At 39.6% G+C, this 121,896-nt stretch overlaps 8 protein-coding genes across 11 annotated transcripts; all 8 read right to left on the reverse strand.

Moving 5' to 3' along the window:
- Positions 1-19,468: 19,468 nt before the first annotated feature.
- Positions 19,469-25,328, reverse strand: LOC146643194 (uncharacterized). Of its 3 annotated transcripts, XM_085396611.1 has the most exons (17): positions 25,205-25,328; positions 24,633-24,711; positions 24,294-24,411; positions 24,121-24,189; positions 23,586-23,960; positions 23,358-23,459; positions 22,907-23,139; positions 22,631-22,809; positions 22,442-22,535; positions 21,658-22,014; positions 21,445-21,562; positions 21,279-21,370; positions 21,063-21,177; positions 20,593-20,694; positions 20,233-20,400; positions 19,955-20,110; positions 19,469-19,718 (listed from the first exon to the last, which is right to left on the reverse strand). In XM_085396611.1, exons 2-17 carry the CDS (start codon positions 24,702-24,704, stop codon positions 19,504-19,506), a joined length of 2,565 nt encoding a protein of 854 aa, XP_085252737.1. In that variant the 5' UTR covers positions 24,705-24,711; positions 25,205-25,328; the 3' UTR covers positions 19,469-19,503. The 3 variants fall into 3 exon arrangements, with proteins under 3 accessions (XP_085252737.1, XP_085252738.1, XP_085252739.1); XM_085396612.1 differs by lacking the exon at positions 20,593-20,694; XM_085396613.1 differs by lacking the exons at positions 24,633-24,711; positions 25,205-25,328 and having other exon boundaries at positions 24,121-24,182; positions 24,294-24,398.
- Positions 25,329-31,543: 6,215 nt separating this feature from the next.
- Positions 31,544-48,126, reverse strand: LOC146643195 (major histocompatibility complex class I-related protein 1-like). 2 transcript variants are annotated; one of them, XM_085396636.1, is made up of 6 exons: positions 47,963-48,126; positions 46,287-46,550; positions 41,754-42,032; positions 35,254-35,580; positions 33,696-33,800; positions 31,544-31,675 (listed from the first exon to the last, which is right to left on the reverse strand). In XM_085396636.1, exons 1-6 carry the CDS (start codon positions 48,018-48,020, stop codon positions 31,551-31,553), a joined length of 1,158 nt encoding a protein of 385 aa, XP_085252762.1. In that variant the 5' UTR covers positions 48,021-48,126; the 3' UTR covers positions 31,544-31,550. The 2 variants fall into 2 exon arrangements, with proteins under 2 accessions (XP_085252762.1, XP_085252761.1); XM_085396635.1 differs by having other exon boundaries at positions 33,696-33,803.
- An 8,697-nt stretch (positions 48,127-56,823) lies between these two features.
- On the reverse strand, positions 56,824-58,578 carry LOC146643196 (major histocompatibility complex class I-related protein 1-like). The gene is made up of 4 exons (XM_085396663.1): positions 58,326-58,578; positions 57,903-58,181; positions 57,474-57,797; positions 56,824-57,248 (listed from the first exon to the last, which is right to left on the reverse strand). The coding sequence occupies exons 1-4, from the start codon at positions 58,564-58,566 to the stop codon at positions 57,223-57,225; spliced, it is 870 nt and encodes a 289-aa protein (XP_085252789.1). The 5' UTR covers positions 58,567-58,578; the 3' UTR covers positions 56,824-57,222.
- Positions 58,579-60,491: 1,913 nt separating this feature from the next.
- On the reverse strand, positions 60,492-68,581 carry LOC146643197 (major histocompatibility complex class I-related protein 1-like). Its single transcript, XM_085396652.1, has 7 exons — positions 68,530-68,581; positions 67,983-68,249; positions 67,002-67,277; positions 61,610-61,939; positions 61,223-61,312; positions 60,974-60,991; positions 60,492-60,855 (listed from the first exon to the last, which is right to left on the reverse strand). Exons 1-7 carry the CDS (start codon positions 68,579-68,581, stop codon positions 60,803-60,805), a joined length of 1,086 nt encoding a protein of 361 aa, XP_085252778.1. The 3' UTR covers positions 60,492-60,802.
- Positions 68,582-70,906: 2,325 nt separating this feature from the next.
- LOC146643198 (major histocompatibility complex class I-related protein 1-like) lies at positions 70,907-88,573 on the reverse strand. Its single transcript, XM_085396968.1, has 5 exons — positions 88,261-88,573; positions 79,364-79,642; positions 72,034-72,354; positions 71,235-71,339; positions 70,907-71,028 (listed from the first exon to the last, which is right to left on the reverse strand). Exons 1-5 carry the CDS (start codon positions 88,571-88,573, stop codon positions 70,976-70,978), a joined length of 1,071 nt encoding a protein of 356 aa, XP_085253094.1. The 3' UTR covers positions 70,907-70,975.
- Positions 88,574-96,862: 8,289 nt separating this feature from the next.
- Positions 96,863-100,550, reverse strand: LOC146643199 (major histocompatibility complex class I-related protein 1-like). The gene is made up of 7 exons (XM_085396661.1): positions 100,505-100,550; positions 99,493-99,762; positions 98,792-99,070; positions 97,509-97,826; positions 97,113-97,202; positions 96,998-97,015; positions 96,863-96,903 (listed from the first exon to the last, which is right to left on the reverse strand). Exons 1-7 carry the CDS (start codon positions 100,548-100,550, stop codon positions 96,863-96,865), a joined length of 1,062 nt encoding a protein of 353 aa, XP_085252787.1.
- A 12,841-nt stretch (positions 100,551-113,391) lies between these two features.
- LOC146643200 (major histocompatibility complex class I-related protein 1-like) lies at positions 113,392-117,056 on the reverse strand. The gene is made up of 7 exons (XM_085396656.1): positions 116,999-117,056; positions 115,388-115,648; positions 114,759-115,037; positions 114,362-114,664; positions 113,984-114,085; positions 113,708-113,725; positions 113,392-113,441 (listed from the first exon to the last, which is right to left on the reverse strand). Exons 1-7 carry the CDS (start codon positions 117,045-117,047, stop codon positions 113,392-113,394), a joined length of 1,062 nt encoding a protein of 353 aa, XP_085252782.1. The 5' UTR covers positions 117,048-117,056.
- A 2,062-nt stretch (positions 117,057-119,118) lies between these two features.
- On the reverse strand, positions 119,119-121,392 carry LOC146643201 (major histocompatibility complex class I-related protein 1-like). The gene is made up of 7 exons (XM_085396660.1): positions 121,332-121,392; positions 120,649-120,915; positions 120,210-120,488; positions 119,810-120,120; positions 119,603-119,699; positions 119,340-119,357; positions 119,119-119,168 (listed from the first exon to the last, which is right to left on the reverse strand). Exons 1-7 carry the CDS (start codon positions 121,390-121,392, stop codon positions 119,119-119,121), a joined length of 1,083 nt encoding a protein of 360 aa, XP_085252786.1.
- Between the last annotated feature and the right edge of the window lie 504 nt (positions 121,393-121,896).

The raw sequence follows: 121,896 nt of genomic DNA on the forward strand, positions 1-121,896 counted from the left end.
TACACTTCAGTAATTATTTAATTTATTTCTTTTTATATTCATACTAGAAAAAAAAAAGCAATATCTGACTAATATTTCATATTATCAGTTCCATTGATATCGTACAGATAAAAATATTGGTAACAGCATTGTTTGTTTCTGTGGGTATGTTCTTGGTATCTTAGCAGTTCTTGTCATTACCGCTTGATTATAGTACACCTGAACTATCCAGTGCTGGCTCTGCACTTAGGATGTATCATGATTTAATAGTTAGTTAGTTTTTATTTTCATGTGCTATGAAACAAGTGTGTGTTTGACTTTACATGTTTGAACCTTAGGGGTGACACAGCACTTTGTATTGCTAGAAAAACTTTTTAATTGTGGACCCTTTGCTGTCAACTATTTTAATGTTTGATATTGGCAGACCTTAAAGAGATCATAGTTTTGTTTTATGTATGGTAATGTTCAAAGTCTTTGGCCCCTCCACATATCTTTATATTTTGCTGGGCAAATTTGGTTACCAGGAACAGTAATTTCTTGACAAATGTGCAATCATACAGGTGTGGTGAAAAGTTTAGATTCACTCCTTATGGGTATGAGTGTTATGGGAATTTGGGTTTTTAATGATTTAGCTGAACTGTTTTTTGTTTTTTTTTACCTGAATGGTATGATTGTACAGTATTGTATCTTTAATGACTTTAAAAAGCAAGAATTGGGTGCACACGTTTTTAATTTACTGAGGAGAACAAATGGCTATATGGCAGCTGTGTCACTGACAACTGACAATCTAAATGTTCTTGCTTAACAATGACTGTAAAAAAAATCAACATTGATCAGAAACTTTTATTCCTCATTTATGCAAACAGATTGAAAATTGGACTTATTTCAAATATACAGTTATGTTGTTTAAAAATGTTCAGTATAAATGAGTTTTTAGCTTCAGCCTAAACTGAAAATGTATACACAATCTGAAGACAAATAAAACAAAGCTCAAAATCAAGATCTTTTTTTTAATTTTTTGTTTTTTATTATTTCAATTCAATTCAATTTTATCTATATAGCGCCAAATCACAACAAAAGTCGCCTCCAGGCGCTTCAGAGAAAAACCCAACAATCATATGACCCCCTATGAGCAAGCACTTTGGCGACAGTGGGAAGGAAAAACTCCCTTTGAACAGGAAGAAACCTCCGGCAGAACCAGGCTCAGGGAGGGGCGGCCATCTGCTGCGACCGGTTGGTAATTTGTTGGTATTTGTTGGTAATAATTTCATGTGGTCTTTAGTGAACAGTTCCACAAGTTCTTGTTACTCTTCTGGGCTTTTAAATAAAGTGAGTAATCTTCTTTGTAACGCCAGGTAAACTTTAGCGTACACATGAAAACATCCTAGAGAAGATATTTGGTCTCTTCAATGGTGCATTTCTTATGAAACTTTTGACAATCTCTTTGTCAACATTTCGGTGGCCAATTTTCATTAACTGCATGACAGTGTTTGGATATTTCCACTTTTCCTGGAGTTCATTGTATACTGCCACGCTGACCTCTTCAATGTCCTCCAAGGAGATTTTAAGCTTTTGGGACACAATTTTACCCCAGACTTTTTGGGCAAGCCTCTGTTTAATGGCTTCATCAGCCCCTAGAGGCAATTTCCCTGCTTCATTTGTATTGCTCATTGCGTGCATAACCAGATCTCTGGCAAAGCGTTCCACAAGTTCTCTGTACTCATCTCGGTTTTTAGATAAAGTGAGTATTCTTTTGGGTAATGCCAGCAGATGTCTGGTGAATGTTGGGACAGTAATATCATCCTCAAGCTCTTCCTTCAGACTTGAAATCAAATGTTTTTCCTTGCACTTATGCACTTTACAAAGATTGGTGAAAACGGCTTTCGCAATACTGGGCAGCCTCTTTGGACATAGATCCAAATGTTTTCCCTCAATTTCAGGCCAGATTTTCTCCATCAGACAATAACAGTTGGGAATCCTTGTGGAGTCTTTGTGTTTAGAGGAGACTTTCTCTAAGGCCCGTGAAACTACCAACTGAGTAAGTGCATAAACAAACATTTTTTCTGCAGACACATCATCAGATGCCAGACTGATGACAGAAGAAGAACCAACTTCTGACTCATGTACAGCTGGAATCACAGGCTTTTCCACGGGACAAGCTTCTATTTTGTCCCAGTGTTTTGTATCAGCTGTGGGCTTTTTCTTCATACAGCTTTTCTTTGGTTCTGCTGTGGCTTGGGATTGTGTGTCCACATGCTGAAGACATTTGCCGGCCTCTGTCTTCAGTTCTGCAGTATCTGTTTTTTTATTATCACCGCAGTTGTCTACAGATATTTCTTTCAGGATGCTGTCTTTTCCTCCTTTTGCCTCAGTTTCCTTGCATTTATCAACGTCTGACTCATATGCAGCTGGCATTGCAGGCTTTTTCATGGGACAAGCTTCTATTTTGTCCCAGTCTTTTGTATCAGCTGTGGACTTTTTCTTCATACAGCTCTTTCTTGGTTCTGCTGTGGCTGTGGTTTGGGATTGTGTGTCCACATGCTGAAGACTTGCACTGGCCTCTGTCTCCAGTTCCGGAGTTTCTGTTTTTTTATTATCAACACAGTTGTCTACAGATATTTCTGTTACCATGTCTTCCTTTGCTCGTGTTACCCCTGTTTGCTCATGGGAATCGGTGTCCACTGACTCAAGACACTCCTCTGTCTGTGTGGACACCGGAGCTCCCTTCTCCATGGTTGTCTCTGTTGCATCCGCTAACATGGAGCAAAGTTTCAACATGTCCTGTAACAAAGTGGAAGGCAGCTTAGAGTTGCAGTACTCTGGGTTTGACTGCAGAGATCTCCACTGTGGTACAATTGTACCAAAAAAGTAGTCGCTTAAGGACTCCCATGTTTCCACTGAGGAGTAACTGTGTGGAGTTGTCATGTTGAAGGTTGTATTTCTACTTCTTTGACTCTGAATTGGAGAAGTGGAAACAAATTGCTGGGGGGTTGATGTTGTGGCAGGTATGTCTGCTCTTTGTGAACTAAATGTGTTTAAATGTTGCTCGCTGTTCTGATGCATGAATGCGCTCTGAACTAAATCGCAGGTGTTTATGGAGTTCTGGAGTTCTATTTATAGGCTCGTGTCCTGTAGGCCACGCCCACTGCCCTTTGATAATTGCCAAGCCCCGCCCACACCGAATGACTGTTGCCTAGCAACCGCTAGATGATAGTAGCACGGATGGGCACAGCCACTGTGACGTCATCCAGTGTTCTTTGATCAAAGAGAAGTAAGTGTTGGCTTTCTTGCTGCTCAGCAATTGAAAACAAAGAACCTTGAAATGTGTTTTTAGCTAAACTTTGACACAGCTGCAGCACATTAATAATAATGAGAAGCTACTTAATAATATATATATATATATATATATATATACATATACATATATATACATATAGTAGCTTCTCATTATTATTAATGTCCTGCAATAAATAGATAAATACAAAGAGGTTTTTTAAAAGTGTATAAGAGCCAAAGTGAATCTTTATGTTTTGTTTATTTATTGTGGTTGTACAGGTGTTTAGATTTTCCTGCACCTCAGGTGATCGCGTGTTATTTACGTGACACAGGCGTACTCATCAGGGAGGAGGTGGCTCGGGTGTTCACCCACTATTTTCACAACAGTGATGTGTATATATGTGTGTTGTGGGTGCACAAGTATGCATATATGTCTGTAAATTGTATATCTTTTGACGTATTACTGGGGTTAAATAAATAAAAATTACATGCATTATGTAATGTAATTGTAATGAATTTCTGAGGGAAGAAAAAGTGTTGACTATTAATTTGACTATTAATTACTAAATAGTGGAAAGGGGGTGGGATTAAATAAGCTTATGCTTCTTCCTAGTCCTTTTGAACATGTAAGTTACTTATAAATATTGTTGCTTTGTTTTCCTTTTGTTTGTTTGTCTCTTTTTTTCCCTGTTGTTTTTATTTAAACATGTTTAAAATAAAGATTCAATATAAATACAAATGCTCACAAACGATGTAAGTTAATACATGCGCTATTTGTTTTGATTGAAAGCAAATGTTTATTGTTTAAGTTTTAAATAAATACGTGAAACACAAGTGGGACTTAGTATGGCTTATTGGAGACGCGTCACAGTACAGAAACAAACTCAGCCGGCAGCGGCTTTATTTGTGGATAGAAGTCGCAACAATGGGTTAAGATATTTTCAAGATTTAAATTTAATTGCAGTCCGTGCGTCTGTGATGTCTGGGCGGGCGATGCTTGGACCGACGCGGGACAGCAGCTCCTCAAACTGGGCGAGGGACAGACGGTGGTACCGCTGAAAGTGGCCGTCAGTCAGACGCATCTCCTGGAGCAAGTGGTGAAACTCACCAAACTGCTCACACTCGTGGAGGACCTGATGGACCCAGGTACGGTCAGGACGTCCTTTACGCCGCTGCTCTGCTCTCCACAGTAAATAGAGAAGGGAGACTCTCTCTTCAAACGCTAGATCGACAGCTGCCCTCTTGCAAACATACCGTCTGGCACTACTTCCTCCCACATTTCTGGTTCACGCACGTGAAAATTGCATATTTTAAAGTGCGACCAGTTCGCTTTGAATGCGCTTCAAGATGCGAATGTGCAAGCGACCAGCTAGGGGCGTGTGGCGCTTTTTGGTCGCTTCTATTGCGTCCGGTGTGAACACACCGTTAGTTTCTTTTAAATTGTGAACAATAGATTTCTGGTAAAGAATGAAAAGAAAACAAAATTGTAAAAGCCCTTTCATGCTAACTTAGAAGAAACTTGGAGCCTAAATAATATTTCGGGGCGGGGGGGATTGGTATGAAGGTTATATTTTTCACTTTCTGGAGAAAAATTACTGACACAATTTCGGACCATCTGCTCAAGCCCAACAATAACAAGCATTGCCCTGGTGATTGAGGATCAGATTGTCCTCAATGACGTCTGTAATTTCCCTAATGCAGTTGCACTTTTGCTTGGACTCATGTATGCACTTAACCTGGACTATCTTTTTTTTTTTTTTTTTGCCTGTCCCATTTGGTTCTTTAGCCATCAGAATTGTTGTCTGAAGACCAACAAGGATACCCAATGGATTTACTTTGCCAAATGGATCATCGTGGCATTGCCGTATTGGTCCATTTGGTCGATCTTTGTTTTTATTATTTATTATATTTTATTTTCAGATGTTACAGACGGGACAGACATGAGTGAGGGATAGGAAAGGGAGAAAGAAAGAGGAAGGAAAGGAAAAACAGAAGGGGAGAGGGACAGTGAGAAAGGGGGGAGAAAAAAATAAAAATCTCCTGGATCACCTGTTGAGAGAAAAATAGAAAACAAGCAAAAAAACAAAGCAACATACTAAACACAACACCATCGCATTAATCTAGCTAAGTGTAAACAGCAGTAAATACTAAATATTCAATGTTGTTGTGCAGCACGCAGGACAGATGTGCTTCGAAGTAGCGGCCAAGAAAGGTGTAATTTGGGTCTACGAGCAGTGAACACCCGTGTGCATACCTGTGTGGATCAGCGCACCTGTATTCCAAAGGTTTCTCCATGTAACGATCTGCTAGGGAGTGTGGGGGGGCCACAGCCCCGTCCTCCAGGGTGTGAAGCGGGTATGGAGGAGATCAAAACTCCAGACATCCAGAGGCCCCCAGAACACAAGAGACCATGGAAGACCAACAGAGGGGCAGCCGCGCCACTGTTCCAGTAAGAGCTGAGGAGAGTCCCAGATGAGGGTTCACTCAGCAGCCGCGGAGCAGAAGCTAACCTGGACTATCTAAAGGACTTAAGGTACACTTTTGAAGTAATTCAAAAGGTGTTCGTGGGTCTTGGTACTCAGTGCTCTGCCTGGGGTTCATGCTTTAAAGAATAATTTGCTGAAACAGTGGGCAGAAAAGTGTTCATGATAACAAAATCTGTTCTCATGCTGGTTTTTTTTTTAAGTAACCCAGTGCTATGATTTGACCATGATTTGGTCAATAAAGTCATCTTAAAAGTCACTGCATACACTTCAGTAATTATTTAATTTATTTCTTTTTATATTCATACTAGAAAAAAAAAAGCAATATCTGACTAATATTTCATATTATCAGTTCCATTGATATCGTACAGATAAAAATATTGGTAACAGCATTGTTTGTTTCTGTGGGTATGTTCTTGGTATCTTAGCAGTTCTTGTCATTACCGCTTGATTATAGTACACCTGAACTATCCAGTGCTGGCTCTGCACTTAGGATGTATCATGATTTAATAGTTAGTTAGTTTTTATTTTCATGTGCTATGAAACAAGTGTGTGTTTGACTTTACATGTTTGAACCTTAGGGGTGACACAGCACTTTGTATTGCTAGAAAAACTTTTTAATTGTGGACCCTTTGCTGTCAACTATTTTAATGTTTGATATTGGCAGACCTTAAAGAGATCATAGTTTTGTTTTATGTATGGTAATGTTCAAAGTCTTTGGCCCCTCCACATATCTTTATATTTTGCTGGGCAAATTTGGTTACCAGGAACAGTAATTTCTTGACAAATGTGCAATCATACAGGTGTGGTGAAAAGTTTAGATTCACTCCTTATGGGTATGAGTGTTATGGGAATTTGGGTTTTTAATGATTTAGCTGAACTGTTTTTTTTGTTTTTTTTTACCTGAATGGTATGATTGTACAGTATTGTATCTTTAATGACTTTAAAAAGCAAGAATTGGGTGCACACGTTTTTAATTTACTGAGGAGAACAAATGGCTATATGGCAGCTGTGTCACTGACAACTGACAATCTAAATGTTCTTGCTTAACAATGACTGTAAAAAAAATCAACATTGATCAGAAACTTTTATTCCTCATTTATGCAAACAGATTGAAAATTGGACTTATTTCAAATATACAGTTATGTTGTTTAAAAATGTTCAGTATAAATGAGTTTTTAGCTTCAGCCTAAACTGAAAATGTATACACAATCTGAAGACAAATAAAACAAAGCTCAAAATCAAGATCTTTTTTTTAATTTTTTGTTTTTTATTATTTCAATTCAATTCAATTTTATCTATATAGCGCCAAATCACAACAAAAGTCGCCTCAAGGCGCTTCAGAGAAAAACCCAACAATCATATGACCCCCTATGAGCAAGCACTTTGGCGACAGTGGGAAGGAAAAACTCCCTTTGAACAGGAAGAAACCTCCGGCAGAACCAGGCTCAGGGAGGGGCGGCCATCTGCTGCGACCGGTTGGTAATTTGTTGGTATTTGTTGGTAATAATTTCATGTGGTCTTTAGTGAACAGTTCCACAAGTTCTTGTTACTCTTCTGGGCTTTTAAATAAAGTGAGTAATCTTCTTTGTAACGCCACCATGTGTCAGGTAAACTTTAGCATACACATGAAAACATCCTAGAGAAGATATTTGGTCTCTTAAATGGTGCATTTCTTATGAAACTTTTGACAATCTCTTTGTCAACATTTCGGTGGCCAATTTTCATTAACTGCATGACAGTGTTTGGATATTTCCACTTTTCCTGGAGTTCATTGTATACTGCCACGCTGACCTCTTCAATGTCCTCCAAGGAGATTTTAAGCTTTTGGGACACAATTTTACCCCAGACTTTTTGGGCAAGCCTCTGTTTAATGGCTTCATCAGCCCCTAGAGGCAATTTCCCTGCTTCATTTGTATTGCTCATTGCGTGCATAACCAGATCTCTGGCAAAGCGTTCCACAAGTTCTCTGTACTCGTCTCGGTTTTTAGATAAAGTGAGTATTCTTTTGGGTAATGCCAGCAGATGTCTGGTGAATGTTGGGACAGTAATATCATCCTCAAGCTCTTCCTTCAGACTTGAAATCAAATCTTTTTCCTTGCACTTATGCACTTTACAGAGATTGGTGAAAATGGCTTTCGCCATACTGGGCAGCCTCTTTGGACATAGATCCAAATGTTTTCCCTCAATTTCAGGCCAGATTTTCTCCATCAGACAATAACAGTTGGGAATCCTTGTGGAGTCTTTGTGTTTAGCAGAGACTTTCTTTAAGGCCCGTGAAACTACCAACTGAGTAAGTGCATAAACAAACATTTTTTCTGCAGATACATCATCAGATGCCAGACTGATGACAGAAGAAGAATCAACTTCTGACTCATGTACAGCTGGAATCACAGGCTTTTCCACGGGACAAGCTTCTATTTTGTCCCAGTGTTTTGTATCAGCTGTGGGCTTTTTCTTCATACAGCTTTTCTTTGGTTCTGCTGTGGCTTGGGATTGTGTGTCCACATGCTGAAGACATTTGCCGGCCTCTGTCTTCAGTTCTGCAGTATCTGTTTTTTTATTATCACTGCAGTTGTCTACAGATATTTCTTTCAGGATGCTGTCTTTTCCTCCTTTTGCCTCCGTTTCCTTGCATTTATCAACGTCTGACTCATATGCAGCTGGCATTGCAGGCTTTTCCACGGGACAAGCTTCTATTTTGTCCCAGTCTTTTGTATCAGCTGTGGACTTTTTCTTCATACAGCTCTTTCTTGGTTCTGCTGTGGCTGTGGTTTGGGATTGTGTGTCCACATGCTGAAGACTTGCACTGGCCTCTGTCTCCAGTTCCGGAGTTTCTGTTTTCTTATTATCAACACAGTTGTCTACAGATATTTCTGTTACCATGTCTTCCTTTGCTCGTGTTACCCCTGTTTTCTCATGGGAATCAGCGCCCACTGACTCAAGACACTCCTCTGACTGTGTGGACACCGGAGCTCCCTTCTCCATGGTTGTCTCTGTTGCATCCACTAACATGGAGCAAAGTTTCAACATGTCCTGTAACAAAGTGGAAGGCAGCTTAGAGTTGCAGTACTCTGGGTTTAACTGCAGAGATCTCCACTGTGGTACAATTGTACCAAAAAAGTACTCGCTTAAGCACTTCCATGTTTCCACTGAGGAGTAACTGTGTGGAGTTGTCATGTTGAAGGTTGTATTTCTACTTCTTTGACTCTGAATTGGAGAAGTGGAAACAAATTGCTGGGGGGTTGATGTTGTGGCAGGTATGTCTGCTCTTTGTGAACTAAATGTGTTTAAATGTTGCTCGCTGTTCTGATGCATGAATGCGCTCTGAACTAAATCGCAGGTGTTTATGGAGTTCTGGAGTTCTATTTATAGGCTCGGGTCCTGTAGGCCCCGCCCACTGCCCTTTGATAATTGCCAAGCCCCACCCACATCGAATGACTGTTGCCTAGCAACCGCTAGATGATCGTAGCACGGATGGGCACAGCCACTGTGACGTCATCCAGTGTTCTTTGATCAAAGAGAAGTAAGTGTTGGCTTTCTTGCCGCTCAGCAATTGATAACAAAGAACCTTGAAATGTGTTTTTAGCTAAACTTTGACACAGCTGCAGCACATTAATAATAATGAGAAGCTACTTAATAATATATATATATATATACACATACAGTAGCTTCTCATTATTATTAAGTAGCTTCTCATTATTATTAATGTCCTGCAATAAATAGAAATACAAAAAAGGGTTTTAAAAAGTGTGTAAGAGCCAAAGTGAATGTTTATGTTTTGTTTATTTATTGTGGTTGTACAGGTGTTTAGATTTTCCTGCACCTCAGGTGATCGCGTGTTATTTACGTGACACAGGTGTACTCATCAGGGAGGAGGTGGCTCTGATCGGGTGTTCACCCACTATTTTCACAACAGTGATGTGTATATATGTGTGTTGTGGGTGCACAAGTATGCATATATGTCTGTAAATTGTATATGTTTTGATGTATTACTGGGGTTAAATAAATTAAAAATTACATGCATTATGTAATGTAATTGTAATGAATTTCTGAGGGAAGAAAAAGTGTTCTGTGTTCCTGCAAAGTACAGGGAGCAGGGACTTGACCGGGTGTCACAACTTATATATATATTGTAGCTTCTCATTATTATTAATGTGCTGCAGCTGTGTCAAAGTTTAGCTAAAAACACATTTTAAGGTTGTTTGTTATCAATTGCTGAGCGGCAAGAAAGCCAACACTTACTTCTCATGGTGCATATCTACCAGCTTGCAGTGTGGTTCCTGCACTCCACAGCCTCTTCTGTTCCATGCAAGTGGATTTTCTCCAGGGCAGGAGAAACTATTTCTAAGAAAAGAAACAGACTCAGCCTGTGCACAGTAACACTAATCCTCTTTTTAAATGTAAATAACAAAAGGGCTACCTGACATAGATCGTGTTTTTACTTTGCAAGTTCTTGATTAGGGGTGGGTTTTGATTATCGCCTTTCTGATTTCAATCCATGCTAAATTGAATAAAGTGATATTGATTCATTAATCCCGTGTCGATTTGTAAATTAACGTTATTATGCCTGAAACGCCAGCATCTCAGGTTAAACCTCACAACATGTCGTCAAACACCATGCAGCTAAAACAGTAACTGGGAGCAGGTTTACGGATTCTGCATACAAACGTGAACACAGAGCGTGGACCCGACGCGTCAGAATCAGATTTTGGTGTGTCATCGGGTCCGCGCTGTGTTTGCCTCTTTTTTCTTCGCTGGCTTCTGCAGCTGCGGGTTTCATAACTCTCTGTTTACATCTCTAATTAAGGCTCACATGTGTCAGCTTTCTTTTAATAGATACGAAATGATGGATATATACCGATACATGACCAGAATTGTAATATTTCTGACTGAGGCAAAACTTTCCAGATTCCAATCAAATTGAATCGGATCTTGTATCGAATCAAAATGATTCTACAAATCAGTAACGATGCAGCCGTACTCAGCCCCCTAAGCATTTTCCCTTTCCAGTTCACAATCAATCCCACCCCTAGGTCAAAAATATGTATAGGACAATTGGCCTAATCTAATATTTTGTATGAACCTGTCCAACTGTCCAGTGATTAAATGACAAGTAGATGGAGGCAGGACTCCACAGCAGGGGCATACTCCATAATGTGCTGTGCGTTATCATATGTATAATGTATATATTGCTCACTTATTGTATTTACCAACATCAAGCAGTTATGAGCAAAGAAAGGCCACACCATAGTGCATGTTTAAATAGGGAAAGTTTATTGATCAAAATGTATTACGCAAATACGCATTACATTTTTTCAGCCCCTCAATCGAGTAAACAAAACCAATTACATGTTCAAAGCAACGGAATGGTGGCCCAATATCGGAGAGAACTCCACTCTTGAGTGAGCAGTGATGATTGAGCAGTCCGTTTTATTTTGCAGATTCAAGCTGCTCTTCAAAATATTCGCCACCAGATGTCACCGGAGAGGACTGTGTTGAAAAGCTTCGAGTAATGAACCATTTTTCAATACAAGCTTCAGTGCTTCGGAAAGCTTCATTTGGCCATCACTACCTGTTACTACCACACACCAAATCCGGTCATTGGTACTTCCTGGCTTGTGTAGCCTCTAGGTAACAAAAGCTCAACACTGCGCCTGTCAGGGCTCTGTGTGCGGGCAGGCAGAGATGAGGATCCAAATGCAGGACTCAGAAAACGGAATGCAATTTAAAAACCTCAGCTTTATTGCTGGCAAGAAAACAAAACATGAAGTGATGACTGAACACTGAGACCAAAAAACACACAGGCATAATCTGATGGTACGACGCGACACCGACCATGGCAAAACACAGGGCTTAAATACACAGGGTAGTAATAAGATAAGATACGATAAGATAACCTTTATTAGTCCCACACGTGGGAAATTTGTTTTGTCACAGCAGGAAGTGGACAGTGCAAAAGTTATGAGGCAAAAATTAGAATACAATAAGAATAAATACAGTACACAACTGTACAGAATAGAATAAAATAAATATACAATAAGATAAAAATAGAATACAAATACAAATACTATATACAACTGAGTAAAAATACAACGATGACAGAAAGGATTATTGCACTTAGTATTATTGCATATGTATGGATGTGTGTGCTTGATCAGTTAAAGTCTTTATTATGGAGTCTGACAGCAGTGGGGAGGAAAGACCTGCGAAATCTCTCCGTCCCACACCGTGGGTGCCGCAGTCTCCCACTGAAGGAGCTGCTCAGTGCTGTCACAGTCTGCTGCATGGGGTGGGAGATGTTGTCCATCAGGGATGACAGCTTAGCCGCCGTTCTCCTGTCACTCACCACCTCCACTGGGTCCAGAGGGCATCCTAGAACAGAGCTGGCCCTTCGGATCACCCTGTTCAGTCTCTTCCTGTCCCCAGCAGAGATGCTGCCGCCCCAGCAGACCACACCATAAAAGATAGCAGAAGCCACAACAGAGTCATAGAAGGTCTTCAGGAGTGGGCCCTCCACTCCAAACGACCTGAGTCTCCGCAGCAGGTACAGCCTGCTCTGCCCTTTCCTGTAGAGGGCGTCTGAGTTATGAGTCCAGTCCAGTCTATTGTTCAGATGAACACCAAGGTACCTGTAGCTGTCCACAGCCTCGATGTCCATACCCTGGATGTTCAGTGGTTGCAGTGGAGAATGCTTGTGCCTGCGGAAGTCTACCACCAGTTCCTTGGTCAAAGGAGCTTGCAAAGAAAAGCGTCTGGACTTCTTTAAGTTGCTTGAAGACATTTCACCTCTCATCCGAGAAGCTTCTTCAGTTCTAAGGTCAAATGGTGGCGAGTCCCAGATATAAACCTAGTGGGAGTGACCCCCCACAGAGGGACAAAAGGACCCCCTGATGATCCTCTAATCGCCTGAGCCAAGGTGGGAAACTGGGCGTGGGTCCCAATCAGCCAGAGTTTCGGGTGTGTTCATTGTGAAACCTGGCCCCACCTTATCATGCGAATTCCTGAGGTCAGATGGCCCAGGATGTGAGTGGGCGTTAAGGCGTCTGGGAAGGGATCTCAGAACTGGATTATAGATGGCAGAGAGTTGGTGTCGTAAACCCCCGCCTCTGTTCAAAGATGGTCGCTCACAGTGGACATAGATGGCTTCTTTCACTCCTCTTTCAAACCATCTGTCCTCTCTGTCCAAAATGTGAACATTGGCATCCTTGAAAGAGTGTCCTTTATCCTTAAGATGCAGATGGGCTGCTGCCCACTCACATCCTGGGCCATCTGACCTCAGGAATTCGCATGATAAGGTGGGGCCAGGTTTCACAATGAACACACCCGAAACTCTGGCTGATTGGGACCCACGCCCAGTTTCCCACCTTGGCTCAGGCGATTAAAGGATCATCAGGGGGTCCTTTTGTCCCTCTGTGGGGGGTCACTCCCACTAGGTTTATATCTGGGACTCTCCACCATTTGACCTTAGAACTGAAGAAGCTTCTCGGATGAGAGGTGAAACGTCTTCAAGCAACTTAAAGAAGTCCAGACGCTTTTCTTTGCAAGCTCCTTTGACTACGATGACCTGGATGACTGAGAACCTTCACAGACACCAGTTCCTTGGTTTTACTGGCGTTGATCTGGAGGTAGTTCAGCTGGCATCAGTCCACAAAGTCTTGGGTCAGACCTCTGTACTCCTTGTCGTCCCCATCAGTGATGAGGCCGACTATTGCAGAGTCATCAGAGAACTTCTGCAGGAAGCACTGGGTGGAATTGTGGGAGAAGTCTGCAGTGTAGATGGTGAAGAGGAACGGAGCCAGAACCGTTCCCTGTGGGGCCCCCGTACTGCAGACGACCCTGTCCGACACACAGCCCTGAGTCCTCACATACTGTGGTCGGTCGGTGAGGTAGTCCAATGAGGGAATGGGCAACAGAAGGGAGACACAGCTGGGGGAGATCAGGGCTAACGAGACGGGGGAGCAAAGCTGCACACACTAACATAAGACAAAGACTTTCACAATAAGACAGGAAACAAGAATTACTAAACCAGATGCAGACATGACACTGAGAGACAGACTAGACACTGAACAGAAACTGCAACACACATGAGAACCCAAAACCTAAGAACTGATCCCTCACCAAGAATAACAGAAACAGATCTATAATGATAATAATAAACAAAGCACCAGAACATCAGAAATCAATGGAGTTTTCCTGGTTTTATTTTGCTTTTCTTTATTTGTGTTATTCCTTGTTTAAAAGCTGTAATTTCACAGATGATAAGTTTATCACTCACAGCATACGCAGATGTACCACAAACCGATGAAGATCATGAAGACTTCTTTTCCTATTTGTTTAATGAAGATGAAGTGTAACTAATGATGTAATAACTGAGAATGAGAAAGAAAAGTAGTTACTTACACTTACTAACTTTACTTACTAACACTGATACATTTCATTTTCTGATCAACAGGAGGGAATGTCAAAAGAAAATTGTGTATATATGATCAGCTACATGAAATGTGCTCTTTTATTAATCAATAAGCAAATGTCTACGTGACTTCTGTCATGAACTCTTCTGTGATTCCTCTTCTTCTAAGAACATGCAGATTTAGAAAAAGGGGAACCTCAGCTCTGAGTTCTTAGAACAACTCTGTTTTATTTGTACACACACACGAACACACACACACACACACACACACACACACACACACACACACACACACACACACACACACACACACACACACAAGACAAGTATAAATAAAGCACGCAGACAGTGATGAGACGCAGGTCGTGCGTCCATGACTTCCCTCGCGAGTGAAAGACAACTGCAGTGTTTGTGTTTTCTAACTCAGGTGTCTCAAGCTGAAGAACTGCGGGGTGATTCTTAGAAAAATCCTCTGTCAGTAAGCATGCAGCAAAAAGGACCCTCTGCACTCTACGTCCACTCTTCATTAATTCAGTCCATTCATAGTACCGGACGAAGCTTATGACCATCAAAACACGGAGCGCCAACTCGGTTATGAGCACAATTGCATTGGGTATAAATAAAATAATAAAACAGCTTCATCTAATAATTAAAATGAAAAAATCAATAATTTTCAACCCTGATAGTATCTACCTTGCAGTATCTGCCATGTTAGCAGATGAATATGTCTGGGCTCCAACATAGATGCTGCTGAGTATGATCTCTCCTTCCATACTAATCCACATCAGATATTCACTTATAGACCAGCCACAGAGCCTACTTTGGCCGTTTCGGATTGCGTAAACGCAAAAACTGAGATTTTTTTAAAACTCTGTTTTTGCGAGGAATACAGAGTTCGTCACACAACGTCAAAGGTATGTGCTTTTTTTCACATCACGCTGTGCGCCACGTTATTGTTTACATGAGATCAATTTCTACAATGACAGAGACAAAAAACTGTTAATCTTACTATCTTCTGTTTTTACACGACACACGAAGTTATTTGTCCCAAAAATTTAGAAAGTCAGAGGCGTCAAGGTGCAATTATTTTACGTGTAGTTGTTTTTTTCCTGTGTAATAATGTTCAACATTGCTATCAATACATTCTTCAAAAATGCCTCAAAATGGGTTTAAAACCATAAACAGCTGTGGGATACTGTTTGTCCGTGATTTGGAAAAGGGGAAAAAAATTCGGCAGGATCAGCTTGATGTTATTTGTATCCCACTGTAACTTTACTGTATAAAGAGCTAACATTTCCAAAATGTCAGGAGTAGTGAGTCATTACAAGAAGTGTTTGTGAACTAAAAATCAAAAATGTGGGATACTGTTTGTCTGTGATTTGGAGAGCCCAGTGCGTGCTCCAGATGCAGGGAAAACTAATTCTGTCGCAGAGACCTACCTTGGCAGTTGTGCAGGTGAAGCCAAAGGGAAGATATGCTTCATCATATTTTCTAGTCTTTGGCCTGGAAGGAAGTTGGTTTGGAAACATATTTGACGATGTTTCATCTCCTGCTTTGCGTTTGTGTGGGAGCCACATCAAAAACCTGTCCATTATGCTAGCAGTGTCCAAGCATTCTTTCTTTTTCCTTTTCATACCGTGCCCCCCTTGCAATGGCTCTGCACCCCCCTAGCGGGTTGTTGCTAGTTGTCTGTTATGCCCTGCTGTCTTCTAGCTTGTGAAACTGAGGCCAAGGAAAAGCAAAGCCTGTTGGGATGTTTTTAGAGTTGTTTAGTGGGAGCGGTATCAATTTTGTCTCGACAGGTACTAGTGGATAGTGTAAGCCACGGAAGTGCATTTTAGTAGTTTTCTTCCCTTTAGATAGGTGAATTTGTGTTATGCTTTTTTTTTTGGTTGTTTTTTGGGGGGGATATACCACCCTGTGTTGCTGTATCTTTGTATTGAGAATAAAGTTTAAAATTTAATCATTTTTGCATTGTTTCACTTCTTTATTTTCTCTCTCAGCTTTATTCATTGTTGCTTCCCAAACCCTCCCTTATACTTCCATCTTGGTGACGTAACAGTGTTTTGTTTCTCCATTAGATTGTCAGTCCTTTTTGTACACTGACAACCCGTTCTCACTCCCGACGCGTAAAATAATGACGATTTGTCACGTCCCTTAACTTCTCATGCTGACGCCTAAGGTACCCTTCCACGTTTTTATGTGATGCTGTGGGTTGTCAGTTCATGCATGTTACTAACTAAACTTCTTCCCTGGAGTTTCTGTGCTCTCTCATCCAGCAGGTTCCAATGGATCGTGGCTGCTGCTGTGGTCCTGCTTGACATCTACTACATATATTATTACTCTCTGACTTGATTTGATTAATTTATATTACAATGAAGGTGTATAAAGCATGACATGAATATAGAAGATATTTCATCCTAAAAAATTGTCATATGTCACAACCTAAATTGTCCTATTTTGTGTGTGGTTGTCGTTGTTGTTTGTTATGTTTTTCTCCTGACAGTGGCAAAGTGTGGGATGACACATGGGAACCTGCGCAGTTTTACACACAGTAAACCAGGCACCACAGGTCGCAGAGATCGCACAGTTCACAGCTTGTAGTTCAGCATAAAAGTTCAAAATAAAATATTTACTATACATTTCAACCAGTGTCAGTCTCTGTTTCACTCTCTAATTGTACCTAACATATTCATGAATCTGATCGATCAATAATATCTTCCCTGCACTCGATATCTCATAGTTTTACATATCAGCCAACATTATTGTCTACATCCTCATAAATATAGAAGTGACTTGCTTATTATAACATATTACAAGGTAAAGTAATACTGCACTGCACGTATAGTAAGTAACACCTACTGTGTATGGGAGCCTAAAGCAAAGTTAACTGCACCAGTACCAGCTTCAGAACATATTGTATATTATATGTTTCTACCTTTTTGTAATATGTCATGTTTAGATGCAGTGACAATTGCACATTTGGAGTTGTGGTCATATGTGGTCTTTATATACAGGGTATTAAAAAAAATTGACATTTTTTGCTATTTTTCTTGTTTGTTTGCACAATATTATTGTGTACATATTACATATGTAACATTATTGTTAATATTATTATTAGATATCAAAGATACAATTTGATTGAGGGTTTTCCTGTCATAATTTCAATAAAAATGCAATTACACACGTAAACAATAGGATCAAAATAAACTTTTAAAAAGTCTGTTGATCAAATGCTGATTTTCAAAACATTCTAGAGGAAAACAGAGATAAAATAATCTGAACAGTAACAGTGATCGTGGATGATGATGGAGGCTTCAATGGATTATTCTGTTTCAATCAATAGGTTTGTATCTATGACAATAATTTGATAAGTTTAACAGGTTGGTTTAGGCCTGGCAATACAGCAAATATTCACAAACTTTTGTTTTTGAAGAATGTTTATCTTTTTTGAAGCTATCTGGCAAAATGAGACAACCCTTTTAACCTAATCTTTATGTCTTTTTTGTGGCTATGATACTGGATTTTGGTTTGATGCATATGCAGGTTACAGCTGGGGAATGGCAGTATGTTGTGGATTGATTTGGCATGTTCAACCACTGTTACACCAAACTCTCTCACTTATAACATGATAAAGGCCTCTTACTCAGTGTCATGGATTTTCTATACTTTTGGGGACACAGGGCCAAAGTCTGAGGCAATAAGTCAGATCAAAGAAGGCAATGATTCTAAAATGGGAGTTTACTTATGTCATTATATATATCCAGGAATATGTGCCAGAGGATAGTTGTCATGAAATCAATATTAAATCAAAGTATTCCTTAATTACCACAGCTGACACGAGTTCTCCATAGCTGCCTGCTGTCTCAGGATCTGTCTCCAAAAAGGACCAGGGAGCGCTAACATGTTATGTTCTAAACTGATGAAGAAAATGCACATTAAACATAGTATAAACTTACTGAGTGAAGTAATGTCAAGAGGATTCCTTTAGCTCCTATTGGGTTGGTTCCTTGATCAATGCAATACAGAATCATTAATCTGGTTTTATGTAATGTCCTCAAAACATGTCAAAATGAGGCTCACTAGTCTGTGTGGCCTCCACATGCCTGTATGACCTCCCTACAACACCTGGGCATGCTCCTGATGAAGTGGCAGATGCTCTCCTGATGGATCTCCTCCCAGACTCCAGGACTAAAGCATCTGCCCACTCCTGGACATTTTGTGGTGCAGTTGGTGGATGGAGCGAGACATAATGTCCCAGATGTCCTCAATTGGATTCAGTTCTGGGGAATGGGCGGGCCAGTCCACAGCATCAATGCCTTCGTCTTGCAGGAACTGCTGACACACTCCAGCCACATGAGGTCTAGGATTGTCTTGCATTAGGAGGAACCCGGGGCCAACCGCACCAGCATATGGTCTCACAAGGGGTCTGAGGATCTCATCTCAGTACCTAATGGCAGTCAGGCTACCTCTGCCGAACACATGGAGGGCTGTGCAGCTCCCCAAAGAAATGCCACCCCACACCAAAACTGACCCACTGCCAAACTCATGCTGGAGGATGTTGCAGGAAGCAGAAGGTTCTCCACGGCGTCTCCAGACTGTCACAAGTGCTCAGTGTGAACCTGCTTTCATCTGTGAGGAGCACAGGGCGCCAGTGGCAAAGTTGCCAATCTTTGTGTTGTCTGGCAAATGCCAAACATACGGCACTGTGTTGGGCTGTAAGCACAACCCCACCTGTGGACGTCGGGCCCTCATACCACCCTCATGGAGTCCATTTCTGACCGTTTGAGCAGACGTGCACATTTGTGGCCTGCTGGAGGTCATTTTGCACAGCTCTGGCCTTTCTTTCCTACCCCACAGTACCTTCCCTTACCATTTGTTTCCTACTCTTTTACTTCTTCTTTGATGACTGTTGTCTTTCTAGATAAGCAATTTCATTTGCTCTGGGGCGAGTCAATGGCTCGGGTGCATTCTGGGACTGTCAGTTCACCAGTGTGCTGGCATGCTTCTTAACAAACACACCACTACAGCAAACATCTCAGTTGTACTTGTTGATTTCTTCGACAAAACACTGAACAAAAAATTTACTTGTGAGTGTGCTGCCTGGTGCTTTTAAGTTTTGTGATTATTTGAGCAGCCCAGAAAGCATCCCATAAATTAAATTATGTTATCGTATCTGAACATGTACACTAGTCATTAAATTAGATGGGAAATAATGATTCAGGGTAAACAACTGCACCAAGGAAATTCCATTTTTCTTCTCAAAATGTAAAATGTCTGTTGAAAAATCACATTGAACAGAGATGTGATTAACTTTTTATTTTACCAAACATAACATCAATGATGACACAATCAGTCTTCATCAGAAGTGCTCAAATCACTCTCAGTGGCATCGTCTGGAATGTCCTCCTCCTCCTCCGAGTCCATTTCCAGGAGTGGTTGGTGGCTGAGGATTCTCTTGTACACGTCCTTTACTTTGAGCATTTCAGCTTTCAGTTCACTTTGTTTTTTTAAAACCAGGCTACAGAGTCCCTTCTGTGCATCCTCCGACATGCCAACAAAGGAGGCTGTAAAAAGAACAAAACAAATAAATATGAGAAAAGTAAAAAAAACAAACAACAAAAAAACATCACCTCATAAACACAAGGAATTAGGATGCTGTAATTAAACATTTTTTTTTAAAAGGGAGAAGGCAGTGTTAGCTAGCAATCTAGATATAGGTAAAAGATCCAGTAAGACTTTAGCATCTGCTCTTATTTTCAATCGATTCATCAAAAAATGAATAAATAAATAAAGTGCTTACAGTCTGAGGAGATTGTCCCCAACACCACAGAACGCATTCGCAACACTGTCCAGTGATGCCGCATCTCCCTGCAAAGGATCATCTCCTCCTCTCTCAGGCGCCTCACAGCCATCACCTTCTCAAAGACCTTTCTCTTTGTCCGGAGGTCAGCAGCAGCTACAGTTTAACAACATCAGATGGGAAAACATAGCATATTATGATTCAAGAACAAAACATTCAACTACTGCTCAGATACTAGGAGCTTGTTTAAAAAGGATATTTATAAATCAAGAGCTTACGTTCACTTGTGCTCTGCCAGGGCCAAATATCGGTCTGCATGAGGGCATCACTGGATACGATTTGCTTTGTTGGTTCAGCGAGCTTGTTGTAGTCGTCAACAGCAGCCGCCAAGCGTTTCTTCTCAACTAAGATGACCTTGCGAATTCTGTGTCGCCTCTTGTTGCTATCTGTAAATAATCATAAAAAATTCACACCTTCACATAATGTATATAGTTTCATTTTAATCTACACTCATCAATTTGTTTGCTAGAACAAATCACATCCAGCTTAAACAAACCTGGATCTGATTTGATTCTGTTTACAAAGTAGCTGTACAAACTGAGCATCAAACGGTCCGTTTAAAAGAAACTGGGACGTACCATTTTGTCTGTAAAGACTTTGTGTTCGCACTCTGATGATGACGACAAGCTCCTCTATTCGTGCCTGCAACGCTCCAAGGCTGCCATCAGTTTGATCACTTTCTAAGTGAGAGGAATATTAATCAGAATACAGGATGAGTAACAGTCACCAAACTACAGTGGACTCTAATCACTGACTTGATGACATTCATTATAAGACATCTGGAGCCTTCATGTGCTGCTATCTCATGATAATCATGAGATAACAAGTATGTTGGTGTTCAGGTTTATAAAACCAACTAGTACGACATCATTTCAACCCAGGTTCTATCCAATTTGATGAAACGCAACAACTCTGCCATAAATTTGCTTTTACAAGGCTTATTTTTCATTGTTTGTTGACACTGTCAGAAAGATCTTAACTCCAAGTTCTTTAATGAGGCCATGGTGGGTCCTATTGTTATACATGAGTGCATTATATTGAGACTCACCTTCAGCCCATTTCTGCACATCGGCCACCCATTGCTGCAGTGTGTCGTCATCCACACCCAGCTCATTTCTGGTCGCATTCAGGCTCTCCACTTGTTCTCTAAGGATCCTTATGATCTAAGAATGCATTCATAAATGTCATTCATATTGACATTAAAAGAGTACTGGTGTTTTCCCCCCATTACCACACACATTAAAATGGGTGTTGAAAAAATGACCTTTAGATATCGCTGGCTCAAAGTGCGGCCCAGTTGTTCCACTTTCCTTTTGTTCCACCCCAAAGCCAGGAGGGTCAGCATGTTTGTTCGCCCTGCATTTCAGTTAGTATACAAATTAGAATTAATGAGCAGGAGACTGAGTGGAATCTCAGACACGGACACATACCTGCTTTAGACATGTACTTCGTTGTGATGGCCGCCCTAGACAGGAAACTGTTTACTTGTTCCACCTCTTCTCCAACTGTTGAACCGGCCCCATCCTGAAACGCACCTCCCCATTTGATCTATAGAAAGGAGGTCACAATACATGACTGCTGAATTCATTCAACCTTATAACAAAATGTCTCAAACTAATCCAAAACTACAAGCTGCAGTATACCTCGCATTTCCAAGTGTGAGCCTTTGCATGCATGACGGAGAGAAAAGGACGCATTGACAAGAGGTTCCTCAGCTCAGGGCACTGCTGAGCCACCTTGGTTAAATAGGGGAAATATTTACAGGCCACATCGGAGCAAAGGAACGTAATATGTCCTGGGACGCTAGCTGCCAACTTCCTCTGGAGAAAAAGGGGGTAAGCAAAGATCTCCCCTCGAAACATGTTCAATGCAGCTAAGAGGACTCCGTGGCGACAACCAGCTATTTCCATGCCCTCTTCATCCAACTTCCCAGTGGACTTTTTGGACGACTCCTTTGCTGCAGTCCAAGATGAAGATCCGCACAACCCTTTCCCCGGGACCTATACACTCAAAGATTTTAACATAAAAGACATGACATGATTAAGCCCTATCAGGGACAAACTTTTTAAAACAAATGCATAACAATTAGCTGAATTAGCCTCGAGTCACACAAGACCTCATATCTCCCCAGGACAGCACTGATAACACAAAATAAAAATCATGTTGTTTTTTTTAAATACACATGGTGACAAAATTAAGTACACATTAAGATAAAGTAAAGTAAATAGTATTACGACAACACCAAGAGAAAAATAAAAAAATATCGACCCATCCATATATGTCCACACACACACACACACACACACACACACACACACACACACACACACACACACACACACGTATTTGTATATGGTTACGGCATTAACGTCATTTTAACAAGATTAACGCTAACAGCACTAATATATATATATATGTGTATCTTACATGATTTGTGTGTCTCTGGATGTATTTCACAAACTCAGCAACTTCCTCATCTTTTTCAATGAAGACACCTTCAAAGTTCCCCTGCTCTGAAGTGCTGAACGAACACAGTGACAGTTGTTTGAAAAGAAACATTAAAATACATTTTTCTACAAATCCATATTTGACTTATGTACACAATGCATAACGTACCTTGCATTAGACTGAAAGCGATAAAGCTTGCGGTTTCCATCAACTGAGACGGCAAGCATGTCTGGAGTGCAGGCAGGGCAGCTAAAGCATGGCTCCTTGCACATCCTGTCCACCTCAAACTTTACAGCACTCCATTCCAAGAAACTTTTACTGAAGGCATCAGCTGATATTCGACCATTCTTTTACATAGAGGACATACAACAGAATATTCAAGGACAGTCATCATAAACATTGATTTGCACAATTTCCTTAAACTTAGCAAATTTAGAAACTCACCCTTCCGAAATGGGCTGTTCGTTCATCCAGCATTTTGACAAATGCCTTAAGTGACATCCCTGGTGCAGCCTTCTTAATGTCATAGAAAGACTGAAAGGCATCCATTGAAAACAGGGTGCAGAAATTTAAGGTGCCAGGCCAATATCCACTACCCAGGATGTCCTTAACTGAGGGGGACCACATTAGGCCACAGCTGGTGCAGCTCACCACTGGCAGTGCAAGGTTATAACGGCCTTTAGAAAGGATAAGGATGAATTCAGTCATGGCTCAAAGCATTCATATTTTTCATGTTGTTTTCAAATCGGTCTGGTAAATCCAAACGACCTTTGACAGGTGCCCACATATACTGCGGGCCGAGGGTAATTAAAACCAAGATAGCAATGCACAATTTGCAATAAAACCTCCAAACACATCTATTGTGTATGTAGTGTGTGACAAAAGGGCAACTTACCATTTATGGTTACAAGAGCCACAATTGTGCCGGGTGAAACCTCAACGTTACTTGCTGGGCAGTCACACACATGGTCTGGCCTTTGCACAGGCAACAGCCGAACTAACATTAAAACACACAATATATATAAAAAGAATTAGAAATTAACTGATACACAATAAATATACAATAACAGCACCCACTCATACTCATACATAGCAAGAAATGCATAAGACTTAAAAACTGTACCTATTGGCTTGTGAAACTCTGATGAAGGCTGCAAAAACCCTCCTGTTACTGCCTCTCTGTTGTGCAGGACAAAGCGTGTGTGAACTGCAACATCACAGTCAGCACAAAGGAATGGAAGAGGCAGGCAGTCCAGACACCTCACAACTACTTGTTTGCCACACTGACACACACGGTGTGACTGTGGATCCAGAGTGGCTAACATATTGTCTATAAGACAAGGCCTGGCCTCTTTCCACTTTTGCGAGGACACCATATTTCTGATCGCCCAGTGAGTAGCAGCTGACTCAGACGACGTCTCACAAGTCATGGCTGTGTCCTCTTCTCCATCCTCCAACAACTGAAGGAGCTCCTGACGAAGCACCTCAGTTCCATACACTAACAGAAAAAAAATAAAGAAAGGAAGAAACTCTTCCACAAAGTGAAAAACACTCTAGGCAGTATGTTTCTTAGGACTCCACAAAAGCCCTGCATAACAACTATAACAACAAATATAAAAGTAAACAGAAATCACAACATATACAAGAAGGTAAAGTACCTTTTGTTGGGTTGACACTGGCAACATAACTAGGTTCTTCACGTGGACATTGATGCTGCTCTCTGGACACTGGGAGGGGGGAGGGGGGGGGGGGATGAAGAATATTTACTTACTGAAATTCTTTGGTGAAAACAAGTTGTGAGATAAAAATCAATGGTTGCGTGAACACTGACCACGTGGCATGCAACTAGTACTTCGACTGGTTGATGGTCTTTGAGGAATAAAATCTCCCTGTCTGTCACGTTTTTTCCAGCGCACTGGTCTTGGCTGAGGTTCACTCTGTGCATCATTCTACGCAATTAACAAGGAAAAAAGGGAACACCTAAAATACAGTCTATGATTAAAGCAAAGATTATCAAACATCTTAAGTTAACCAACTTAATTTGACATAAACTTATACACATATATAAAAATTTATTTAAAAAAATTTCAAATAATATAACGTTTACTCCGTACAAAATATTAGACAAGCGTGTTCCCTCTTTAACAACTGTTTCCACTAAAAATGTTACCTGCATATCTTGAAGGAGTTCGTCAGCAGCCTGAAGCTCTTCCTCCAGCTCGGGATCCTCTGAATCACTCATTTTCAAGCTAAAGAGGAAAGAGATTTTTGCAGAACTCAGTGACATAAACACATAACTAACGCAATTCAAATGATTTTCAGTCTTGGCGCTCCAGTTAACGTTAGCAATTAACGTTAGCATCATCAGTTTGTAAAGAGCTAGCAGAACTCTTAGCGCAAAAACTGCTTTACGCACCATGTGAGGGTATTTTGCAGCACACAAGTCCTTTAACGTTTGTAATAGATTTAATCCATCATCGTTGGATTACACCGGAAACGGTGTAATGTATTTAAAAATGGCTACAGCTACGACTACACGTGGCTACTCCATCATGGCTAATGCTGCAGTAGCCACGTGTAGTCGTTACCTAGCAAGCATGCTGACGGTAGCTGTAGCCATTTTTAAATACATTACACCGTTTCCGAGATCAGTCACCTCTGTTTGTTTGAAGCTTTTATGAAAAAACTAACTTTGAAACACACATCAAGGTATTACTTTAAATATATGTATTTTTTACATACCTGCATTAGAATCAATCAGTTCCGCCTCATTTTCTTATTCTTATAAATGGGTCTCTCCGTTCTCCCATCAGCCTTTGCTTACACAGGTTGCGTCTGATTGGCTGGAGCCGAGCGCATCCAAAACTAACAGGAGTGGTGAATGAATCTATAAATGTGTTTTACGTGTGAAATGAAAATAATAAACCTAACAAAGGATTATGTACGTTAAATCTGCGCACTTTCAGATCGTGAATCAGTTTGGAAAACACTGTGTGATGGCCACAACATGAAGCGATTTTATTGTTGAATTATCAGTGATACTTTCACGTGTTTTTGTTGAGAAATGTTAACGATGTCATTAAAAGAAAACATTAAATTAGGGAGAAAAACCCGTTCGCGGAGAGGGTCCCCGGTTCTCCAGTTAGATTGTGCTTCACGTCATGTTTCGCTGTGATGGGGTTATTATTGGAGTAAATGGATGGCTGGAGCCTCTGCTCGAAGCGTCTCTGATCGCCGAGAGCAGGTTCATATTGGAATGAATTGACAACCCACAGCGTCGCATAAAAACGTGGAAGGGTACCTTAGGCGTCAGCATGAGAAGTTAAGGGACGTGACAAATCGTCATTATTTTACGTGTCGGGAGTGAGAACGGGTTGGACAAAATACAACTCCACAACATTACTAGCGCAAAAAGACAACCTTCCATTTATTTTCACTTAAACAAGAAGCTGGTTTTTATGTACATTAAAGCTTTATAAAAATTTAACAGTGCAAATGCAAATTCCTTGCTGAAAGTTTAACCGAAAGGCATTTCCAGTAGAAATGGGCTGAGATATCCTGAGCATAACCATGTATAATATCCACTGAAGTTAAAAAAAAGGTGCTTTGCAACATTAAACAGTGTGCAGTACGTATTTTTCGGACCATAAGGTGCACAGGACTATAAGGCACATTAAGCGAAACAAAGCAGTCAGATAAATCAAACTTTATTAAACTCATTCTTCTTGCTTCCTCCACTTCTGTACCATTGATTCATTAATGTTGAATTCTCTGGCAGCTGCTCTAGTCCCATGTTGTTGCAGTATATTAATGACTAACCTCGTATTGTGGATGGATTATCTCAGTTGTTCTCCTGACTGAAGTTTGGTCCGTTTACAGCATCCTGCCATGCGATTGCATTTGTCTCTAACCATGAGGAACCTTCACGTTAACTTTTATAATCATTATATACCAGCTAGCCCAACTTCAGTAACCCTACAAACGTCACTGCTGTTTAGTTTCCTGTCTTCATTTATGTTGGAAGTGATAGCAGAGCTGTACGTTTGATTTTTTTCAGAAATCTCTCAGTCAGAACATGCTATATCATGCTTAGGTAACTAGCGAGCTAACTTCCGCTAGCTTCCTGCTAACTTCTAACTCCGTTAAATGTAATAAATTTTGTTTTCATGGATGCCTGGAAGTTAAACTTCATAGTTACACCTGGTAAAGCAGCAATGCTGATCGTTTTATTAAAGATGAAAGAATTTAGACAGTTTTTAACTCTCAGTGATGCTGCAGTGTTCGTTTGACCTGAAGTATACGGCGTTTAGGACCCAGATTACTCCCAGATTTAAGAGCATCTTAGTCCGACAAATACGACAATAACGACGGCCGCTTGCATGTTCTGCAAAAAAATGTGCTTTGTCGTGTATCTGACGGACAAACACCAAACCAGTTCCACATCACTGAAGTTGCACCATTTTTACAAACCAATTCTGGTTCATCTGTTTCACTCAACAATCGGCCATGTGCGTATGAAAACAAAGGCTCTGCGCATGCGCGTTTTACTCATATTCTATCGCGATATTTCATTTTCCTATCGTTGCCTAACATTATACCGGTATTACCGTGAACGGTATAATATGGCCCAGCCCTAAATAAAACAAAAATTTATTTTAGGGTAAGGCTATATATAGATTACCTTAACAATGATATCAGGGAGGGATGCTGTCAGCTTAAGCTCGTCCTGCAGTGCCAGCGTCCTGGACATTAGAATCTCCAGAGTTGGAAGGATTCCAAAATAGCAGTTCTCTTCTCCTTGCAATATGTCTAGTGCAGGGCTGCCCAATCCCAGTCCTCGAGAGCTACTATCCTGCAGCTTTTAGATGCATCCCTACTCCAACACAGCTGAATCAAATGGTTTGATTACCTCTTCAGCATGCCATCATGTTTGGCAAAGGCCTGATAACAAGCCATTTATTTGATTTGGGTGTGTGGGAACAAGGATGCATCTAAAAGCTTCAGGACGGTAGCTCTCGAGGACCGGGATTGGGCACCCCTGGTCTAGTGCAACAGTGAGTGGCTTCAACACGATACAATACTCCTTTAGGAACAGATACTCCCGATCAGTGAAGCATTTGATTCCAAACTGAGTGCAGACAGTATTTAATTCAGCAAGGGGAATGTCAGTGATCCTGGACAGAGCGTCGTGAAATGAATTCCATCGTGTTCAAACAGGTACTATGAGTTTTTTCTTGAAAAAATTATCTACCAACTCTGAAGCAACAGAAGAACGGTTTGCTTTTGTCCACATTGCAGAACACTTTGAAGTTGCACTTCTGTAGATTAATTTTGCCTCATTTGCTTGAAGCCATTTCTCAACATCATGAAAAATTAAGTTCAGTGTGTGTGATGCACACCTTAAGTGTGGAGGGAGAGAAAACTATCCTTCAGATTCTGTGGAAAGGGTCTGCTCAACATCAGTAAATGTCACCTCTTCATCTTCTTCCGATTCCTCATCAGAGTCTGATTTTTGGAACATTCTGAAAGCTTTGATAAAATTGGACCCGTTGTCTGTCACGGTGGCTGTCACTTTAGAGTTCAGTCCATAAGCCGAATGTACTTGCTCGATTTCATTGCCGATGACATCATATGTGTGTCTCCCTCGAACTCTTTTACATGCTAGCGCAGCATGTCCTCGTACAAAAGTAGAAGGATCAATCCAGTGTGCCGTCATTCCGAGAAAACTTTTGTTATGGTTCGTCCAAATGTCAGCAGTCGTGGAAATATATTCCAAACTCTCGAATGTCTCTTTAAGCTCCATTTCCATGTCAGCATAATGGTAAATGGCCTGCATTTGTATAGCGCTTTTCTAGTCCCTAAGGACCCCAAAGCGCTTCACACTACATTCAGTCATCCACCCATTCACACACACATTCACACACTGGCGATGGCAAGCTACATTGTAGCCACAGCTGCCCTGGGGCGCACTGACAGAGGCGAGGCTGCCGGACACAGGCGCCACCGGGCCCTCTGACCACCACCAGTAGGCAAACATGGGGTTAGTATCTTGCCCAAGGATATTTGGCATGCAGCCAGGAGGCAGCCTGGGATCGAACCACCGACCTTCTGATTAGTGGCTGACCTGCCACCTGAGCTACAGCCACCCTTATCTAAGTAAGTAAGTAACACTTATCTAAGTAAGTAGAAAACGTTTTTCGATCATGCAGTGCTGCTTTTTTGCCACACACAGGTATTTTGTTTAATATGCACCTAAAAGATGGAGACTCTACAGTACGCAGCGATAACATCTCTTCCACAACGTAACCTGCAATCATTTTCTTAAGCTCACCTTCAGACACTTTCTGTGTTGCTGAAGTGAAATCAAGTTTCGTCTGCTTAGCAGGAGTTGCCGCGGTGTTATCCATGGATGATGAAGATGGCTCACTCAGAAGGCTTTGTCTGTGCTGCCGTGTCAGGTGCTTCAGCAGATTACTCGTGCTATTGACAGCGGCCGATAATTTTTTCTCCCCAGGACACAGCTTACATATTACCGTAATGTTCTTGTCTGCTTGTTTTAGAAAAGTGAAGTGACGGGAATATTTCCATTTCATAAAACAGGCCCTCGCTTCAGCTGAGTCCGACATCTTCGGCTGTAGAATACGACTATGCGGCAAACTGGCGCGAAATGACGTACAGCTGCACTACAGCGATGTTAAAGCGGCAGAGTTTATTTTTACCTTTAGAAGATAAATTATTGAAATTAAATAATGATTTTCAGCGAGTTTAGTTATTTTTACAATGTAACGCAAGTACATTGTAAGTAACTGTATTTAAAATACCTAAAAATGAACAGTAATTAGTTACTCTACTTTTTCAGTGGAAAAGTAATTTAAATACAGTAACGTGTTACACCCAACACTGTCAGCTGGTCAACCTCACTCAGGCGGACATCCATATCAGCCAACCAAATGACAAGCTCCTCTGTCACGATCTGAGGGGACAGACCGTGCAGTGGTGTGTGTGGTGGACCCAGGTGCGAACACAAGAGAGTAGACCGGAGTAAACTTAAACTGAAAGCGAGCCTTTATTGTGGCTGATGACAGGTCTCAACACAAAGCAGAAACACCGTGACTAAGCTGAACCTAAACTAAACTGGGAAACAGATACTGATAAACTAAGGAGACTAGAGATGGACCGATCCGATATTACGTATCGGTATCAGTCCGATACTGACCTAAATTACTGGATCGGATATCGGAGAAAAATAAAAAATGTAATCCAATCCATTAAATATCAGGAAAGCACCTCACAAAACTTGCAACACGCTGTAACTCACCTCAGAACGTTAGCACGTCGGAGCAGTATGCATCACGTGATAGAGCGGCTGTGGCATGCGGGACCTGTCGGTGGTCTGGATAGCATTTGGAGCTTCGCTAGCAACCCGGCATTTCATCTCCGACAAAGTTATCCCGAGAGAAGTAAAGCAAGTGTGTAAGTCCATCTCTGAATGTTTGTAAAGCATTCCTGCGTTAAGCTTAACAAGCGACTGCCTCTCCTGCTGCTACTTCAATCATGAAACTGCTTAATGATCAGCTGATCGGCTTTTCTGTCGCAAGTCCGTGTCTCTAGTTTGCTTTTGGCCCACTTTGCACCAGAAAGAGGAAACCAGCGGCTGAACAACAGCAGCACGTTTAAGCTTGATCAGCTGTTGTTAGAATTTATTTAATATTACTTTCTACACCAGGATCTTTTTCTACGTAGCTGACGGCTGTAACTGTGCAGGGGCGGATCTAGCAAAGTTTAGCCAGGGGGGCCGATAGAGCATGAACAGGGAAAAGGGGGCACAAAGATATACTTTTCTTTCTTATTCTCATTTAAAATGTCTAGCTTTTAATAAATAATTATCTGACACCCAAAGTTTTAATTTGATGTAAAATGAATAGAAGTTCATTACTGTATATAGTAACTATTAAGTCTAATATATATACCCTAGTAAGCTATAGTACTTTTTCCTTTGGGAAGGTACCATCTGTGCAGTCTGCAATTTTGTTGAAGAAAGATGTTGAATCTATTTAATATTTCTTGAAAAATAATTGATTTCTGTGCATTTTTTTTCACACTGCATCAAATTAAGGTTGATTACATCGATTAAGCATCATGAGGTGGAGCGTGAGGGGTGGTTCCCTATTTTTTATTTATTTATTTTTGTTGCTGGGAGTTGGAACCCTATTAGTTAGGTTGCTTAACATTTATGCTAAGTACTCTTTAAAATACCAGAATAGGGAGGATGGTGTAGGTTTAAGTTTATTAGATTGATCAGTATTGCTGAACTATGAAATATTTTTTTTTGCATACAGGTATAACAGAATAGTTTTAGTGTAGTTGTTGTTTTAAACTTGAGTATGAACTTATACAAAATGCAGCAAAATATTTAAAAAACAGTTTTGTTGATTAAAAAACACTATATCGGTATCGGCAGATAGCCAAATTTATGATATCGGTATCGTGCCATCTCTAAAGGAGACTCAGAAAACCATGACGATGATTGTACAGACTGGCCGTGAGGACATGGAGGGTGGGAACACAGACGACACGACACAGACTGTATGAAACACAGAGACTAAATACACATGAGGGATGATCAGGGGAAGTAGCCACACATGGGAGCACAGCTGACACACATGAACCTAACGACGGGACAGGAGAAGTGAAACTGAATACACTGACATTGAATACAGACTTTCAAAGTAAAACAGGAAACATGGAGATTAGACATGACATGAACTAAACATAACCACGCAGACATGACGCATGAACCAGGGAGACTTAGTACAGGGGGAGATGACAACTAAGGAACAAAGGACTAAATAGCAATCTCAAAATAAACTAGATGTGCTAAGCTAGGGCACAAATGAATACAAAAGATACATAAAACTCAAACACTGGGTCGCTCGACCCAGGACCATGACATCTTCCCTTTGTGCTTCAAATCCCTCCCACTCTGAGACAAGGAGCTGAGAGACAGAGGAAAGAGTCAATTATACGGAAGAGAGAAAAGTGAAACCGTCCTCAGAAGGTCTGACTCGCTGGCTCACTGGCGTTCACGTCATCCCTCGCTGTTGCCAGCAGCCGAGTCTGCAGGGTGCCCTGGAAGAGCTGAGTTAATGTTCGACTCCTCCTGGTCAGGCTCTCCAGCTGGATGATCCGAGGTCTCCCCTCTCACCGCTGCCTCTGAACACAGAAACACAAATTGCATCTGAAGCAGGAGGTGCAGATTTTTTTTGCTATTCTTTTCTAAATCAAGGCTAGATCACGTGGAGGTATTTGGAAAACCTTTTTGGCCAGCGGGCGACTGTTGTCTTGCAGAAAGTCAAATCAAACATACGCGATACACAATCAATTCACAAGAACACATTATAAAAAACAAGTCCAGTTCTTGCATGATTTCAAGTGAATTCTGCATCAAACAGGGTAAAACGAGTGTTTGCAGCAAATGTGAGCACAAAGCCTCACTTTGTACAAGCCTGCTATTAAAGTTCTCCTCTATGCAAACGACTTTCCTGTTTTCAAGGCACAACTTGGATCTGCTGTACGAATCTTATGGATACACACTAAATGAAACAATAGTGTGCACGACTCCAGATTCTAATATGGTCCCAAAAGGCTCACAAAAACCAACGTAGCAATAGCAATAAAGCAAATGTTGAGGCTTCAAAATACAAAGTCCATAAACCAATGGCTGACATGGGTTTTATCATAAGGGTGATAAATATACAGATTTCAGTCTGTCTTAGAGATTTGATGTTCATTTACCTGCAGATGCACTATACGTGCTATACTATACTATACTATACCATTTGACCTTAGAACTGAAGAAGCTTCTCAGATGAGAGGTGAAACGTTTTCAAGCAACTTAAAGAAGTCCAGACGCTTTTCTTTGCAAGCTCCTTTGAATACTGCTGGGTGGTTTGTAAAGTTTACAATAACTAGTATTATCATTATGCTATATGTTCAAAAATATATAATGTACTGTTCTCTCTATGTGTTAAACTCCCTGAGTGTGAACATAGATAAACAGCCAGCCAAACTACTTTTCAAGAGCCAGGAAGGTGAGCGTCCAGAATTCATCAGCAAGTACCTGTATTCGTCTCCACTGGCACTTCAAAAGTTCTTTTCCAACAAACTCGCCAGCTGGAGGTGGTACACCAGGTTTCTGCGTTACTATCATAGCAGGAGTCAGCAGCAGTGGTGAAGAAGGATCGGAGGAGACTGGGATTAATGGCCTTGCATTGATTATAGCAGACACCTCTGCCATCAAGGTACAGAGCACTTCATGAGTCAGGGAACTGTGTTTACCGTGAGACAACATGGAGTCCAGTATCCTCCTGGTTACACCAATCCTACACACCTCCCATATGCGAGGCATGTGGAGGGTTGAACTCTCATGTACAGCCGTGTTCGTAGAGGTATCTCAGGATCTTGTCTTGACTCTGATCATCTTGTCTTATTCCTAATTCAGAACATGCTCCAACAAAGTTTGTACCACAGTCTGACCTCAGCTGCTTCACAGGCCCTCTTAAAGCAAAAAGTCTGCGTAGTGCATTGATGCAGCTACTTGAGTCCATGGACTCAATGACTTCTATATGCAGTTGAGTAAAGTTTGACTTATCTGACAGTTTTGTTTCGCTTAATGCGCCTTATAATTCTGTGCACCTTATGGTCCCAAAAATACGGTAACTTCTACCGTCCTTTAGCATGTCCATTAGTCTAACTTTTTGTGCGACGGTTAGCATCTTCCTCTGCCTTTTCTTTTCTTTTTGAGTGCTACCGCAGGTGCCTTTGACGGTGCAAAAAGGTTTGGCGACATTGTTGTGTTTGTTGGGGAGAAAACTTACATACATACAGTACAGCACTTCAGAGTCACACTGTAGAGATCGAAGAATTATGTAAATTTGACAAGTTGAACACAATCTGTACTGTACAGGAGACACAGCACAAGATTGATTGACAATGGTCTGCAGCCTTATAAGGACGCAAAAAAAAAAGAAAGTATGCAAAATTGCACAAAGAAAATCAGTGAAACAGCGAGGCCACAAAAGGTGAAACGCATTATAGAGAGGGACCACTATATAGACGTTTACTTTCAAGGTACACTGTTTTTCTGAAATAAAAAAAGGATTTCAAAATGCCAGATGAGTTCAGGTTTACAGTCTGTATCAGAATGCCAGCTGCGCTCATTTGAATCTCTTACCTTTTTTCTTTTTGTAAACAACAAATCCAACAGCAGCCACAGAAAGAACAACCACTGCAGCAACCACTGCAGTGATGACAGCAGTCATCCTGGCATCAGGCGTCTCTACTAAGTAAAAAACAAAATTTTAAAAAGTACATTCAGTTCAGTTTTATTTACATAGCGCCAAATCACAACAACAGTTGCCTAAAACATTATAATAAAATCACACATCCATCCTATAGGTTTCATCTACACTACATATTTCAATTAAGCAGGACAAATGCACTAAAATTATATTACTAACTATGTAACTCATTAGCGGGAGCTCTAGTTTTCACTTCTAACTGCATTCAGTAACATATGCCTCAGTGAAAAGCCATAAATAAACTGAGGATTTTATTAGACACACGTTAGAGACAGTGTTGAATTTTAAAATGTAGAAGTTCACTATCAGAGTTACATGGTATAAAGTGTAAACTTTAAAAAGGGTATTCTTACAAGTTTTAACACCAGTAACACCTCACATACTCTGAATCAAAGAAACAGTCAGAAGCCCTCCTGTAAGCCTACCACTCCCAGGGGAAATAGGTGTTGGCTGCAATGTGTGGCAGTCAGAGGTGGAGGCCTTGGGGATCACTCCCCCAAGTGGATGAGTTTAAATCTATCAGGGTACTGTTCACAAGTGACGGGTGAGGGGAGTGAGAAATTGACAGATGGATTGGGGCGGCATCTGCAGTAATGCGGATGCTGTACCAGTCCATCATGGTGAAGAGAGAACTGAGCACCTATAGTTACAAGCTCTGGGTAGTGACTGAAAGAATGAGATACAAATGCAAGCGACAGAAACTAGGGCCTGGCCCCTCCCTTAGAGATGGGGTGAGGAGGTCAGCCATTCAAGAGGGGCTCAGAGGAGAGCAGCTACTCGTCCACATTAAAAGGAGCCAGCTGAAGTAGTTTGGCAACTGTTCCAGGCATGTCTCACCAGATGGAGGCCCTAGGGCACGACACCCTGGAGAGATTACATCTCTTGGCTAGCCTGGGAATTCCTTGGTGTTCCCCCATATAAGGTGGAGCAGGCGGCTAGGGAGAGGGAGGGAGGTCTGACTTCTCTGCCAGACCTTCTTAGTCTGCTGTCCCCCACAACTTGGCCCCAAATAAGGGGAAGTAAGTGGGTGGATGGACATTGAAGCACCACATTATAGACAATACACAGTTTTAGCAGTCATGGGAAATAAATGAGTTGCTCTTACTTGATTGATCGATTACTTATGTTGTTTCTGCCCCTTTGGTCATGGATTTATGTAGTTTGGTGACAAATGTAGAAGTTCTAATATCACATTAAGGGGGTTATGATTTTTTTCTTACTAATATTAACAGTAACAACTTATATGTACAATGAAAGAGAGAGAAAATGATTGTAATATACAATAATTTAAGAAAAAAGAAGAAATTCTTCCCCATTAAGATCTACAAGAGTTATTCCCAACATGAATAGCTATGCCTCCTGGGATCCAATGTAGGATAAACAAATCAAGCATTACATTAACAATATCAGCAAACATAATGTTTCTCTCACCTCCATCATTGCAAAGTATTGTTTTTGCACAGTTTGTTCTGATCACTGTTTTGTCCAGTTTGGTGATGACTTGTTCACTATTGGAGAGCTGAAACACACAGTCATATCTTCTCCAGTCTTCAGGTTTGACTGATGAAACATTCAGATCAACATTCATCTGGAAGGTCTCATCATCGTTGGGGAGGATCTCTCTGTGATCCACACCTTCATGGATCTCTTCTTCATCTTTCATCCAAAACATCATGACTCTTTTAGGATAGAAACCTGTAGCGTAGCAGCTGACCGGAGAGGAGGGAGTCTTCTGGAGAAGAGACACTGAGGGAAGAACTGTAGAGACAGATGGAGGCAATGCAGGCAGGGGGAAGGAAGAAATAGCAATTAGAAAATAAACCAGATGAGGATACAAAGAAAAACAAAGAAAAAGAAATTCAATAGGAGTATATGTACAGTGTATGTGTTACATATAAAACATTATAGTATCAGCGGAAAATAATTGTGACTGATTTTCTGTGTAGGTTTTCAGGCTTCCAAGTTATGATAGTCTATGAAGCTTGGAAAGAAACTTTCTTGTAGACGTTTCAGCTCTCATCCGAGAAACCAAATGGCGGAAATGTCTCTATGCACGCTCAATCATCGAGGTAAAGTAATCACAAAAAGTTTATCTGTTCATCTGGACGTAGTTTTTTCAGTGGGAGAAACATTTTGTCACTCATCCAAGTGACTTTCACATTCTTAGCTGACTGTAGGATTCCCCAAAAAAACTACATTTGCATAATGACTGAAACTAGCACCACTGAATAACAATGGACCGTGAGGTCAGTTTCATGATCATTAATATGCAAATTGTCATGACTGTGGGGCAAATATTGGAGAGTCCCAGGTATCTAAACCCTGTCCCTTAAGACGGTCATTGACCCACTATTGATTATGTGCCTCGTCACATGAGCCAAAGTGTGAAAAAAAAAGTTATGGGTCATTATTACCAGAGGTTTCAGATGAAAAAAGGGGGTGGCTTACAACACCAACTGTCCGTTATCTACAATGTAGTTTGGAGATCCAGTCCCAGGTGCCTCAACCCCTACTCACATCTTGCATCATGTGGCCTCAATAGGTCACATGATAGGTTAAAGAAAGGTGTTTAATGTATAAAAGCAAAAAAAGTGAATGGTGGCTTGGGCTACTCCAACACAAGTCGATAATTTGGTTAGTGATTTTACACTGTTAAGACACTGAAAATCTGCTTCAACACCTTCTGAAAAAAACAAGCAAAAAGAAAAAAACACAGTAAGGAAACTACAAAAGCAACCAACATGAGCATCAGTAACAGTAAATAATAAATATTGAATGCTTGTTTTAGCCAATAATGCGTTTCTTGTCCTTACATGACCCACACCTTTTTTCACAACTTGGGTCATGCGATGAGTCACATGACTAATCATGTGGGTTAGGGGTCAACCCCCACTAGCATTTAAATACTAATACCATTTCGTTTTAGAACTAAAGGAGCTCTTTAGATGAGAGGTGAAACGTCTTCAAGAAGCTTAAAGAAGTCCAGTCGCTTTCTTTCCAAGCTCCATAGATAATTGTGACTATAACTAAAGCAAACATCTGAAAATCAAAACAAAATTGAATTTGTAATTTAAAACAGAACAAGCTATTCAAGTCAAAGAGTTACCAGGTTTCTTGCAGTTATACTAAGATGTAACACTGCACTCTTTAAGCTAAATGTAATCCTAAATAAACTGCAATATGGAAACTCTTTTTCAAAAGAATTTTAACTAATTAATGTAAGAAATCATCAATAAATCTTGGAAATGATGAAAAGGTGTGTTTCTCCTGTGGTCTGAAGTGAAAATGTCTGAAGAGGTGATAAACAGTTAACGTTCAGAAGTAGTTGTTGTTGTATTCAATAACATGGTACGGTGAAAAATATTTTAAAAATTGGCAACAAGAACGTCTGGAAGCAAGTGTTGATCACTTGCTCTCTGCTGTGGTTTGTTCTGTTTTCCCTCCTAAAACTTCAAGCTGACCAGGTTTTAGACAGCACTAGTGAGCAAATGTGTCTGCTCTGTGTCCTCTGGCATAACTTGGTAAGAGGGGAGGAGCGGAGCAGCAGGAAAGCTCAAGGTACAATTACATGTACAGTTGAAACCAGACATTTACATCCTTCTGAAAAAAACACATACAGTAAACTTTTTGGTTTTAGATCAATAAATATTAACATGTTTTTTGTGAAATGTCAGAATAAATAGAGAGAAAATTGTTAGGTATTTTTTTATTATTTTCATCAAAGTCAGAAGTATACACACATCCTTAGTATTTTGTAGAATTGTCCTGAAACTGTTTCACTAGGGCCAAATGTCCTTCCAAAGGTTTTATATAATAGTTTGCTGGCATCTTGGCCCACTTCTCTTGACAGAACTGGTGTAACTGGGTCAGGTTTGTAGGCCTCCTTGGTCGCATTTGTCTTTTCAGTGCCGCTCACAAATTTTCTATGGCACTGAGATCAGGGCTTTGTGATGGCCACTCAAGTACCATGACTTTTGTTGCCCTTAAGCCACTTTGTAGCTAATTTGGAGGTATGCTTGGGGTCACTGTCCTTTTCCCTAAGGAAATTATGTGGGTTACAGGTGCTCCAAGACAGTAACGGTAACAGACTAAACCAGGGGTGGGCAAACTACAGCCCGCGGGCCACCTCCGGCCCGTTGGGCATTTTATTCCGGCCAGCCGAAGATTGGTGTGTCTCGCGGGGTACGCAGTGTGGCGTTACTCTAATTAAGTACTTTGTGAATGACCACGGCAAACAGTCATGCTTTGAAGCATCTCTTTATTCGGACACACAGAGCTGCAGCTCTCCTGCTCCCAACTCAACATAACAACACAACCAACAACAACCACAATGCAGGACCCAGTACCATATTTAAGTTGGCGGGGCATGATAGCAAATGCAAATGCCATGCAGCTCCCCTGGCAGACTCCCCTGGCACGGGGACCTCTGTCTCCTCGCTCAGCTCCTCCTTCACCGCCGCCGCTCCCGGCTGGAGCAGCCCCTCGCGCGGCTCCCCCATCGTCATCACTGCCGCCGCTATAATGCTTTCTTAATGTTTTTGTTTGATATGTATGCATCTGGTGCTGGCCTGGCCCGTTTTGTAAATTTTAAACTTCAGCGTGGCCCCTGAGCCAAAAAGTTTGCCCACCCCTGGACTAAACTATTAAATAATACAATATGTTACAGAGTTTACACATTTGAGAAATGGCACTAATATATACAAACTGCTCAATTAGAAAAATCAAGAATATTACAGAGGTTGTTGTAAATATCAGGAATATTGACAAAGAATATTACAGAGGCAGAACATTGACATTTGACTCTAACCAGTGAACTTTGTCATTTGCTATTTTATTGTAGAGTGTGTATTGCACTGCAATACACTGTACTGCAGTGCTTACAGTGTTTTAGATGGAGGACTTGTACAGGGAGATGGCCATGGGCAGGAATGATTTCCTGTGTCGTTCAGTGGTGCTTTGTAGTAGTCTCAGTCTCTCACTGAACGTGCTCCTGTGACTAGACAGCATGCCATAGAGTGGGTCGGAGGTAATATCCAGCATTCTCCTCATCTTGGACAACATCTGCCTCGCAGACACCATCCTAAGGGAGTCCAGCTCCATCCCCACAACATTACTGGCCTTGCGGGTCAGTTTATTTAGTTTTGGAAGACTCATTTGCGCCCAAGCTTCATCTTCCTGGCTGATGTCTTTAGATGTTGCTTCAATATGTCCAAATAATTTTCTTTTCTCAGGATGCCATCTACTTTGTGAAGTGCATGAGTTCCTTTTGCAGCAAAACAGCTCCACAACATGATGCTACCACCCCTATACTTCACAGTTGGCGTGGTGTTCTGAGGCTTCAAAGCTTCCCCCTTTTTCCTCCAAATATACAGTTTATCATTGGCCAATGGTTTTGTCAGACCACAGGACATGTCTCCCTGTGCATTTGCAAACTGTATTCTGGCTTTTTTATAGTGGTTGTGAAGTAATGCCTTTCTCCTCCAAGAGAAACCTTTCAGCTCATGGTGGTACAGGACTTGTTTTGACACTGTCTTCAGCCTTCATCTCCACAGGGTCTTTTGCTGTTGATTTACACTTTTCGACCAAAAATCTTTCCTCTCTGAGACTCAGAATCTGTCTTCTTCCCAAGCAGTATGATGATTGTGCATTCCCATATTTTTTGCATATTATTGTCTGAATGGATGAACGTGGGACCTTCAGGCATCTGGAAATTGCATTTAAGGATGAGTCACACTTGTGGAGGTTGACAGTTCTTTTCTTGATGTCTTGGTTGATTTCTCTTGATTTTCACATGATGTCAAAGAAAGAGGCTCTGTGTTTGGGGTGTGCCTTTATTTTCATCCACAGTTGTGTCACCAATTAACTCAAATGGACTCAAACTATCAGAAGCTTCTTAGGCTCAGTAATGAAGTAATGTAATGAAGCTTATGCGGAAATTCAATAAGGTAGGTACTCATCTATTTGCTTCCTATGTGTTAGTGACAAATCTAATCATTACATAACTTCCACTTTCCCGCGCTGTGAAGCTAATTGTAACATGGTGGGTTTAAACCAATGATCTTTCTCCAGGCCTTTGTCAGGCCAATCAGTCCTCACTCCTCGTACTTTAAATCTCACTGCGCATCTTTCAGTCTCCCGTACAGACAGCTTAGTGCAGGGGTCAGCAACCTTTAAGACCCAAAGAGCCATTTGGACCCGGTTTCCACGCAAAAGAAAACACTGGGAGCCGCAAATAGTTTTTGACATCTAAAATGAAGATAACACTGTATATACTGTTTTTTTTTTTTACCTTTATGCTTTGTGTGAACAACTAAGGTGTGTTGTTTATGAAATCCATGAAGTGCTACAGAGAAAATTACATTTTATTTATGTAATTAACACATTTTGAACTCTTAAAGAAATATAACAAAAGGAAAGACACCCAGCTGAACTAAAAATGATCCATGTAGCAAACAAAAACTGTTGTGAGCCGTCACCCTTATATCGCCTTTGGGATTTTGGAGCCTTGACCTGACTTTTAAAAAGTAATTGGAAAAAAAGCTCTATGCTGCTAAAAGATGAAAAATAGATATTTGCAAAATTCTGCCTAAATATGTATTTTATCAGGTTAATGCGTGTGGCGGGGCGTGGTGTGCAGCGCACCTGCAGGGGAGTCGGACACACCTGAGCGGCACCCGCAATCACGCCTCGCCGCCTTAACGTCTGTGCTCTCTCTGCTGTTGTGTCAGCTCACAGCAACCATGTGTGGTCAATAAAGAGATGCTGAAAAGCGTGTTCATACAAATATCGTCGGTCTGCCATGGTATGCTTACAATGGGACTTCTGCTCCCGAACCTCTGCGCACAGCGTCTGCAAATCGGGGCTGTATTAAGTCACTTTTATCTTTACGCAGGACTGTAAGCTGTCATCTGTGAGGCGTGAGCGGTGTTTGTTTTTAACATAGTTCACGGTGGAGCTGCTGACATAATGTGGATCCGAAGATCCATAATTGGTCTACCTGGGGTTGAAAGTCTCGATAAATGCACGGCGTTTCGGCGGGTACACCGGCTTCTGCGAGTGTGACACTTATTTTGAGCGATGAAGAAATAATAGAATATAATTTTATTTTTATATTTCAATATCACAATAATCTTCCAATTTAGAACTACAAGTTAAAAAAGAACTAACATAAATAAAATACACTTCAGCTAAATACTTCTAATTTAATTTCCCAAACCACGCGTAGCTGCACTATAAGGACTAAAGAGCCGCAGGTTGCCGACCCCTGGCTTAGTGCAATCCACCTCCTCCCCATCTCTGTCTCTCCCTCATCACTCAGGCTCCATTCAAGCCTCCATCTTCATCTCTACCACTAGTACCTAGATTGGCTGTTGATAATACCTATTCAGGGTTGCTAGTAGGGTGCGTCACCTAGGGGGCAGCAGGGTGGAAATTCAGATTGAGGTAGTTAGTTGCTGGGTGAATTCCCAACACCATCTGTTTAAATAAGTTTCTATTGTGGTACCTATAGTGGTAATACTCCTAGGACGAGAGACTCTGAACCCTTGAACGAGAGCCGATCCAGAGTTCTGTACAGAGATAACTGGGATTTGAAAACACATCACAGTATATTTTAACATTAGGTGTACCTCTTGTTTACGCTAAACTAAAATATTTTGCTGCCTTTAAATGGAATGAGCTACAAAAAATGTGAAACTGATTTCATTACAATCTTTTAAAATGTTATATTATCTACAACTACCCTTGCACATGGTTTTCTTAATTTTTGAAAATGTATAATGTGTTCTTGTATTGTTTTTTGTAAACAAAATGATGAAATACAAAATTAATCCCAAAATGTTTTGTCATACAACTGTATTTCTTGGAAGACCATGCAACACAAAATAAACACTACTGCGTCGATGAAACCACATCAGGTTGTGTGACTCTACCTGTTCTCTGCAGGGAGCTTTTCCTATAGGACAAAGACTTCTTCATCCACTCTGGACAAATGTTAGTGAGGAAGTTTTCCTTGTATTTTGTTCCAACACTGTCAGCATCCCATCTTTGTTTAGTAATAGCAGCTTCTGGTTTCACTGCGATCCATGTCAGTCTGTTCAGATCAAACTCAACAAAGTCTTCTCCGTTATAACCGTACTGTGAAAATCCAGTCACCTCTCCAGTTTTTTCATCCCATTCACAGACTTCTCTGTTCTGTAAAATGTGAAAACCTGAAGAGAGAAACAAAGAAAAGAGAGATAGCAATATATTATTTTAATATTGCACATTGTCACGGGTGCACTGCGTCATGGATATGATGCATGGCAGGTAGGATGTGGACCCAAACGCACTCATGGGATAGTGAGAGGAGAGCACATGTGGGATGCATGGTTGGAAAGTATAAATATTTGGGCAGAGGAAGTAAATGTAACACAAGAAACTAAGAATAACAGTTACCAAAATAAAATAAGATTAGGAAACGAGGGTTAAATCGACATAGATGACTGAAGAACTAGAGAGGGGAACAAGGAAGGAGAAATGCAGACAACGCTGGGACATAAAGGTGAACTAAGCAGAAGCAACGTGTACATCACTAACCAGAACAGAAACTGAAATTAATATAATAAATTCACAAGAAACCACAGAAAAGAGTCCTAAACTTCTAATAAACTAAAGAAACCACGCAACAAAGTAAATACTAACTACAACAAGAATGAATCATGAGATACAAATATTAAACTAAATATACACAAAGCCACAACGGAGGTAAAAAGAATAAGTAATCAAATATGAATATGAAGGTGATGGAATTCTGCAACATGTAAAAGTAGGCTTGGTGTGTCAAGATTAAAAGAAAAACAAGAGATCGAAACTGACCACTGACAGAAACTGACGGCGCATTAAGCGATAACTCAAACTTTACTCAACTCATTCTTGCTTCCTCTACTTCCGTACCATCGATTTATTCACGTTGAATTCTCTCACAGCTGCTCTATTCCCATGTTGTTGCAGTTTAATAATGACTAACCTCGTATTGTGGATGGATTATCTCACGTAGCACATCATTATATACCAGCTAGTGCAACTTCAGTAACCCTACAAACGTCACTGCTGTTTAGATTTCTCTTTTAATTTATGTTGGAAGTGATAGCAGAGCTGTATGTTTTAATTTTTTCACAAATTTCTCAGTCAGAACATGCTATATCATGTTTAGGTGGGAACTAGCGAGCAAACTTCCTGTTAACTTCGAACTCCGTTAAATTTAATAAATTCTATTTTCATGGATGCCTGGATACTAAACTTAATTGTTACACCTGGTAAAGCAGCAACACCAGGGCCGGCTATACGCTGGGGCAAGAGGGGGCAATGACCCCTTAAACAAATGTCCTGCCCCCTTAAGTCAAACTTTTAAAAGTTGAGAAAGAAAATAATAGATTACCCACAAACTGAATATGAACAAGATTTATTATAGTAGCTGAAAAATCCACTGGAAAAGGCACAAATGAGATGATAGGTTTCACGTCTCGTTCGCTCTATGCCTCCGTGCTCTGTTTTTGCGCAGGCTCACACAGCACTCAGCAGAGAACTGCCACTCTCCCCAGCTAAACATCCATGCGACGCATCTTGCCACATGTTAGACTCAAGTTTATAAAGAACTCATGTCAAAGTATTGTGGTTAAGTTAAATCCAATTTATTAACCATCCAGCTGCGAAGAACGTACTTTCTCCCATTTAGCTACGGCAGGCACTGAGGTGCGTTTAACGTCTCTCTGTTAATTTGATTTTCAATGAAACCACGATAAACAGGTGTTTATGTTGTTGTTTTTTTACTATACCAACCCATTTTGTAAGTATTGGCTATATTGAGAGGTCTTATTTTATTCTTACTTCATTTTGCAAATTTACTTGAATTAGGCCATCCAATTAAGGTAAATGTTCTGTTTTAATTGTTAGAATCTGATGAGCAATGTTTCATTTCATTTGTTGTTTTTTTGCTTTTCTGTTTTCCCGAGGGATTGCCCCCTTAATGCGGTCAGGGGGTTTACGTGCCTTAGTGACCATAAAGGCTAGACCAGCAGAAGCCTAGCCTTCAGGTGGGACACTCAAATTGGTCAAGTCTTAGGGTAGGGGCCTGACAAAGTGCAATCCAATTACATGACAAAAACAGTTGTCCAGAGTAAGGCAGCCACAATTACGTCGACTATCAAAATCGTCAACAACTAATTCAGGGGTGATTCTAGGATCAGAGCTTTGGGGGTGCTGAGCACCCAGAGAGCTGCCCAGCCAGGCAAGGTAAACTTTATGATGAGACTTCTTCCTTGTCTCTGTCAGTCCCTGCATTCTTAAATGTCTCCAGTTGTCCAGAGTTCTCTCTGACTGTCTCCTTGGTGCATTTAAACCCCTGTTCCTCCCTGTCCTCTTTGTCTGTTGTCTTCATCTCCATTATCAGTCATCATAATTTTACCATCATTGTTCAAGTCGGCAAATTTCTTTATTAAATCATAAGATTCTTAAATGCATCAAGTCTCTCTGTGCCTGGGTCCTCGTCATAAAACATGGCATCACTGTTTTGTACATTTTAACACAATTTAATCCCCACATTTATGAAAGAAAAGCAAAACACTTTTTTTAAACTCTGTAACAAAACCATCAAATCTGATAAAGGTTATTTAAATGATGAAAGGAAGAATGGATTGGAATAAAAAAAATACATATCGTAACCTGACAATCATACACAAATATATTGTATTCAATTAGATGAAAAAAAATTACATTAACATGAAAAAAATACTATTAAGATCTCTAATAAAAAGTCGTCTCGCAGTGTACTTTCAACCAAAAGGCAAATAACCAAACCACATGTACATCTAATAAAAGATATAAATATTGAAACACTGATCCAACATTATCCTATTCCTTGACGGATCATTTGATCTTAAACTTTTACCTTAACGTGGCTCCTTTTTTTGAAAAAACTTCCTTGTATCCATTATGAACCTGGCTGTCTCTCTGTGCACACACACACACACACACACACACACACACACACACACACACACACACAACAGGAGTTATAAGGTTAATAGGCATCCAGTCAGTTATCTAGTTAGTACCTTTGCACATGCACATATGACAAAATAAGCAGCTTTCAAACAGGACAGTGGTAACAACAGCAGGCTACGGACAATTTTAAATTTTAGATTATAAATAGAATGTATAAATTTCAATGGGAGCAACAGGACGGTCAAATGTCGCTGATTTTACTACAGAGTAGGACAGATTGTAGGGTAGCAAACATCGTTGGAAAACACATTGTCAACACTGCAGGTTACCTGGTGTAATGTTTTTCAGCTAAAAAAGAAACATGGTCTGACTCCTACCAAACTATATAAAGAGTAACTGAAGGTTAAATGCAGCCAAAATGTCCTGTTTTAAGCCAGACACTTACACCTCTGCTCCACTGCGTCTCAGCTACTGGCAGAAAGGGCGCTAGAACCAGAGCAGGGGAGAGGTGAGCTGGAACAAACCCTTTTTTTTTTCTTTTCTTTTGGGGGGGGGGGGGATATCTATACTTTTGTTGTTAAAACATTATGTCTCAACCAAGTACTGTATGGTTTTTATATTTTTAGTAGTGTGTGACACAAACAGCAAATATTGCCAAAAAAAAGTAAGAAATCTTTGGGGGTGCTTCAGCACTTCCAAAAATGGGCTAAAAACGCCCCTGGACTAATTTAATAGTCTGCGCATCGTTTTCAGACCTCCATGGTTTTGGCTACTCAGGTTAAACAATATATAAGTCACTTAGATAACTTAAAAACGTTATTGTTTGGCTTTTTTCAGTGTTTTATTTGTTTCCGAGTAAATCGGTTTGGCTGAGATTAAAGTTATAGTTTTCACACAAATGAATAAATGTCAAACAGAGGGTTAGTCAAACTGATTAAACAGAAGTGTGAGATGGTCAAGAATTGACTCCAGTGTCCTGTTTATTATATTTTAGATAGCAAGGAGCAGATGGCTGTGTTTACTAAATTCCATCGAGACAATCTGCTAATTTTATTACAGGTATATTTAATAAACTATCATTTTGTCTTCATTTTTAGTCAGCACATAACTTTAACACTTAAAGCTGTAAGCTAATGATAGTTATATAAGAGCAGATGCATGCTGGTGCAATAAGATTTTACGTCCAATGGATGCATGATATATATATATATATATATATATATATATATATATATATATATAAGCTTTTAAAGGAAAAATCTATATCACTGTCTAATTATTTTTTATGCAAAACTCGAACTATTGCTTCATCATCCTTTTTAAAGAACGCTCACACTAACAAGGTTTATGATTCAGTTGGTGAAAACAAAAATAAGACTTCAAAAATCTTTAACTGATAATTAACAAAATAATTTTATATCAATTGTTTTCTTTTTGCTTATCAATTGACATAATTGTTCTAAAAATATATATTACTGCACCTTCACTCTGGAACTGCTCCTTCAGACTAGAAATACGCTTTCCAAAGTTTTTCCGATCCTGAAAGCACTCCTGAGTCAATCTCTCCAACAGCTCAGTTTCGTTTTCAAGCATCTTCTTCACCCAGTCCTGTCTTGGTTCTATTGTCTTGTTGAAGCTGTCACAGGAACCCAGCTGAATGTCATCAAGCATCATAGCACCCATATACTCTGGGATGTTTGGGACTCCAGAGGATGCAGTGACCAGATACTGCAGTGAGTGTTTCACTGTGGAATAAACAATTTTTGTAGTGTTAAATAAAAGTAAATAAAACATTCAGAGAAAATGTCAGAAACATGATTGGTTCAGTATGATTTTTTTGTTTGTTTGTTTCACACAAGGTACACCAGTAATTCATTTCCCATACACAACCTTCCTTTCAATTAAAGTAACACTGTTTCCATGCATGAAAAGGGGAAGGAAGAAGAATAAATTCTTATTGACACCTCCCCCCTATCTGTGACAATACAAGTAACCAAAATTACACTCTGACAATATTCTGCACATAACAAAACAAACCAAACAGAACAATATACTCAACAATGAGCAATACCACCAAATATCAAACTGAAAGGATCATTTATTCTACAATTAAATTCTGTTATTTCTTTATACTGGTTTATCATTTTATTCTTATAGCAGATTTTAAATTGAGAAACATTTGTACAACACTTAAGATGATCATTGAGAGAATTCCAGTTTCTTATGCCTATGACTGTTGGACACATTTGCCTTTGTGTGGTTCGAGCAAACCGATGCTTAAAATAAAATTTCCTTCTGCCATCCCCATTTTCTGAACACAATACAAATAAACTTTGTAACTTAAGAGGTAGTGTTTTATTTTTTGCCCTAAACATAATAATTCATTTCTGTAATTTCACTATATCTTCTAGTTTTAATAATTTCGATTTTATAAACAAACTATTAGTGTGTTCTCTATATTTAACATTATGCATAATTAAGCGCTCTCTTCTGTAATAAATATAATGGTTTCATATTAGTCACATATGTATTCCCCCATACTTCAACACAATAACTGAGATAGGGTAGAAACAATGAAAAATATAATATTCTCATTGTCTTGGAATCTAATATATATCTTACATTACCCAGGATATAAATACTTCACCCAGGATATAAATACTGATTCAGTTAGCATTATTGGCGCTGGAGTCAAAGGAAATTAGTCTATGTGACAAGAGAAAAGCAAAACAACGACAAAATTAACCCCATTCTTTTTACTCTGACGAAGATGTTTGACCAAATCTGGTCATCTGGTTTGCATCTGTTTTGCATGCGTTTGTAACATCGACATTAAATTATTAAACCAACATCTATAAAAATGTGTGTAATGTGCGTATTGATCCAAAAACCTTCTAAACACTTGTTCAACGGGGCAAATATGTTATGGCACGAAATATACCACGTTATACAGTAAAGACTTTGCTACCGTCGGCGATAATCAAACACAGCTGTAGTTTCCGTTATCACACAGTGAGTAATAAAAAAGGTATTCGTTTTGGTGAGGTTTTTATCCGCAGTTATTTTCGTGAAAAATCAGGCTAAAAAGAGCTTTAAAGTAAAGCGAAAGTTGACGCCCTGCTCTGGGTCAGATGAGTTCAAAATATTTTCTCTTTACCTGCAGATGACGTGGAATAAAAAAAGAAGCAACATGAATAAAAACATATTGTCTTCATCGTGATCCTGTAATTACTGCTAGAATAATTTTGCTGTTAATTTTCGCTGAGCGGTTCAATTCTAGAAACCCGTTAGGTTTTATGTACCGTACGTGTAAAAACAGCGTCTTCCTGTTCCTTTCTTTCACAGTAAAAGTCCTCGAAATCAAGACTAGCGTCCAGTGTTAAAAAAGACAGAATGTGTTTTCCTTTTTTTTAAAAAAACAAAAACAAAAACAAAACGGTAACGTTTATAACATTCTCACGTGCTTAATTCTGACCAATCGTAGCAGTCCATTTCACTCTCGTTGATCAGCACAATTTTAACCCTTTCACGCATAGTGGTCACTACAGTGGACAGCTATTCATAGGCTGTTTTCTTGTATTTGTATCAGTGTTGATGGTATACTTGCACATAAACACAACACAGTGAATATTATTCATTCGTCTGTCAAAATCATAAGTCAAAACATATGTTGTCCATTTAAGTGGACATGTAAAAACATGAAAAGTACATGTTTAAAAAAAAATCAAGTTCAAAAATCTTTTTTTCATGCCTAATGATGAATAAAAATACTTATGAAAAAAACTGATTAAGGTTGTCATAATTCATGCATGAAAGGGTTAAATCACTCTCTCCTGAGCAACCTCTGAATCATGGTCAAACTTTGTATACACTGTCAGTGGGATTTTTTTTTTAATGAACTTTATTGAACAAACAATGAGTACAAAACATACAAACAGATGAAGTATACAAAAGAAAAGGACATGAACACACAAAACCAGGGGTAAAGAAATAATTATATGAATACATGCAAAAATTCACATATTTGTATTGTTTTGAGGGCCTTTTTGTTGGTGGAGTCTGATATTGATTTTATGTACAATTCCACATCCTTTAGAAAATGACAGCAATATGATGTTTTATCAGAAAACTTACATTTATGGATAAAAAATTTAGCTAAAAGTATTAACAAATTTATTAAAAAAACATTTATCGCTCTTCTTGGGGAACTTAAAGAAACAGAATAAAACATTTTCCCATCGTAAACTCCCTTAAAATATGGACAAAAACAAACCTGCTAAATTCCTTCCAGAATCTCTGTCTAGAAGAACAGTACCAAAAAAGATGTGTCACAGTTTCTGGATGATCCCCACTGAAAGTGCAATTATTATTTATGTCTCTTTTAAATTTTACAATGTGGTGACTGGCTGGGTAACATTTATGAAGAGTTTTAAATTAAACTTCCTTCACCTTATTTACAGTTAGATATTTATGGGGGATCATCCAGACTGTCTTCCAGTTGATATCCGAAACATATTGATTTCAGTACGATATTATATATGGGAGAGAAACGATATCTTCTTGGAATAAACTACATATTCTCTTATTGTTCCTGGGAAAAGCAGATTTTTCCCACTGCTGACTCAGCTGGATCGGGGAGAGCGACTGAGGTAGATATTGAGCTGTCAGTGTTTTTATATAACATTAAAGTATCTGAGGAAATGACACCAAGCACCACTGAGAATTCCACTGACTGGAAAATGATATAGTGCAAGGAATTTGTTGTATGTAAGTAATTGTCCCTCTTTATTAACAAGCTGAGCCACCAATAGGATCCCATTTTGGACCCAAGTTTCTCCTCCCGGTGGGACAACAATAATTAGACAACAACGCAAACAGAATTTGTAAATGTGAATAATTAATAACACCTTCAGAAAGACACAAGAATGTTCATTAAACTGCCTAGACTAGCATAACAATGCTGGCCACCACACAGAAGGAAATGTCCAGTGCACTGTAAGGCTCAGAATCACTAGTTAAATTGGCTGCTGTGTTGCTTAAGCTGGAAGAGCAACGAGTGATTGTGATTAACTTCACAAGGTGTCACTGATAGGCTTCCCAACAATAGTACTTGTTATTTCGTTATACAATACTGACTAATTGAACTAATTGAAATACATCCATCCATTCTTTTCCACTTATCCTTGTAACAACCACCCCTGTCTTGTTGTTTTCATGCTAATCTCTTCTTTATCTTTCCTGCTTGTTTGGTGTCACGGGTCATAAGTTTGACACCCCTGGTATAAACTGTGAACCTGAAATTTAAACTGGATTCGTTTTAAGAATACTAATAACATTGATATCTTGCATTTTTGGAATAAAAAAAGTTATAACTTTATATATACAAGCACTGAATTTGTTTCTTCTTGTCTATTAGAATCTCCATTAGTTATTCAGTAGTAACAGCTGCAATTCTTGGATTCCAAACAAAAACTTTGGTGAGAATGTTCTTCTTGAAATCAGAGACCTGAAACACACACTCGTATCTGCTCCAGTCTTCTGGTCGAACTGATAAAACATTCAGATCAACACTCATCTGGAAGGTCCCATCATTGTTGGGGAGGATCTCTCTGTGGGGCACAACTTCATCGGTCTCCTTTCCATCTTTCCTCCAGAACATCACGGCTGGGTAGAAACCTGTAGCGTGGCAGCTGACTGGAGAGGAGAAAGTCCTCTGGAGGAGAGACACTGAAGGAGGAACTGGAGAGTGGGAGGGTGGGAAAGTGAGAGAGTGAGAATGGATGAAAGAAATAATAATGAGAAAGGAAAAACAGGTAAAGAAAGAAGATGAGAATAAACAAGAAATTCAATAAAGAGAAAAAGAAACACTGCCAGCGAAACAAGTGTTAGATGAAAAACATGGCTGCAGCAGTAGAAAATAACTGACATGAACTGTGAAGATGTGAAAATCAAAACTAAATCTGTAATTCAAAACAGAGTGAGTGTCACCAGCTTATTAGCAGCTGGATACGGATGTATCATGGCACAATCTAAACTAAATGCAACTTTAGAAACACAGATATATTATCAGTAACTACTGCACGAATGGAAATGTTGAACTCATGAATGCACTAAATGAAAACACATGGGTTCAGTTCATGTAAAATCATTCTTTTAATCACAAACATTAATATAAAATAAAATCATGTAAATCCATCCATCCACCAGCAGCTGAAGCTAAAAGAAAAGTTGGAGAATACACTGTTTGGAAAACGCTGAAGAACTCTTTCAGTTCCTCTCCTTACGGGCACAACTGCAGATTATCTACCTCAGTCTCACTTCTCTGGTAGGACTGTAGATTTTGACCAGTTAATTGAGTAATCTGATATTCTTGCAAAAGAGTTTATCAATTCAATCACCCCAGAGATATTGGTTTGTGAATTTTTGAGAAAGAGTAACACATCATCCGCATAAAGGCTAATTTTATGTTCCACGTTCTTGCATTTTATGCCTTTAATTACTGAATTCTGTCTAATTGCTGCTGCTAGTGGTTCAATAAAAATTGCAAACAGTGAAGGGGAGAGTGGGCATCCCTGCCTGGTGCCCCTCAAGAGACAGAAGCTGGAGGATGTTTGGTCATTTGTTCTGACACAAGCTGTTGGGGAATTATATAATATTTTTAACCAGTTGATGAAAGAGGATCCAAAACCAAATTTGTGTAAAGTTGCAAATAGAAATTTCCAGTTAACTCTGTCAAATGCTTTTTCTGCGTCTAAAGAGAATATTGTAGTTTCTAGGTTTTTACTGTATGAGTAGTCTATCAAATTAAGTAATCTGCGTGTATTTGTTGATGAGTGCCTACCTTTTATGAAACCAGTTTGGTCAGGATGAATTAAGAGGGGGGTTATTTTCTCCAGTCTCTTTGAGAGAGCTTTGCAGATTATTTTAAGGTCTACATTTATAAGGGATATTGGACAATAGCTTGAGGGATATAGAGGGTCTTTGCCTGGTTTTAGCAGGAGATTAATGTTTGCAGAATTCATATTTGATGGAAGTCTGCTATGCTGCCCTCACGACACGTGACCCTGTGAGGTTAGACAGCTAGCGAACAAATAGAAGAGGTCTTCCACACAAGGCTTGACTTTCTTGTTTTTATGTAAAAAGACGAACGTTTTCCGAGGTGCGAACGTGTAGAGCACTCTTAGCGTGAACATGAACTAGTCCCTATTTAATAACTGCCGGAGCACTTTTTCACGACATCATAAGCGAAAGGGTACATCAAAGATAGGTTAGTGAACAGGACGCTCCCTCGCTCCATTTCCGCACATAGGATACAAAGATCTCTTGTGGAAATAATGTCTCACTCTGAGCTTATTTATCACTCTGCTTATGTGGCTCAATCAGCACACACACCAACCGCTGACTTTTGACTCAAGGGCATAACATCTGCCCTTTTCGTTGATTTCCAACAACGTTCTGTAAAAAACTGGTGCTAGAATCGACCAGAATTCTTTGTAGAATTCTGCAGGAAAGCCGTCTGGACCTGGAGCCTTATTATTGTGCATACTTATCAGGGCTTCCTGGAGTTCGCCTGGTGTCAGTGGTGAATCCAGTGCCATTGCTTGAGTGTCTAATAATTTTGGAAGAGTTATGTTGTCCAAAAACTGATCAATTTCTTTTTTAGATGGGTTTATTTCTGGTGAATACAACGTTTTATAGAAATCCCTGAAAATGTTGTTTATTTGTATCGGTTCATATATTGTGTTCCCAGATGAATCTTGAACAGCACATATAGTTGTTTTTTCTTTATTTATTTTTAGCTGGTTTGCTAGAAATTGACCGGATCTATTACCATGTTCATAATTTTGTAAGCGTAGTCTTTGTACTAAGAATTTTGCTTTTTTATCAATTATGTCATTTAATTCTAGTTTTGTTTTGCGTATTTTGTTTAATGTTTCCTGATCTTGGTGGGACGCGTAGGCATCTTCTAGTTATTTTTTATTTTTTTTTTCTAATTCCTGAATATTTTTGTTTTGTTTTTTCTTTTTATGTGATGAGAAAGAAATTATTTTACCTCTCATTACAGCTTTCCCTGCTTCCCATAGAACAGAAGCTGATGTTTCGGGAGTGTCATTATAGTCTAAATATGAAGTCCACTCTTTTTTAAAATATTTAATAAAGTCTTCATCTTTAAGCAGTGATGTATTAAATCTCCAGTTTTTACTTGGCGTAGTATTATTCTTGTGCATTAGTGTTAAAGATACAGGACCATGATCGCTGACAGCTATAGGGTGAATCTCAGTGTCTGAAATGTCGTTCAGCAGTGAGCTGCTGACCAAAAAATAATCCAGATGAGAGTAGGAGTGATGGACATGTGAGAAAAAAGTATATTCCTTACTGGTGGGGTGAAGGGAGCGCCATGCATCGCAAAGACCAAAGTCGCTCATATACTGTTTAATTACATTTGTGGACTGCCAATTACGCTGAGTTCCTGTTGAGCCTATCCATTTCTTCATTTAGTCCAAGGTTGAGGTCGCCTCCAAGAACAAGTGTGCCATCTAAGTGTTCAGAGAGTGCACTGAAAAAACCGTGAAAGAATGAGGGATCATCAACATTTGGACCATATACACTTGCAATACATAGCTTTTTATCAAGTATAGAGTAGGCTTGGCTTAATTGTGTGTATCCTATACGACTGTGTGCGCTGTCTGACTGCTGTAAATGTGCTGCCGTTGAGCTGATGTTGTTTGTGGATGAGTGTCGAAGCAGGTGATCGAGGCAGTGAAAGAAATAAAGAAAGAAACCAAGGACAAGGGTGAGCAGCATAAAAACAAGAGGGGGAAAAGAGAGAAAAAAAACGAGAAGAAAAAAAACAAAACGTAAACATTCCAATTAAATCACTGACGGAGAGTGACGGTGTTAATTCTGCTATGAAATCACACTTTAAGATGCGATTTGATACCGGTAAGTTAAACAGATGTTAATGCAAGTTAGTGTGAGTGGATAGGGAAAGGGTGTAGCTGATTCTTATCTGTCCATCCATCCATTCGCTTCCGCTTATCCTTTTTCAGGGTCGCGGGGGGCGCTGGAGCCTATCCCAGCCGTCATAGGGCGAGAGGCGGGGTACACCCTGGACAGGTCGCCAGTCTGTCGCAGGGCCAACACACAGGGACAGACAACCATTCACACTCACATTCACACCTAGTGACAATTTGGATTTTCCGATTAACCTATCCCCACAAGCTGCATGTCTTTGGACGGTGGGAGGAAGCCGGAGTACCCGGAGGGAACCCACGCAAACACGGGGAGAACATGCAAACTCCACACAGAAAGACCCTGGCCTGATGGTGGAATTGAACTCAGGACCTTCTTGCTGTGCGGCAACAGTGCTAACCACTGTGCCACCGTGCTGCTCTGATTCTTATCTGGTGTGAGGTTAATACAGCCACGGAGTGATGTTGGGGTCGCGGTGGAGCTGTCCGTCCACGTGCAGCCGGTCCACAGCGATGACAGCGCGGGAGCCCTTCTGGATGAAGCCGAGTCGGATTGGGAAGAGGACCCTGCGTCGTTCCAAGATCTCTTTGGGGAACTGGTCGTTCACGCTGAAGTCCGTTCCTTTTAATTCCCTGCCGCGGCTTTTCACATGTTGCTTTTGTTTGAAGTGGCCGAATTTGGCCACGATAGGACGTGGTCTCCAGGCCGTAGCCCGAATGGGGCCGAGGCGATGCACCCTATCGAAAACGATGTTCTTCACCTTCACACATGTCAAGTTCTCCTAAGTACCACTATGAAAGCATGAAACTCATAAATCTTACAACACAAAATTATTATTATTAAATTAGTAAAATTAGTATCTGCAATAAAGATTTTTCCATACATTGTATACATTCTACCACAGGCAAAGTTGCCTCCATTTTTATAGTTTTTATTAATATTTTGTAATAATTTATTCTGTTTTGGGAGTGTTTTTTTATGTATCTGTATTATATTATGCATACACATTAAAAGTGAATCTCTGTCCAAAAAATGCACTCAGTTTACTTTTTACTCACTCTGAGCATTATTCATTATTCTCCCCCAGTAATTAAGGTTAGGATATGTATTTTTTCTATTCCAATCCATTCTTCTTTTGCAGCATTTAAATAACCTTTATCAAATTTGATGGTTTTGTTACAGACTTTTCAAAAAGTGTTTTGCTTTTCTTTCACAAATGTGGGGATTAAATTGTGTTAAAATGCACAAAACAGTGATGTCATGTTTTGTGATGAGGACCCAGGCACAGAGAGACTTGATGAATTAAGAATCTTATGATTTAATGAAAAAAAGAAGTCTAAATATCTAAAGTCAAGGGGAGTCACGTGAGCAGACTGTGTCTTGCAACCCATGAGGAAGTTTAAAAAAGGAATAAAACACTCAAGCAGGTCAAGCAAGTTTTTATGTTTGGTTGAGATCACTATTACTGACAAGCAGCCCAAATGAAAAAACTGAAATACATTAAAAAAAAAATCAACAAAAAAAAAGAAAGATGTTTAGTTTGTGTGTATGTTTTTTTTTCTTAATTGTATTTATCTCCTTTTAAGTGATTTATATCTTTGTTATAAACAAAGTTGAAAAAGAGCTTTGGATTCAGCCTAAAATACATAAAGCACAATTATAATTAAAAAGCCCTACTTCTTTTTTAAATTTTACTGTGTAAGCTCAATGATGAAACAGGCTGATGCTTTGGCACATCCAACTGTATTGCACTCTTCATTTTAAAGACAATAAAACAAGCGAGTCTTAATATTGTTTAAGCAGCATGTGTGAATTCAGAATCAGGCGAAGTTCAGAATCCACTTAAAAATCACGTTTTTAACATATAAGGCTCCACATGGACAGACCAAGCTTAAATATCAAAGCTTTGGCGACCTTATCATTGAAGCTTTGCCTTTCAGGTCCTCTAACTAGAGTGCATAACTATCATTCACTCTAATTTTCAAACCAAAGGTGTGTCGGAGCCTCCCTCTGCCTATCAGGTCTATGTTTGTTTTAAACAATGGCTGACTGCTTATAGGTTAGTGTTCCCTCAGTCTTTTTTCCTTTCTTTTGGGCTATAGTTTACAACTGTTTACAGACTGTTTACATTACACGTGTATATGTTGGAATGAATGCCTGATTATGTGTCTGTTTATGTCTCTAGGTCTATGTTTGCACATGTATAGTTTTAATGTGTTCAAACTGTGAAACACTTTGTAACTCTGTGCTTTGAAAAATGCTATACAAATAAAGTTATTATTATTATCATTAATTATAATAATAATAATGATGATGGTGATAATAGTGATCATAATAATACATTTTTCCACTAGCACAAGTAGGACAGTGAAAATAAGAAATACCCCTTAATTCAGTGTTTCACCTTGATAGTTGTGAGTCATGCACAGACCATTAAGTCCAGTAACACAAAGACATCCAGAGTGGAGTCTAGACTAGACAAGACACTTACTGTGAATTTATAGAATAGGTTTGCTTTACATATCAATACATATAAAATACTTACTGATTCCTGAAAGTACTTAATGTTAAACAGTGTTGAAACAACAAGAGCTTCTGTAATTACTGAGTTTTTAAGGTGTATTTACAAATCTTTTGCGAGAAAGATATTTAGTAGAGTTGGAAAATCAATGCCAAGGTGCACTGAAGCTTTTCTTGCAGCACATAATAAACCAACACCTTACTGAGATACTGTGGGCATTTAATGTAGATTTTAAAGGGTTAAAATCCATCCTACCTTTTAAAGGAAACTATTTTTAATATGGTCTGCCTATTGTAATACATAATCAAATACATAACTGGATACATACTTAGAATACATTATCGTTTTTATGGACAGATTTTTTTCTTTTACCTGCAGTTTACAGTTGGCTCTCTGTCAGTATCCAGCTGTTGTTAACACACTCAGTAGCTGCTTTTATTATGTTAACATTAATTACCAAATCAACAATTAAACATTGATGTGTGACTTAAAAATCTAAATCAAAATAAAAAAAATCTAATCATTTTCCTAACTGTTTACACAGTCCCCGTGTCCCCCTAGTGTTAAACAACACTTGCATTCAATTCAGTTCATTTTTATTTGTGTGGCACCAACATTTTCCCCAAGGTGCTTTATATTGCATGGTAAAGACCCTACAATAATACAGAAAAACCCCAACAATCAGATGACCCCCTATGTTGTCTTTGGCAACAGTGGGAAGGAAAAACTGCCTTTAAACAGGAAAACACCTCCAATAGAACTTTCTGCTGTGACCAGGTTAGGGTGAGGGGAGGTAAACAAAGACAAAGAGATGTTGTGTAGGAGGGCAAGAAATGAATAATAAAAATTAATAATGCAGACACATAAATATATTACATCTGATGAACCCCGGAGAGTGCTGTGATTGTCTGTGTTCTCTGGATTCAGAGTTCCGACCTGGTGTCAGGAGCTGTAAGATCCAGAACATACTGTTAGTCCACTGATCTTGAACTGGATTCTGCCTATAAAAATAACTGGTCCAGTAAATGAAAACACATTATATTAGAAGTAAATAGTTTTCCTTTTTTTAAGGGTTTTTACACTTTGCTCTGAATTCATTTTAAGCAGCTGGTGATTGGACATCCACCTTGAAGGCAGTCACCTGTATGTTTTAACTGACTAACAGATTTCTCACCTTCATCATTTCTTAATTCAGTTTTCCTCCAGTTGGTTCTGATCATTGATTTATTCAGTCTGGTGATGGTGTCACTATCAGAGAGCTGAAACACACAGTCGTATCTACACCAGTCTTCAGGTGTGACTGATGAAATGTTCAGGTCAACTCTCATCTGGAAAGTCCCATCATGATTGGATAGGATCTCTTTGTGGTCCACATACTCATGTATCTCCTCTCCATCTTTCCTCCAGAACATCATGGCTCTGTCAGGATAGAAACCTGTAGCGTGGCAGCTGACTGGAGAGGAGGGAGTCTTCTGGAGGAGAGACACTGAGGGAGGAACTGGACAAAGATGTATTTTAAATAATGAAATTATTTAATTATAATTAAAATATATATTTTCAGATATATTTTCCTGTGGAAAATGAAAAAAGAATGTTAGTTTACCTTTTCTATGCAGAAAATGTATTGCATAGTTCAAAGGTATCTTCATCCCATCAGGGCACATATTTTTTAAAAAGTACTTCAGTAAAATATTTTTGGCCATGTTTCCATTCCACTTTTTTTTTGTGATTTCAGCCTCCACATTTGAAGTGATCCATGTCCCAGTCTCAAGATCAAATGCAATGAAGTCTTCTCCATTATATCCAAATAGATTAAAACCATTAATCTTTTCAGTCTCATCGTCCCATTCACAGCCTAAAATCTGCTGGATAAGGTGGGCACCTGAAGGAGAAACAAGGTTGAACTAAACCAGAATGAGATTCAGGTTCCCTCCTATTATAAGTGCTATTATATATTTCAAAGTTTTTCTCAACCTCTTCAATAAATGTACCAGATATTGTCAAGTAAATAATAAAAATAACGTACCCTCAATTTCATTTGAGTGCTGTTTGAAAATTCTAGTTTCATCAATCAAGATTTGCTGATAATTCACACAGTTCTTAGTGTATGTTTCCCATTGCCGAGGATCATCTTTTATGAACTCTCTTACCCAGTCTTGTTGGGGTTCTAATGTTTTCATGTTTATGTTGTAGGAACCCATCATAACATCATCAATAGTTACCACTGCTAAATAATCAGGGGTATTCGGGAATTCAGAAGATATCATGACATAAAACTTCCAGGAGTGTTTTGCTGTAAGAGAAACAGGATTTGTTATTTTTTTTCACTAGTTGTCATGTCAGCAAGTGAGAATGAGTTTGGCTCTGTTTCTACTTGCAGAGTGGTATTTAACTAGTCTGTATTTAGTTGTTGTTTACTCAGTTGATTAGGTAGACCTAGCTGCTGACACAACTTTATCACACACTTTTGCTCCATGTTTTTCTCTTTAGGCTAATTTTAATTTCAAATTTAGTTGATAACAATAGTCTCATTGAGAAAATTAGAAATTAAAATATATCTTGATTGTTGATCATGATCTTACCTGAAGATGCAGCATGACATAGGAAAAGGAGTATCGTTAGCTCCTTCATCATGTTTAGACAGCTGGATTCACACTGAACAACTGAGAGAAGTGTGAGATGGTTTTACAGGTTTGGTCAGTCTAATAATGTTTCCTGGTTTACTGGAGTTTTTTGAATGGCTCAACGTCAACTGACACCCTGCAGAATAACATGGACTTTGCTCCAACGAATACTCTTTCAGTTTAACTGGTTCAGTAATGAAATGAAATAGACTTCTTTGTTATGTTCAAAACTTTTTTTTTACATTTTTACTTTGATTCATTTGTTGCTGCTTGTCTTGTGCAAAGTTTAAAATAAAGTAAATCATGCAAAACATAAACTGAAACTTTAAAGATGTGCACCATAGCCATGACTGACCCAACAAATATGTTGGTTTTCACAAGTAACTTCTATATAGAGCTTCATATAGGTACACAAATATTGTGGGTTTATTTTGGCTATCGTATATTGTTCTGTGTGTTTTGAGATATTCGCCTCTGCTTTTCTGCTGCTAAACTCCACAGCATACCTGGTTATGTTAAAGGCTGAGCATTTTCGAAAAAGCAAAATTTAAAAAAGTTAAAAAAAGTAAAACTTTTTTATTTTTTTAATGTTAACATTTTCAGCTACAAAGGAGTTTACCAGACAGTTACTATAGTTTATTATGCACTTTGAATTATTAAGAATTGTGGTGGAGCCTCAGTGGGTTTCCAGTAGTGTACTAAGATAAAGATGTGTACAAGAAAACCTCCTTTTAAACGTCTTTTAATCTCTAGCTGTCATCTGTAGCCGTTTCCATTGTTTAAAAAAAATTACTAAACCTGTTTCATCAGTTCCTGCTTCTATGCTCCACATGAATAACAAGAAAATGTTTCCAATTTCCTTGTTATTAACCCAGGTGTTGGCTTATTTGCATTTTCAAATTAGCATCTGACTTCCTTGTAAGTTTCTTAAAGATCTGCAGAGTAAACAGGAAGCACTCCGAGAGCCCAAAACTCTGCCAAGGTGGATGCAAAACACCAAACACCAAAAAACATAATCTCCTTGGCACAGTTCAAAAGTTCCATGTGTAATGGAAATGTGATTTTAACACACGAGATAATAAAACAATTCATCCAGACAGCTTGTAAAGTAAGAAAACTGAAACTCCTAGAATTTTTTTTTTATTTTTTTACAGAAAATTGTATCAAGGTGCACAGACCGTATAAACAGTTTTCACAGTAAGGTGCATAATTACAATGAATTACAATTAAACTATGTAACAATAGGTATAAGGTATAATTTGCAAGCTCCTTTGACTACGATGACCTGGATGACTGAGAACCTTCACAGACAATAGGTATAATGTAATTTTTCACATAGAAACCAACTTTAAATATAATATCTTTATTGATTATGTATTTTTTAGTAAATAAACATTTATTTCCAAGAGGAAAAAATGAAAGTAATGAAGTAAACAAAAAAAAATTGTACTTATTTCTACAATGTTATCTTAATAGTCCCATAACTGAATTAAGAAGGTCTTTCATGCAGCCTTAGTGAGTTTGTGACAGCTTCAAAAATTCTTTATTCAATAAAAGCAAAAACAAACGAACTTGATTGTAAATAATAGACAGTAAATAAACACTAATGTGTCCAAACTGTGCAATCAATAGTGACTCAAGCACACACACAAATGTACATATCTGTTTATTTATTTGCACTGTATTTTCTGTTTTTATTAGAATTTTATTTTCAACTTTTGTATTTCTGTGAATAGTTAGATTGCTTTCTTTGCTTTCCATGCTTTTCTCTGCACTGAATGGGACAGCATGTAATTGCATTGTGCTTTTGACATAATGACAATGAAGGAGTCTGATTCTAAACTCTTGATGTCACTGTATGTCCGGGAGCTGTGTTTGCTTATGTGGTCTCTGGATTCAGTCTCTCACAGAGGTCAGAGATGTTGACAGGTGCTGTAAGATCCAAAACACATTTTAAGTCCACTGATCATTGATTGGATTTTATTTATAAAAAAGAAATAGCAATTGCAATATAAATAAAATGTTTCTTTTCCCTACATGTTATACTTACACAAGTTGGTGCTTTTGCCTAAAACAAAATGGAAAAACAGATAATTTCAGTTCTTACATTTTTAAATATAAAAGTCTTCCTTTCTATACTAAACCATGATCTATGTAGCAAACCAAATCTTGATTCTTAAAGAGAGAATACAGAGAGAATAACTGTGTGTGGTGCTGCTGCTGTGTTGTTTTTTTTTTATTATTATCTTCAGTTTTGCACAGTGGTAAAGAACACCAGCTCAACTCTTTAACTGCTTACCTTTCTTTCTTTTGTAACCAGCAAATCCAATAACAACAGTGACGATGACAACAAGAACAACCATGGCAGTGATGATAGGAACGGATCTGTCTAAAATACAAATAAACCAACAATCATCTGCAGTTTATAAGAAAACATTCTCCTTTAAACCAAAAGCTGGTGTGAGGTAATAAATATAAAGTGGGATAGACCAGGGATTGGTTGTCACAATTCTTACTTTCGCATGAATTGCTGATCATTGAAAAATCTTTCAATATCCATTCCTTATCAAATCTAGGAATAAAGTGTTGGCTCAAAATGGGTATCAAGGAACAAGCAATGTGACAATCAACCCTGTTATTACAACTGAAATGAAGCACAACCATCTGACAGTATTGTTTTTCTCACCTTCATTATTTCCAGTTTCACCTTTGTCCCAGTTGGTTCTGGTGATTGATTGATTCAGTCTCGTGACAACATTGTCCTCAAAACCAGAGAGCTGAAACACACAGTCATACCTTCTCCAGTCTTCAGGTCCGATTGATGAAATATCCAGGTCAACACTCATCTGGAAGGTCCCATCATGGTTAGGCAGTATCTCTTTGTGGTCCACATCCTCATGTATCTCCTCTCCATCTTTCCTCCAGAACATCATGGCTCTGTCAGGATAGAAACCTGTAGCATGGCAGCTGACTGGAGAGGACGAAGTCTTCTGTAGGAGAGACACTGAAGGAGGAACTGGAGAGACATTCTATGTTACAGCAACAGTTTTAGTGTCACATCCCATTGTTTGAGCTACTTGTAACTCTTAGGCCTTGGATACTGGGCACCAGTTAGACTTTCATGTAATGTCAGAAATGTTGTGGAGGAAAATGATAGTAACATAATATGTAAATATATGTAAAACCTTAGAAATGATAATGATTATGTGGCAATGTTAAACATGTCTATTTGCATGTTATAATGACAGTAATCAGACATCAAAGTATTTTCTGTAATTATCTCAACATGCACAAATGAAGCAACATTTTGACAATACTTTACATATTTTATTCATTAAAACATGTAAAGTATTATAAGATGTATTTTTTAAAAGGTTCTGGCCTCTTCCTCTCTCTCTCTCTCACACACACACACACTCACACACATCTCTCTCTCTCTTTTTATTTATATATATATATATATATATATATATATAGCAGCTGGATAGCGTAGTGGTTAAAACTACACGCCTTTGGAACAGAGGATCGCAAGTTCGATTCCTGCCTGGGGCGTCTGTATCCAGTAAGGGTCCTAAGGCTAGACCCCCTATGCTAAGCAAGCCTACCGCAGACATGAGCGAGACAGATAAATATGAAGGCATGCCGGCTCGGACGTCGCCCGGATCAACAAGGTCCGCGTCAGGTGTTGAGGAACCAGGGCACCCTGACGAAAAGTGGGCTACTGGAACAAGAAGGCATCGGTGGGCAAGGGACGAAAACAGGGCGTTGTTGGAATGCTACTACGCAAGTAACCCCGGCGGAAGGGGCTACATGAATAGGATGAGGGACCTATGGATTCTTCGATACCCAACATCCACAATGATGGCGAAACAACTAGTAGCTCAGTGTTCCAACATTCGAAAGAAGGGACTGCTCTCACAGCTAGAGATTGACGAGGTACAACACAAATGCTACGGCAAGGAGGAGTCAGGACGCCAGGTCAGGGGGGAGATATCATCACCCCCACCCGAGATTGGGTACATAGCCCCAAGTGCGATAGGAGAAGGATCGTTGAGTGCGAGAGGAACTGACCTGAAAAATAGGATCATGGCCAAGCTTGAAACCTGGATCCCCCGTAGCCGGTTACCAAGATTACGTGAAGTACCCTCAGAAGGTCTGCTAGATGATGTTAATGCAGCACTACGGGCAATACCTACAACCACAATTACCGACACTAACAAGCTGATCTACAATACGGCAGCAGTGATCAGTGAGATGCTTGGTTACAAGTTGAACAGCCACAAGGGGCAGTACCCTCCATGGAGAAGGAGGCTAGAGGGCAAGATCAAAGTAGCACGGAGGGAGGTTAGCCAACTAACGGAGTTGCAGAAAGGTGCGACAAATAAGGTGCCTAAGAAATACAGCAAGCTGTCCATACCTGAGGCCTTGGAAACTGCCAAGCAAAGACTCACAGCCTTGGCCAGCCGCTTGAGGAGGTACACCAGAGAGATAGAAGGGAGGAGAATAAACCAGCTGTTCTCCACAGAACCAGCAAAGGTGTACTCTCAGTGGCAAGGGAACAATAAGAGAACAGCACCACCAAGGCTGGAGACGGAGCAATACTGGAAGAGCATATGGGAGAAGGATGCAACCCATAACGGCAATGCTCAGTGGCTAGTGGATCTGAGGGCAGACCACAGCGACCTCCCTGAACAGGGTCCAGTAACCATCACAGTGGCAGATATCCAAGAAAGGGTCTCCAGTATGAAGAGTTGGACAGCACCAGGGCCCGACATGGTTCACGCCTACTGGCTGAAGAAGCTGACTGCACTCCACGAGCGTCTGGCAGCACAAATGAACCAGCTGCTAGTTAACGAGAGACACCCGGAATGGCTAACTGAAGGCCGGACGGTCCTGATCCCCAAGGACCCCAAGAAGGGACCGGTCCCCTCCAACTACCGACCAATAACCTGCCTCAGTACTACATGGAAGCTCCTGTCAGGCATCATATCGGCTAAGATGAACAGGCACATGGGTCAATACATGAGCGGGACACAGAAAGGAATTGGCAAGAATACCAGAGGTGCAAAACACCAGCTACTGGTAGACAGAACAATCAGCCGAGACTGCAAGACCAGACTGACCAACCTGTGCACTGCCTGGATTGATTACAAGATGACTATGACTCAATGCCCCACAGCTGGATACTGGAATGCCTAGAATTGTACAAGATCAATGGGACCCTAAGAGCCTTCATCAGGAACTCAATGGGGATGTGGCGTACAACACTAGAGGCCAACTCCAAGCCCATAGCACAAGTTACCATCAAGTGCGGGATCTACCAAGGAGATGCTCTGTCCCCACTGCTGTTCTGCATAGGCCTGAACCCCCTCAGTGAGATCATTAACAAGACTGGCTACGGATACCGACTACGGAACGGAGCAGTTGTCAGCCACCTCCTGTACATGGATGACATCAAGCTGTATGCCAAGAGTGAACGAGACATCGATTCACTGATCCACACTACCAGGCTATACAGCAATGACATTGGAATGTCGTTCGGACTGGAGAAGTGTAGTCGGATGGTAACAAAGAGAGGGAAGGTAGTCAGAACTGAGGGGATTGAACTACCAGAAGGCAACATTGCAGACATAGAGGACAGTTACAAGTACTTGGGGATCCCGCAGGCAAATGGGAACCATGAAGAGGCCGCTAGAAAGGCTGCAACCACCAAGTACCTGCAGAGGGTCAGGCAAGTCCTGAGGAGTCAGCTGAATGGTAAGAACAAGATCCGGGCCATCAACACATACGCCCTGCCCGTGATCAGGTACCCTGCTGGGGTAATAGGCTGGCCAAAGGAGGAGATAGAAGCCACTGACATAAAGACAAGAAAGCTCCTGACCATGCATGGAGGGTTTCACCCCAAGTCCAGCACCCTGAGGCTGTACGCTAAGCGGAAGGAAGGGGGCCGGGGACTGGTGAGTGTCAGCACCACAGTCCAGGATGAGACAAGGAACATCCAAGAATACATTGGGAAGATGGCCCCAACTGACCGAGTGCTCAGTGAATACCTCAGGCAGCAGAAACCCAAGAAAGAGGAGGGAGACGAGGAACCATCATGGAAGGACAGGCCCCTGCACGGTATGTACCACCGGCAGATAGAGGAGGTGGCTGATATCCAGAAATCCTACCAGTGGCTGGACAAAGCTGGACTGAAAGACAGCACAGAGGCACTAATCATGGCAGCACAAGAACAAGCTCTGAGTACAAGATCCATAGAGGCTGGGGTCTATCACACCAGGCAAGACCCCAGGTGCAGGCTGTGTAAAGATGCCCCAGAGACAATCCAGCACATAACAGCAGGGTGCAAGATGCTAGCAGGCAAGGCATACATGGAACGCCATAACCAAGTGGCCGGCATAGTGTACAGGAACATCTGTGCCGAGTATAACCTAGAAGTCCCGAGGTCAAAATGGGAGATGCCCCCAAGGGTGGTGGAGAATGACCGAGCTAAGATCCTGTGGGACTTCCAGATACAGACGGACAAAATGGTGGTGGCTAACCAACCGGACATAGTGGTGGTAGACAAACAGAAGAAGACGGCCGTAGTGATCGATGTAGCGGTTCCGAATGACAGCAATATCAGGAAGAAGGAACACGAGAAGCTGGAGAAATACCAAGGGCTCAGAGAAGAGCTCGAGAGGATGTGGAGGGTGAAGGTAACGGTGGTCCCCGTGGTAATCGGAGCACTAGGTGCGGTGACTCCCAAGCTAGGCGAGTGGCTCCAGCAGATCCCGGGAATAACATCGGAGATCTCTGTCCAGAAGAGCGCAGTCCTGGGAACAGCTAAGATACTGCGCAGGACCCTCAAGCTCCCAGGCCTCTGGTAGAGGACCCGAGCTTGAAGGATAAACCGCCCGCAGGGGCGTGCTGGGTGTTTTTATATATATATATATATGTACAAGATCTCATCCTGTGGGGTCAAAATGATCATGAGAACGGTGAGCAAAGATCCCAGAACCACACGGGGGGACCTGGTGAATGACCTGCAGAGAGCTGGGACCAAAGTAACAAAGGTCACCATCAGTAACACACTACAACGGCAGGGAATCAAATCCCGCAGTGCCAGACGTGTTCCGCTGCTGAAGCCAGTGCATGTCCAGGCCCGTCTGAAGTTTGCCAGAGAGCACATGGATGATACAGCAGAGGATTGGGAGAATGTCATGTGGTCAGATGAAACCAAAGTAGAACTTTTTGGTATAAACTCAACCCGTCGTGTTTGGAGGACGAAGAATACTGAGTTGCATCCCAAGAACACCATACCTACTGTGAAGCATGGGGGTGGAAACATCATGCTATGGGGCTGTTTTTCTGCCAAGGGGACAGGACGACTGATCCGTGTTAAGGACAGAATGAATGGGGCCATGTATTGTGAGATTTTGAGCCAAAACCTCCTTCCATCAGTGAGAACTTTGAAGATGAAACGAGGCTGGGTCTTCCAACATGACAATGATCCAAAACACACCGCCCGGGCAACAAAGGAGTGGCTCCGTAAGAAGCATTTGAAAGTCCTGGAGTGGCCTAGCCAGTCTCCAGACCTCAACCCCATAGAAAATCTGTGGCGGGAGTTGAAAGTCCGTGTTGCTCGGCGACAGCCCCAAAACATCACTTCTCTCGAGAAGATCTGCATGGAGGAATGGGCCAAAATACCAGCTACTGTGTGTGCAAACCTGGTAAAGATCTATAGTAAACGTTTGACCTCTGTTATTGCCAACAAAGGTTATGTTACAAAGTATTGAGTTGTATTTTTGTTATTGACCAAATACTTATTTTCCACCCTGATTTACGAATAAATTCTTTACAAATCCTACCATGTGGATTCATGGATTTTTTTTTCACATTCTGTCTCTCACAGTTGAAGTGTACCTCTGGTGCAAATTACTGACCTCTGTCATCATTTTAGGTGGGGGAACTTGCACAATCGGTGGCTGACTAAATACTTTTTTGCCCCACTGTGTGTGTATATATATATATATATATATATATATATATATATATATATATATATTTATGTGTGTGTGTGTGTGATGTGACTGTACCTTTTCTATGCACAAAACTTTCAGCATAATTCATGTACATGTTGGACCATGCCGGGAGAGTAGTTGCGAATACGTTCTTCCAAAACCCCTTATTGGTGTGTGCGTTCCAAATTTGTTTTGTGATTTCAGCCTGTGGGTTTGAAGAGATCCATGTCTCTGTTTCTATGTCCAGTGCAATGAAGTCTTCTCCATTATAACCAAACTGTTTAATCCCAGTGACCTTTTCAGTCTCATCTTCCAACTCATAACCAATCAACTCCTGGATTATGTGAACACCTGAGAAAGAGAGACTGAACTATTATTCAGGGTCCAACACAATTTAAAGTAACTGATATTACACTTATAGTACATATTTTCATAACAGTAACTTATCATAGCCTAAAGATCATCTCCCAATACCAATTTCCAGACTATGTAGCAATCATCGCACTGTCACAAATGTGACAAGACTGCAAATAGTCAAGTAAATTGGACTCCACAGCCATGCTAGCAGTTGCACCCTGTTGTTACGCTAATATCAAGATGCTCATGTTAACATGTTTATGATTAGCTGACAATGCTCACAACATCACCTGAAAAATTGTTTTATTTGGTCTTATACGCTATTGTTATCAGCTATATTTAACACTACAATACAGTATGGAAATTTAAGCAGTTTTGTAGATTTTAAAAAATTTGAACAGAAGAATGTTTCTTTTCTTTTTTCAGGTCATAGGTATGCTTACAGGGAGCTATTATGCTTCCTCACTGCTCTTTGCATGTGGCACAGTACGACTAAAAGTGCGAGTGATATAAAACATTTTGCAACTTTGCCCTTTAGGATTGCAATGCAAGTTGACGTGTGAACACATGGTACTGTTGTTTTAGTGGTTTTATTCTCTTTGCACTAGTCATCCTTAGAATTGTTCTATCTAAAAAAAAATCAAACAAAAAAAGGAATACAAGTGAACGTACCACAGAAACATGTAATTATTAACATACCTTTAGTTTGGTTTGTGTGCTGCTTGAAACTGGCAGTTGCAACTTCTAACATCTGCTGATAAAGTATCATCATCTGACCATGCTCTTTGCATAGCTGGAGATCCTCTTTCTTCACTTCTTTTGCCCAGTCCTGTCTGGGTTCAGGTTCATTCATGTTGCTGTCATAGTAAGCAATCATAACATCCTCAACATTTACCGCTGCCAAATATTCGGGAACATTTCGGACTCCAGATGATATCATAAAATACATCTTAAAGGAGCGTATTGCTGTGGGACAAATAGAATTTAAGCCATTTAAACATCATTCAGAGTTGTGACAAGTTGAAATGTTCTTACATTATACTCAGTATATTGTGAATTAAACATATTAAACTGTCTTGTAATGAATTCAGTATTATAACAAGCACTAAGCATACCTTTTAGTTAATGTCACAGTTGCCACATTATTACTGTTTACACATCATCTAATTTATGATTAGCTTTAAAAGCCTCCAGCGTTACGCAAATTCCAAACTAATATACTTATTAAAATGGATCACGATCTTACCTGCAGATGCAGCATGGCAGAGGAGGAGGAGAAACATAAGTTTCTTCATCATGTTTAGAGAGTTGGCACAGAACTGAACAAGTGGGAGAAGAGTTAGAGAGTTTTACATGTCTGTTCAGCCCAAAGATGTTTCCTGGTTGAGATTACATTCTGAGTATCTGAGGCATGTTCAACTTGGACTGATTCCCTACAGCTCCTTGTTTTAACAAACACTACTTCAGTTTGACTGCTGTATAGAGTTAGTTTGGGTTGTGTATTCAATAGGGACCTTTTCACAATTCAAGTGTATGCTCAGGGTATTTTTCTATGAAGATGTTTATCTTTGCTTGTCTGCAGTTAAAAGCCAAAGCAGATCATTCATCTATCCAAGAATTCTCTTCCGCATACCCAATCCAAATCACATCATTTACACAGAATGTGAAACACTAGACTTACTCAACTTGACACCTGCAGAAGTTTTACTAATAATAAAAAGTAGAATACTTTTAATTAAGAAACCCCATGATAAACCGTGAAATACAAATTGGTATACAAAAGAAAACAAATACTTGAAGCAGTTTTCCTACTTTTATTCAGTTTATAGTTCCAGAATCAATGGGAAACAAACAAAACTTAAAACTTAAAAGATTATTTGTGTCCCACAGCTTTACTTGATAAACAGGTGGCTAGATAGAGGGAAAGAGAGAGAAAAAAACCTGATTGACCCGATTGGTTGGATTCACATCCATAACAACAAGATGTCTGAAATGATTACATTTCAGAGACATTTAGATCTAACTTCCTTATAAGTTTCATGAAGGTGTGAAAACATTGATGTGCTTGAGCAACATGTGAATAGTTGGAGCCACCTGGTGGATAAATAATGCAACTGTATTGTTAAGGTTCTCATCACTGCATCCCAACTGAAGGTGGTTCACATGATCAATGTTAACATGCATTTTTATTATAAGCACTATTAGCATGTAGTCTGAAAGTTGAATTTTTACACCAAGGTAACTTTATTCACGAGTGCCACTTTTGTTAGGATGCTAAGAGAATACCAGCTAACTAGTCAGGTGCCTTCTGGCTCTAATGTGTTATAGCTGTATGACACAACTGTTATAACACACTGCTCATGTTTACTGTGTGCTTGTTTTAATTGTTTTGTTTTGTTCTGTGTGTATGTGTATGTTTGTTTATTGGTTTGCCTTTCAGTCCATTTTCCATGCAGAAATAGTTTCCCTGTTAAGTAATGTAACTAGTATTTGACTGCTATTCTAATATTCTTTTTTATCATTTTAACATTTCCCTTTAATTTTATTTTTAGTTAATATAGATAATGTGTCACAAATGGATATAAATCTCTCTGAAATGTGTAAGGTTTTATATTTTATTGGCTTGTATGGTTTCAGAGGTTTTTGATAACCCATAGGTGTCCCATACTAGCAAACTAGTGTCATTGTACCATATTTGGGACACATAAACAAGACAAACCTTTATATCTGTTATTCAGCTGGTTAAAACCCTGGTATAACACATTATCTAAACCAAAGCAGTTTATATAATATATTCTCAGTTTCACCTGCAGAAAAAATAATGTTGCTTCAACTTAAGATTAGATATGATTAGATCAGTTTAAAAGCATTTCAGAAACAAAATAATTATTTCATTTTAGCTTAAAAACATGTTTAACAGCTTGAGCAGCATGGCCCTCCGGTCAAGTCTAGTCTGAGGCCTTTATGTACACACTTGCATGTTGTCCCTGCATCTGACTGTGTTCTCTCTGAGTACTGCTTCCTCAGCAGTCCAAATACATGTGTGGGTTAAGGCTAATTAGTCATTCTAAGTTAGCTGCAGGTGTGAGCTAGAATCTCTCTTAGCCCTATGATAAACATAAACGTACAGAACAAGCTCTAAAAAATAATAACATGGATAATGGTTTTTCACGAGGTAAATTGTAGGTTTTATTGTTAAATGGTATTTATGCATTTCAGGTTATTTTATAGAGAAATGTGAAAATGATATAATCAATACTATAAATAAATAATTTCTTCTGGGAGTAATTAAGTAATTCTTATCAATTCCCATCCCTAGGTAAGAACATAATACATCTAGCACAGATTCTTTAATACCAACCCAATTGTAGACGATAAAGGAGATCAGATAGTGCTAATGGATAGTAATAAGTTGGTATTTATAAAATAAATAAATTAAGTTGAATAACTGTAATTTTAAGTTTAGAAGGTGGTTAGTGTTTTTTGCATAAAAGTAGATCCAAAAGTAGATCCTTTTTTTTCCAAAAAAAGAACAAAACAAAAAACCCAGAATAATCACATACTGGATACAAAAATACCAGAAATGAAAATACCTGTCATTATGAAAAAAAAGAAAAGATCAACAATTTCCTTTGCTTTTTTTATTATGTAGGTGAAGATGTCTGTATTTGTCCATCATGAGCTGTGTTTGTCTATGCGGTCTCTGAATTCAGTCTTGTAGAGAGATCACAGGCGTTGTCTCGAGCTGTAGGGTGCAAAACAAACTGTTAGTCCTACTAATCTTGAACTGGCTTAGTATCAATGAAAATCAGAGTGACAATGAAAAACACTTTACTTACATTGTTCAGTATTTGTTTCTGAAATAATAGGAAAAAAATAAATATTCAAGAATGCCAGAGACATTTAGCTTTGCAGTCTGTATCAGAGCATCAGCTCAGCTGAATCTCTCACCTTTCTTCTTCTTGTAAACAGCAGCACAAACAGCAGCAACGAGGACGAGAACAACAGAAACAACCACTGCAGCAATGATGGTGATCATCATGTCTGAGGGTTCCTCTGATCAGTCAGAAATCACATAGTTAAAATGTAAATCACATATTGGTGAGAAGAAGACAGCATAATTTCTATGTCAAGATCTACTGATGTGATTATACATGTAACACTATACAACACTCAGATACCATGATATATTGCAGTTAAGCAGAGCAGGCACACTAAAATTAGGTGGCTGACTTTTTAACCCTTTGACATGAGTTCTGTGTATTCAGCTCCTCAATTATAAAGCCAAAAATAAAAACCAAGGGTTTTATTATTTAGAAACACTCGCATTTTGAAATGTAAGTTCCAGTACCGCTGTCAGGATTATGGTCGAAACAGTTTTCTCTTAAGAATATTAACAACAGCCATTCACACTCACATTCACACCTATGAGCAAGTTAGAATCATCAATGAACCTGACCCCCCTAACTGCATGTCTTTGGACTGTAACACCCTGATAAGGAGAAGGAGAAGTAAATGGATGAATGGATGGATGTTAGCAGCACCAACACTGGGCACATTTTAAATCAAAGAGACACAGTTATTATATACAAGTACTGATTTTTTTTCTCCAACTCTAACAGGATCTCCATGAGTTATTCCTACAGTAGCAGCTATTCTGCCTGAGATCACACAAAAACAGGACAAAACACTGGATTACAGACAATCCACAGTATAAGGAAACAAAATGAATTAAATGAGCTTTTCTCACCATTTGTATTTTTTCCTCCTCTGTTGGTTCTGATCACTGTTTCATTCAGCCTGGTGATGATGACGTCCTCACCATCAGAGAGATGAAACACACAGTCAAATCTGCTCCAGTCTTCAGGTGTGAATGATGAAACATTCAGATCAACACTCATCTGAAAGGTCTCATCATTGTTGGGGAGGATCTCTCCAGGATCCACACCTTGATGAAGCTCCTCTTCATCTTTCCTCCAAAACATCATGACTCTGTTAGGATAGAAACCTGTAGCGTGGCAGCTGACTGGAGAGGAGGGAGTCATCTGGAGGAGAGACACTGAGGGAGGAACTGGAGAGACAGATGGAGGCAATGCAGGCAGAGGGAAGGAAGAAGTAGCAATTAGAAAATAAACCAGACCAGGATACAAAGAAAAACAAAGAAGGAATTCAATAGGAAGAAATGTACAGTGTATGTGTTAGATATAAAACATTATAGTACCAGCAGAAAATAATTGTGAGTGATTTTCTGTGTAGGTTTTCAGGCTTCCAAGTTATGGTAGTCTATGAAGCTTGTAAAGAAAGCAACTGGACTTTAACTTTCATGTAGACGTTTCAGCTCTCATCCGAGAAACCAAATGGTGGAGATGTCTTGATGCATGCTCAATCATCCAGGTAAAGTAATCCCCAAAAGTTTGTTCATCTGGACGTAGCGTTTTCAGTGGGAGAAACGTTTTGTCACTCATCCAAGTGACCTTCACAGTCTCAGCTGACTGCAGGCTTCCCCAACCTTATAAATAAAAAGTACATTTGCATAATGACTGAAACTCGCACCACTGAATAACAATGGACCGCGAGGTCAGTTTCATGATCATTAATATGCAAATTGTCATGACCATGGGGCAAATAGCAGAGAGTCCCATGTATCTAAACCCTGTCCCTTGAGACGGTTATTGACCCACTATTGATTATGTGCCTCGTCACATGAGCCAAAGTGTGAAAAAATAGGGGTGGGGTGGCTTACGACACCAACTGTCTGTCATCTACAATGTAGTTTGGAGATCCAGTCCCAGGTGCAATTCAATTCTGGATTTAACAGGAAGCCAATGAAGGGAAGCCAAAACAGGAGAAATATGCTCTCTCTTTCTAGTCCCTGTCAGTACTCTTGCTGCAGCATTTTGGATCAGCTGAAGGCTTTTCAGTGAGTTTTTTGGACATCCTGATAATAATGATTTACAGTAGTCCAGCCTGGAAGTAATAAATGCATGAACTAGTTTTTCAGCCTCACTCTGAGACAGGATATTTCTAATTTTAGAGATGTTGCGCAGATGGAAGAACGCAGTCTTACATATTTGTTTAATATGTGCGTTGAAGGACATATCCTGGTCAAAAATGACTCCAAGGTTCCTCACAGCGTTACTGGAGGCCAAGGTAATGCCATCCAGAGTAAGAATCTGGTTAGATACCATATTTCTAAGCTTTTCAGGGCCGAGTACAATAACCTCAGTTTTATCTGAATTAAGAAGCAGAACGTTAGCGGCCATCCAGGTCTTTATGTCTTTAAGACATTCCTGCAGTTTAACTAATTGGTGTGTGTTATCTGGCTTCGTGGACAGATAGAGCTGGGTGTCATCTGCATAGCAGTGAAAATGTATGCTATGTCTTCTAATGATGCTGCCTAAGGGAAGCATGTATAATGTAAACAGAATTGGTCCTAGCACTGAACCCTGTGGAACTCCATAATTAACCTCAGTGTGTGAAGAGGACTCTCCATTTACATGCACAAATTGGAGTCTATTAGATAGATATGATACAAACCACTGCAGTGCAGTACCTGTAATACCTACAGCATGTTCTAATCGCTCTAATAGGATATTATGGTCAACAGTATCGAACGCTGCACTAAGGTCTAGCAGGACAAGCACAGAGATGAGTCCACTGTCAGAGGCCATAAGAAGATCATTTGTAACCTTCAATAAAGCTGTTTCTGTGCTGTGATGAGCTCTGAAACCTGACTGAAACTCTTCAAATAAACCATTCCTCTGCAGATGATCTGTTAGCTGTTTAACAACTACTCTTTCAAGGATTTTTGATATGAAAGGAAGGTTGGAGATTGGCCTATAATTAGCTAAGACTGCTGGGTCTAGAGATGGCTTTTTGAGTAAAGGTTTAACTACAGCTAGCTTGAAGGCCTGTGATACATAGCTGATCATTAGAGATAGGTTGATCATATTTAAGATCGAAGAATTAATTAATGGCAGGACTTCTTTGAGCAGTTTTGTAGGAATGGGGTCTAAAAGACACGTTGATGGTTTGGAGGAAGTAATTATTGAAGTTAACTCAGAAAGATCAATTAGAGAAAGAGTCTAACTTAACATCAATGGTACTAAGAGTAGCTGTAGATAATATTACATCTGTGGGATGATTATTGGTAATTTTTTCTCTAATGATAAAAATTTTATTTGTGAAGAAGTTCATGAAGTCATTACTAGTTAACGTTAAAGGGATGGTTGGCTCAAAAGAGCTCTGACTTTTTGTCAGCCTGGCTACAGTGCTGAAGAGAAACCTGGGGTTGTTCTTATTTTCTTCAATCAGTGATGAATAGTAAGATGTTCTGGCTTTGCGGAGGGCTTTCTTATAAAGCAGCAAACTATTTCTCCAGGCAAAATGATGATCCTCTAAATTTGTGACACGCCATTTCCTCTCCAGATTACGAGTCATCTGCTTTAGGCTACGTGTTTGAGAATTATACCACGGAGTCAGGTACTTCTGATTAGAGACCTTAGTTTTCACAGGAGCTACAGTATCCAGAGTCGTACATAGTGAGGAGGTGAAATTATTATTTTTATTTATTTATTTATTTATTTATTTATTTATTTATTTTTTGTCCCGTTTGGATCTTTAGCCATCAGAATTGTTGTCTTGAGGCCAAGAAAGATGCCAAGCGGATTTATTTTACCAAGTGGATCATCATGGCCTTGCCATATTGGTCCATTTGATTGACCTTTATTATAATTATGAATTTATTTTATTTTCAGTTGCTACAAACGGGACAGACATGACTGTGGGATAGGACAGGGGGAAAGAATGAAAGAAAGAGAGGGAGAGAAAGAAAGAAAACCAAAGGGGAGAAGAGACGGTGAGAAGGGGGGGAAGAGAGAAAAAAACAAACAAAAAAAAAACAAAAAAACTCCTGGGTCACCTGTATGGAGAAAAAAAACAGAGGAGACAGCAAACAACAAAGAGCAACATAATAAGAAAAAAAAAACACCATCACAATAAACTAGCTAGCAGTAGATATCAATAGTTACTAAATAATAAACGATATTGTGCAGCACGCAAGATAGACAGCGCACAGTGTGCTTTGAGGCAGCAGCCAAGAAAGCTGTAGTCCGCGTCTGTGAATACCCATGTGTACACCTGTGTGCATACCTGTGTGGATCAGCATGCTTGCATTCCAAAGGTTTCTCCATGTAATGATCTGCTAGGGAGTGTGGGGAGCCACAGCCCTGTCCTTTATGGTATCAAGCAGGTATGGAGGAGATCAAAACTCCAGACATCCAGAGGCCCCCAGAACACAAGAGACCATGGAAGACCCACAGAGGGGCAGCCGCGCCACTGTTCCAGTAAGAGCTAAGGAGAGTCCCAGATGAGGGCTCATTCAGCAGCCGCGGAGCAGAAGCCAGGGGGAGTTGCAGTGACGCACCCGTGAGCTCCGCCGGCAGCCAGCTGTGCCTGAGTGACCGAGCCCCAGGCCGAGAGGCCGGGGGCACCCCACCTCCAAAATGGCCCGAGCGAGCCCCAATAAGCGGCCGCCAAGGAGTGAGCCGGTGTGTACCCGGACGCCCACCCCCAGATACAAAGAACCACCAACGCACCGACACCTGAGGGAGTCCGCCACCGGCAGGGGAAGTGGTGGTGGGTGGAGATAGGCCTCCAAACCTTGGAGGGCCCGAGATGTCCCCAGAGAGGTGGCGTCTGATACCCAACCTGACATATAGACACAAACATACAGGCACACACAGATACAAACATCCATTCCCACCCTCATGCTCTCATGTGCACTTCACACTCAACCGACGTGGAGACAGACATAAAGAGACGCTGTACACACGATCACACTCCCCAAGCGTACTCTACAAACCGGGTCTAGGTACCCTTGCCCCTGGAGGGGGGAACCGCACCCAGACCCAGGTGGTGTTACCCTTTTCCCTGCGGTGGGGAGAGGCAGACCGCCCCGACTCCGCAGCAGCAGGGAGGCCCCACACCCCAGACCGCAGTCGGACGGCCAACTCCTCCTAGCCCCCCCGCTCCAGCAGGCCGCAGAGAACGGGGGTGAGAGAAGACTCCAAACCTCCCTCCACCCGCTCATTGTAGTGTTGATGCATGTGTGTTCTAAGGTGCAATTAAAACCCAGGAGGGCATGGAGCTACCTGCCAGAGAGCAGCAGGTAAGCGCATAGTCCCTCCTGTTAGCCCTCAATGTCTACGTGTATTTAAAATTGAGAGGTGGGCAACGATGCCAGGGGTGAGGTATACACCCTGATGGTAACTTGGACTCCGTGTATTGTGCCCACCCCCAAGATCCTATATGTATGTGTAATGAGGGTGTGAGTAATGTGAATGTCTAAGTTGTGGGATAAAATTGAGGCAGAGGCAGCCAGAAGGGGACAGAGGGGGGGGGGGGTAGCCTCCTCTGCACCCTGGTGACATACCCCTACTCCAAGGCCCTGCATGTGTGGGTGGTTGTGGTGGAGCGGGAGGAGGGAGGCAGCTGGAGATGGGGAGGGAAGGAAGGGAGGGGCAGGTGACCCCTCCCTGGGGCCAGCTCCCCCGCTGACCCCAGTAGGCACTCCCATACTCCGCGACCCGCCAGGGAAAAGGGGGCCCAGGCCCATCCAGACCGGGGTCCAGCGCAGCAGCGCCCCCCGGCCCCACAGAGCCCGGGACAGTCCACCCAACCCCACCACAGAGAAAACTGCACCCACCCCACCATCCACTCGTCTTCCAGACTACATGAGACAATAGACGCCCAGGCTGAGATCTTCCTCCACCTCTCCTGTATCTCCCCCTCCTGCAGAGAGTTCCTGAGGGGAGGAAAGCTCCTGCAAGGTGTGACAATCTCCCCCACCGGTTGAAGAGCCCCACAGGCGGCTCGACTCACCGGCGGCACCCTGCGCCAGGGATGGGCCCCCATGCACCCACCCGCCCACAACCCCGGCAACACACAAACCAGGACCCAAGGCCCCGAGGCCCAGCCAGGGCCCCGGCTCAGAGATGGAGCGCCCCCAGACCCTCACGCCCATCCCGGACCCACCCAGGGGCAGACAGGCTACCAGGTCAGTAACCCACGTCCATCATCACAGACCCTCCCCTAGCCCCGCTGCACGCAGCCACGAGGAAATAGTCAGAAAAGAGCCCCCAACCGGACATGACCGCTACCCCGGGTTGAGCCCCCCAAGGAAGATGCCTCTCTTGATTTTCACATGATGTCAAAGAAAGAGGCTCTGTGTTTGGGGTGTGCCTTTATTTTCATCCACAGGTGTGTCACCAATAGGGATGGGTATCGTTTAGGTTTTATCCGATACCGGTGCCAAATCGGTACTTTTGAAACGGTGCCGGTGCTCAAACGGTGCTCAAACCGGTGCTTAAAGAATGGAGAACACAAAATTGGTCCAAAAACCTCTCATATTCAGCTGGTTTTATGTAAAAAGATAACAATGTTAGCCTTTTCTGCAGCTATGGGGCATATATGGTATCACTCTTAGCTGGAAGCAGTGCTTAAACAATGGAAAAAACACAAACTTTGTCCAAAAACCTCTCATGTTTAACTGTTTTCCACTTTTTCTTTGGTCATTTTAGCCTTTTTGGCCAGGGTGAAGGGAGTATCTGCCATCAAACAAGAAGACAGCCGCATGTAGCTATGATGATGTTTGCTAGTTCACCTTACATGCATTAATGTAATAACGTGGTTAGCTTACTCAACGTAAATTACACGCGAACAACATTAAGCTACGCAGAGAAGAACGGCTGCTGCTGCCATCAAATATGGTGCATTTCTCGGCTTTTAAAAAAAAAAACGCTATGCGTCCCAGGTGTTTCATCGGATTTGAGGTGTTACTTCCTTTGCACAGTATCAGCTTAAAGCACTTGTTGCAGGTTGCTGAGTTTGCAGATTTTGCTGTGAAGTACAGCCAGACTTTTGACCACTTCGCCTTGGGCATTTTTAATCTGTAGCTCTGCTCTAAATGAATGTACGTACCTGGCCCCGCCTACTATCCTCGGAAACGTAAAATGATTGGCTAGAAGTGTATCACAGCTCAGGAAAAAAAAGCACAGAAATAAAGCGCCGAAATGTGCGCTGCTTTTCGGTCTGGTTACTACCGTTTATGTCAGATGGCACCGGACACCGGTACCCATCCCTAGTCACCAATTAACTCAAATGGACTCAAACAATCAGAAGCTTCTTAAACTCAGTAATAAAGTAATGTAATGAAGCTTATGCGTAAATTCAATAAGGAAGGTACTCATCTATTTGCTTCCTGTGTGTTAGTGATTAATATAATCTTTACATAACTTCCACTTTCCCGCACTGTGAAGCTAATTGTGACATGACGGGTCTAAACCAATGATTTTTCTCCAGGCCAATCAGTCTTCACTCCTCGTACTTTAAATCTCACTGCGCATCTGTCAGTCTCCCGTACAGACAGCTTGGTGCAATCCACCTCCTCCCCATCTCTGTCTCTCCCTCATCACTCAGGCTCCATTCAAACCCCCATCTTCATCTCTGCCACTAGTACCTAGATTGGCTGTCGATTATACCTTACTCAGGGTTGCTAGTAGGGTGCGTCAGCTAGGGGGCAGCAGGGTAGAAATTTAGAATGAGGTAGTTAGTTGCTGGGTAAATTCCCAACTTAGTTTCTATTGTGGTACCTATAGTGGTAATACTCCTAGGCTCATAGACTCTGACCCCTTGAACGAGAGCCAATCCAGAGTTCTGTACAGAGATAACTGGGATTTGAAAACACATCACAGTATATTTTAACATTAGGTGTACCTCTTGTTTACGCTAAACTAAAATATTTTGCTGCCTTTAAATGGAATGAGCTACAAAAAAATGTGAAACTGATTTCATTACAATCTTTTAAGATGTTATATTATCTACAACTACCCTTGCATATGGTTTTCTTAATTTTTGAAAATGTATAATGTATTCTTGTATTGTTTTTTTGTAAACAAAATGATTAAATACAAAATTAATCCCAAAATGTTTTGTCATACAACTGTATTTCTTGGAAGACCATGCAACACAAAATAAACACTACTGCGTCCATGAAACCACATCAGGTTGTGTGACTCTACCTGTTCTCTGCAGGGAGCTTTTCCTATAGGACAAAGACTTCTTCATCCACTCTGGATAAATGTTAGTGAAGAAGTTTTCCTTGTATTTTGTTCTACCACTGTCAGCATCCCATCTTTGTTTAGTAATAGCAGCTTCTGGTTTCAGTGCGATCCATGTCAGTCTCTTCAGATCAAACTCAACAAAGTCTTCTCCGTTATAACCGTACTGTGAAAATCCAGTCACCTCTCCAGTTTTTTCATCCCATTCACAGACTTCTCTGTTCTGTAAAATGTGAAAACCTGAAGAGAGAAACAAAGAAAAGAGAGATAGCAATATATTATTTTAATATTGCACATTGTCACGGGTGCACTGCGTCATGGATATGATGCATGGCAGGTAGGATGTGGACCCAAACGCACTCATGGGATAGTGAGAGGAGAGCACACATGGGATGCATGGTTGGAAAGTATAAATATTTGGGCAGAGGAAGTAAATGTAACACAAGAAACTAAGAATAACAGTTACCAAAATAAAACAAGATTAGGAAACGAGGGTTAAATCGACATAGATGACTAAAGAACTAGAGAGGGGAACAAGGAAGGAGAAATGCAGACAACGCTGGGACATAAAGGTGAACTAAGCAGAAGCAACGTGTACATCACTAACCAGAACAGAAACTGAAATTAAATAATAAATTCACAAGAAACCACAGAAAAGAGTCCTAAACTTCTAATAAACTAAAGCAACCACACAACAAAGTAAATACTAACTACAACAAGAATGAATCATGAGATACAAATATTAAACTAAATATACACAAAGCCACAACGGAGGTAAAAAGAATAAGTAATCAAATATGAATATGAAGTTGATGGAATTCTGCAACATGACAAACGTCACTGCTGTTTAGATTTCTGTTTTCATTTATGTCGGAAGTGATAGCAGAGCTGTACGTTATAATTTTTTCACCAATCTCTCAGTCAGAACATGGTATATCATGTTTAGGTGGAAACTAGCGAGCAAACTTCGTGCTAACTTTGAACTGTGTTAAATTTAATAAATTCTATTTTCATGGATGCCTGGATGCTAAACTTAATTGTTACACCTGGTAAAGCAGCAACACCGGGCCGGTGTTGTGCCAAAAAGTGATTGTCTGCCAAAAACTGATTTCCGGTATTTGCCAAAAACTGATTGCTCGTATTTAAACTGCTATAAGTAACTCGTTGGGCTATAATATGTGAAACATATGTCAAATGCATCCCTTATGGATGACATAAAGTCATCTTGAGCCACAAACAACATTCGTGTAACAAGGTAGAAGGCGCATTCAGTTTTTGGCAGTGACTTTTGTACAACCTTTATTTATGCAGTTAAAAAAAAATCTCATTAACATTAAAAATGTCTTTTGTAAGAGTAAGCTGGCCAAGAGGACAGCAGAAATGGCAGCAAATATTACAATAGTGCTGTAAAAATATTTTAAGTGGGGGTAAAGGACCAGATTGGTTAAAATGTAAGTACAATAACACAGAGTTGTAAAGTTACTTGAAAAACAGATAATTTTTTATTCTATATATAACTTCTTTGTAAACCATGTTCACCGAAGTCTATTTATCAACATACGTAAAGATATTACACATAAAAAATACACAGAAACATTGGAAATCAGTTTTTGGCAGACAATCACTTTTTGGCATAACACCGGCTATACGCTGGGGCAAGAGGGGGCAATGCCCCCTTAAACAAACGCCTTGCCCCCTTAAGTCAAACTTTTAAAAGTTGAGAAAGAAAATAATAGATTACCCACAAACTGAATATGAACAAGATTTATTATAGTAGCTGAAAAATCCACTGGAAAAGGCACAAATGAGATGATAGGTTTCACGTCTCATTCGCTCTATGCCTCCGTGCTCTGTTTTTGCGCAGGCTCACACAGCACTCAGCAGAGAATTCCCACTCTCCCCAGCTAAACATCCATGCGACGCATCTTGCCACATGTTAGACTCAAGTTTATAAAGAACTCATGTCAAAATATTGTGGTTAAGTTAAATCCAATTTATTAACCAACCAGCTGCGAAGAACGTACTTTCTCTCATTTAGCTACGGCAGGCACTGAGGTGCATTTAACGTCTCTCTGTTAATTTGATTTTCCATGAAACCACAATAAACAGGTGTTTATGTTGTTGTTTTTTTTACTATACCAACCCGTTTTGTAAGTATTGGCTATATTGAGAGGTCTTATTTTATTCTTACTTCATTTTGCAAATTTACTTGAATTAGGCCATCCAATTAAGGTAAATGTTCTGTTTTAATTGTTAGAATCTGATGAGCAATGTTTCATTTCATTTGTTGTTTTTTTGCTTTTCTGTTTTCCCGAGGGATTGCCCCCTTAACGCGGTCAGGGGGTTTACGTGCCTTAGTGACCATAAAGGCTAGACCAGCAAAAGCCTAGCCTTCAGGTGGGACACTCAAATTGGTCAAGTCTTAGGGTAGAGGCCTGACAACCACAACCACATGTACATCTAAAAAAAGAAATAAATATTGAAACACTGATCCAACTTTATCCTTTATTGACGGATCATTTGATCTTAAACTTTTACCTTAACGTGGCTCCTTTTTTTGAAAAAACTTCCTTGTATCCATTATGAACCTGGCTGTCTCTCTGTACACACACACACACACACACACACACACACACACACACACACACACACACACACACCAGGAGTTATAAGGTTAATAGGCATCCAGTCAGTTATCTAGTTAGTACCTTGGCACATGCACATATGACAAAATAAGCAGCTTTCAAACAGGACAGTGGTAACAACAGCAGGCTACGGACAATTTTAAATTTTAGATTATAAATAGAATGTATAAATTTCAATGGGAGCAACAGGATGGTCAAAAGTCGCTGATTTTACTACAGAGTAGGACAGATTGTAGGGTAGCAAACATCATCGGAAAACACGTTTTCAACACTGCAGGAGAGGTGAGCTGGAACAAACCTTTTTTTTGGGGGGGGGGGGATATCTATACTTTTGTTGTTAAAACATTGTGTCTCAACCAAGTACTGTATGGTTTTTATATTTTTAGTAGTGTGTGACACAAACAGCAAATATTGCCAAAAAAAGTAAGAAATCTTTGGGGGTGCTTTGATTCATTTTGGGGGTGCTTCAGCACTTCCAAAAATGGGCTAAAAACGCCCCTAGACTAATTTAATAGTCCGCGCATCGTTTGAAGCTTTATAAGATCCTGAAAGACGAGGAATAAGTAGTAGGATTTACGAGTGTAATAACGGACTAAAAAAAAAAAATATGTCAGCAATGCATGTACAAGGATGCCAGCTGCCGTTAAGCACCACAGAAGAAGAATAAGCAGTCTCTGGTATCGCAGCTGTGTCCAAATTTAGGGGCCACATCCTTCGGAGGCTGCATTTGTAGGCCTGTTACATCACAGCGATGCGACGAAGACTGTCCAAATTCAAAGACTCCCCCAAATGCGGCCGACAAATGCGTCCTCCTTTTCTGCAGATTTGAAGGATTGGTCGGGTGTATTCTTCGTGGCCCAACCTATCCCAGAATTCATAGCGCAGCCCAGCAAATTCGCCATTGTTGGAAATTAGTTTTAATATTACTCTTTTTGGGTCACAAAATAAAGTTTTAAGATGTTTTAGGGCAAGAAAGTAGCTGTGTAAACTTCAAATACCTGCTTGATTTATCAAGACATCACATATTTACAAAAGTGTTCCAAGGTTGCTGGAGACGTCTGTTACCGACCAGCTCGATAGCTAGTGGGGGTAGCGAACCCCCCAGTACATCGTTTTCAGACCTCCATGGTTTTGGCTACTCAGGTTAAACATGATGTATAAGTCACTTAGATAACTTAAAAACGTTCTTGTTTGGCTTTTTTCAGTGTTTTATTTGTTTCCGAGTAAATCGGTTTGGCTGAGATTAAAGTTATAGTTTTCACTCAAATGAATAAATGTCAAACAGAGGGTTAGTCAAACTGATTAAACAGAAGTGTGAGATGGTCAAGAATTTACTCCAGTGTCCTTATTATATTTTAGATAGCAAGGAGCAGATGGCTAAATTCCATCGAGACAATATGCTAATTTTATTACAGGTATATTTAATAAACTATCATCTTGTCTTCATTTTTAGTCAGCACATAACTTAAACACTTAAAGCTGTAAGCTAATGATAGTTATATAAGAGCAGATGCATGCTGGTGCGATAAGATGTAAGTTTTACGTCCAATGGATGTATGATATAATATATATATACACTGGCGTGCACAGATAGAGACGAGGTGGTGCTGAAGCACTTGCCCTTTTGCCCTCAGTCCAAAAAAGTGCCCTTTTGAAAGACGTGATTTTTATTTTTATTTTTAAAGCTGCGCGATTTAAAAAGGTGTGAAAATAATGGCTTGATTTGTGCCCCTTCTTCAAAGACACCCGAACCCTGTCGCTTTTTCACTGTCACCGTGTCACGTGAACACGCTTGCAGTTCACTTGTTGTGAGGCGTGTAGCAGCGGCATGACATAGGACTACTTGGAGTAGGCATAGTAGGCTAACTATAGCGACTGGGAGCCACGGCGGACAACACGGCAGCTCTTTCCCTTCCCAACCAGTCAGGTAACCCATGAATCGAGTGAAATTATTCTGTTTGCCCTCTAAGACCAACCTGCAATTGTTTTGTTGTGAAGTAGCCTGTCAGAAACTGCACATGACAAACTTTGCCAGCTTGCCCCCTCCATCCATCCATATGGATAAACAAAAAAACGACACATTTAAAATGTAACCTAAACCATTTAGGCAACCCCACTCTCCATCAATTCCGACCTTTTTGCATACACTATTGAAAATATCACGTTATGCTATAGGCTACATGCCGTTAGGCAGAGGGCTCTTTTGAGCCCATTTTTCGTTACAAATTTTAGGATGATCTCACGGAAATCTGTGAATAAATACAAAGTTTTCAAACTGAAGTCAGTGACGGGAAGACATCACACTTTTTAGAGATGGAACTGCAGAAAAACCTAAAACCTTGACATGATTATGAATAATAGAATTATGGACGTTTCTCCGTTTTTGTGGATTAGCCTTTCCATAACTAACGTCAACTACTGTCCTACTTTGGTAAGATTGAAATTAATGTCTTTGACTGTCTTTAGTAGGTGTCTCCTGTGAGAAAGTTAGAACACCGTCCAACTGTCTAAAGATGCAGTCTTTAGCCTAGCTGGTTGTTACTGACTCAGCGATGCTCGCAGACATTTACGCACTGTGTTGTGACCTGATTGTGACAGAACAGTGACGTTGTTATTGGTAGTTTGAAGGGTACGGTGTTGGGGGTGGTGCATGTTAAAAGTTTTGAGAAGCACTGGTTAGACATGTTAATTTTTTTTGGTGTAACATATTGGCAACATTAACACATTAATTTGCTAAAGGAAAAATAGGCAGTTCCCAATTGCCTGTGAAAACGACCATTCTGCCCTGTTCTTGTAATGACCACAGTCAGTCTTATTCGTTCTCATACATTTTGGTCTATTTATTTACTAATTTCAGCAAGCATAATGCCTTGGAAAGAGAGGCTGAGAAAGGAGAAAGAAAGGGATCTACAACAGGCAGCCCAGGGAAGCAGTTCTCTGCTCTCCTGGATGAAAGCAAAGGAAAATGAAGATGAAAGGTCAGAGTCAAGGGCAGAGTCAGGTTCTATTTTAATGTTTTAATGTAACCTGCTCCTTGCAGTTAATTCTATTGGAAAATCTTAAAAGCTGTTCACACTTAGTTTTTAATGAACTTAATCAGCAGGCATTGAGCTAACTATTATTTTGTACCTACGAAAGTTATTTCTATGTTACAAGACTTGCAGTATGGGTTATTATTAAAACTATCTGTTTAAGCTTATTATTATGATAAATAATAATACTATTATTATTATTATTGTTCCATTGTAGTCAGTCACAGCAGGGAAGCAGCTCTATGCCATCTACCAGCATAGCAGAAGAGGGAGATATAGAAACAGATGAAGCCGCGACCAATGCAGCAACAGGTTCAGTTAGGCCTACAGACACTGATGTAGTGCTCTCTGAAGACCACAATGAGGAAGAACAGATCGATCACATAATGTCAAAGTTAGCAGCTTTACAATACCCAACAGATCCAACACACATGCATACATTTAAAATAAAGCGCAATGACAGATACGTTTCAATGTGCTGCAATGTGGGCCCATGTCAGCCTGATATACCTTACCCAAAAACTGAGGGGAGATCATTCCAGAAACAGTGGTTTTCTGCTAATGTGTGGCTGGAATACTCACCCACTGCTAATTCAATGCATTGTTTTAGTTGTCGGCTTTTCCTCTCGGATGAAAAATATAAAAGCAGAACAGCCTGGACAACTGATGGCATCAGAAAGTGGAGTACTGCTCTTGAAAAAAATCAAACAACACTCCAGCGCAGAGATGCACATGACAAGCATGGTTAGATGGATCAATTTCCAGAAAAAGGCCCTTCAGTCTGCATTTGATGTTTCAGACGTAAAAGGGGTGGAAGTTAGAGAGCGAGAGAGGCAGACAAACAAAGAAATCCTGACAAGATTAATTGACCTAACAGTGTATCTTGCACGTCAGGGACAAGCATTCCGAGGTCATGATGAGAGTGAGTCCAGTGATAACCGTGGCAATTTTCGTGAATTAGTCAATGTATTTTCCCGCTACGATAGTGTGCTGAAAATGCATTTGGAAAAAATTGCCACAGTTAAAGCCACCAAGACAAGGCCCCAGGTGTCACTGCTTTCCAACAGAAGTCAAAATGACATCATTGCAGCACTAGGAACTTACATCAGGAAGGAGATACAACGTGAAATAAAAGAGGCTGAAATGTATTCCATTCTACTTGATGAAACCTCTGATGTTTCACACAAAGAGCAAGTGTCATTTGTTGTGCGATATTTTCATCATATGCAAATAAAGGAGAGATTCATCGAAGTGTGCAATGTTGATACAACTACAGGCCAGGAGCTGGAGAATACAGTGTTCTTGCTTCTGCAAAAGAATGGCCTAGAGATGAAGAACATGTATGGTCAAGGCTATGATGGAGCAGCCAACATGAGTGGCATGTATAAAGGTCTCCAAGCTAGAATCCGTGCACACAATGAGAAGGCCCTCTATGTGCACTGCAAAGCCCATTGCCTCAATTTGGTACTAGTGGAGGCATCAAAGTCCAGCAAGCATTTTGTGACATTTTTCAACTTGGTGGAGAAATTGTATGCCTTTTGCTCAGGCTCCCCAAAGCGTCATGCTGCCTTGGTCAAATTTCAGGAGTCTCTCTTTCCTGGACAACGTGTTATGGAGCTCCAGCAGCTGTCAGATACTCGATGGGCTTGCAGGGAAAAAGCACTGAAGGCACTTCAGAGAAATTTGAAAGCCATTTTGATGCTCCTTGATGACATCAGTGACAGTGACCCACCTAACCTGGCCCAAGGTGATGCTCAGATGTACAGAAATGCCATTAATTTTATGTTCATTCTCTGCATGGAAATCACCACACCAGTATTCGAAGTCACTGCTTTGGCATCAGATTCTCTGCAGGAAGAAGGGTTGGACCATTCCACTGCCTACAAGGTAATTGATGGTGTGCTTCACACATTGCAAACCATGAGGTCTGAGGAGAAATTTGGAGAGATATTTAGATGTGCATCAGAGAAGGCAGAGAGTTTCAACATTCCAGTACCTACCGTGGTGCCTGGTCAGGAGAGAAAGCGGAAAGTTCCAGTGCGTTTCCAACACAGCACCACAGTGTCTCAAGTAGGTGCTCAGTTTGAGTCAGTGGAGGCATATTTCAGGAGTGGTGTATATTTCACCTTTCTGGACATCATGACTGGGGAACTGAACAGGAGGTTCAAAGGGGACAATACTGGAAGCCCAACGGCCAGAATCATTCAGTCCTTCCAGCCCTTAACTGTGCATGCTAACTGGGTAGGCCCACCAAACCCAGAAGCCATTGAAGCTGTCCACATCCTCTGTGAATTCTATGGAGAAGATGAGGACCAGCTCAAAACAGAATTAAAGGTCTTCCACTCCAGCTTTAGTTCAAAAGACCTCAGAGAAATATTTCTGATACTGAGGGAAAACAATGGCCAGCTGATCTTTCCTGCCTTTGTCAAAATGATTCAGATCTACGCAACACTACCAGTGACAACTGCGACAGTTGAAAGATCCTTTTCAAAGCTAAAAATAATCAAAAATAAACTAAGAAATTTGTGTGGAGAAGAAAGGTTGTCTGATCTCCTCTTGTTGGCCATTGAGAAAGATGTGGAGATCAATTACAACGAGGTCATCAACATCTACAAAGACATGGCACCAAGAAGGATGCTTCTTTAGAGCAGTACACTCCATTTAATGGACACTTGAGAATATGTATGTATATAGTTTAGAGTTGGATACAGATTTTATCTTTTTGTGGTGTGATTTTTGATTTTTAGAGAATGTTTTGAAATAAAAGTCAAATTGCATTTAACCTGTGCGATTTTTTTATTATAAAAAGAAAAGGTTTTCCACATATGCAAAAAGTGCCCTTTTTTCCCCCTGGAGCACTTGCCCCCCAAAATGTCTGTGCACGCCACTGTATATATATATATATATATATATATATATATATATATATATATATATATATAAGCTTTTAAAGGAAAAATCTATATCACTGTCTAATTATTTTTTATGCAAAACTCGAACTATTGCTTCATCATCCTTTTTAAAGAACGCTCACACTAACAAGGTTTATGATTCAGTTGGTGAAAACAAAAATAAGACTTCAAAAATCTTTAACTGATAATTAACAAAATAATTTTATATCAATTGTTTTCTTTTTGCTTATTAATTGACATAATTGTTCTAAAAAAATATATTACTGCACCTTCACTCTGGAACTGCTCCTTCAGACTAGAAATATGCTTTCCAAAGTTTTTCCGATCCTGAAAGCACTCCTGAGTCAATCTCTCCAACAGCTCAGTTTCGTTTTCAAGCATCTTCTTCACCCAGTCCTGTCTTGGTTCTACTGTCTTGTTGAAGCTGTCACAGGAACCCAGCTGAATGTCATCAAGCATCATAGCACCCATATACTCTGGGATGTTTGGGACTCCAGAGGATGCAGTGACCAGATACTGCAGTGAGTGTTTCACTGTGGAATAAACAATTTTTGTAGTGTTAAATAAAAGTAAATAAAACATTCAGAGAAAATGTCAGAAACATGATTGGTTCAGTATGATTTTTTTGTTTGTTTGTTTCACACAAGGTACACCAGTAATTCATTTCCCATACACAACCTTCCTTTCAATTAAAGTAACACTGTTTCCATGCATGAAAAGGGGAAGGAAGAAGAATAAATTCTTATTGACACCTCCCCCCTATCTGTGACAATACAAGTAACCAAAATTACACTCTGACAATATTCTGCACATAACAAAACAAACTAAACAGAACAATATACTCAACAATGAGCAATACCACCACATATCAAAGTAAAAGGATAATTTATTCTACAATTAAATTCGGTTATTTCTTCATACTGGTTTATCATTTTATTCTTATAGTAGATTTTAAATTGAGAAACATTTGTACAACACTTAAGATGATCATTGAGAGAATTCCAGTTTCTTATGCCTATGACTGTTGGACACATTTACCTTTGTGTGGTTCGAGCAAACCGATGCTTAAAATAAAACTTCCTTCTGCCGTCCCCATTTTCTGAACACAATACAAATAAACTTTGTAACTTAAAATCTTTTTACAGCTTATAGAAGCCAACAGTTCTAGACAATTCAGCAAGTTGTGATGAAAACATCAAACAACACCAAAGTTCTAGTATAACCCTTTCTCCTTGTGGGGAGTCCTAATTGTTCACATCTTGAAAACTGTGGATGTTAGACTGCAAACAAAGAGACAGAAGAAAAACAACTGCAAGCAATAATATACTCAATTCAATTTTATTTATGTAGCACCAAGTCACAACAATCTGCTGCGACCGGTTGGGGTACTCCTATCTTCAGGGGGAGAATAATGCATTAAACATATTATCAGGTAGTTTGCCTGCCAAATGTAGAGAATCTAGAAATGCACATCACAAATGTTCTGCTGCTGGTTGATGGTGTTGGCAATGGGGAATATTACCTCACAGCGTCCCTAATTGTTATCAGGAACTAAGTTGCTGTCCATGTCCACTCCTTTATAACCAGCATGTCCCTATGTTGTCCTTCGAGCAGGATAACAAGACATGTCACAAAGTGAGTTAATGAGTCTGTAATGCCCTCTGCAGTCACAAGCTCTCAGTCTAATAGAGAACCTTTCGTGATGTGGTGAGATGGGACACAACAGTCAGCCTTGTTGATTTAGTTGCTCTGACAGCTCAGATTCTTTGTCAGGAGCTGAAAAAAAAAATCAAAGACCTTCAGTCTGGATTTCTTTTCATCTGTTTGTAAAATGGTCAATAAGTAAAAGGGAAAACCTTTCAATTTTTCAGTTCAAGTGAGGCAGAGCAAGTGAGCTAGACTTCAAATAAGAAAGAAAGAAAGAAAGAAAGAAAAAGAAGCTCCATCAGTATCGAATGCCAGGACTGACATAATGAATCAATTAAATACACCATTAAATAATTAATTAAATGTGTCAATAATTAATTAAAATTGGAAATAATTTATTCAATAAATATTTACGATACATTTAATTAATTAATCATTGACACATTGAATTAGTTATTGACGTATTTAATTAATTAATAATGCATTTAAATAATTATTGATAGTTTTAATTAATTATTTAATGATGCATTTATTTAATTCATTTTGGCACTATTGTCCCCTTCATGTCTCACCTTGAAATAATTTTATCTGTCAGCCTCACCCATCAAACTAAGGGTGTGGGGTTAACGCTGCCACTGCAGCTTCTCTAACGTTTGATTGGTTGCTGTGCAAAGTAAGTCAAGACAGGTCAATCCTAGATAATCGATTGCTTGTGTGGACTTGGGGCAGGCTGGTATCCCAGAATGCATTTCAAATCACAGGCAGCAATGGTGGTGGCGTAAAGTTTTAAAATACCCCGTTTTTCTGTCACCAACTACACTTTTAATAGTGTTTTAACCGCAAATGTAGTGGCGTAATCTTCACGTCTGGTCAGGTTGTCAACATAGAACATGTTTACAAAAGTGTTCAGATGTTTTCAGAGATTTCACTAGCTCCGCTAACAGTCAGCTGACAGAGTGTACCAAGCTCAAAGCCCCGGTGTTCCCGGTGTTTACATATTTCACTCTCAGTGTTCCACATGTTGTATTCGCAGATTCTCATTTTACTGAATTGTCTCTTTCCGCCTGGTCTTGTGTCTCTGTGCTTCTGTAACATAAAGAACGAGCTGACATTTTTCTCATGGCACCAGCAATCAGCTCAACAGGCCCTCAGTTTACCTGCATGCATCTTCCTCACCTGTCAGCGGTTGTTTAACACCTGCTGCTAATTCAAGAAACACGCCCATGTTACCTGGTGATAGTCACAGTTTAACTGGGCAGCTGGTGCTTGATATAATGCATTTTTCTGCACAAGTTAAGTAAATATAGTATATATATTATATATACTATATACAATATATATAATATAGTAAATATAGTTTTTTGGGGGTTTTTTCCCGAGCGCAGAGCTGCTGGATCTCGTTTCCCTACAGAGCACTTTATAGGCGAACAGCTTTATCAGCGGCTGATGTCCAATCACCGGCACACAGCTGTGAAACCTCACCTGAGCTTTAGCTCTCAGTGGTTAAACACTGGACTTTATTCACTCAGGTTTTGTCGGGTCACGTTTACTTTGCTGTTTTATTTACAACTGAGCAAATCGGTTTGGCGGAGGTTAAAGTTACGTTTCATAACTGCATAGTTTTACAGAAGCTTAATGGTTCACTGGCACATGTGTTAGACTGAACCATTCGCTTTTCTTTATCTGGTGTGTTTTGGATTTAACAGTGAATTTTGAGATTAAACTGACTTTTAAAATATTTTTATACAAAGAGGAAAGAGAAGGGGCATTTCCACCGAGAGGAGCAGAGTTTGCAACAGCATGTTCATCATGAAGACTGCAACCTGGACAGAAATATTACATCATCAGTTTTTTAATAGTTATCAACTGTATTCTATGCACCAGCTATCTGTTAGAATTTTTAGAGTTTACTTAACTAAAAATAAACGAGGTTAACATATGATTTGTGTGATTTTTGTTTGTTTGTTTTTTTGTTTCGGTCATGTTATGTATAACTGTCAAAGGCTTGTTAGAAACTATGAAACACATCGTGTAGACTTCTGAATGTTAGAAGAAAACTAATACTGCTCATGAATGAGACTTAAGGCAGGAAGGTGTCCTTTAAAACCAAACGTGTTAACAGGACCTCCCTATTTATATCATAGTTTATGATATAGCAGTGTTAATAATTTATCCAAGTTAACTTCAGTTAACCATTCAGACAGTTCTTTTGCAATGACAAACATAAACACTCATGTCGCTGGTGTAGGTTTCCGCTGTGCCAGCTGTTTAAATTACAGCTGCTTATGCAGTAACCATGGTAACCACGGACTCTGAGTATCTGGATCGACTCAAGTCAGACAACAATTTTACATATATGACCTTAAAACAGGACACAGCCACTATACGTGCTAGCCTCATATCAAATGTGTACGCAGACTGAGTCTATGTTTGACGTTTTAGATCTAATCTTCACTCTCAAACATTTAAACAGCAGTGAGTCTGCAGCTGAGGGAATACAAACTCAAATTGTCGGAACAGGTGATTTATTAAAGGTTTAAATGTTATTCTAACCTGCTGCTGAGTCTCTTACGCTTCTTTTAATAAAGTTTATGCGTTTATACACAGGCTAGGGCGATCGTGGCTCAAGAGTTGGGAGTTCGCCTTGTTAATCGGAAGGTTGCCGGTTCGAGCCCCGGCTTGGACAGTCTCAGTCGTTGTGTCCTTGGGCAAGACACTTCACCCATTGCCTACTGGTGGTCAGAGGTGGAGCCAGACATTTGAAAGACACCTTAAACTAGTTTTTTAATTAAGCAGCAAGGCAGAACAAAGTCGGGGCTGTATCAAGACACGAGGACTAAACCCCAATTCAACCAGACCCAGAACTGATCCGGAATTAAAACAGGACTACAACAGTTCAGAAGCAGGACTACTGAGGACTTAACCAAGACAGAATCAGAACTAGATGATAGTAGCACTAAAAATCATCATAGACCTGCACTACACTTATTTTTTTAATTCTACCAAAGTCCACTATTTAGATTGAGAAAAGTTTATATAATTATTTAGCCTTGTTGTGCAAACAAGCCTGCATAACTTAATAAATGTAGAATTTGAAAAATAACAAACCTAAAAAGAAACACTAGGTACGAGATACATGAGTACCTATGATACGGTGATACTTTTGGTAAACAATCATTTGACTAACATGTGTGTCTCACCTGCTCTTGTTCCATCTCTGTTCTGTCCTCATTCTCCATCTCCCTCTCTGTTCCTCTCTCTCCCTCTCTGTTCCTCTCTCTCCCTCTTTGTGCTGACAATCATCAAATATACAGTTGAAACCAGATATTTATGTACTCTTCAGATCAAAACCCAAACACTTTTTTAATTGTAACATCAAATCAGACTAAATGTTTTTTTTTTAGATTGGTAAATATAAAAAACATATTTGTTAACTTTAAGAGTAAAGAGAGAAACTATCTGTATTTCTTAATTGTAAATGGCACCAAACTGTATTCAAAATTGAGCCACACTTATGGAGCTCCACAGTTCTTTTCCTGGTGTTTTGGTTGACATCTCTTGATTTTCCCATTTCAAAGAAACAGGCTCTGTGTTTTGCCTTATATGCATCCACAGCTGTGCCACCAATTTACTCACATGGACTCTACTAACCTATCAGAAGCTTCTTCAGCTCAGAATGGAATCGTTTTGAGTTTTCTTATTAATTAACAATAAACTTAGTGTACATGTACTCCTAAATTTGATGAAAGTGATAAAAAATAGACAGCTCTCTCTCTCTTTATTCTGACATTTAACTAATTCAAAAGATATTTCAATATTTATTTAACCAAAACAAAACGAGTTTACTCTAAATTGATGTTGTACAGTAAAAAAATGTTCTTGTGTTTTCCATAAAGTGTATGTAAATATCTGGTTTAAACTGTGAATATACTGCTGTGTATTGAAGTTCCTCTTGTTTTGCATAGAAATATACTGAACAGCATACAAAGCATAATATATAAAATACTACCAGAGTTTTTTCTTTGAAAGAAGCTCCTTATGTCCATTCTTGTATATCAGTGCATTACTGAAACCGATTTATTTAGCCGTGGAGGGAAACAACTGAATATATGAAATAAACACACATGTAAGCTGAGACTCTCTAAAGAAACAGCATTGTTGTTGATCGGCTTTTCATTTCGCCATTTGTTGATTCACTTGAAGAGCGAGTAACGTAATATGGGTCAAGTGATCAGTTTGATATCAGTCTTTCGTGATTCACCGTCATATTTACATTATTTGTACAGTATGAATGATTTGCTTTGGTACAAACTTCTGGTCAAACTTCAGTTCTCCTCTGTCTGCCTAGCTCCGTTTCTCCAACAGCGCACTCATAGGCAGCAGCTCCCCCGCCCCGCTTAGTGCCTGAGCTCGGATCATACCAATATTAGGGGGGATTTACGCACAGTCGTAAATTCCCACAGTGTGCACTATGTGCTTCAAATATTGTGTGTAGTTTTTTGCTTTATACAGTGTCAGCCAGGCATCTAACTATGAAAAAAATTACACTCCAAAAGACCCTGGGCTTCTGACAAAACAACCCGGGCTTAAGCCCAGTAAGCCGCCCCCCGCTCGGCCACTGGTCCCTCATATGTTTAGTGTCTGCGCTTCCCTTTGTGTCCAGCGTTGTGTTGTCCCTTGGCTGTGTGTTCTGCTTGTTAGTTTAGTTTCTAATCTCTCCCAGTTTGGTCTCTTTAGTGGTATTTCCATCTCCTTCCCTCTTCACACCGCCTTATGACACCAGCATTGTTTTGTTTTTCTTTTCTCTCTCTCTCTCTCTCTTTTTTTTTTTTGTCCCATCTGGCAGCTTTCGCAATCAGATTTCATCTGAATATGACTGTGCCAAACATATTTGCTTTTCCAAGAAAAGCTCTATAAATTCTCCTTTGGCTCCTCTGGTTTATGTGTTAATTTTATATGTTTATTCATTCATTTCTATTAGTGTTATTTCTGTTTTTAAAATATATGTATAATATGGCAATGTCTAAGCTGATAGGTGGAAGGAAAAAAATAAAACGGGAGAAAAGCACAATGGATCACCAACTGCTGCACCTCTAAGAAGGGAAAACATAAATGAACAACACCATACAGATCCTGGAGCAAAAAAATATAAATGCCTGCATTGTTTTTAATGGCGGGAGACTCATCTGACTGTAGTACATCTTTGGCAGATGATGAAATAGCTCCCTTGAACTGTGATCTCAGTGAACAGTTTCCTGATAAGTTTATGGTCTTAGTCACTATGTTTATCACAAGTTTTACAACATGATATTCATTGTTCCTTCTATTTGGCAAATCATTACCGTATAAGTGCGCTCTGTTCTTAGCACCCCTCTCTCATCATCCTCATTCTAAAGACACCAAGATGGCCAAAATCCTCAGGTTGCGGATTCAAGGACTTTACTAAGATTAGATAATATTTTGTCTCTATTGCGGGAACAATGAAATATAGTTTCATACCACTAACTTCTGGGAAATGTCATTGTGGTTATGTCGATCTTTTATATGCAGTCTATGTAGTCCATCATCTTAATGGTTTAAAAAAGTATTTATTAAGCATATTAACTGTGTAAAAAGTGTTGAAGTGTTTCCATTCATCCATGCATTTTCCTAGGCGGCAGCCTAACCAGAGAAGCCCAGACCTCTCTCTCCTGGCCACCTCCTCTTGCCAAGGTAAGGACTTAGATCGACTGGTAAATTGAGAGCTTCCCTTTTACACTCAGCTCTCTTTTTACCATGACAGACCAGTACAGTGTCCGCATTACTGAAGCCACAGCACCAATCTGTCTGTCAATCTCCCACTCCCCATTCCCTTTAATTCGTGAACAAGTCCCCGAGATACTTAAACTCCTCCACTTGGGACAGAGGCTCGTCCCTGACCTGGAGTGGGCACTTAGTCCTGGAAAAGGGTGGAGTGCCCTGACCTGGAGTGGGCACTTCACACTTTTGCAGCTGAGGACCATGGCCTCACATTTGGAGGTGCCGGCTCTCATTTCCGCTACTTCACACTCAGCTGCAAACTGCTCCATTGCAAGCTGGAGGCTGCCACCTGATGAAGCCAACAGAACCACATAATCTGCAAAAAAAAAAGAGACCACCCAAGTCGAAGCCTTCTACCACTAGGTTATGCCTAGAAATTCATAAAAATTATGAGCAGAATCAGTGACAAAGAGAGTAAATCATACTGAGTAAATCATATAAGTTTTTACTATTTCTTTTCCATATGGGATTGCTTCATAAATAATCCTAAAATACAAAATTACTCAACTAAACCCTAGACTTGAGAATAGCACATGAACTGACAAACAAGGAAAACAATACAAAATAACACAGAACCCTGGGTCAAAGACCCATCCCCTGACATGGAGTTTGTTACCTCCTCACTGATGCCAGAACAAAGTGATTTAAAGTCAAGGTGACAAAAAAATGAATGCGTGTAGATAATTTTTTCTTCAGATAAAATTATGAAGATCTTTATATTTGGCTGTAACATGAGTGAACATAATTTTTATGTGAGCATTGAAGCACCAGTCAGTATCCAAAACAACTCCCAGATTTCTACTAGATTTAAAAATATTTTTGATCAATAAACCAAGGTAACTTTTGAAGCTAATAATTTACATCTGACATTGTTCAAACAACTAAAGAGGTTAACAAGACAATCAACACTGATGAAGTAAAGATTTATAACTGTGTGTCATCTGCATACCACTGGAGAGCTATATTATGTTCTGAATGATCTGACTGAAAGCAGTGGACCAGGTTCCTGTTTGCCAGGTAGGAACAAAATAAATGTAGAGCAAATCACTGAATATCAACACAGGTTTCTAGATGATGCAGGAGAATGGACAGTGTTAATGGATTGTATTTAAGGATGGCTCTGTCTTTGTGAAATCTAAATCTTCAGACTGAAAACTAGTAAAATTATTGTTTGTATTCATGAAACAACATCATTCAACTAAAATTAATTCCTTTTGCTACTAAAGGCCTAATGAAAATTACAGTTTAGAAAGTGTTTAGTAATCACTAATCAGGTTTGAATTCTTCAGAAACAACATAATGATTACATCCTCATCAGAAAAACACCAGAAATATAAGAAATGTAATTAATAAAAATAATAAAATGACCAGTAATTGTCTTTGGTCCTAACATGTTTTTTATTATGTGGCCTCTGGATTCAGAGATCAAGATCTCAAGTTCTCAAGTTCAGAGGTGTTTCCCGGAGCTGTAATTTCAAAAACACACTGTTAGTCCTGCTAATCTTGAACTGGCTTTATATCATTGAAACCCAGAGTAACAAAGGCAAATAGTTTACTTACATGGTTCAGTATTTTTTTCTGAAATAAAGAGGAAACCAGATATTTTAGAATGGCAAAGAAGTTTAGTTTTGCAGTCTGTATTAGAGAATCTGCTCAGCTGCTTTGAATCGCTCACCTTTCTTCTTTTTGTAAACAGCAAATCCAACAACAGCAACAACAACCACCACTGCAGCAATTATGGCGATCATCATGCCAGAGGGGGTCTCTGCTCAGTAAAAGACAGATGTGCAGTTTAAGCAGGTTGAAAGGCTAAAAGTCGATCCATCTATCCATACATCTCCCCAAATGTGAGGCCAAAAATAGATAACCAACAGCTGTAACACCTTACATATTTGGAACCAAAGAGACAATTATTATTATATACAAACATTTAAAAAATAAATGTTTAGGATTCCCACTGGCTATTCTCACAGTAGCAGCTGGTCTTCTTGAGGTCCAAACCAAAAACAGGACAAAACATGAAAATATTACACAGCATCAGCAAACAAAATTAATAAATGTTTTTCCTCACCTTTCCTAATGTTTTCCTCTGAGTTGGTTCTGATCGCTGCTTCATTCAGTTTGGTGACAATATCCTCAACACCAGAGAGTTGAAACACGCACTCATATTTTCTCCAATCTTCAGGTGTGACTGATGAAACATTCAGATCAACACTCATCTGGAAGGTCTCATCATGATTGAGGAGGATCTCTCTGTGGTCCACGCCCTCATGAATCTCCTCTCCATCTTTCCTCCAGAACATCACAGCTTTGTCAGGATAGAAACCTGTAGCATGGCAGCTGACTGGAGAGGACGGAGTCTTCTGGAGGAGAGACACTGAGGGAGGAACTGGAGAGGGAAGGTGGGAAAGAGAGGGATAGAAGCAACGGAGGGAGAGGGGGTGAGGATTTCTTTTTGTTTTGTTTTGTTTTTACCTTTAGCTCATAAAAGATATGTGGGCCACTGGAATACACAAGCCCTGTTGCGAAGATGATTCTTAACAAATTGTCCTTTTTATTTGTTGTTTTTTCAGTTATTTACTCTAATAAGATTTTCTGCCCTTCACTATTGTGTGCATGATTTAAAAATTATATCTTATCGTACGCCAACATGTCATCACATCTGAGATGACAAAACATAGCTGTAGTTGGGCTGTAAGAAAACAATTTATGATTCAGCTGAGATCAGCTTACAATGAGGCTACAAAGAAAGGATGTGTTATTTACTTAAATGTTTATTGCCTCACCTTCTTCACTCGCACTACTGGTAGGAAGAACAAAGATTCAAGGAGCTGAGAAGTTGAGAGAAGGAAACGAGGATGTGCCTTTGGGAAATGAGAGAAAGGCTTGTGTGTGTCCCGTGGTTTTGCTTCCCTTCCTTGTCTCCCCACCCTGACCCGTGTCTGGTTTTCTCTCCTTTGTCATTTTCTGTCCTCACTGATTTCACACAAACAGCACCAATGTGTGTATACAGTCTTGCCTCTTCCTTTGACAGTTGTCAGTTTGTTTGCTTTACCTTTTATTTGACGTGCTAATTCTCTACATTCTTTGTTCTTTGCCACATTCTGTTTGTTTGTGTTCCAATAGTTCACTCGTATGAGTGACTAGGAAAGCATCTATTTCCCTATTATTTGTAAATGATAAGGCAGTACAACCACATACAGAGTTGCCTAAATCAAGAAAATACAAAACCAGCCAAGTTTTTGCTTCTTTTTTTTTTTTTAATTATAAAGATAGCTATATGTTCTGGGGAAGTATAACATCAATAAATTACAATTATTATTGTATCCATGGAATTGCATCAGGTGAATGTACCTGTTCTCTGCAGGAAGTGTTTTCCACCCTCTACATACTTCTTTAGCCACTCTGGACAAAACTGAGTGAGGATAGTTTTAGCGAATTTTATTGAATCTCTATTAGCATCCCGTCTCTGTTTGATAATGTCAGCCTCTGGTGTCAGTGCAATCCACGCCACTGTCTTAAAATCAAGTTTAAGAAAGTCTTCTCCATTATAAGCGTACTGTAACACAGCTGCCGCTTCTCCAGTGTTTTCATCCCATTCACAGCCACTTTCCATCTGTAAAATGTGGACACCTGAAGAGACAGATAGGAAGAACATAAATATTGCAACAAATCATAAATGTGTGAATCACACCTGTTCTTCAAGGGTTGTGTTTATTCAGTTAGTCTGTCAGCCCTTTTTAATACGAATATGAAATATAACTGTAATGTTGCACCATTAGTAGTAGGCCTGATGTGACTATTCAAGATTACGGGAAAAAGACTGAGACAGACAGAAACTGATTCAACCCAGAAATCTGACACACATCTAGGTTATAAACTCTGTAAATCAGGATAAAAAACGCTAAGCCATAAAAGGTTTGTATTTTTTAAGTGAAAATCTAAAGCTAGCATTTTTTTTTAGCAAAATGTGTTATTTCCATTAATCGCTTTTGTTTGGAGATATCCAGTGATTTATCATGATCTCAGGTAAAGTATAACAGAAAATACTGCACCTGCACTTTGGTTGAAATGCTGTTTCAAAATAGAAATCCAAATTCTGAACATGTTTGGGTGATGCTGAAAACAAATCTGAGTGTAAATCTCCTTCTGCTGAGGATCATTTTCAAATATTTTCTTTGCCCAATCCTTTCTTGGTTCTAATATCATGTTGCTGCTGTCACAGAAACATGCCTGGATGCCATCGACCATCATTACAACCGTACCCTCTGAGATATTTGGGACTCCAGAGGATCCAGTGAAGTAATACTTCAATGAGTGTTTCACTGTGAAACAAACAATATTTATAATTTAAATATATTAAAGAAAGAAAAAGATTAACTACATGCAAACATACAAGATAAAACAATCCAACAATATGAACATTGTATTACATGAACCAGGCAACACACCACAGTGTTTGTAGCCTGAGCTACTGCCTTTCTCAAGTTGGGTCTTTAAAACACGAGAAAAACAAAAACATATGCAACCTAGATAATAAATGCACACATTAAAACATTAAAAAAAAAAAAATCAGACACGACAAAATATCACAGGGCTTAGAATAAAGTATAATAAAATACCATAACAAAACAGGAACTTATTTATGACTGCATGTGTGTTTCACTTATTCCCATTACACATACTAAACTTTTATGAAACTTCTTTAATAGGGTACATTTGACATAAAACTTTGAAGAACAGTTAACTCTGCAGTTCTAGCTTATATAACCTGTTATATGGAACCAGCGTTGCAGTGCCAACCTGTTTTATATCCTATATATATATTCACTTCCTCCTGGCTTTAGGAATACTGGCTCTCTTCCCTTATTCAAGTCAAGGTTAGGCTTAGAGAGTCCAATTGTTGTCTAATGCAGTTTTTTCCCCTCCTTTTTATTGTTTGTCTTTTACACTTTGTAAGTGCTAAAATTCACTTAGTAAGGTTCAGACTAAAAAAGCTTTAAAGTGAAACGAAAATAAAAAGGCAGCTTAAGGTCAGATGAGACAGATTTCACGTTTTTTTCTTACCTGCAACTGAACTATGACAGAAGAGAAGCAGCAATAAGAGTTTCATATTTTATGATCCTTAATTTCACAATTATTATTCCTTTTGTTGCAAAAATATGAATAAAAAGCCAGAGCTTCCGTACAGTAAGCGACCGATGCCGTTACAACTAAAACGTGCCCAGCAGTGCCTCCTTTGCGCTGCAATTTTGCCTCCAAAACACTAGTGGGCAGTGGAGTATCTCTTATAAAAGTTGATCTTTTCAGTCGAGACTACATTATATCAGAAGACGAAATAGCTGAAAAAAACAAAAGCAGAAAATGTTGATATTAACACAGAAGAAGGAATCCCAACCAGTTTGAGATTTACACTTCTGTAAATAAATTCTAAAGCTTCTCTGTGTTTAACTTCTTAACTTCTGTTTTTTCTTCAGACACCATAAAACTAAATAAAAGACATAAATGCATATGAAAATATATATCTCAGTCTTTCAAGAGAAAGACTCCTTACCAAGTATGTGATGAGCTTGAAATGAGAAGGGGTTTGTATAACAACAAATCATTTGACACATCAGCATGTGTGATGTGTGAGACCTACACTAATCCTAATCCTAATAAGAATATTGTGTTTTCAAACTTGAGATAGGGACCTGACTATAAATTAGAAGTGTTTGTTACCTTGAAATGAGCAGAACAATAATAATAATAATAATCTTTGTAGAGGTCAACAATCATAGCTGATTAAGAAATTGTAATCTCAAAGGGTATATGTGGAATGGAAATTTACACAACTGGTAATGACATCAAAATCAGCTCATTACAGTGAGGCATGTATGTACCTGTAATAACTGAGAAGAAACTGAACAACTTCAGTTCACACTTGAGCTATGAACTTAACTGCATTAGCAGAGGTCATAAATCACAGCCTATTAGGTGTCAGAGTGGTAATTTCAGAGGGTTTATATAGCATGTATATTCATACAGTAGATAATGACATAAAAATCAGGCTTATTACAGTATGGATACATAGGTACCCATAATAATGAGGCAGAATTCAGTTTTTTTCCCATGAATTCTGGACTTGACTGCATTAGCAGAGGTTTGAAATCAGTCAGCTGCTCACATTGTAGGAATGTTATGTAAAACATACAGTATGTACAAACATTTCTGGATTTAAGATTTATTTCAATCATATTCATGTTAGGATATGATGTTATATTACTGTAATTGACATTAAGTAGTAAGGGCAAAACACACAGACACAAAATGCAAAAGCCCAGAAACAAAATCAGCCAAGTTGCCGTTTTTAGCTGCTAGCATGCTAACTTGTGTTAGCCTAACCCTTACTTGTGTTTTTAGGTGATTTCATAGACTCTGCCATGCTGTTAAGGGTGGATGTTTATGTTTTGGGCCCAGAAGATGAAGTTCATAAATGGTTAAACCCATAAGTAGCACGAAGATCAATGCCCACTTCTACTCACATTACAATGAACTTGAACTGACACCAAATCTAGTTACTAATAAAATATCAGATAGTTGCAAACTGTTGCTGATGGTATAACTTTAAAGAATTAACTGTCATTCCTGCAAAGAATGATCAGTCTTTAAGATCTGAGATCCACAGGCAGTGCAAAGTACACTCCTATCTTCAGTGCACATGAAGCAAAAGGGCCTCATGTTTCATTGTTATTGACAGCTCCTGGACTGAATACAAACAGTACATGTTTGATCCAGAGTTAAAAGAGTGAGGAACAAGTTGCTACATTTGACAAATAGTGTAGCAGATTGTCCAACAGACTACATTTTAACAAAGAATTTTGTTAACAAATTTAACAAAGAAGCTCAACACATCAGTCAGCTCCATATGGAGGAAGGAAAACAACAGAAGAGAACAGTTGTGCTGATGGGCATCATTTCTGAGGCCTCTAACAGAGGCCTTTAAAACATAAAATATAACTTTAAAAACATAAAAATTGGTTGTAAAAAACATCCTTACAAACAACCTATGAGCTCATTTTTTAGAGGAGAGCAGTCTCTTCTTTTCATGAAAAGGTGAACACTGGAGAACAGACATGTCTCTGAAATCTAGTTTTCATCCTGTGGATGCAAGGAAAGCAGGGAAGTAATATCCCATAATCTGTCACAGCCGAAGGCCGTCTCTATGGGCTCAAAATGTGGTCATAAATATTTTGTACTTGTAAAAAAGATTTGTATGTGTAAAAAAGATTTGTATGTGTAAAAAAGATTTGTGTGTGCTTAAAAAAGATTTGTATGTGTAAAAAAGATTTGTGTGTGCGTAAAAAAGATTTGTGTGTGGACTTAGAAAAAAAAAACCCTGCAAGTTACAAGTACGGATTTTGACCCTATTTTTCTTCCTTTCATCTGATTGGTCAATGTCATGTCAATCACAAATGTAACAATCCAATCAGAGAACAGAAGGGTTTGGGTGTCGAGGGGCGCTTTTTTTGAACTGCAGGTCTTTGAAGGGAATAAATGCCCTTTTACATGCCAACCCAGCGTTTTCCTTCATCACCACGAAGGAAAACAGTCTGTGGTCGTCCGAGTTTGGTGATTTTTGTGTCACAGGTCTACGTGTTTAATACAGGGACTTCCACAGCCTTTTCAACAGCGCTGCGGACCGCGGGGTGGGGGCGGGCAGTGTTTTGGAAATGACAGTCTTCATTACAAAGCTTTCTTCGTTATGAATTAGCATACATGTTTTTATTGAACATTTGAAGAACCAGCAAAAAAAACAAACTCTTGTAGAGGACATAAAGTCAGAGATAGAAAAGACAAGGAGCAGGTGCATCTAGTACAGGTAGAGCTGCTGCAAAAACCCACAGAGCCCAGCAGCCAGCGTAACAAATTCTGGATCCTTTGCTTTTAGTTAGCATTAGCAGCACATCCTGCGTCCGTTGTGAAAGGACTTTTATGCAGCGCACTGTGAATCACAGCAATGGTCCCGGGTCAGCCCTGACTTTGTGTTAAACTAATCCTAAAGTAATAATGGTATTTCTAACCACTGATATACCACAACTTTATCCTTTCAACAGCTACTGAAAGTTAGGGGACCTAGCTGCTATCGGATATTTATATAGAGATTAGTGATGGGTCGTTCGCGAACGAAATGGCTCTTAGAGCCGGGTCTTTGACGTAAACGACGCGAGCCGGCTCCTTATCGCGAGCCGTCACGTGGGTTTTTTTTTTTCTTTCTCTCACCCTCTCTCTCTCTCTCGCACTTTTTTTCCGCTTCACTTCGCACCTGAGCCTTGTGCTTTATGCTGGGCAGAGGGGGGAGGGGCGGTAGTTACACTCAGTAGCACAGGAACAGAGCCAGAGGGAGAGAGAGAGAAAGAGAGCCAGGGACAACAACGTCACATTAGAAAGGTATAGTAATCATCCACAACTATTTTCGGTTGCAGATGAAAAAGGATTCAGAAAGTTTATTCATGCAGGCCCATATGACAGAGAATATGCATCTTCTTTTTGTTTTCATATTATAATTTATATTTAATTGTGTTGTGGTTTGCAGTGTTTTGTGTTGTTTTCACTTTAAATTTGTAAAAGGAAAAAGCTGAAAATTTAAATAGTTAAAAGTTGAAATGTGAATAGTTGATTTTTGTATTATATGATTTATTTATTACATTTTATGTGGAGTGAATAAATAAAAGTATATTTACAGTGGCCCCTACAGACAAAGCACATACAAACTTCAAATCACGTACGAACTCTGAAGCACGTACAAACTCCAAAACACGTAAAAACACGTAAAAACTCCAAAACACGTACAAAAAACTCAGAAATCAAATCAAAATTTATTTATATAGCACATATTAAAACAACAGTGTTGACCATAGTGCTTCACAGTCAATAAAAAGCACACACAAACAATACACACATGCTTTCAATTGTGTAATTTAAGTGATCTAGTAGCTCTGCTTTGGAAGTTCAGTTCATGCTAGAAATGTGTTTTGGAGTTTGTACGTGTTTTGTCTCTAGGGGCCACCGCATATATTTATATATAAACATATACAAATAAAACCACTTTTTTTACGTTAGTAATTCCTTTTGTGCATAATTTTATATTATTGTTAATAATAAATAAATTAAAGCAACAAAACAACCTGAAGAGCCGGTTCGGAGCCGAAAGAGCCGGCTCTTTTTAGTGAGCCGAACTGAAAGAGCCGGATCTCTAAAAAGAGCCGGAAATCCCATCACTAATAGAGATCCTCCAGCTTCAAACTGTATCACCCTTCAAGGACCTGCAGTTCAAAAAAGCGCCCCTCGACAGCCAAACCCATCTGTTCTCTGATTGGATTGTTACATTTGTGATTGACATGACATTGACCAATCAGATGAAAGGAAGAAAAATAGGGTCAAAATCCATACTTGTAACTTGCAGGGGTTTTTTTTCTAAGTCCACACACAAATCTTTTTTACGCACGCACAAATCTTTTTTACACATACAAATCTTTTTTACGCACACACAAATCTTTTTTACACATACAAATCTTTTTTACGCACACACAAATTCTTTTTACACATACAAATCTTTTTTACAAGTACAAAATATTTATGACCACATTTTGAGCCCATACGTCTCAACGAAAAGGACTGAGTGCAAGATGCAGACAGAGGCACAGAAGAACGTGACTAAACAAAGTTTATTTACAAAGCAAATGAATAAACAACAAGACAAAACTGTGAGCTGTCAGTCTTAACATGAACTAATGAACTGAGCTATGAGGTTTAATATGAACTATGAATAATACGAAACTATAAAGCACAGTGGCTAACATGAGCTAAGAAACAAAATCTGAAAGCTAGGACTGTGGAAACTATAATTCCGTGGTTCAGAGGCAAAGGGGTAATCCGACTGGGTGGCTGGGTTAAAGGGGAATCAGAGTCTCTGAAACAAGAAAGTTCAGGTATGGTTCTAGGTGTAAGTTGGCAAGTGTTTTCTGAATGATTTCCCTGAGTTGCTTACTTGCCGCAGGTAGATGTTAAGCATGGAGGGGAGGGTTGTCTGGGTGAGCGTGGTTAATCCGTGATACCTGACGTGTGGCAGGGAGGCAGGTAGGTGTGAGGAGCAAGCAAGCTGAGGCTGAGAAGGTGGCGAGAGGTAGTGATGTGACGTTCTGTATCGAGGCTTCGAAGCTTGTGTCGAGTAATGGAGGGGGCGTTTCCGAAGCCTCGCTGCCCGGCTGTACCACGTGACTGGTTTATGAAGTGGTTCGAACTTTGCCGCGAGCTATGACAGCGATATAAACCCCTCAGACTTCATTCAAAATGTGGGTGTTTGATGGAGAGTTGCGGTTAGTAAGAGTTTGGAGACAGTTTGGAGGTTTATGAGAGTGAGGAGAGAAAGTCAGGAGAGAATGGGGCCAGCTAAGAGGAGGAGGATGTCCTCCCCTGTGTGGGAACATTTTGACTGACGCCTCAGTGTGTAGCTGTCCATACCTCAACGTTAAAAAAGCACAACTACTGTCCACACCCCAACCACACCTCACCTCACAGTAAATGATCATTTCCATTTTAAGCATTTCCAAATGATCATTTTCCATACTGCCAGTATAAATATACAAAGTATACTGCCATCACTACAATATAGATGTTTTACACACTCCTTTTGTTGTTGACATTTACAGGCTGTGTGCAAAAGGCCACACTCTTCAAATTCATGCCAACTAATATTTTTACGTCCAGTAGATGTCCTACTAGAGCAAATGAAGCTTCAAGACGCTTTGCGCTGGGGTGAACCAATTGGATGAAAAGCTTCAGTGCTTCAGGAAGCTTCATCTGCCCATCACTAGCGAGAGGTCCAGCATCCAGGTGAAGAGGTTTATTGTCTAGGTTTGAATCTGACAGCCTGGTGAATAGCTAAGAACAGCTAAGACACAAAGTTAAGTCATGGTAATTTGCTATGATAAACACAATACTATGGTGCCCTACACTAACTGTGGTTAGTAGACAATCTGGCCATGAGTAGCTAAGAACGCTGGCCCTATGTGCTGACAACCTGATTACCCGCAGGTGAGAACAGTGAGCAGGTAGTTGAAGGCTCCTCCCCAAGGCGGGACTGCCAGCTTTGTGGAAAAACACAGGCACTCAGCCAGACCGTAACATAATCATAGATCAAGTGCAGATCACTGATCTGAGATCAGCATATTTATCATTACTGCACAGGAAAGATTTGGAGTAACTACAAAGGTATGTGGAATATACTGCAACCCCCCTGGCTTCTGCTCCGCGGCTGCTGAGTGACCCCTCATCTGGGGCTCTCCTCAGCTCTTTCTAGGATAGCGGCGCAGCTGCCCCTCTGTTGGTCTTCCTTGGCCTCTTGTGTTCTGAGGGCCTCTGGATGCTGGGATGATAGCTCCTTCAGGACTTAAACTCCAGTCAGAGAGTGGGGCACAGAGAGTGATGTCCGGATATACTTTAATGGAAGTTAACAGCAGCTCAACAGTACAGCAGTAGGCATACTTAACAAATGTGGGAGGGGTGGACAGACGTGTGGTTCTGAATAACAAGAAACAAGGAGAAACAATTTTCACATGTAAATATAACAATCGTCACTTCCCAACATCATGCCAATATAATGAACTGTAACACAAATAATCAGCTGAATGCTCTGACATAAGAAAGTCCCACAATCCCATTTGAACAGGCAGGAAACAAGAATATTTGCATATCCCAGGCAACAGAAAAGACCTAATGCCCCCAAATTAGGAAAGGTCAGCAATTATATGATCTTCAGTGCTCTCTAGTGGCTAAATAACCCAACTGCGGTGCACAGATCCAACCCGTAACAAATGCTACGGTGGTAAATCACATGCCCAGGGGCGGAGCGTGGGAGTGGCTTACTGGGCTTATTCCCGGGTTGTTTTGTCAGAAGTCCGGGGTCTTTTGGAGTGTAATTTTTTCATAGTTAGATGCCTGGCTGACAACTGTATGAAACAAAAAGTACACACAATATTCGAAGCACATAGTGCTCACTGTGGGAATTTACGACTGTGCGTGAAATCCCCCCTGATGTTGGCATGATCCGAGCTCAGGCACTAAGAGACTGAGCGGGGCAGCTGCTGCCTGTAATGGTAAATGGACTGATTCTTATATAGCGCTTTTCTACTCTCACGGAGTACTCAAAGCGCTCTATATAACATGCCTCATTCACACCCATTCTCACAAGCACTTTATCTACACTTAGTGTTTTCTAACGACATTCATACTCCGATCGATGCATCGGGAGGGCAAGTTGGGGATACTTGAAATGCACTGGAGGAGCCAGGGATCGAACCACCGACCTTCCTATCAGTAGGTGACTGACTAGGTACTGACTCTACCTCCTGAGCTACAGCCACCCCTACAACCTGTGAGTGCGCTGTTGAAGAAACGGAGCCAGCCATACTAAGGAGAGCTTAAGTTTGATCAGGTACCAAAGCAAATCATTCGTACCTTACAAATAATGTAAATATGACGGTGAATCACGAAAGATTGATATCAAACTGATCACTTGACCCATATTACGTTACTTGCTCTTCAAGTGAATCAACAAATGGCGAAATGAAAAGCCGAACAAATGCTATATTTTTTTAGAGAGTCTTAGCTTATTTCATATTTTCAGTTCTTACCCTCCCCGACTAAATCGGTTTCAGTTATGTACTGAAATATAAGAATGGACATTAGAGGGTTCTTTCAAAGAAAAAACTCAGGTAAATGTTATTTTATATATTATGCTTCGTATGTTGTTCAGTATATTTCTATGCAAAACAAGAGGGATTTCAGTACACAGCAGGATATTCACATTTGTAACCAGATATTTACATACACTTTAGGGAGAAAACATTGTACTGTACAACATCAATTTAGAGTAAACTTTTGTTTTAGATAAATATTGAAACATCTTTTGAATTAGTTAAATGTCAGAATAAAGAGAGACAGAGCTGTCTATTTTTTATCACTTTCATCAAATTTAGGAGTACATATACACTAAGTTTATTGTTAATTAATAAGAAAACCAGATGATTCCATTCTGAGCTGAAGAAGCTTCTGACAGGTTAGTAGAGTCCATGTGAGTAAATTGGTGGCACACCTGTGGATGCATATAAGGCAAAACACAGAGCCTGTTTCTTTGACATGGGAACATCAAGAGATGTCAACCAAAACACTATTAAAAGAATTGTGGAGCTCCATAAGTGTGGCTCAGTTTTGAATACAATTTGGTGCCATTTACAATTAAGAAATACAGATAGTTTCTCTCTCTTAAAGTTAACAAATATGTTTTTATATTTATCAATCTAAAAAAGTAAACATTTAGTCTGATTTGATGTTACAATTAAAAAAGTGTTTGTGTTTTGATCTGAAGAGTACATAAATATCTGGTTTCAACTGTATATTTGATGATTGTCAGCACAAAGAGGGAGAGAGAGGAACAGAGAGGGAGAGAGAGGGAGATGGAGAATGAGGACAGAACAGAGATGAACAAGAGCAGGTGAGACACACATGTTAGTCAAATGGTTGTTTACCAAAGTATCACCGTATCATAGGTCCTCATGTATCTCGTACCTAGTGTTTCTTTTTAGGTTTGTTATTTTTCAAATTCTGTATTTATTATGTTATGCAGGCTTGTTTGCACAACAAGGCTAAATAATTATATAAACTTTTCTCAATCTAAATAGTGGACTTTGGTAGAATTAAAAAAATAAGTGTAGTGCAGGTCTATGATGATTTTTAGTGCTACTATCATCTAGTTCTGATTCTGGTTCTGTCTTGGTTAAATCCCAAGTAGACCTGATTTTGAACTGTTGTAGTCCTGTTTTAATTCCAGATCAGTTCTGGGTCTGGTTGAATTGGGGTTTAGTCCTCGTGTCTTGATACAGCCCTGATTTTTTTTCTGCCTTGCTGCTTAATTAAAAAACTAGTTTAAGGTGTCCTGCATATGTGATATATATTTTTCCCTATATGAAGTCATTCTTTTTTTGAACAAAACTCAAAACAGAGCCAATTAATCTTTCCTTTCAGTCATTTCTAACCCCCCCAAAAAAAAAAAAAAAATCCCACATGCATTCTACCCTTTAGGGCTAAGCCCCGGGTGTTTCAAATGTCTGGCTCCGCCTCTGGTGCAAGTTATGGAGACTTTACTAGGCTGAAAAACCCAAATAAACATTTCAGAGAGAGCAAAAGCGCACAAGTGGCCAAATCAATAATCTGGTGCATTATTAAAAAGGGCATGCTGGAGAGATTATATCTCTCGGCTGACCTGGGAATGCCTTGGAACGCCCCAGGATAAGCTAGAGGAGGTGGCTGGGGAGAGCGAGGTCTGGGCTTCTCTGCTCAGGCTGCTGCCCCCACGACCCGGCCCCGGATAAAGCGGATGAAGATGGATGGATTGTTAAAAAGAATAAATGCACTGACCAGCTCGGCAACAACAAAAGGCCTGAAAGACCACAGAAGACAACTAAAGTGAATGATGGCAGAATTATTTACATGGTTACAAGAAATAACTTAAAACATCTAACCAAGCCAGTAACACTGGATGAGTATGTATGTCATTGTCATGGTCTACAGTCATGAGAACCATTATTTAATGTAAATACAGAGAGTTTACAACATGGTACAAAACACTGGTTACACTCAAGAACAGGAAGACTTTCCCAGAAAACATCTAAAACGGCATACACAGAAATGTAAACAATAAAATGAATTAATAAATAAATCATTAAACAAATGAAACAAATGTTATAACAATGATGGGAAATGAAGAGCTTGGAAAAGAAAAACAGCTCATGATTGAAAGCACAGCAACTAGTGCTTCTAGTGTTTACTGATGATGTGACTGCTCACAGAAACAGAACCATTAAATCTGAAGAGTCCAGGTCTATGATCTCTGCTCGGTTCACCAAAGGCTGCAAAACTGATTGTGCCTCAATACAAACAGATAATAACCCAATGTTACAGCTCCATAATCCAAACTACATCTTATCACTGATATATATGCATATACATTTTTTAAAATTAGCTTTTGTGATTCCCATTGTGTTTCCACCAGGTATTATATTTAAACTCTTTTTACATTTTCTTCTCATACCTGTTAATGTGCTGTGTTCATGTAAGCTTTAAATCAAAGTGCACTCCTAAAAATTTAAATGACATGCAGATAGATGAAGCAATCTTTTCTTATGTTTCCTTTTTACATACATGATTTTGTTTTATTTTCTATCAAGAGCTGAAATCCTCATGTAGTAGCCCATATTTGTACCTACTTCACTGCTTCTTGCAGCTGCTTTTAAACAGTCTGCACACTTCTTCCTCTCTTCCTGATGAGTGTATCATCTGCAAAAGCTGACTTTCCTATATGCCTAAAGGGATTTGATCAAAGATATATTTAATCTTAATTAAAATTACTTGTGGGCTAAATACTGTGCAATGAGGAGTTCAATTCAATTCAATTTTATTTATATAGCGCCAAATCACAACAAAAGTTGCCTCAAGGCGCTTCATAGATACAGAGGAAAAACCCAACAATCATATGACCCCCTATGAGCAAGCACTTTGGCGACAGTGGGAAGGAAAAACTCCCTTTTAACAGGAAGAAACCTCCAGCTGAACCAGGCTCAGGGAGGGGCGGGGCCATCTGCTGGGACTGGTTGGGGTGAGAGAAGGAAGACAGGATAAAAGACATGCTGTGGAAGAGAGACAGAGGTTAATAACAGATATGATTCAATGCAGAGAGGTCTATTAATACATAGTGAGTGAGAAAGGTGACTGGAAAGGAAAAACTCAATGCATCATGGGAATCCCCCGGCAGCCTACATCTATTGCAGCATAACTAAGGGAGGATTCAGGGTCACCTGGTCCAGCCCTAACTATATGCTTTGGCAAAAAGGAAAGTTTTAAGCCTAATCTTAAAAGTAGAGATAGTGTCTGTCTCCCGAATCCAAACTGGAAGCTGGTTCCACAGAAGAGGGGCCTGAAAACTGAAGGCTCTCCCTCCCATTCTACTTTTAAATACTCTAGGAACAACAAGTAGGCCTGCAGAGCGAGAGCGAAGTGCTCTAATAGGGTGATATGGTACTACAAGGTCATTAAGATAAGATGGGGCCTGATTATTTAAGACCTTGTATGTGAGGAGCAGGATTTTGAATTCAATTCTGGACTTAACAGGAAGCCAATGAAGGGAAGCCAAAACAGGAGAAATATGCTCTCTCTTTCTAGTCCCTGTCAGGACTCTTGCTGCAGCATTTTGGATTAATTGAAGGCTTTTCGCTGAGTTTTTAGGACTTCCTAATAATAATGAATTACTGTAGTCCAGCCTAGATGCAATAAACGCATGAAACATCTGAGGCTTTGAGACAGTCAACATTTGATATTATTAACCCTCTCAGGCTCAAATTAAACTTTTTGTTGCTAATGCACAACCAAGTCCTGCAGTGGTACGTCTGAGTAAAAAAAACCTCATGAAATATGTATGTGGGGTAATCAGGTTGTTAGTTTTTAACTGTTGCAAATTGGCAACGCCTGCCTCGAGAGGGTTAAGATGACCAAAATGAGTGTCAGGGCAGCTGGGACTGATAACTGAAGAGAGATGTATAACTGCATGTCATTTAGATTAGATACAGTACATTTCACAATATGCTCTGGCTGAAAGCAAAGGACAAAGGACAGAGACTTGAAAACCACAGTTATAATGGAGAACTGAAGAACATGCCCATGCTGTTTAACAGGTAAAATTGTAATTATAGTGAGTTGATTAGTTCCAAAACTACTTCTACAGTTACTTGCTAAAATTTTACATTTTTTATTAAATAGGGAGGCTACTACAACCTCTGTTGAGATATATAGATATTAACTCAATATTAGAACAATAATTAGGCTAAAACCTTAATGCAAAGAAGGTGGCATAATATCATTTAATAACGAACAATGTAATCGTTTGGTATCCGGTTTTATTTTTAAACACAAATTCATTCATGCATTAATGATTCAAAACAAGATTGTGACTGAAGGGGAGTCCAGTGCAGCAGATTCATTCAAAAACACCTTGTAAGAGAGAGCTTTTGTTTTATTGCTAATCTGAACAGTGTCAGGTTGTTTTTACTTGCAGCTTCAGACAGGTTGTTATCAGTGATCATTGCTGATACTCCCATCTGTTAGAAAGGACGTTATCATGCAGTTGTAATTTCATATGACATGATAACGTCCTCATATAAAACTTTACCTTCTGACATTTTCTACATCTCAGTAATGTTCAATCATCAAGTTATTTAATCAATTTGTTTGTTTGTTTGAATACATTAGACAGAACACAGTGGGGACGTTATAGTGGGATCAAAACAACAGTTCTTGTTTGAATCAGGTCAGTCAAAGGTGGTCAAAGATTAAGGTCATGTGACCTCACAAATCAAATGCAGTAAATCCCAGCTTAGTTCTTTTCACAGAAGAATAAAATAATAAACTCATAAAATTTTATTTCCAAATGAAAGTCTGTTGCTGTCATCCTTCAAATGTGTTGGTGTCATTTTGGAAAATACCACATACTTTGTGTACTGCCAACGTCTCAGTGAAATCACACACTTTAGGTCTAACAAACTGTCATTGTCAGATGCATTACAATATAGTTGAAACATTTACTTTTGCTTTTTAGCAGACTTGTGATACCACTGCATCGATACAGTGACTACATGCTGAAGCAGAATAAAATCATAATTGCATGAAACACATACACACAGCAGCTACATACAAATATGTGATTGTGCACTAATTCACAAAAAGTTTAGCAACCTGTTCACAGTGATCTGCAAAATGTGATCATTACCTGTGCTTAATTTATTCACTGGTGTTTTTAGCATATTACTTCAGCAGCTGGAGGAAAGTCATACAGACAGTGAAGTGAAGAACTCTTTGCAGGAGAGTCAGCTTTCTGGATTTAGTTTCTCAGACTGCTCAGAGATATTGTCTGGACCTGGCAGATAAAAAAAATACACAGTTTATATATTTTTTATCCTTTTCAAGGAGATAATTTGTAGTGATATTTTGGTTTCTGTTTTAAAACATGACCCTGCTTCCCAACTATGACAGTGAGAGATCAGTGGCATTCAAGTGATCAGAATATGTATAATGAAACTGAATTAATCTATACTTTGCTTTCACGTAAATCCTGATTATTATATTTCTAATCATGCCCCACATCTGACAAATTACAAATGAATAAAAGCAGAGTTTACTTACAGGATGTAGAGCACTCCCCTGAAACAAACAAAAGAAATCATATCAGTTGTATTTTTTTTTCTTGATTGCACAATTATTTTGTGTCCATTTCATTTTTAATTGATTATTTTCTTCTCACATCATCGTTCTCATGGCCTGTAATCATCTCACTGTGGCTCTGAGCCTTATACAATTACTTTAGAATTTGTGTGTTTGTATCCAAAGTGATCTGGCAGTAAGATTTCAGAGATGAATTCAAAAACTAAACTCAATATTTCTCACATCCAGATTTCTCACCTTTCTTCTTTTTGTAAGCTACAGATACCAGAGCTGCGATGAGGATGAAAGCTAGAACAACCACTGCAACACTGATGAAGGTCACAGTGTCAGCTGGCTTCTCTGTTGAACAACACATGGCAGCATTTTAGAATATTAAACGGAAACTGTGCCGATACCAAGGAATGAGTGAGGAACGACCTGATATGAGTGAAACAATAAATGACACAAAAACATTACTACTCAGTCATTGCAGTTACTCAGATATTAGTTACTCTTCTCATGCTCGCTGAAGTATGAGCAGTACCAGTAAGCATGAGATTAAGAAAATAAATGTTTAGTTAACAGCTTGATAATATTAAATTGCAGTTTTATAAACCCTGCAGGACCCAGACTTACCCCAGTTGGTCCTGATCACTGTTTTGTCCAGTTTGGTGACGATGTCCTTGTTCACACCAGAGAGCTGAAACACACAGTCGTACCTCTCCCAGTCTTCAGGTGTGACTGATGAAACATTCAGATCAACACTGATCTGGAAGGTCCCATCATTGTTGGAGAGGATCTCTCCAGGATCCACACCTTCATGAAGCTCCTCTCCATTTTTCCTCCAGAACATCAGGACTCTGTCAGGATAGAAACCTGTAGCGTGGCAGCTGACTGGAGAGGAGGGAGTCTTCTGGAGGAGAGACACTGAGGGAGGAACTGGAGAAAGACAGACAGTTGTGTCATTATCTTTTGAATTTTACTGTACTTAAGAAATGGTGAAGCCTATGAATTAGGCCTGCTGCCATTTTACCTGCTGACTGCAAAAAGCTACTTCCATAGTGCACATATTTCTTTAAGAACTCGGGGCATTCGTGACTTAAAAGGTTTTGATTGATTTCTAATCGAGCTTTTTCAGTATCCCATCTCAGTTTGGTGATGACAGCCTGTGGTTTTGGAGCGATCCATGTCAGTGTCTGCAGGTCCAATGCTAAAAAGTCTTCTCCATCATAACCATACTGATTGAACCCCTTAATCTGTCCAGTCTCATCATCCCATTCACAGCCACTCATCCTCTGCATTATATAAACACCTGAAAAGAGAGACAGCAACAATAACTGCAATCACCAGTGAGATGTAAGCAGAGTTAAAAGGTGATATCGCACCTACTGAGAAAGAATATACCACAAAGAATTAACACGGGGTTGTTTCTTTGTAGTGTTCTTTCTTTCTGATGAACAGTTTATCAGGATTCACATTTTGTGTTCTTTGGATTCATTCACTGCTTCTTCTTTGCTATTTTTCATGTTAGCAGTGTGGTGGGAAAAATGCCATCAAAAAAGACCTTCAAATTGTCATGTGCTTTGAATTATTTTCTTAGAGGGATTTTATAATAATCGGGATAATATTTCAGCAGTAACAAGTGAAATGACCTTCACATACCTTCACTTTGGTTGAAACGTTGTCTCAAGCTGTCAATGTTAGCTTTGAAGAAGTGTTGAGTACCCAGACATTCTGAATTATACCGTTCCACCTGCTGAGGATGATCCTCAAAGAATTTAACCCAGTCTTTTGTAACCTCCACCCCTCTTATGTTATTGCAGTCACCTATCTGAACTTCATCAACAAATGCAACAACCACAAACTCTGGGATGCTCTGGGCTCCAGGGCTTTCAGTGGAGAAGAACTTCAAGGAATGTTTTACTGTGAAATTGATGGGACATTCAATTATTACATATTTTCGTGTATCATTTAAGTAGGTTAAATATGACCTTAATTCAGGTCATTTTTCACTGTAAAAACATAAATCTATCAGTGATACATCAGTGAACATAAAAAGAGACGGAAAACAATGATGTGTAATAGGAAAGGAAGAGAGCAGAAGAGACAGGATAATAGCCACACTGTGGAAGAGAACCAGAGTTTAGTAATAACTAATGATCAAATGCATAGTGGTTTATAAACACAGAGAGTGAAAAGAGGTGAGTGAAGAAGAAATGTTCAGTGCATCATGGGAAGCCCCCCGAAACCTAGACTGATTGCAGCCTAACCAAGGGATGATTCTCTCACTGCCATCTTATAAATCTTCCTTTTCACTCTTGCTGATGTCTTTCTTTCCTAAATGACCCCTGACCCTCATCTTCATCCTGCCTGCACTCTCTTCTTCACCTCCCTTGTCTACTGTCTGCTGCTTTGGATGGTTAATCCCAGGTATTCAAAGTCATTCACCTTCACTACTTCTGCTCCTTGAATCTTCACCATTCCACCTGTCTCCCTCTCATTCAAACACATGTATTCTGTTTTTGCTTCTACTAGCTTTCATTCTCCTTCTCTCCAGAGCATATCTCCATTTCTGGAGTTTCTCTTTCACCTGCTCCCCACTCTCACTCCTCTACCTCATATGTAAACCTGCTCATCACCACTGCAAACAAAGGATCAGAGCCAAAGGGAAGATCCCTGATGCAATTCCACCCCCACCTTGAACCCATCAGTCACTTCTACCTCAACACTGTTTGACTGCCCTCATACATGTCCTGCACCACCCTTCTCTCTCACTCCTCCACATAGCTCCTTCTTAACTTCTCTAAACTTCTCCATCAGCATGCTTAAAGCAAATGTCACATCTGTATTGCTCTTTCTCAGCATGAAGCCATACTGTGTGCATAATGTTCTGTACTAATTTAATAACACCCTATTACTTTCCTGTCAGCTACAGTGCAGCTTGTGAGCCACACAAGATGACATGGGAGAGGATACGTTCAAAGAAAAATGTTTAACAGAACAACAGCAGCTGCTAGCAAGTTTACTCTCCTTTGTGCCCTTAAGAAATGTGCCTTTTTCAAAAAGGAGGTGGTGTAAATACTCCATGTGAGGTCCTGTGAAATGGAAAATGTATGTGCCCAAGAATTTGAAGTTGCTCACTCTCTCGATCAAAAAGTAAATAATATGTCGACAGCTCATAGTGAAACTAAAAAAGATTACATCTCTTGCAATTCAAGTTGTTGTAGGTTAAGGAGAACACTTTTTAAGACTTAACTTGAACTATGATCTTACCTGAAGATGCAACATGACAGCAGAGGAGTAATATGAAGACATTCTTCATCTTTTTTCTTAATTTTTCATTTTTATCAGTGCAAGAAAAACAATTTGGCTTAGTTGCCCGTTTCATTTCCTGATGGGCTGTGCCAAAGTTTTGAGTGATAAAAAAGTTAAACATTAAACAGACTAATAACCTTCAAGAGCCTCCTTGTTCTTTTCTTTTTACCACGCATGCGCACCTCTTGTTCTACCCACAGTATTTGGTAAATACTCAAAACTTCGAAACAGGAAAATATGTCTCATATAGCCAATGCCAAAATACATTGGCTATGCATTTTTTTAAAGTTTCTATGACATTAAATTGTTTAGCTCAAAGACAAATGATCAACTTAGTTAATTGGGCTAGACAATTTATAATTTTTCATGACAAAATATTTCAGTAAGCTGTACCAACTTCCATGATCCTTGGTTTTGTACCAAGCATTTTCTGTTTTGGACTCTTAGTTTCGGTTTAATATTTTCTGTTTGACTTTGTTTTAGTTTTCAGTTTGAATAGGTTGTTTTCATTCTGATTCCGTATTCATAGTTTTCTTTGTCAGTTATTCTCAAGTTTTTTCCTGTCCCCTCATGTACCCCATACCTAGTTTGTGTTTCTGTTAGGTCTCCCGTGTTTATTCAGTTTTGTCGTTGTTTACGTGTTTTAGTCTCAGAGTTTAGGCTTGCTTTGTTATTTTGATAGTCTCTCGTATCGTGTGCATTACGTTCAGTTTCGCAGTCCCTCTTGCTTTTTGATTGATTCCATTCACCTGCACCTTGTTTTCCGCAGCTGTGTCGCTTTCCCTTATTTGGTACAACTAGTACTACTAATAGTACTAAAATAAAAAAATACTTGCACTCAATAAAAAACAAAACAAATATGATTATATCGTAAGGAGAATCCAATGCACGCATTACAGAAAAATACATTATTTTTAATACAGGGGGAAAATTAACTGTCTGCCCTACAAGGTAAATACATAAATATTTGAGAACAGGTCACAGAACTAAATAGTTGTTATCCTAGAAACACACAGTACCAGTCAACTTCAAGCTTTACTTCACAGACACATATTTATTTCAGTTTAAACCATTAAAAAATGGCAACAACACAGTGAAAAAGAATTAATCATTACAATTTGTAAGTTCACAGTGATCAAAACACATAGTCATTTGTTCCTGTTTTGTCCGGAAATAAGTGTAGTCTTATTTAATCCCATAGTTTTTTAAAATTCAGTTAAGTGAGAAACAAAATCAGACAGACTTTATTAATCCCAGAGGGAAATTGAGTAGACTGCAAACATGTATTTGTGCTTAAAATACCATACGACTCTCTAAAAGGTGGGACACCACAATATCACAAACACATGACTTACACTATCCAAATGCATGTCTCCTTGCTATAATGTAACTACAGCAGAAATATAAAATGTATATAAACCTATACATAAATATAAAAGAAACTTAGAGGAGCCTCTTAATGTGCTATTTTTGCAATATGAATAAACTTGAAATTTCCATGGAAATTGCATCACTGATGCTGCAACATCATCACCTCATAACAGCAATTATACATATATGCTTTATACAGTTATTGCACAGCATATGTTGAGGAGCCTGAGCAGTTTAAGACAAAAGAACTAAGTCAACTGTGTACATCAGATGGTTTATATTCCTCAGCTCAACATACTTTCATTTTTACATTTTAGTAAGCAATACCAGATACAGGCTGAAACTGATAAAAGTATTTCACTTTGTCAAATCAGATTGGTCAGTAAGGTTTATATATGTTTGGTATAAATGATCATAACACAACATCTTTATCAGATAGACATTTTTCACTAATCCAAGAGTATAAATTCAATGTTTCTGGAAAAAGGATGTTAGCAAGGACTTTTCTATGCTGTATACTTGCAACTTGCAACAATAAAGCAGCTTCAGATGTTTTGCTGTTGTGTAGCACACTTCATTGCCAGATTAGCTGTGGGTAATTTAAACAACTGTGTTTTGAACGTATGTCTTTGAACTGTGGATGATACTGCAGCAGCTACAGAGCAAACTCATACAGACAGTGGAGAACAGAACTGCTTACAAGACAGTCACGTTTGTAGATTTAGCTTCTCAGACTGCTCAGACCCATTGTCAGAAGCTATAAGATAAAAGCATAGCGTATGAATACTTTTCTAAACTTCTCAAAGGTATAATATGCAGTAATTGCTGGTTTCTGTTTGCAAACATGGTTTAGGTTTACTCATTTAATAATTTAATGATGCACTATATTTGACAAAAAACAAATACAATAAAAGCAAGTTTTACTTACAGGGTGGTGAACATTTATCTAAAATAAAAAACAAGAAATTTTATCAGTTGTCATATTTTCTTTTCACTGCACATACATATCTTTTGTGCCTTCCACCTACTGAATACTGTATCCCACATTATCATTTCCCTTTGTATTTACATGACTGTGGCTCTAAGCCTTATACTGTTGCTTTAGATTTCTGTGTTTTGGGTATTTGCAGTCAAACTCATTGGGCCGAATGGATTAAGACATGACTAAAAAACAAAATTTAATATTCTCACCTTTCTTCTTTTTGCAAGCTGCAAATGCCACAGCTGTGATGAGGATGAAAGCTAGGAAAACCACTGCAGCACTAATGAAGATCACCGTGTCAGTGGGCTTTACTGTTGAACAAGAAATGGCAACACTTTGTCATACAGAGCAGAAAAGTCGAATCAAGGCAACAGTCACCCAGACAAAACAATAGTTTCAAAACCATTACAGGATGCAGTCTTACCCATGTTTGTCTTGATCACTGCTTTGTCCAGTTTTGTGATAATATCTTCGTTCACACCAGAGAGATGAAACACACAGTCGTACCTCTGCCAGTCTTCATGTGGGACTGATGAAAGTTCCAGATCAACGCTCATCTGGAAGGTCCCATCATTATTGGGAAAGATCTCTCCAGGATCCACACCTTCACAAAGCTTCTCTCCATCTTTCCTCCAAAACATCTTGGCTCTGTCAGGATAGAAACCTGTAGCGTGGCAGCTGACTGGAGAGGAGGAAGTCCTCTGGAGGACAGACACTGAAGGAAGAGCTGGAGAGAGATTGGCAGTTGTATAATTTTCTTTTTAATCATACTCTGCTTTAGAAACAAGAAAGTCATTTAAGTTTATGTAACTGTACCTGTTGTCTGCAAAAAGCTTCTGCCATACTGCACATACTTCTTCAACAACGCATGGCATTCATAGATTAAAAAGTTTTTGTTATATTCTAATCGGGGTTCTTCAGCATCCCATCTCAGTTTGGTGACGACAGCCTGTGGTTTTGGAGCAATCCATGTCAGTGTCTCCAGGTCCAATGCTAAAAAGTCTTCTCCATCATAACCATACTGATTGAACCCATTAATCTGTCCAGTCTCATCATCCCATTCACAGCCACTCATCCTCTGCAAAATATGAACACCTGAAAAAGGAGACAGAATGCCACAAAGTAATACTGCAGACAGAAAAACAGAGGATGAATGGGTAGTGCCACTGGTATAAAATATACTTTATAAACTTATGAGCAATGTGGAAAGGTCACACTTTTAATTTCAGCAGTAACAACTAGAACAAATCCATACCTTCACTTTGGTTGAAACGTTGCCTTAAACTATCAATGCGACCCTTGAATGAATGATGACTATCCAAACATTGAAATGTGTACCACTCCAGCCGCCGCGGATAATCCTTAAAGAGTTTTTTAATCCAGTCAGTTTTAAGATCTGGTCCCCTTCTGTTGCTATTGCAGCTTCCTATCTGAACTTCATCAAGAAGAGCAACAGCCACAAACTCTGGGATGCTCTGGGCTCCAGAGGTTTCAGTGGAGAAATACTTCAAGGAGTGTTTTACTGTGAAATGATAAAATAATTGTGACTTAGAATTAGGTATATACTTTCTTGTATGACTGTTTGTAATATATTTAAGGAATGTCTTGACATTAATTACTAAAATTAATTTTGATATTATTTTTTGAAGTATTCATCATTCAGTAACCCACATAATCCTTTTGATGAGGTACACATATCTACAGGAGGATGGGGTAAATAAACTTGAATTTCAATCAGTCATAAATTAAAAATAATTAAACAGGGCTCTATGTATCCAGCCCCCCGAGAAAGATTTCTGGGGCTGCTTACATTCCTCCGGCCTTGAGAAGAGGTAAATAAAATTCCAACAGCTCATAGTGAAACTAAAAGTCTGTCACTTGAAATTCAAGGTGATATAAGTAAAGGGAAACATTACGATATTTGAAATATAATCTTACCTAGAGACGCAGCATGACAGCAGAGGAGTAATATGAACAGATTCTTCATCTTATTTTGCATTTTAAAATTTGCTAAACCAAGAAAAACAACTGAGACTTCATGAGCGATGTGTCCAAGTTCATTTTTTGATGGGCTGGTCCAAAGTTTTGAGTCATAAAGAATTAAATATTAACCAGCATATACTTTGAATACAGTAAATTACTGTGTTTGGGCCATGGGTCATGTTCTGATATCAGTTGTTCACATCTCTTGTTTAACAGCAACTGGAACAAAAGGTCCTAATTTCCTGAATCATTTCTGAACAGCAGCCTCTGAAGAACCTCTACTAAAAAGACTTCCTACAAATTCTTTAATATTATGAATTAGAAAAAGGTGCTTGGAGTGATTATGGGCAAAAAAAAAAACCCTCCTCACCTCATTATGAGAAATAAAAAAACAATCTTTTCAATTAAAGGGATTGTGTGTTGGCACTTCAACAGCTTAAAAATATTAAAGAGAAAATATAGAATGAAAATTAACCTCTTAAGCCCCAAGCCTACTTGATCTCCTGCCTTTTGCCCCTAT

Source organism: Rhamphochromis longiceps, linkage group LG22, assembly GCF_057381845.1.
Source record: "Rhamphochromis longiceps isolate RC_006_pf linkage group LG22, R_longiceps_female_GT1.1, whole genome shotgun sequence".
Taxonomy (NCBI): Eukaryota; Metazoa; Chordata; class Actinopteri; order Cichliformes; family Cichlidae; genus Rhamphochromis; species Rhamphochromis longiceps.

What these genes read in the sequence shown, in the direction of transcription:
- LOC146643197 (XM_085396652.1), bottom strand. Translation starts at nt 68,581, where the DNA reads ATGATGAAGAAACTTATGTTTCTCCTCCTCCTCTGCCATGCTGCATCT. An exon ending in AAGTTTTGTGCATAGAAAAG is followed by an intron (nt 61,940 to 67,001) that starts GTACAGTCACAT and finishes ATGTCTCTCCAG; the next exon opens with TTCCTCCTTCAGTGTCTCTC. An exon ending in TGAAACTGGAAATAATGAAG is followed by an intron (nt 61,313 to 61,609) that starts GTGAGAAAAACA and finishes TTTGTATTTTAG; the next exon opens with ACAGATCCGTTCCTATCATC.
- LOC146643200 (XM_085396656.1), bottom strand. Translation starts at nt 117,047, where the DNA reads ATGAAGAATGTCTTCATATTACTCCTCTGCTGTCATGTTGCATCTTCA. An exon ending in CTGTCATGTTGCATCTTCAG is followed by an intron (nt 115,649 to 116,998) that starts GTAAGATCATAG and finishes TCAATTTCACAG; the next exon opens with TAAAACATTCCTTGAAGTTC. An exon ending in ACGTTTCAACCAAAGTGAAG is followed by an intron (nt 115,038 to 115,387) that starts GTATGTGAAGGT and finishes CTCTCTTTTCAG; the next exon opens with GTGTTTATATAATGCAGAGG.
- LOC146643199 (XM_085396661.1), bottom strand. Translation starts at nt 100,550, where the DNA reads ATGAAACTCTTATTGCTGCTTCTCTTCTGTCATAGTTCAGTTGCAG. An exon ending in GCATTTCAACCAAAGTGCAG is followed by an intron (nt 99,071 to 99,492) that starts GTGCAGTATTTT and finishes CTGTCTCTTCAG; the next exon opens with GTGTCCACATTTTACAGATG. An exon ending in AGAGGAAAACATTAGGAAAG is followed by an intron (nt 97,203 to 97,508) that starts GTGAGGAAAAAC and finishes TTTACTGAGCAG; the next exon opens with AGACCCCCTCTGGCATGATG.
- LOC146643198 (XM_085396968.1), bottom strand. Translation starts at nt 88,573, where the DNA reads ATGTTTTATTTACTTTTATTTAACACTACAAAAATTGTTTATTCCACA. An exon ending in GGAGCAGTTCCAGAGTGAAG is followed by an intron (nt 79,643 to 88,260) that starts GTGCAGTAATAT and finishes TTCTCTCTTCAG; the next exon opens with GTTTTCACATTTTACAGAAC. An exon ending in AGGAGGAAAAAATACAAATG is followed by an intron (nt 71,340 to 72,033) that starts GTGAGAAAAGCT and finishes CTGACTGATCAG; the next exon opens with AGGAACCCTCAGACATGATG.
- LOC146643196 (XM_085396663.1), bottom strand. Translation starts at nt 58,566, where the DNA reads ATGATATCTTCTGAATTCCCGAATACCCCTGATTATTTAGCAGTGGTA. An exon ending in ACATTTTCTGCATAGAAAAG is followed by an intron (nt 57,798 to 57,902) that starts GTAAACTAACAT and finishes ATCTTTGTCCAG; the next exon opens with TTCCTCCCTCAGTGTCTCTC. An exon ending in TGAATTAAGAAATGATGAAG is followed by an intron (nt 57,249 to 57,473) that starts GTGAGAAATCTG and finishes TGGATCTTACAG; the next exon opens with CTCCTGACACCAGGTCGGAA.
- LOC146643194 (XM_085396611.1), bottom strand. Translation starts at nt 24,704, where the DNA reads ATGAGTGATTCAGAGGATCCCGAGCTGGAGGAAGAGCTTCAGGCTGCT. An exon ending in TACTAGTTGCATGCCACGTG is followed by an intron (nt 24,190 to 24,293) that starts GTCAGTGTTCAC and finishes CCCCCCTCCCAG; the next exon opens with TGTCCAGAGAGCAGCATCAA. An exon ending in TGTGCAGAAATGGGCTGAAG is followed by an intron (nt 20,695 to 21,062) that starts GTGAGTCTCAAT and finishes CCTCTCACTTAG; the next exon opens with AAAGTGATCAAACTGATGGC.
- LOC146643201 (XM_085396660.1), bottom strand. Translation starts at nt 121,392, where the DNA reads ATGCAAAATAAGATGAAGAATCTGTTCATATTACTCCTCTGCTGTCAT. An exon ending in ACGTTTCAACCAAAGTGAAG is followed by an intron (nt 120,489 to 120,648) that starts GTATGGATTTGT and finishes CTCCTTTTTCAG; the next exon opens with GTGTTCATATTTTGCAGAGG. An exon ending in AAGCTTTTTGCAGACAACAG is followed by an intron (nt 120,121 to 120,209) that starts GTACAGTTACAT and finishes ATCTCTCTCCAG; the next exon opens with CTCTTCCTTCAGTGTCTGTC.
- LOC146643195 (XM_085396635.1), bottom strand. Translation starts at nt 48,020, where the DNA reads ATGAAGACAATATGTTTTTATTCATGTTGCTTCTTTTTTTATTCCACG. An exon ending in TTATTCCACGTCATCTGCAG is followed by an intron (nt 46,551 to 47,962) that starts GTAAAGAGAAAA and finishes TTTATTCCACAG; the next exon opens with TGAAACACTCACTGCAGTAT. An exon ending in AATACTTTGCAATGATGGAG is followed by an intron (nt 33,804 to 35,253) that starts GTGAGAGAAACA and finishes TTTTTTACTTAG; the next exon opens with TAGAGACGCCTGATGCCAGG.